This window comes from Crotalus tigris, unplaced genomic scaffold (genome assembly GCF_016545835.1).
Source record: "Crotalus tigris isolate CLP2741 ecotype Arizona unplaced genomic scaffold, ASM1654583v1 scf7180000018371.15429387391:27106975, whole genome shotgun sequence".
NCBI classification, from domain to species: domain Eukaryota; kingdom Metazoa; phylum Chordata; class Lepidosauria; order Squamata; family Viperidae; genus Crotalus; species Crotalus tigris.
The window spans coordinates 13,760,726-13,901,428 of NW_024096970.1; the positions used below are offsets into that span (position 1 = coordinate 13,760,726).

The window sequence follows — 140,703 nt, forward strand, 5'->3', positions numbered from 1 at the left end:
AACTTATACAATAAAAATTGCATATGCAACTGATCTGTAATCACAAAATTGCAGCTACTATCTTGATTTTTTTGACCACTCTCTGTGGAAGCTATTCCTGCATTACTGAATCATCTTTTTCAACACTAAGCAGGTCTGACTCCTTCAAATGTATCTTCATGAAACTTAATTTCTTTTCCTTTAATCATATATTATGCATCCTGTAAACCTATTACTCGATCTGTTTCAGTTTCTCTGAATTTTTCTTAAAGTATTTAGCCAAAGAATTGGACAGACTATTTAAATCAATCTGATCAAATGATATGAAACAATTACTTTTCATGATTTGGAAATAAAACTCCTGATTTTTGGCTACATTATTTACTGGCTCATCTTCCATCTGCAATTATTCTGAGTTCTATTTTGCCAAGCCAGGTATTGCCCATCTTTCGTTGGGCGTTAAGATGTTTGCTTTTTAAGTAAAGATTTGAAGTCTATAAACAAACCTTGAGTTAGAGTAGATTTAAACAACATTAAGGTAATATGCAATTGACTAGTTTTTCTCAATCTGTTGTATGGACTCAGCAAGTGTGGTTAATTTATAATTCACTATGTAGGTTAATCCAGCCAAGTACCTTAATTCATTAAGGAAACTTATGAGTTATTAATATACTGCATAAATCCCGTGGAGGAATTAGCACAATGAACAATATACAGTTTATAGAAAATGGAAGGTAATAGATTCACTGCTTCGTCACTGCTATTCTGCACCTGCCTCTAATTAGTGGCTCAAGCAAATGATAAATTAGGACTCACGAGCTGGATATCTGTCTTTTGTGAAAACAAAAGACACCTTTTTTTACACAGCCATGTTAAATTAATCTTATTTTCTACATTTGCAGCAAATGAATCCATCATGCTAGAGGATTTTGCATAACACCAGAAGTTAAACTATGGTAAGTGGGCTTGTGATTGGTAAGTTATATGAACATAGACACAATATCATAGTTAAATTTCAGTATCATAGTTAAATTTGGAACATTGTTACAATTTTACTGAATAATAATTATTTAAAACTACTTTTTTCCCTCAGGGAATTGTACCTAGCTTTGGCATAGTTTTTAGTAGTGAAAAAATAGAAACAAAAACTTCAAAAATATTTAACTAAATGAGCATTAAATGACATATTTAAGTCCTACTGATTTAAATATAAATAGATAATTCAATACATCCAGCATAATTTGCATTATATACTGCTACCAAAAAAGCACTATTTCCATTTTTTAAAAATTAAAAAGCAAACATTTTCTTTATTGACTTATTGGTGCTCATACAACTAAGCAAGGATTTAGATGTTTGTAAAGACCTACCGAAAATCAGATTTTTTAACTCAAAACAACCTTTCAGGTAAAATACATACCACTTTTGAGCAATATTACCCTAAATTCAGCTTCCATTCACCCTGGGGTCAATAGGCAATTCAGTGCTCGCTTTCTACCATTAAAAAAAGAAGAAAGAAAATTCTTTCTAAATTATTAACGACAAAGATTATTCAGCAGCTTCTGGCATAAAGAGCAAGATGTATAATGGGAATAAGACACATGGACTTCAATTCACAAAATTCCAGCATTCTGGCTAGGGAATTCTGGGAGTTGAAATCCACACGTTTTAAAGTCACCAAGTTTGAGAAACTCAATGGTACACTTTGTTTAATTGTTACAATGCTCTAATACAGCTTTACCCAATGTGGCCTTTTAATTCTTGAAGACGGACTTTGCAAATACATAGTTTTCTTATGCTGTCTATGCTGTTTTATGCATTTATATCTTTCTATTACGGTAAATCTCACTTTTTACTGACCACCGTAAAGCTTTACGTAAGACACACTGTAGTAGTTAATAAATTAGTATTTTATTTTCAAACTAGTTTTATAATTTAGGCATTATGTATTCTACCATTGCAAGGTTTTGTAGTTTGAACTATGTTATTTATTTATATTAATCATTCAAAAATGCCTATGTATTTGAGCCTTGGAAACTTTTTGCCCAGAATTTACAACATGTTAGTCAATGGCTATATGTAATATAGATACTAATCCTAATATTCAACTTTAAATATGAAGACCATTAATAGGCTTGTTTGTATGGCACCTTAAAGCACAGTAACATGCTATCTAAATTTTAGTTTAATATGTTGTTTGAACCCCTTCCATACAGCTCATTTTCTGGTTCAATTGTTATGAAAACCCATATGGTTGGGATTAACTGATTAAATCATAGTTAAAATGGGAAGCATTCATGTTTGTCTTAATTTCTTCTCTGCAAAACTAAGGGCTTCTGAATTCTACACCCAAAAGAAGGCAAATGTTTTTTTTTTCTGGTATGGAAGTCAATCATAGTTTCCTTGTCTCAATATCCTCAATCAGGCCAACCTGATACCTTTAGAATGTACCAGTCACTGATTCACTTAATTCCTTTGGATCAGCAACAGTTTTAAGAAGGAGGGATATTCTATAAGTGATTTTTTCTTAATGTAAATGTTCAAACCATATAGGTATGTCCTTCACTTTGTGTTGGAGAAGGAGCCTTGCTTCTTCTTAGGTTGGCAAAATATAAATAAGCACAGGGTCTTGCAATGTCAACAAGTTTTGTCATAATTCCCTCCTTTTTACAGCTGACCAGCAAAAATAAGCCTGGTTTTTGTGATGAGGATTGTAAGGTATCTTGAATCTCATTTTATAATAATGTCAGAATCCAATTATACTTCATCTCTAGTTATCAATTATAGAAAACCCCATTTCTGCCTCTCTGGATTCTGTCATACAAGGAAGGGAGGGGGGTGAACAAAGGGGCTTTTTGGCCCTTACTTCCTTCAGTACAACTTCAAAGGGATTGAATGTGGATAGCACCAAAAGGCCTTATCATAACAAAGGAGGCTATTACCTTTTATGTAGTTTTCTCTGAAGTCTCCATCCACCCAGCACAAAGGAAAAGGGGTGGGAAATGTAATGCCTGAGACCGTTGCTGGAAGTAGGGGGGGACTGGGTGGGGCTACTGGGAAACCCCTTAAAACCTTGAATGGGAGAGCTTGGACCCCAAGTCCTGTCTAGAACGCCTGCAACCATTTTCTCTTAATAAAGGATTCCTGTTGGAAGAATTATTCCAAGAGTTCTGTCTTCTTAAGATGCAAAGTGGGGTGGGTCCTTACAAATAATTATAACAAAATGGTTCATGAAATATACCTTATCATAATCATCACAGTAGCAATTTGGGTTTAACTGATAATTGTTATATTGAACCTTTTTTTTATAACCTTAGCAACTCTAAGATGGGTGGACTTCAACTTCCAGAAATCCCCAGCCAGCATGTAGGAGAATTCTGGCAGATGACATCCATCTATCTTAAAGTTGCCAAGGTTCAGAAAGATATATTAGAGGGATTCTGAAACCCATTTTATATTGATGTTCAAAACAAAACCTGAACCTAGGTAAAGGCTCCTCACATCAAATTTTAAATAGTTTAAATCAGTGGTTCTCAACCTGTGGTCGGGACCCCATTTGGGGTCAAACGACCATTTCATGGGGTTCGCCAAACAATGCAGTCCGCCATTTTTTCCCCTTTTCCTTAGCTGTGCTACTCCCTTTTATTCTATTGGCTTTTGAAAGCCAGTAGAATAGACTCTCTTGAATAGAGTCTAATTCTATTGGCTTTCAAAAGCCAATAGGAATTGTCCAGGCTGTCTCTGCCCTGCTGAGCCCACCAAAAGTCCCATTCTGCAAATGGTGCTGCACCAATTGAGTAGTCCTTGACTTACAACCGGTTGAGTAGTCCTCGACTTACGACCGGTTGGGGGTCGCGGCATTAAAAAGGTTGAGAACCACTGGTTTAAATAGTTCCCTCAAATCTAAGCTCTATTGTTAATGATTCTACAAAAAGATTTTAGAAGTACTGTTTTAATTGTTGTTTTACATCTCTATTCTTTTTAATCTTAGAGTGCTCTCTATTTTTGACAAGGAAAAATAATTAAGTACTTGCCAATCAGGGCTAGAAATACATTAGCAAGCGTCTAGGAAAGGAATTGCAATTCTACATACAGCTATCAGAAAATGACTTCATTAAAACTTGTAGATAGATACTGGAGGTTATTTTTCCCCCTAAAGTACAGGTTTTTCAATATTTTTAATTCTGTGGAAGGGATGTGGTCAGGTACAGATTACAATATTTAGCAGTTTAAAAAAGAATAACTTTATCACTATTTTTATGACATGCAACCATATTGGTGGAACAAAACCAAATATTGCCATAGAAATACTGAATATGCACTTGTATTTAAAATCAGTATGGAGCTATTTTTCCCAACAACAACAAACCAATGCGATAGGTTGGGCTGACAGAAAATTAATTTAATTAAAAAGTCACTCAGTGAGTTTCCAGAGCTGATGGTAAACTAGAGTTTGAGGTCCTGTTCCTAGTTCAACACCTTAATATAGGGGTATTCAAACTTGGCCCTTTTATGACCCCTGCTTTAATAGCTACATCATCTTGACTCTCATGGGTTTTTTTTTTTTTTTTGAACATCTGGTCATTTTAATATGCTTACATTTTAAAATTATGTAATCCCTATTTGAAAAATCACCTGGTGGGTATAAAACACTTGATAAGCAGCATAAATTTGGTCATCACAGTAGAAAACACTATGTATGTCCAAAAACATTGTGCAGAAGGTATTACATGGGTGTCACTTGGTTATCCTATTGTCTTTTTAGAGAATTACAAGTTCAGCATGAACTCTTTTTGATTTCAGAAAACTTATGGAAAAAAAATTAAGTTTCTTCCAAGTTGAAAGATAGGCTAAAATATACATAATAAGAATAATAGCAAGGAGTACAAAGGTATGCACAATCTGCCTGCTGTCACAGTACGAGAATGTTAACTTGAAAACTCAGCTAAAATTGCTTTAAATGAGATCTAATATTCCCTTAAATCAGCAGTGAGTTTGAATGCGAGAAAGATAAGACAAATAAGAATATAAACTTAACATTTCTGGCTCTACTTCTCTTTCTGGTCTCCCACGCAGCATTACAGATGTTTCCTATTCTTAAAAAAGCATTTTCTCTCTCCTCACATCACAAGTCTTGGGGAGCTTAAAAGATGCCCCTTATTTTCTGTAATTCTGCAGAATGCAGTATCACACTGCAAAACTAACAATCCAGCCAACAATCTTCATACAGCATCAACATCTTTATTTGTACTAATAGTGTGAATGTGGATTTTTTTTTAAAAAAAAAGATGACAACTTTAAACTGAAAGTACATTCTAATCAATAGTGTTGAAGTATTTCCATGAAAAATACCAGGAATGGCAGACTAAGTTTATTTTACATACTAACATATAAATTCTGATTTGTCATTGGTGAAAGGACCTTTATGACTTTATTTATTCAAATTTGTTATAATCACCCAAGTTTGACTGACTCATAATTACAATTTATTTAACCATGTTTTATTGAATAAACTATAACTGGATGGGTTTATCTGACTCACAAGCAAGAAACCATGACTTGCAAGCCACAATGGCTAGATTTGCACATCAAATTTTATCCAAACAAAATAAATTACATTATATGTAAATCTGGTCAATATATTTTTCCATTTTATTTGCTTTTGTGGCAACTTCTTTATTTTACCTTAAACACTCACTACACTTTGTTGAGATATATGATTTTAGGCGATTTATTTGAGAAATCTCAAAGCTGTAGGCTAGACAGGAATCATAATATACATACACACAGACAAGAGTCAGTTTGGTATTGTGGTTAAGGCATCAAGCAAGTAAGCAGGAAACTTTGAAGTTTTAGTCCTACCTTAGGTACAAAGCACATACAGATATCTCCCAGAAGAATCACAAACTTGCTACGCTTTGGTCTAGCATGTTGTATAAATCCTTCTAGTTCATGGTTCAATATGCTGCAAGAAACAATTTCATAAAGCAGTCAAGTCCAGGTGATTTCCATTACCATATAAAATAGTCAAGATGGAGGCTACAATGGTGTGATCAAATTTCAACTTTTTATCGGTATTGCAAAATGTGCAGAAATTCAATTTAATGTTGTGGGCATCATTTTGACTGTTTCGACCATATCCCGAGGACATCCCTCGATTCTAGCCTAATGCTTCCTAGCACCATCAAAGTAATATCTGTGGTCAATTCTCCACATTATATTAAGCCGTACGATAACGTGATTGGGTTTTAGCTTCTGGACATGGATCTAGCCATTTTTCCTCAGAGCTTTAATTCAAAATTAAAAGTAGCTGAGCTGTTCCTTCTTTTAAAGAAAATGGCTGAAGGAATGGTAAGAAAGTATGAGTTACAGTATATTTGTTCTTTGCATCTGTCATAAAATGCCAAACAGAGGAAGAGTAAAATTTCTAAAAGCTTTGCCTGAAAATACAACTCCAGACCTATTATTATAGGGTTGTATGGATGTGGCAAGGCATTCAATAAATGCTTTGCCTGGAAGCATCTTTTTTCTCTCCTGTCTTGAACTGGAGCAGATCTACGATTCAAAGCATATTGTATTTGTTTGGAGTAAGACCCAGTGACTCGAGTTAAACGGCCTTCTCGGGAAGCTGATAACAAGATCTGGCTTGTTCCTGGTTGCCTTCTCCACTTCAGTTTCACAATCAGGGTTGCCAACGTTTCAACGAACTTTTATCCTTGTGCCCTTAGCAATTTCAAGGAGTCTGACTAAATATTTTGACTGTTTTGATTGATTCCACGTGAAACACGATTGACGTTCCTTCTTAATCAATTCGATCTATGGTACAAGAATATATTAATTTAAAAAACGTGCCCGGTTAGGGGGCGGAGGAGGAAGGGATTATGGGAGAGCGGTTGTTTTAGTAATATTGAGATCAAATGATAAGAATAGTTTTTTAATTTGCAAAGGGCTTCGGTCGCAGTCCAGGAAGTCCAAATACTCGATAATCAAGGATAAAAATATAATAATATGAATATTAAAATAACATCCCCTCGTTTCCTCTGAAAAACAAAACTCAAACTGACGGCCGCGCCCACCCCCCCCCTCGGAATTCTGCAGTCTCGCTTGTGGGCGGGGCTAACGGTATGATTAAAATAAGAGGCGGGGCTACAAAGCAAGCCGGCTGGGCTAGAGTCCCCGCCGCAGGAGAAGGGGTGGGGCTTGTGCCTCGGCTTCCATTTCTGGGTGGAGCCTCGCCGCAAAACTTGGATAGTGTTGGCTTCGGGGTGGGCGGGGCCAGCCGTGCCGCTATCTGCCGCACTCGCTTTGCTTCTCGTTGCGCTGAATCCGCTCTTGCCGCTGGCCGTTTCTGTGGTGGCGGCGGCGGCAGCACTTTTTGCGCGCTTCTTGGTTGCGCTGCTGTCTTAATTTTCCATGCGAGCCGTCCGGAGAGGCTCCGGGAAGGGCTGCCGCCTTTTGCCCAAGATCGAGGACCAGCCTGGGATGACCTCAGGCTTGCTTTGGGCTGTTTGAGCAGCGCGGCGATCAAGGGGAATCTAATGGAAGCGATGTCCCCGCAACAGGATCACATCGGCCAGGGGCGCTCTTCCTCTGTGACAGGAGGGAATCGGCGTTCCGCCGCTTCGGAGGGCAAGAAGGTGAGAGCTCCGACGCCGCGTTCCCCAGTGCAGAATCGCCGACCGGGGGGAATGGAAAGCCGGCTCCCTCCTTAGGCAAATGGGGCGGGGGAGGCAGGCTTGCGCGGTTTCCTTCCCTCCCTCCCTGCCCGACCCTTGCAGGTGGATGACCCTCCGTTGCTCCTTTCCTCGGAAGTCAGGTCAGTTAATTGCAACCTTTTCCCACGCCTAGGCTGGTCGTCCTGCAGCCCAGAACCTGGAAGCTGTGGCGGATTTACTTGGGAGCAAGCCCCACCGAGACCAGCGGGATTCCCTTTGATAAAGGCTGGCGCTGCAATCTGTTAAAGAAAAAGATGGCTTTGGGGGGTTTCCCAGGTGTTGCTCGTGTCCCCCCTTCCTCTTCCCGTTCTGCCTTCCCTTTAGGTTTCTCTCCCCGCCGCTTATCCCCCTTTCCCTGAATGCAATCGGTTAGCTCCGTGTCTTGCAAGGGGGCGAAATAAAACGTGCGAACGCGACCCTATGAAGGTCGCCATCCCGGGTCTGCTCCAGAACCTTTCCCCTGCCTAGCCTGCTGTCGGCGTCGCCTCGGGGGAAGGCGGGCAGGTCCCGCGGGGGTGTTCGTTCTCCTCCGAGGACTTTCAGCCGTTGGGTCACTGTGAGTCGTGACTCGGAGGAGCTCGCCCGCCCGCCCACAGCTGAGCCCCGATCTCTGGCGCGGTTGTGGCCGCAATACGCCGCCTCCTTGGAAAGCATCCGAAGGGTTGGAAGGGGAGGTGCGTTATTCCCCCCCCCCCCGCCCTTCTTTCCCGCAGGGGAGTTTGACTTCCCCTGCTCGGGTTCGCTTGGCTCGTGGGTGGCTGCACTTGACTGGGGAAGGATGGAGGCCAGTGCACCGAGTGACGATCCGCTCTTGCAGTCGCGCGGGGAGCCCGCTCGTGACTTACAAATACCATATTTCTGAGTGGGGTTTGTGTATGTGTATGTAAAATCCGCGGCCCATTACCTTGAAGATGATTTCATCCTAGGGACCAGGTGCTCTGCTGGCATCGCCTTTGGAATAACAGCAGCCGTGTCATCTCATTTCGGTTTGAGTGGTTTTCTCCTCTAAAAGTGCTCCTGTGTATCTAATTCTGAGTTTTTTCTTCTAGGCTGCTGTCCTGGGTAGGAACTTGAACAATGAGACTTAACTGCTGAATTCACAGGCAGGGGGTGGTGGTAATGAGAGACTCTTGTGCTTTCTATATTTCCCTCCTACCTTTAAAATAACTTTACATAAGGGAGGCTGGTGTTGGTGTTCCCAAATTCGATTGGGGGGGGGGAGAAAGATACAGGGGTGAGACCTCAAGGCAACCAATAAGTATATCACTATGAGTTATTTGAACAATCTTTGTGTAGACTCTTTTGTACTAGATTCCAACAGCCAAGGAATTCTAGAGACGCACAAATGGGACAGCAAGATGTTATCTTCTCTTTCTATATTTGTTTTCCCCTGATAGCAGCTAGACTATGACACATGCTGGACCAGGAGCTGCTTTTCAATAATACTTTATTTAGGAATATATCAGGTTGCATTTCAAAACAGTTTACTAGCGTAGTGTGTAGAGAATTAACAAAATATTGTAATGTTGAAAAATCTGGTTCAGGACTGGCTTGCTGGCCAGCCTTGTGTTGTTCTAGATATTGCATTTTTTTCTTCTCTTTGCCAGCTTGGTCTAATGGTTAAAGCTCCAGGCTAGAAACTGGGAGACCTTGAGTTGTAATCCTGTCTTAGGCATGAAAACTGGCTGAGTAACTTTGGGCCAGTCACACTCTTTCAGCTCTATCCATCTCAAAGGGTTGTTGTTTGCTGGTAAACTAGTAGGATGAAGGAGTAATATATATGTTTGCTGCCATGAATTATTTATGAAATAATAAAAGTGGGATGTAAATAAATTCTATGGCCCCTTGTAATATTCAGTTCAGGCTGGATTGTTCCCAGCACTTATGCAATTCTTTTTCTTATGCTTCTATTTCTCTAAACCAGGGGTAGGCAACCTTGGCTCTTTTATGACTCGTGGACTTCAACTCCCAGAATTCATAAAAGAGCCAAGGTTGCCTACCCCTGCTCTAAACCTTCAGATTCTTCCAAGCCTTCCATAATCTTTTTTTTAAGCATGGAAGATGCTTGCCTTGATTTTTTAAGGATGCAGACTCAAAGAATGAGTTTTTTTCATAGTATATAGCTTAGTGTTTTATAGTGGCTAGTGATTCTTACATTTGTAGCTAATTATCCTTTTGATTCCCCCCCCCCACATTTTTGTACATGTTTTTACCTTGGCATCCAAGACAATGAATGTGTTTCCCTTAGAGACCTACTCTCTTCTACAGACCTGTGTCTGTAGATGGTGCCATCCATTTATGAAATTTGGATGACTTTTTCTCTTGAAAAGTAGAAATGGGTCTGAGACCCTACTTGATCTACAGTCTATTATGTGGGCTGCTATCAGATTTATTGATTACATTTTTTTTTACAATTGGAACACAAATAAATGAGTTCTTTTTTTAAAAAGTATTTTCAGATCACCAGTTTTCTGACTTCAAAGTCACTCACTCTAGGTCAGTGGTTCTCAACCTGTGGGTCGGGACCCCATTTGGGGTCGAACGACCATTTCATGGGGGTCGCCAAACAACGCAGTCCGCCATTTTTTTTCCCCTTTTCCTTAGCTGTGCTACTCCCTTTTATTCTATTGGCTTTTGAAAGCCAATAGAATAGACTCTCTTGAATAGAGTCTAATTCTATTGGCTTTCAAAAGCCAATAGGAATTGTCCAGGCTGTCTCTGCCCTGCTGAGCCCACCAAAAGTCCCATTCTGCAAACGCTGCTGCACCAGTTGAGTAGTCCTCGACTTATGACCGGTTGGGGGTCACGGCATTAAAAAGGTTGAGAACCACTGCTCTAGGTGATGTTGTCTTGAGTTTCTGAGACTTGAGTTTCTGAGATTACAGATGGAGTGTATAGACGGAGTGTATTGTGAACTCGATGTGTCTGATAAAAGTGGGACATAGATGGATAGAGGTTTGAGTGATTTACGGTAGATGGGTAAAATTTCAGTTGATTGCATTGCTCCTACAACAGTAATAGCTAATAAACTAATAGGTCTCCCTGCCACTGATCATGAATTTGGTTGCCATAACAATGCCTCAGGTAGAGTGATGATACCAGAGAATCAGGATTTTTTTTTTTTTTCCAAAAAAGAAGACTTGTGGACTTGCTTCTGGGACTGATCACAGAATTTTGGCTGAGCGTGTTCTTAATAATTTAGCTTGCACTTGGATTCAGAGCATGGATGTCTTGGTATTCTCTAAAAAAGGGGAAAAAAAGATTTTCCAAACCTGAAACCTGCCTGCCTCAGTTTAAGAACTAAAGCTTCAAGCTTCAGTGTCCACACTTAGAAAATTTGAATATAGGAAATTTCAGCAGGATTTGTAGGGAAGCAAAATAGTACAAACAAGGATGAGTGACCAGTTTCAGACAGCAATGTGAGAAAGGCTAGAATTGTTATCTGAATGGTTCAGCAAGATTTTGAAAATAAAGGATTGCAGAATCTAGTAGGAAAAGGAGCATTTGAATTCTGCTTCAGGCAAGGGAATTTTGTGTTAAGATGAGATAAGCAATAAGGTGATCATTGAGGTTGAAACCATTACTTTAGTAATTAGGATACTCCAAGTGTTAAGATGATGTTGTAATACGTGTGTACTGTTGTACAAAATTCCTCCCTTTCACTCTTATGTGTGTGGGCTTGCCACAGTATAAGAAATCTAGCAAAAAAAGAAGTGTGATTTATGAGTCAGTGATAACATTGGGATCCTGAATACTTCAGCATCTTCTTCTTTCTCCCAGTTTTTTAAACTCTGCTCCCGCTAGAGACCATTCCAGAATAAATAGAATGAAGAATAAAGGAGGAACCAAACTAAGAAGGAAATCTCCTATTTGCAGGGTTTGCATTAAAATGTCATTAAATCTCGGCCAGCACATTCTCCTTAGAGAATTAGTACAGCAGGCTGCCAAATGCTTATTGGGATTTTAAAGCCTGCCTGGGTTATTATAGAGCACATCATAAATATTTCCAGTCCTGATCACATTGGGAAGAGAAAAATGGGAATACCATATATGTAGTTTCTCTCTTGGATGTCAGCCCTCAAGCCCAATGTGAGATAGTGTACTAATAAACAGTTCACTGGAATCAAGGACATTGAGCATCTGAAATGTTCTTCAGTTTGGCATTCAATTGAATGTTTCATTTCAGCAAGAAATCATTTTGGTTTATCCTCACCAGAATAAAGGTTTGTTGTACTGGGAGATAAAAACGTTCAGGACATCCAAAAGGCTTAACAAATTTGCTGGAGCATAAGGTTTTCAGGACTAGAATCCTCTTCAACCACTGGAATGTCATGACTAGCGAGACCACTTTCTATTAGGGTGTGTAAGTCTCATTAAATTAGCTTCTGCAAGTGCGTAAGTAAGATTGCACAGTCAATACTCTGAGATGATTGTTCAGTTGCATATATATATTGTATACCAGAGGTCCCCAACCCCAAAATTGCAGCCCACTACCAGGCTATGGCCTGTTCAGAACTGGGCTGTGGAAGCATGCACAGTTCCAGTTGCACACACTGCAGGAGGGTAAGGCATCCATGCAACTCCATTTCTGCGAGTGGCAGGCATGCATGCCCACTGCTACTGCAAATGGAGCTGCATATGCGCTCTCGCCCGCCGCATGCGCAGAACCATCTCCTCTTTCTCACATACACACACATACACACACACACCATTTGTCCACAAAGCTGGAAAGGTTGGAGACTGTGGTTGTATACAGTTAGTCATCAACTTACAACCATTCATTTAGTGCAGCGGTTCTCAACCTGTGGGTCGGGACCCCATTTGGGGTCGAATGACCATTTCATGGGGGTCGCCAAACTGTCCTACTCCCTCTTATTGGTGGCCACACCCACTTGGGGGTCACCACAACATGGGGAACTGTATTATGGGGTCACGGCATTAGAAAGGTTGAGAACCACTGATTTAGTGGCCATTCAAAGTTACAACAGCACTGAGAAAAGGGACTTATTACCAGTTTTCACACTCATGATCATTGCAGCATTCCCACGGCCGCGTGATCAAAGTTGGAGTACTTGGAACTGGCATGTATTTATGACAGTTGCAATGTCTCATGATTCTATGTGATCATCATTTGTAACCTTCCCAGCCAGCTTCCAACAAGCAAAATCAGTGGGAAAAGCCAGATCGTTGACAACCACATGATTCATTTAACTGTAGTGATTCGCTTAACAACTGTGGCAAAAAAGGTTGTAAAATGGAACAAAACCCATTTAATTGCTTTAGCAATGGAAAGTTCGGGCTCATTTATGGTCATAAATCAAAGACTATCTATACAGCACTATAGTTTTTTTCTGTCTAAAACTCTACTTCCTGGAAAACCCTCCAAAATTCTTGAGAACATTTTATTCATTGCTTAAAGATGCAATGCTTGTCAAGTCTGCATAATATCCAGCAGAACTTAATATATAACTGATTTGGGTGATGGATATGAGAGCTGTGTAGTATTGATTAAAGTGTTGGAGTAGGAATAGACAGATCCAGGTTATAATCCAACTTCAGCCACAGAAGTTTATTAGGTGACTTTAGACCAGTCGCGCTCTCTCAGTCCATACTTTTAGTAGTTTAATTTTATTTTATCAAATTTCAAATTGATTTTCAGTGATAAAAGCAAATCACTAAAGAGAGAGAAGGGATATTTTGGAAAAATTATTATCAGGTATTGCCTAAAGTTACTTTTCCCATCCTGGTGTCCTCTGAAGGTTCTCTTCTCACACAGTAATCCACTGACTAGCATATTAGTTATATTACGTTAAATTAAGGGAAGAATTATTGTTTGTACCAGTTTTCTCCAACCTAGTGCTTTTCAAAGATAGCATACTGTACTTTTCAGAAATGTAGGAATGTTGGCTGCAAACTCCGTGATTCTTGTGCAAATCAGCCAATTGTGATATTTGAGTAGGATAAGTAATAAATCATAATTTATTTGCATTGAAAACCTACAGTAGCTACATTCACATACCAAGTCAAAGAAGAAACATGTGAAGTACAATGCAGTTGTATGAACAAGGTATGAACAGAACAAAGTCCTCTGGTAGCATTTCTGTGTGTGTGTTTTGTAGTTGCATAGCAGGCAGAAGTTCAAAAGGTGAATAAAAGTTTAATACAAACAACAGATTATTATCTTAAGAGCTGCATGAATTTCTGCTTGTCTTGTATCGGGAGACCTGCCAGAAAAGCTACTTGTGAACATTGCTCTTGGTATGACAAGCTGTTCCTGTTCATAAATCATTTTTTTACATGAAACTATTGAAATTAAGAACCCTTTGTTTTAAAATGCTGTGCCTTTGGGTGTCTGGCTCTTGCATTAGGTGACTACCTTGAACGCCTTTTAAGTCATATATTGAGCCACTGTATATTGAATTATTATATTAGAGAACTTCTTATGGAGCCTGGGATTTAAGCTGTTTTCACTTATTAATATAGTTTGTAAAGGAATATTATCCCAGCTTTCTACCCAGACTATGTAATGCTGGAGAAGGATTAAATGGGTATGATACCCTAACTTTAAAGCTGCAGAGTTTAAATGTAAGCTCTATTGAACTTAGAAGATCTTACATGAGTTTATTAGGAAGCTGAAAATGGTTCCTAGAGCTAGTCTGTGGAATCCCTTGAATTTGTTGATGTCCTGAACTATTTAAATCATTTTTATCACTGTTTCTGTTATTCTGATAGCATATGATCATATCTGTCAGAAATTATCAGGTAATATATTGTTGTTAAACATTGGTGTCCGATGATCTCCATCTGGGGATCGTAGGAGCTTTAGTCCAACATATCTAAAGGGCCTTGGGTTGGGAATGGAGAAAGCTGCTTCCAATAAATACTGTTTTTAAAATAATTGTTATGAATTTGCTTCTTCATTTCACCAATACTTCAACGACAACTTAAAAAGTAACATGAAATTATCACAGACCTTAGTACAGGGGTGTCAAACTGCCAGCCCGTGGGCCGGAAGCGTCATGGCGAAACCGTGCCCACTCCATTGCCGGCAACGGAAGAAAAGTCACGATACGTCGTGACATGTCACTTGACGTTGCGAGTTTGACACCCTTGCCTTAGCAGAACTAGATTTGAATGACTACAGATCTTCTCCATCAGACAATGTCTAAATATCAACTTTATAGCTTCAAAATTGTCACTTCTTCATTCTTCTTATTCAGACTCTGTATTTGCTTTGATAAAGAGTTTGAGAACATTTGGAAACCTGTATACTTTGTTACCATGTTTTTGTTGACCTAAGAATGCTAATATCGTGTATGGATTTTGGATGATGGTGATGTTGATAATGGTTTTGTGGCCCCATGTTCCATCTTGCTAACATCTTTTGGGGAAAGTGGCAATACAGGTAGCCCTCAACATACAATCACAATTCAGCCCCATTTTCTGTTGCTAAGTAAGACAGTTGTTAAGTGAATCACTGCAGTTCTTAAGTTAGTAACATGATTGTTAACTGAATTTCACATGACCCCAGGACACTGCAATCTATAAATACATGCCAGTTACCGAGCGCCTGAATTTTGATCATGTAACCACAGGGAAGCTGCAACGGTCATTTGAAAAACAGTCATAAGTCCCTTTTTTTCAGTGCTGTTGTAACTTCAAACAATCACTAAACAAATAGTTGTAAGTTGAGGAACACCTGTGTGCAGAGTATGGAAAGGGAGTGAAAAAAATAAATAAGCAGACAAAGCATGAATAAAGAAAAAAAAGACAGGAGATATATTTATAGCAACCACATCCCCAACTCTATTTACTACAAATATTTTTGCTATAATAAATAACTAAATAACTAAAGGGACATTACTCACCCTTATTTTATTCCCTGATGTATGCTGAACCATTTACTAAGCAGTCAGATTAGTCTCAGTTATTAAATAGAACATTCAGCATGCTTGGATGCTAATATTTGTATCATTTGTTTCGGTTCCCTTCTTCAACATATCACTATCATTTCCATATACTTCTCTGAAATAATTCTTGCATTCTCTCACTTGAATTTCATCCCAAGCTATTTCATTTCTTCAATTTAATGCCAGACAATCTGCAGGATGCTCCTTATTTAGCCCTCTTAACCTACTGTACTTCCACAAAGTATATATATATATTTATTTCAAAGCAAAATTGCTATGTATTTTCTCTGCTTCTTTTAATCCCAACTATTTCATGCTCACTTTTTGTACATTCGTTACAATTAACTTTTTGTCTCTGTACTGAATATACAATATTTTTAGCTCCTTATATTTTTACAGCAAATTTCCATTCATGGCATTTTTTTTCTTCAGCTGCTATTTCTCTACATCATTCCACTGGGCATCCTTTTTTCATTTTTTCTTTGGCATAATTTCACATTCTCAATATAGTAACTTAATTCTTTTAACTATTCCAGGTGGTTTCCTCAATCTCTTTCCTTATGTCCATTTTCCACTAACTCTGTTGGGAATAGAATATATTCTACAATGGGACACGGGCCTCAATCTGATGGATGCTCAACCCATTGATTTTATCGCAGCCATGGAACCCACAATACAAGGCGTAGTTATCAGCGATGCAGAAAAGAACTCCATAAGGCAGCGAGTCACAGGGCTACTCATGGGCCACAAACGACGCCACGTCTTACCAGTAGGGGAGAGAAAGGCCCTAAAGCAGTGGTTCTCAACCTGTGGGTCGGGACCCCATTTGGGGTCGAACGACCATTTCACGGGGGGCCGCCAAATAACGCAGTCCGCCATTTTTTCCCCCTTTTCCTTAGCTGTGCTACTCCCTTTTATTCTATTGGCTTTTGAAAGCCAATAGAATAGACTCTCTTGAATAGAGTCTAATTCTATTGGCTTTCAAAAGCCAATAGGAATTGTCCAGGCTGTCTCTGCCCTGCTGAGCCCGCCAAAAGTCCCATTCTGCAAACGTGCTGCAAGTTGTCTGCAGCGAAGGCGAGCTGTCTGGAAGCTTCCACCCTCCCTGCTGAGCAACTACTAAAAATGTAAGTAAAAGAGGGCCAGGGGTGGGAGGTGGCAGGCCGGCGGGCGCAGGGAAGGTTGCTGGCGCACGTGGGGCCCGGCGGGTGCCTTATCTCCCTTGGGCTGAGCCAGCTGTGCCGTCTCTGCCGCTTGCCAGCCACGCCTCGGCCGGCGCAGGGGGCAGCACCACGCATGCGTGGCACTCCTGGGCAGGGAAAGTCCTCGACTTACGACCGGTTGGGTAGTTCTTGACTTACGACCGGTTGGGTAGTCCTTGACTTACGATCGGTTGGGGGTCGCGGCATTAAAAAGGTTGAGAACTACTGTTTTAAACATACAAAACCAAAGTGGTTTAAAAAAACAAACAAAAAAACCCTAGTGTGATGGAATAACAAGTTATAGTTTCGAAGAACTCTAGGTGACCATGATAGACATTTTGGACATTGCAAACACTGGAAGTAATGGATTATATCTTAGTGGCTATGATTATTTTAAGCTGGATTTTGAAACCTAACAAACAATTTTTGCTTGTGAGTGTTGGTGCAGGGGAGAAACACACACAGATGCATGTACATATACACATACCTGTATGCCACTTCAAGTGTTTTCCAGTTCTTACGATTGTGAGGAAAAATGGAATGTGTTGGGCATTCTTTGTTAAGATATTAAAGACAAGAGGGAATGTAGATCCCATTTCTAGCATGTGTTCCTTTTTTTTATTTGCATGTCTTTCTAGATTTTAATGGAAATGGCAATAATTAAAACCGCCTTGTTAAACATGTGCACTATTTCATCAGATTTAATTTCTTCCAACTATTTTCTATTTCTATATCTTTCTATTAACTATTACACAAGTCCTATAGAGAATTATAATATAAATCTATTTTGGGGTAGGGATTAATCCTAATTCAAAAATTTCTTACATAGTTGCCTGGAATGTTGTCTGTCACGACGTTATGAAATTTTTCTTTTCCTTCAGGAAACAAGACACAAGACACGATTTTGTGAATACTGTAAATAGATCTCGACTAAGCCTGGAGAAATAATAATCCATTTGTTTAAAAATGAAACTTCTTGATTTCTTCTAATTTTTTTTCTTCCTTGGCAGAAATGCAAGTTGTCCACAAAAATAATGGCAGGGCTTTAGATTTATAGTACAGCTTTGTATTTCCACCCAGAAATGAGAGGCTGCAGTAAAATGAGTTCGTGCTATAGCCTGGAATTTGTGTGTATGTGTAAAAACATCAACTTATCTTTAAAATATCTTTTTCATATCAACATAGCCTATTGTTCTAACATTGCAGGTAGGACAGGAAGCTGTGTAGCGTCCATCAGCCTTGAGGCATATTTGAATATTGAAAACCAATAATGGGCTAAGTTGGATCGATTGATTGAAAAAAAGGAAGCATACAGATAACTCTCAACTTATGATCGGTTGTTTAGCTGTCATTTGAAATTATGATAAACCTTCCAAAAGGTACTTATGATTCCGTTTTAAAGTTTGGACAGCCCCTCTCCTACAGTCATGTGAACTCATTTTGAGCACTTGGCAGTCAGCTCTAGGTATAATTGTTTTCAGTGTCCGGTGTTCATGTGATCACAATTTACAGTGTTTTGCTAAAAAACAGTGTTTACTTCTGGTTTTAGGCAAAAATGATTAATGTATTTGCTTAATTACTGCCGGGTTTGCTTAATAACTGCAGATTCACTTGATGATGATGATGATGATTATTTGTGTAATGACTGCTGCAAAAACAGGGTTGTAAAATTGGACCAGTCATGTGATCGCCCACTTTACCACCCTCAAGACTTAGGACCATAGTGGGCAAACTCCATTAGAGTCATAAACCAAGGGCTACCTATACTTCTTATGTTTTATTTAGATGAAACATATATAAACCTAACTTATCCTTATTCTGCATCTAAAGGTGCTGCTTGCCATCTGTGTTATAAATATTTCTTCTAAAAATAGCTTATCAATGTTTTTAGTTCACTAGCCAATATGAGTGAAACCTATTGCATGAGAATCTCTTTGAGGATGTATTCTTTTGCATGCCTGTTTTATAGAAAGTGCCATCAATATTTAGTTAGTTTGTTTGATTATTTATTTATTCAGTTTCTACAGCCACTCATTTCAACCAAGTCACTTGGGGGGAGGGGGGGTTGCCATTCTAAAACTATAAAACAGTTAAAATAATTAAAAACAATAAAAACATCACAAAATAAATACGAGTTTATTACATTAACTTATATAGTGTCCTGAGGTAAAACCTTCAGAATAGCTACCAAATGTGCAGTGTCTGAATTGGAAAACTGGAAAATTTTAACCTGCATTTTATACTTCCCTTTTAATATTTGTCATTTGAGTTTAATTTTTTGAGAAGTTCTTCCAGCTAAAATCCATTTGCAGCTTTTGTAAGCAGTTATTAGGTGCATCCATTAGCTCTCTTGCCTATACTAAAAAACAAATCCGCAGAGGGACCTTGTTTCAACTGATGCAACTTGTGCTGATTCTGTTAATGGTTGAATTGGCCCAAGTATGAAATAGAACTGCCCTTAATTAAATTAAATTAAGAGCGAGCCAAGTTATAACAAGCATAATCTTCCTGAGGAAAACTAAAAAGAATGTGATATTGTTAATTAAAATAAGTTTAATTATAGTTTATTGCTTGTATATTAAGTACTGTGTCATCATTTATTTAGTATGTTACCTCCATCTAAGGCTGAAAGTGAAACAATAAAACTGTAAAATGGACAAATCCAAATTTCATAAAATCAACATATAGTAAAAAATGTTAGGTATTCTACTATAGACTATACATTGCAGTAGACTCTTATAACCAGCCACTTACTGGTCATCTATGCCCCATTCTTTAATACCTTACACAAAGTTGTCTTGCTAGCGCTTTTCACTGGCAATACTGTAGGGAAAAAACCTTCTTGTCTTAGTTTGGCAGGCTGTCCCAGAATGAATGGACCTTGATTGAGAAATCCTGCCTCTGCTGCCCCAGTCCTCCTGTCTTCCTGGGGAGTAGAATCCACAATAATATATTCATTTTTGGCCAGAGGGTAGAGTCTATATTATTCCTTTTGGGCCTGCTTGTATTGAATGACAGATTCTACTTGAGCAGGTTGTCTCAGATACAAGGACCATGACATACAGGTAGTTCTCATCTTACAACCATTTATTTAACGATGGTTCAGAGTTGCAGCGGCCTTGGAAAAAGTGACCTGTGCTCGCACTCATGACCATCATATCATCCTGCGGTTATGTAATTGTAATTCGGGCGCTTGGCAAGTGGCTTCCATTTACAACCAGTTGTAGCATCCTGTGGTAACCTGATAGCAATTTTTGACCTTTTTTCTGATTTCCAGGAAAAAAATGCCCATTGGGGATTCACTTACACATGTGATTTGCTTAATGACCATGTGATCTGCTTAATGGATGTGGTGTTATGCTTAATGACCGCTGTAAAATTGCCATAAAATAAGGTCTGACTTCACTTATAACTGCAATGACTTATAGAAATGGTGGTCATAAGTCGAGGATTGCCCATAAAGGGTTTTATAGGTGATAACCAGCACCTTAAATTCGGAATGAGGCAACTTGCTGCAGCCAACTTGCCATGGTCAACTCTTTGCTGTCGGCTTGCCATGGCCAACTTGCTGCGGGACAACTCATTGCAGCCAATTCGCTGTGGGACAACTCGTGACAGGACAATTCAACAATTCAGTTATTTAAAATAATTAAAAAATGATTTTAATTTTTGTCATTCACATTTCATTTTGTCCCTCCTTTCTTTAATGATTCTGTTCCACCATTTTTTCAATATTGATGTAACTCTTGTCCCACTGCGATATGTCTTACCGCAATGTTGACTGCAGTGAGCTGGCCGTAGTGAGTTGGCTGCAGTAAATTGGGTGTGGCAGTTTGTCCTAGACACACCTTAAACTGGATTCAGAAGCAGATTATGAAGACAGTGCTGTTCCTGCAGAAGCTGCAATTTTAAAATGGGTGGAGCAGAATTGAAATTTTGGGGGATAAAATATAAAGGCCACCCCAGTGGAAAAATAAGTTAATGAAGAAGACAGTGGGGGTACCATGGACTAACCTTTTTGCTCCTAATCTAGATAATTCGTAATATTCTAAAGAATTCTCCTTCTCTTTTCCTTGGACTGAGAAAAGTTTTCTACTTGTCTCTCCTAAATTCATCTTCAAATGAAACTGATTTTGTTTCTTTGTATTTTTAGATTTTTCCTTCCATATTATAAAAAAATGTCTCCTAGAGTTGCCTCCCTGAGATAGGCTGCATAGAAGTTTAATAATAAAATAAAATTTAAAAATGCTCATGTTTAATTTTGTTTTGATGTTTTAGCAGAAAATGAAGAGCTTGGCCCAAAGACGACAGTCAGCACCATCCCTAGTTCTCAGCAAAGCTCTGAATAAAGCCAGAACAAGTGCCAGGTAAGGTGGACTCTTCTTTTTTATTATTTTATTTTATTTTATTTATTTATTTATTTCTGGCTCCATTTTCATCATAGTGTGGTTTTGATGAGTAACTATATCATACATGGCTAAACTAGTACCTGGAGGATAAACTGTAAGCAGGTTGATGTTTAGAATGTTCTTGCCTTGGGCAACTTGGAGGTATGGTGAAGAAAGCAAAGTTTGTAGAAAAACAGACTGCCCCCCTCCCCAAATTCCATTTTTGTTGTAGCCTTAGATAAACTCTCCAGACCCAGAAAAAGGACTTTGTGTCCTGAAGTTCCCTGGTTTGTGAGCGTTGCAAAGAGTGTCTGTATTTTGCAAAGCAATAATGAAATTGTTTCTTTGTAGAGTTGGCATGATGTTCAATCCCCAAAAAGATATACAGTACTTTATTTCTTCCAGTAAAGCAGAGTTTTGAATCAAGACGGTTTCCTTACAAATCTTGGCTTGTTTTAACTATGGTTTTATATCTGAATTCTGGCTTTTTAGATTAGCTGTTTTCCAGCAATCACAAACTGGATGATGTGGATGGAAAACAAAGCCTTATTCTTTTTATTCTAAATCTGCTCCAATTTCCACAAATGCTTAGATATGCACATTACATGTTATGAAGATTTTAATAATGATACAATTTTAGTTAAGGAATCTGTAGTTGAGATGCTTCTGGTTTAAGCTAAAGGCACTGGATTTTATGCATTAATTTCATTCTTAATAATTGTTTTCACCAATGTTTCTAATTTAGGTTGCCTTCTCAGGTGACATTTCTTCTTACAGAAAAAAAGACTATTTTCTTAAAATTTTACAGACCAATAACAAATCACCATGATTTTGTGGGGAAATGATTTACAGCAAAATCTTTACTTGGACAACTATAGTAAAGTTATTAGTTTAGGAGTAATTTTTAGCCATCATAGCATTTCTTTGTTTCTTATATAGTCTATAGTTATAGGTTCAGTTAATTCTCCCAAAATGCAAATCAGGAGATTTTGACATTAATTTTCAACTGCATGAAATGAATGCACCATAGGTTCATCCAAAATAGTAAAAAATATGAATTAAAAAGCTGCTTTGTAATAAATCTTTGGTATGATAATCCCAGAATTCTTTGCAAGGAGAGTTTCATTGGACAGTTTGCAAGATGTAGTGCTTGGCAACAACTTCTGCAAAACTACATTTCACTGTAAAATGGTTAACAGATGATAAAATTACTGAGATGTTTGTACAGCATTTTCTACAATTTTTTTTCTCCAAGTGCTTTATGTTGGCCACCTAAAGATTAACTGATATTTCCCACCTCTTTGGGTTTAATTATTATCTAATAAATTTGTAAGGCTATATTTGTAACTAATCTCCCCTACTCTTATAATTTATTGGAATTGCAGCTATTCAAGTCATTGGCAAAGTTGCAAGCAAACACAACTCACTCATTTAAATCAACACGTGGGTCTCCATTCAGTTGCTTCTCTCTCCTTCTCAAAATTGCTTTTCTGTTAATAAGAATCATTCTTCTTCATTAATAATCAAACAAATGGTGTTTGGATTTTTCTATTCTGTATGTTCTGAAAATGCTTTACTCTTGTGGCTTGTTTTTTTTTTCTTCTGAAGGAACAATGAGTGGTATCTTTAACACCTTCAATGTTTTGCTGTAAAAGCTGTTTTAATACTTACTCACTATTTTTAAACAAAATACTGAGTTCAAGTTCAAATAGATTACAGTTTTCTTTTGGTACTAAATGCTGATGTTAATAGTCACTCCAATGTCTTATGAGTATTTGATTAATGACTACAAAACTCCTTCCCAGCTGCATCTTATATCTGCAGAGGTTTTATATGAATATCCTATTTTAGCAGCTGATTCATCTCTGTATTTATTGACCTTAATGAGAGAGTTTGGTTAAGAAATATTTGGAAAAGCTGGCATATTTATATTTTCCTGGCCTTTTATAGGCAATTCTGATGTAGTATTTTTGCTGCTGAATGAAAATTACATCAAAATGTAATGTTGGCCATAGGCTTCTGATTTAAAACAGTTAAACATAGTAACTATCTTAATAATATTTAAATGTTCAGGGAAATGAGACTGAAATTTTAATATAGCATTTTTGGTTTTATATATATATATATATATATATATATATATATATATATATATATATATATATATATATATATATATAACCATAAATATATTTATTTTATATATATATACATATAATAAAAACAAGCAAATGTGAACACCAGGAAAAATTTAAAACTAGAAAATCAGCCATATGCGCCTACACTTGTGAGTGCTGTTCACACCTTTTGATGGCCAACTTGTGTTCAAGAGATTGAAAACTCGAATACATGAACAACCAACAGAACTCCCTTCCCTGGGGGTATGCACACATTCCAAAAGAGCAAGAGAGCTGTTGAACGGGAGAATAAACTCCAACACTCCAAGATCCCTTAAGACATCCAAGATGAACAACAACACCTCCCAATGAAAGAACAAAGGCCAGAACACACCGGCAAAAAACCCTTACATCAGAGATTCCAGACTGCCCAACGAATGACATCGTAATGAGCATCAGAGATGAGAAAGAGGGGGTGGAAATCATAGGAGGTGATGTATGTATAGGACATGGCCATGAATACATGGGAAACATATCGGGGGTAAAGATGAGAGGGGAATACCCAGCGCACAGCCTAACAGAGGGAGTAAAAGTAACTGGGAAAACACGGAGGAAACGAACGGCCAAAAAGGAGGGGGAAGGAATGTACCAAACGTAGGAGCCTGTAGCGAGGAGATAGATAACAACATACGCACGAAGAAGGAGAGTGGAGGAAGCAGAGCAAGTAACGGAGCGGCAGCATCAGTTAACATCAAGAATATAACCAACATGCAGCCCAATCAAGTAGGACTGATGACGAGGTCCAGGAGCCGTGTGCATAGACTGACCAGGACTATAAAGGAGACTCCCATCGACCGGTTTTAAGCCCTGATGATGTCGGCAGTTGGCTGACAAAAGCTTGGCATTAGATTAAATGTTTCTAGTTTTAAATATTTCCTGGTGTTCGTGTTTGCTTGTTTTTATAATATGATTATACCCAGGATTCGTGTTTTTAATGAAATTAGTAATATATGTGTATGTATGTATGTATATGGAAAGGCTGTTGGAATTGGGTATGTCTAGTTTAATGAAGAGAAGGACGAGGGGGGACATGATAGCAGTATTCCAGTATCTTAGGGGTTGCCACAAAAAATAAGGAGCAAGCTATTTTCCAAGATGCCTGAAGGCAGGACAAGAAACAACGGATCGAAACTAACCAAGGAGAGAAGCAACCTAGAACTAAGGAGAAACTTCCTGACAGTTAGAACAATTAACCAGTGGAACAGCCTGCCTCCAGAAGCAGTGAATGCTCCAACACTGGAAGTTTTTAAGAAGAGACTGGACAGCCATTTGTCTGAAATGGTATAGGCTTTCCTGCCTGAGCAGGGGGTTGGACTAGATGACCTCCAAGTTCCCTTCCAACTTTAATATATATATATATATATATATATATATATATATATATATATATATATATATATATATATATATCTATCTATCTATCTATCTATCTATCTATCTATCTATCTATCTATCTTTGGTTATTTGGGTTTTCTCCCGCGTCAAATTGGAAATGTCTTGGCAACGTTTCGACGAAGTCTCATTCATCATCTTCAGGCTGGTGTTTCGGCTTCATGCTTCTAGGAGCAACGTGTGATCATAGCTGTTTCTTCCTTTTAACTGCCAGTGGGAGTATGAACTGATTGGATGAAAGTTAGAGGGGATCTTGGAGGTCATCTAGTCCAACCCCCTGCTCAGGCAGGAAACCCTATACCATTTCAGACAAATGGCTTTCCAGTCTCTTCTTAAAAACTTCCAGTGTTGGAGCATTCACAGCTTTTGAAGGCAGGTTCTTCCACTGATTAATTGTTCTGACTTATAAATAAAATGAAAACCTAGTTAAAATCAGATAAATCCTCTTAGCTGAGAACCATAAACCAAGTGATGATAGAAAGTGAAAGTATTAGTGATATACATTCTGTCTAAAATTGTGCAGGAGGAGAGCTATGTTAGTCTGTGGTAGGCAAACATCAGGAGTCTCGTAGCATTTTTCAGACTAACAAATTTTATTAAAAGGTATTTGAGCATCTGATGAAGTGAGCGTACAGTTCACAAAGTCTTATACCTTTTAATAACTCCTGATAGTTATCTGTTAATCATTCAGTCTAACTGGATTCATTAATGTTCTTATATCTAATATTAATTATCCTAGTCCAATCTGAATCACAAATTGAAGCAAAAATAGAACATTAATAATGGTGTCCGATCACTTCCTATCTCTGGCATTTACAAATCAGTTTGATCTCTAAAAAATCCTGTTCTATTTTCTGTTTGTTTATTGTCATGATTATATGAGTGCAAGTTATTTCTTCAATTCTCCTTTTTCTGTCATAATCTTACATATCCGATAATGGTGTTGGCATGGCTTTTTCTATAAATAATACTTACGCTGAAAATACTGCAACCAAGTTCACACTAGACATATGTTGAAAATGGTAGCATCAATCAGCATCTGCTCACTTATGGTCTGCCTTTTAAAAAACAGATCTTGCATTTAGCTCCACTAAAAATTTATTGAGGAAGATATTCATGAATATGGAAAATACAGCTATGATCTACTTGTTTAGCTCTGAAATTTTATTGTGTGGGAAGTGTCTCAGTGTGAGTTCATGCAGTGTTTTAGATTTGTCTGAAACAAAACATCTCTTTTTTGCTTTTCTATGGAGAGATATTAATTGAAATCGAGACTAGTGAACAATTATATGTATGAGCCCAAGAGACCCTTGTTTGCATAAAGCATGAAATCATATTATATTACTTTCCACTTCTGAGCAGAACAAAAATGTTAAAACTTTTTGACTTCAAATCCAAGGAGCTAAAGATAAGTATAGCTTTCTGTGGGTTCTCTGTTCATTCTAGCAGATATTGGCCACTGATGGAGAGAGCTGATTTGGTGAAGATGTGGCCGACCATCTGCAAATTATGACTTTATCCTCCATACTTATCTGGGAAAAGTTTGAACATGTGGGCATTATTAATTTGGACAGGATTCTTGGAACTGTGAGATTGGCCACTTGCGTTTTAGATCCATGTCCCTGCTACTTGATCAAAGTCTCCTGGGAGGTGACATGTGGTTGTGACCATTTACTGCTGAATGGCTCTCTGTGAAAGATAGTGGTTCCACCCAGCTTAAAAGAGGCAGTTGTCTGCCCCCCCCCTTCTGAGGAAGACATTGCTGGACTCACTGGAGCTGGACAATTTCCACCAAGAGTCCAGCCTGGCCATTTTAAGGAAGGTTGCTGAGGAAGTGATCAGTTTCCATCTCCAGAAAGCTTGAAGGAAGGAAGGAGATTATCTGTAGTTTATGGTTGCATTTCAAGAGAGAATATATTACCAAGATGGTATTTATTACATTTGTGGGTGACCTCTGGCAGGACTAGAATGAGAATGGTGTATCCATCCTTGACCTTCTTGGTTTCTCAGCAACTTTCAGAACCCTCATGCATGGCACCTTCTGGACCAGCTCAAGAAAGCCTGGTCCTTTCTCCAAGGGCAGTACCAGTTGGTATTGGCAGAAGGGAGGTTGGTACCTTTGATTTGTATGATGCTTCAGGGCTGTACTCTGCCTGCTCCTATCTAACATCTATATAAAGTTAGTGTTCCTTGAATTATAACCTATTTTTGAACGTTTATATAATTTGCAGATTTTAGGTACTTTTAAAAATGGAGATGGCCATCATAAAACTGATAGGTAATACATAGCAGCAGGATTTTGTGTTCTGTTAATGGAGGAAAAGGAATGGCAGAACCAGGTAATGGAGTTAAAAGAGGAATCAACTTAGAATCTCTACATAGCCACAAGCAGACTAAGTCCAATTCCCCTCCCCTTGAATTCCATTGATCCTTATCTAACACCTAGCAGGTGCTAATCCTTAGTTGAGAATATTCCTATGTATAGGCATAAGTAGCAATAAATCAGTTTTATTGGAATTTCACATGTGGACCTGATCTTTTGTGCCTGACAATTAGTTTTGCTTTAAAACTCTATTAGAATCCTATTCATAATTATAATTTTAGCTTTGCAGGCACATATGAAAAGATGTGGTTTTTAAGGTATTTCTTCCATCCATGATGAACAATACCAAAGCTACATGTTTCATGGAAATCCTCCTCTTGTCTAAATTACAGTAAGTGATTTTGACATGTTATTTCCCAGCTCTGCGCCAAATGCTAAATATTCCTAGATAACAGTGATCACATATGGTATCTGGTAATGCAATCAGTTTAGCTCTAATATGGAAATACAGTATGTACCTTAAAGAATTGTACTTTGTGTCCTCAAGGGTTTAATTTGGATCATCTGAGTTATGTGACTGAGATAATAGAAGATTTAGTAAATATAAATTATCAGAAGAACTTAACTGTCCAATTCTAGTACATAGTGTTTCATAAAAACATGCCCTATGGGCTATTTTCTAAAGAAAGAAGAGCTTTGGCTAATCCTCTGCATTCATTTGTATTTTTAATGTACATAAGTTTTTGTCTCCACGTGGGAGAACAAAAAAACATGACCCCACTTCCATTATCACCTTTAGGTTTCTAGAGATGTTGCCCATACACTTTACTGTTGTTCATCTTTTCTAGAAGACCTGGATGTGTTTCAACCTAAAAAACCTTTTCTAATCAATGCAACAGGTTTGTTGTTTTCAAGCCAGCAAACGTCTGATGAATTTTTCCTATTTTATATGTCCAATTAGTTCTCAGTCCTTCAAAATAATTATCAGAGAGAAGGTATGCCAAATTCAGACAACTAAACTGTTTCCTGGGATTAATTGCTACTTTGGGCTAAGGCAGTGGTTCTCAACCTTTTTAATGCCACGACCCCCAACCGGTCATAAGTCGAGGACTACTCAACCAGTCATAAGTCGAGGACTACTCAACTGGTGCAGCACCGTTTTCAGAATGGGACTTTTGGCGGGCTCAGCAGGGCAGAGACAGCCTGGACAATTCCTATTGGCTTTTGAAAGGCAATAGAATTAGACTCTGTTCAAGAGAGTCTATTCTATTGGCTTTCAAAAGCCAATAGAATACAAGGGAGTAGCACAGCTAAGGAAAAGGGGGAAAAATGGCAGACTGCGTTGTTTGGCGACCCCCGTGAAATGGTCGTTCGACCCCAAATGGGGTCCCGACCCACAGGTTGAGAACCACTGGGCTAAGGATATAGCAACAATTAGTGGCTTGTTGATGATTTGTTTTATAGTTTTTGACCAAAGTCTCCAGATTATATTATGTTTAAGGTTTTATTTGGGATGATGGAATTGAGAAGCAAAAAAACAAGATGAATCCCAAGATGAATTTGTTCATGGTGACATTTTCTTGACAGCAGTATAGATGTGATCAGCTTGCCACCTTCTAATATTTTATAAAGTTTCCTAATCTGCTTTAAAGTGCTGGGATTTTCCAGGAGGTTTCCCATTTAACTACTTATCAGATCTGGACCTGTTTAGCTTTTTTGGAATCAGTGGAGCATCTTTGTTCTCTGTGCAATGACCTAGAGAGTTGCACTGTCAAACTCTGCAACACCAAGCACAAAATCCAAGATTGAATTTGTCATCTGCAGTTGCCTATATTGGCCAATGAAAACACCTAGGACTAGAGATTGGAGCCTAGTAAGAGTCAGCACTGGACTGTTGCTAGGAGTCAAATCTTGCCCCTACCCTTCAAAAAAGTGAAACGTATATTGATGTTGGTTTAATGAAAGCATTTTTTTCTATGAAGCTTTTTTTTTTTAGGAATTTGACTAGGAAAACTCAGCATAATTTTTGAAGTGAGAAGCAATTGATAAAATAAGCCAATATTGTTTCAGCTTCTATAAAAATACTTTTCCCAAGGAGAAATGTATTTCTTTTTTTAGAGGGGAGAAGTGTTCATGTGGAAAACATGTAAAGTGGTCCACAGAGATGGGGGTGAGTGGTTTGTTTCTGCTCTTAATAGAAGGGGAATATGTGATTTTGGGGGGATTGAAATATGCCAAATTCAGGGAAAATGGTGTGTGGAATCTTCGTTACTCTGAGCTTGACTGTTTTTTTCTGAGCTTGTGCTACACTGAAGATGTTACCAAGTTGGGTAATGGAATGTCTGCAAGAAAACAACCAAGGTCAAAGAGCATCAAGGATTCCATAATTCAACCATGAGCTACATATATTTTCTTGTATTGGAATATAATCTGAAAGAGAAAAAAGTTGGCTTTAGTGATTGAACATTACTGTAGAGGAGGGGAATACTATGAAGCCTTTTAATTAAAGTGAGAGGTTTCCTTTTATTAGAATATTTAAAACAATTAAACTTAAAATATTTGGGTAAGCAGCACCAACAATATCACTATTGACAAGAATAGTGATACTGTTGGTGCTGCTTACCCAAATATGCTCATTTACCAGGTTGGGATCACACATCATGTTAAGTCATTGTGGTTTGCAAACTGGGTTCTTGTCAGGTGATGTGTGAACAAGGCTCCTGTGGCTTGTTCAGTGCACCACAAGTAAAACAAATTTGAATTAGCACAGTGTGAATTCACCAGTGAAATAAGGGCTGAAGCCAGATTTTAAAAAATCTCTAAAGGAAGATCATAATTGTTTTTCATCAATGATTAAAACAAGTATGAAAAGTGAAGTGATGTTCATAGTTGAATGTATGTGAATAGGAGATGTCCAGGAATCTGAAGGTTGTAGTTAGCCTGGGAAGTGGAGAAGCCATGCCAGAAGATGTCAGGGACTAAGCACTGCACTGTTACTGCCAAGAAGATAACTTGGTCATGCCATTGAGTCAAACTGGATTGAAGAGAAATGTTGCTCTTATCTATCCATAACAGATGGATACTTACAGTTACAGTAGTCCTCGACTTATGACCACAATTGGGACAAGAACTTCTGTCTCTGATGAAGTCATTAAGTGAGTCGTGCCCAATTTTATGAGCTTTTTGACACAATTGTTAAGCAAATCACCATGGTCGTTAAATGAATTGTGCTCATTAACCAACATTGACTTTAGTTGTTAAAAGCCTCCTGAGAAAATTGCAAATGGTTCTCCACATGACCCTGGGATGCTGCAACTGTTATAAATATATGCCAGTGGCCAATCACCCAAATTTTGATCATGTCACACGGGAACACTCCAATGGTTGTAAGTGTGAGGACTTCAGCGCCATCATGATTTCCAACAGTTGTTAAACAAATGGTCCTAAGTCAAGTATTTATTTTTGAAGATCGCTTACATATAATGATGAAAGTCATTCCCTTGGCTGTTTTCTATTTTACATCCCTAACTGAATGCTTGATTTAACAGCTCATATTTTCGCTTAATCTACCCTTCTCAAATAAAACTGAAAATGTAGAATATGGAGAAATTGATCTCCTTAATAACAACGGTACACAAAGAGACGAGTTTGAGAACTTCATTTCTAAAAATGTGCAAGACCAGCACAGCTATTGCCCTTCAGAATTTAAACCTTTGAAAATGTATCAGTGCCCTACAACTGTTTTGCAAGCAGTTGAATGTGTAACATTATCGCACTGAGTAATTGTGCTATTGTATCTTCAGCTGCAAGTCATAGATAGACCCTGCAGAGCGTTGTACCGAGGGAGAATTAAAACTATCTAACCTCATAGTTATGAGGGCAAACACTATTGCTATTATGGAGCAGTCCCAGAATAAACAAGGATACGACCTGCACACCTGAGAAAACACCTTATTTCAGCTCTTTATATGGAAAATGGAAAGCCCTTTTATCATTTAGTGATCAGGCAAAAGGACTGCTCTTCCGTGTTAGATGTTTGTCATTCAGCCCAAAGTGGAGAGAGATATTAACATTTTTCAGCCATGGGGAAGTGAAAAGGCTTTGAAGAAAAAGTGCATTCCTTTGTCATTCACATGACAAATAAGCAGTGTTTCCTTGTTTTAAGGTAGTGAACTGTGAGATCGAGGTAGACTTTGCTTTCCATTTTTCCTACTGTGTTTATCCACTCGTAGCCTCTCTCGTTCCATTTTTCTTCTGTTAATGTCACTTGGCACAAATTCTTAAAATTTCCTTTTTGGCTCTCTCAGCCAAAGCTTGGAATGTGTCACTAATCTAAGGAACCCAGCTATGTGCAATGTACATGTCCATGTTGCTTTTGATCCCAGTTGATCTAAGGGTCAGGACATGCAAGTATATTTGGTGCTGTCATCCTGTGTGGTTTGGATTTTGGATGTTTCTATCCCATTCCTCAGACTAACCTGCACATATAAATGCATTCAAGACAGAGAATGAAAACTGCTGGTTGAAATTCTGTAGTCCAGGAAGGATTGTGTCTTAAGATATTTCTCAGTAGATAGATTTTTCCTGTAACATTGCTATGAATTGAAATTGACCTCAAATGTTGTCTCAAAACTGTTGAGACTGAAAGTGGCTGCTATTTCAGAAGCCAGAATCAAAATACTGATTTTGAAACGATTAGTTTAAAAGCTCCAGGATAAAGCGATAGGGAATTATGCCTTTTCCTGGTTCTGCCCATTTACTCAAGCTGTCTTCAGAAGTCCTTTTCTACATATTACTTTGGAAGCTAACTGGATGGAGATTAGCAGTAGCACCATGCTACCTTTTCTGGAGGTCTTATCTGGCATGTAGTTCTCATGACTTTCCAGCCCTTGGAGAAGAAGAGATCTTCTTTGTCATGGCCTTTTACAATTTGATCTTGGACTTTATTCTGCTGTTGAATATTATTCTGGGTTTCCTCCACCCTCAAACTTCTTACTTGCTTTGGATACAGCAATCATTCAAGTTGCATATTTGTTCAATAAATAAATAGATCAGTTTTAAAGCAATAGTACTTATGAATGAAGATGGCCCTTGCTTTGCCTGTGACAGAAAGCACAAAATATAATGGGTAAAATTCCCTGCTTCATATGCATGAATTGTTTCAGGTATTTTGCAAGACAGCCTAAAAACACAATTCACAATCCGCCTAACAATCCAGAAAGACAATTGAGCCCAAAATTTATGTTGCTAAGCAAGACATTTGTTAAGTGAGTTTTGCTCCATTTTACAACCTTTCTTGGGCAGTTGTTAAGCGAATAACTGCAGTTGTTAAATTAGTAACATGGTTGTTAAGTGGATCTGGCTTCCCCATTGACTTTGCTTGCCACAAGGTCACAATTGGTGACCACATGATCCTGGGACACTGCAACCATCATAAATATGAGTCAGTTGCTAACTGTCTGAATTTTGATCAGGCGACCATGGAGACGTTGCAATGGTCATAAGTGTGAAAAATGTCATGTCACTTTTTTCAGTGATGCTGTAACTTTGAACCATCACTAAATGAACTGTTGTAAGTCGAGGACTATCTGTAATTGAATGGGAGAACTCTGAGAAATTTCAGGGCTGTAGGCTAGATAGGGAACTCTGAAAACATCCTAGAAGCAGCAGTTGCAAACTGCTTCTGCTTTGTTTTCACACAAACACTAAGAATATGATTATGAAGTCATCCTGACTCAAGTTCAATTCAAAGAAGACTTTCCCTCATGCCTTTTAATGATTTGGGTGCAATTATGTTTTTTCCTTTTTCAAAACCTTAAAGAGTTTTCTGTTTGTTTGTCTTTGTAATAAGATGATAATTAATCAAAAACCAACATGGATTTACTGAGGATTTTTCTCAAAAGCCAGGCATCAAATAACTTAAGAAGTGTTCAGAAGACAATGGCAACCATTTGGCAATTTAATGAATTTTATATAATAAACTCTGCATAAAGCTTGACTTTTGTTACACCCTATATATTAATAAACTGCAGTGCAGAATTGTATGTATTTTGAGCAAAAATAATTTTAATAACTACCGGTATTATACCTCTTAATAAAAATAGTGAAGAAAAAGTTCTACTTGCAAATTATCCTTTTTATGATAACAGCAAGCTAAAATATCTGAAAGGGGCAAAGTTAGACATTTAAAAATTTCCATGCATCAGAGGTAGGCAGTGTGATTCTAGAAGAGTCTTTTCAGATGTTTGCAGATTTTATAGAATAATTTGAAAGGAGAAATGAAAAATGAATCTCAAGAAACACAAATTACAGCTGGGATTTTGTATTATTTAAAAAAAATGTCCTAATATACATCTAATTAATAACTGACTTTAACATTATGTAAACAGGATGTGGTTTATATTTTATAGCTCTTAATTGAATTAATATGATTCATCATATTGTACCCTAATGCACTTCTTACACCAAATATTATCTTCCTTATTCATTACAATGAACTGGTGAATTTCTACATGGGTGATTCTAATTATATGAGACTTTTTTTTAATTTTTTATTTTTAAAACAACAAAACATAACATACATACACACACAGTGTATACACCTCCTTTTTTTAACAGCAATTTCGTAATAGTAATCTTCTATTATTTACATTTCCCCCCCTTATTCTTCTTTAGATATATTTGTCCTTGTTGTCCCATTGTTTCTTGTTTACATTTTTCTTCCTTCATACTATATCTCATACTAAAAATAATACATATTATTATTACTATACATTATTATACACACATTTTCCACTTTTGACCTTTCCACATTTATTCTCCTTTATTATTTCTAGTCTCCAACCAATCATGCCACTTATTCCATATTAGATAGTACTCTGTATCTTCCTTTTCTTTTATCTCTTTTGTTAATTTGTCCATCTCAACACAGTCCAGGATTTTTCTTATCACTTCTTCCTCTAATGGTATATTCTCATTTTTCCAGAACTGTGCGTATACTATTCTTGCTGCCGTTGTTATATGTAGAATTAAGAACCGTATTTCTTTACTATATTTTCTGTTTAAAATATCCAGCAGAAAGATCTCTGGTTTCCAGTCTACAGGTTGGTCTATTATTTCTTCCATCCATCTTCTTATTTTAGTCCAGTATTTTTTCGCAACTGGGCATGTCCACCATAAATGATAATATGTTCCATGTACTTTTTTACATTTCCAACATGGGCAAATTGTTCTGGAACATCTTGGCAAGGCTTTGCTAGTGGAAGATGCCATCTGTAAAACATCTTCAACTGATTTTCCTTGAATGCCGTTGACATAGTTAATTTTATGTTTATTTCTCTATATGAGACTTATTTTTCAGTAAAAAAATAATTCCAAAGCCCAAAATTCCCATAATAATTTTTATTGTGAGAAGAACAGAATTTCTGCCTGCCTTTCTATTTTCTCAGCAGTTGAAATTAGTTAGCAAACTGTGCTCATCATATGATAAGAAACTGCTGTAAAATATTGTAGCTGTTTTTTGTCTTCCAATCTACAAAAGATTATTCTGGAAGATCTGAAAAATTAATTGAAATAATTTGTATACCTCAAAAATATACACATACTAAGAAACTAAACATACTTTGGGGAGCAAAAATTGAATGTACGTGATTAAAATCTCTTGTGAGATTTTACTCTTGGCTACAACAAAGCAGTGATGCATAAAATTTGACGTGACTAACGTTGATAAAGCGAGATATTGCTTTTCATTAGCTGTGCAAACTACTCAACAAAGACTTGAGATAAATGAGATAAATAAATGTGCTTATCTCTGGTAGCTTTTGTAGGTCACAATAAAGTATTGTGAAGAGATTACCCCAAGTCTTGATTGGTTGTTTGTTTGTTTGTTTGTTTGGATAAACGAACCATCTTACAAAGATCCATACTGTAAAACTGATCAAATGTCTTATTTAACTTTTACCATATTCACTATAACAGTTTGGTGGTAGTTTCAAATCATTTCCAAAGTATGAATAATGTCATCTTAGTATCTAGTGTATTCTAGGATATACAATTTCCTCTTAATGCCTTGAGAGTGGTTCATCTATAACAACAACAACAATAAAGTTGAAAGGGACCTTCGAGGGCATCTAGTCCAAACCCCTGCTCAGGCAGGAAACCCTATATCATTTCAGATAAATGGCTGTCCAGTCTCTTCTTAAAAACTTCATGTGTTGGAGCATTCACAACTTCTGGAGGCAGGTTGTTCCACTGATTAACTGTTCTGTCAGGAAAATTCTCCTTAGTTCTAGGTTGCTTCTTTCTTTGGTTACTAGTAATCTAGTAATTTAGTATCTAGAGATACTAAAGGTGAGCAATGTGCTTCTTTCGGTCTCATGGCATTCATGAGTTGGGTTTGCTATAAATAGTTTTTCCTCAGGTGAGTGTGAAACAAAGCTTCCCTGATGCAGGGAAGCAGATCCTACGGGATTCCAGATTTTGGTGAATCATATATAATTCTCAGTATTACTTACCATTGGCTATGTTGCTTGAAAGCTTTTGAAATTGTTCTTTTGGGACATTTGGAAGGCCATAAATGTTCCCCACTTCTAGCGGAAATGAATTATATAAATAATCTGCATTGAATGAAAGGTGACAGAAGTAAATGAGTCTGTACTGATTTATCCATTTTTTAAATAAAATATCTATCAGATCAAAAGTCGATATAGTCTAGCTTTCTGTTTTACAATGGTCTGTCATGTGCCCAAGGGAAGGACAGTTTAATAATACCAATCAAGTCCAAACTTGTTTTCAGAAGCATATTGCCTACCATGCTAACTATTGTACAGTTAGTAGCATGAATAGCCATATACTTTCTGTTGAAAGCCTGGCTTTCATTCTCAGGCTTTTAACGGATGAATAGGAAGACATTAATGGATTTAGAGCAGTAGAGAAATACAGCTGTGGCTACCCCTTAGTCTCCAATCAAAATAGATTTTGACCATGAGGCTTAGCAAAGTGGAAGAATTGCCCTTTGAGTGAACAATATGATGCTTATAGAAGATAATGCCAACTATATTTATCTATCTACTGTGCTTGGTTTTGGTGGAATTTAGGTCATTGTCCATGTACAGCAATCAAATTCAAAAGAGTAAACAAAAAGAGATTAATCTGTGGAGGTTAATTTCTGTACAGTGGAACAATCAAAATATAATTTAAAGTGCTAAACACAAATCAAGATCATGCTTTTAAATGCACTCTGGTTTTTTGATTTAATCGTTTGGTAGCTATCGGGTGTTTTAGCATTTCAATTTGAGGTTTTGTTTGACCTCCAAAGACTAGGCCACAGCTTTATCTTATTGATACCCAGGAAATTTATATTTCATTTGTGGAACATGGAACTTAGTTTGGCATGTGGAATCTATTAGCTTGAAAGTTCAGGCAGTTGCATAATTACTTGGAGGTGCTTAAGTTTGTACAGTGTTGAAAATAGTACTTTTAAACACCAAACTGGCAAAGAAGGGCATAATCTGGGCTACTCCTGCCTGTCTGATATCCAATCTCATTGAACCAGTGAAACTTGCCAGATCCCCAAAAGGCCCTCCAAGCCACTGTAAACAGCTCAGTCCTTTAACACGGTCTCCCAACGTATAGAATGTATTTGATTAAGCTGCTGTTGAAGTGGGGTTATGGATATGCTGATTTTGGTGGAAGTGTTCAAGTTATGTGTAGCTCCGGTTAACTGCACTCTCAAAATGTAAACATCATTTTAGACATATGCTTTAAGTTGTAAAACTGGTTCTGCCATTTAAGATTCAAGATGGTGATTCTTATATTAATGTATAGGTGAGCAATCTTTTTTTTTTTTTTTTTGCCTGAAGCTGCATTTTTCTGTTTGAAATTCACAGGTGGGTAGAGCTGTTGATGTAAAAAAATACAAACAAGTTCACAGTTTTTGGACTTTTTCTGTACCCTAATATCCCTATCAGGGCAAATAAGCCCAACTTGGGGAAGGGAAAATTAACAGGTGCTGAGGATATTTTTCAACTTCTGTAAAATAGTCCAAAAAAAAATGTTTGAAAGTTTTGGCCCACCTTGTTGGAGCTGTGGGAAGAATCCTACCAATCAGCCATAGATTATCTCCCCATTTTATTGGAACAAGAAAGCATTCGGAATTTGCAAACTATTGAAAACTTTTATTGTGTTTTCCTCCTTTCTGAATTTAGAATGTAAACTTTTGGCAAGATTTAGTTACCAGGGATTTTTTAATAACCTGTGGCATTTTTGTTTGCTTTGCCCTCCGCATCTAAGCTGGTTGCAAGTTGCCAAATAATCTCTAGTCTTCTTGATTGTGAAGATGAGGACATGAATTGCTATGAAAGTTGCTTGGACATCCCACCAGTTTTTGTCCGTTTCACAGCCTTTCTACTTTCTTTGTCTTGTTGAAGACTGGTTCCCATTTGGCATTTCTATACAACAGAAACATCTGTGTGCTGGTTTTGCACTATGTACATTTTTATAACTGATTTTCTGACCAGTTGAAGTAATTAATTTTGTATTAAGGAAGAATATTATTGTAAAGAGGTATCGGAGAAAATCTTTCTCACAAAAATGAGATTGTACTGTATTTGTTGACAAGATTTATATTCCACCTTTCATTTAGGAGTCAATGGCAGTGTACACACTTCTTGCTTGTCCTATTTTTCCATATAACAAGAAGCCTGGGAGGTGCATTAGGCTGAGAAACAGTGGCTGCCCTCAAATCATTCAAAAATTTCCATGGCTGAGGGCCATCGTCCTGTTGGATGATGTCCCTGCTTGATGTTTCCATCAACTTATCTGTCTCTGCTCCTAATCTAACATCTTAACCATTACATTTCTTCATATGTTGTATATGATGATTACCTTTACTGATGAAATGGTATATACTCATTGGCAACATAGTAATTGATATGTGTCCTTCAACTGATTGATATCTTTCTCTTCAACTGATTTAAGAGAACGTGTGTGGGATGCAAACTGTTACCTATTTTATATCTTGGTAGCAATTGAATCCCATTGCCTATTGCATAGAATGCATATTATTGAAGTTTCTGTGGAGTTGGATTATGCATGTGTGTGTTTGTTTATGGGTATATGTATTTATTTTAGACCATGTTATTATCAAGACAAAAAAAAATCCCACCTTGTTACAAAATAGTATTTAATTTATGAAATAAAAGGAATATGGCTCATTTTGGTTTCTGCTACGAATGAAAGTTGTGGTTGAAAGCCAGGGTCATTCATTTTGCAGTTTGAAGTGTGCATAATTCCTATTTTACAGGATATGGTGTATTACTTTAGACATATAATCTCTTGGCACCAATTTTTCTCCAGCTTATTCTCCAGCTGTTGGCATATTTATTTCCCAAGTACTGGATGATTCTCCTTTCCCATCACATCACAAGTTAGAAACTGATGGCAATTTTTAGGATGATTCCAGAGGAAATCAAAGGTGGTCTTGTGACCCAAACTCTTCATTTTTTTTTAACCCAAACCCATTTGTGAATTAGAAGAAATAAGGCAAGTGTTAATTGACTTTAGGCAAACTATAGTTAGTTTTGCCTTTTTTACTGATTAATTACAGTTTGTGCCATGAAGTTGGGTGTTGAACTGTAGTGACCACATAGATTTTTTCCAGGATAGTCTCTCACCAATCTAGTCCTTGAGGTCTTTCAACAGTGCACTAGTTGCTGCTTTAAATGAGTCCATCCACCTGGCTAGCCTTCTTCTCTTTCTTTCCACCACCTATATGTTCCCCTTGTTTATTCAACCTATTTGTGAAATATATATTGAGGGAAGCTGTATTGGAAGAAGGCGATTGTGACTTTAAGGTTGGAGAAAGAAACATCAATACCCTGCAGTTTGCTGATAACACTACTCTGATAGTTGAAAATGCCAAAGGATCTGAAGTTCTAGTACATATTGAAAATGAAGGGGCAAAGTGAAAAAAAAATGGAACTATAAAGAAGACCAAACTAATGACAATAGAAATAGCAACCAGCCTTAGAATTGACAATGAACATATTGATCTAGTGGTAGTTTCTGTCTTTTAGGATCATCTGTTCACACTGAGGGAAACAACAATCAAGAAATATGCCACAGACTAGTACTTGGTAGAGTAGCTATAAAAGCTTAAACTCTGCGAAGTATCTCTTCTTACAATGTTCAGAATCATGCAAGCAGTGGTATTTCCTGTGATGCTCTATGAAAACAAAAGATAGACTTTGAAGAAGCAAGATAGAATATTAACATTTTTGAATTTTGATTTGGGAAAAGACTCAGAAATCTTCTCAGGAGACCCAGGAGTATACCACAGACAGCCAAAACCAAATTAACGGATCATTGAACAAAGTAACCCAAAGTTCTCACTAAAGCACAAGCAACCAGGCTCCATTGATCATATTTTGGACACGTTATTTGAAGTTCTAACTCTCTGGAGAAATCTGTAATGCTGGGAAAGATGGAAGGGAAGGGAAGAGAAGAGAAGAGGAAGAGGAAGAGGAAGAGAAGAGAAGAGGGTGACCAGTAGCAAGGTAGATGGATTCGATTACAAGGGTGATGTTACAAACTTTGTAGTACCTGAAGAGCCATATTGGGGATATACAGCCTCAGAAAAAATCTATCTTTGTGGTTGCTAAGAGTCAATAAGATACTAGAATGACAAGAATCAGAATCTTCAGCCAGTGGGAATTTGGGAGTTATGACATATTGGAGGTAGGTTGAGGAAGGTGGTTCTGTTGCAACTAAACTAACCAGCAAACTAATGATGTCAAAATCTTAGCTTTTGTCTCATTACTGCAGACAGGTGTTATAGAAATCATATTTTTTGTAACATTTGAGGGATGATTAAGTTGCCTCTTTTATTTAAAAAGCAGCTGAGAATCTGATCAAGATCTGCAGAGGAAATAGCTAATTCTTTAAGGGAACTTAAACTTCTCCCTTTGTGTGTTTGTTTGTGTAGATGTATAAGAGAGGGATTTATTATGCAGGGAATATGGTGGGGAATGCCTTGATTACTTCCCTTTTGGATTATTGCCACATGGAAGCTACAGCTGGTCCAGAATGTGTTGGCATGCACAATAATAGGGAACCCATGTTTTATCCATGTTATGCTTCTGTTGTGTGAGCTTCCAATTTCCTTCCAGGTGCAATTCAAGGTGATTGTTAGTACCTTTAAAAGCCTACATGGCACAGAGCCGGGTTATCTACGAGACCATCTTTCCCTAAAGGCATTAGCTTTCCTACCATGTAAGATAAGATAAGGATGCTCTAGTCAGGAGCCCTGGTGGCACATTGGTTAAGTATAGTATTGCAGGCAAACTCTGCTCACAGCCTGAAGTTCAATCCTGATGGGGCTCAAGGTTGACTCAGCCTTCCATCTTTCCAGGGTTGGTAAAATGAGGATCCCAGATTGTTGAGGGCAATATGCAAATAATGCTTCAACATTGAAAACCGCCCAGAGAGTGGTATAAAGTGCTATGGGGTGGTATATAAACCTAAATGCAATACTATTGCTATGCTCCTAGTGCCCTGTATGGGAGCTAGGAAGTGTGCCTTTTTTGTGACAGACCCTGTACCGTGAAACATCCTTCCCGCAAGGTTTGGCAAGTCCCATCCTCCTAGTCTTCTGAAAAGGACTTAAGATCCAGTCCCTCCCCCCAAGCACTGGGATAGGTGAGACCAATGAGAGGTGTTTATCATTTGTGCTTTTAATACCTGTATATATTAATTATGAAATTGTATAATTGTATAGTGATGTTTTTTATAACTGTTGGGAGCCAGCCAGAGTTCAGTATAAGATGGGCAGTTATGTAAATATTTTAAATAAATAAATAAAACAAAAAAAGAGTGATTTGAATTAGAAATATGTTCTGGATAATGGCCCTATGGCTGTTCTTCCCCCTAAAGTAAATAAATTAAAAATAACTTGAAACTCATTAATAAAGTAACATGAAGTTTGATACGTTCACAAAACATCTGCTTTTTTCTCTTCAACTTCAGAAAACGCTTGGACTAGTAAAAGATTTTCCATTGTTAACAGAATGTTTTCATTCTTGGAATCCGGCTGTCATAGCACTTGAAGAGATCCTGCTGATGATAAAATTTCAAAAGAGGATTGGCTGTCCTTAAAAGAAAGAAGCTTCAGTTACTTTTTCTCTATCTGTACATTTTCTATTGGCTGTTACATGAGTATAATATATGAATATAATTTTTCACCTTCACTGAAAACTTTATTTTGCAACTTTTCAAAGAAACATATCCAACAACAACCAGGATGTATTTATTGATCTGGAAATGTCATAGGTACAATGTGATTATTATTATTTTTAGCTCCTCATGCATCATTGAATTCAATTGACATTTTTGAATAGATGTGTTAGAAATTGCCAGATATGCTGCCTCTCTTGTATATGTTGCTTTATTTTTCATAATCTTTGCCGCAACATTTTAGTTTAAAATTCCCACTGTATCTGGGAAAATCTTGTGGTAGAAAAGGCTATTAATTGTTACTGTAAATATATACTGTTATATCTATTATGTGAAGGGAGTTTTCTGGAAAAAAAAAAAATCCAGACTGTGACAAATCTCTGTTTGATTGCAATACTCTAAACTCAAGGAAACGCTTGCAGAATTCCTAACATTGTCACTTTCTTAATAGGTTAACCACTTAGAGGCAATTGTTACATCTTGTTTTTAAGAGTTTATTTACCTAAATAAACTAAATCAAGCTGTTGAGATTTCATTGCTGTGGATAACCATTTGTTTAGCAATGTTCGAAGTTAGAATAATTCTGAAAAAAAAGTAACTTATAATCGGTCCTCACATTTACATCTGTTGCAGCATCCCTCTCATTTGCAACCTTTCCAGCTGACTTCTCATAAACAAGGTCAGTGAGGGAAGCCGAATTTGTTTAAAGATCATAGTAAAGAAGGTCATAAAATCAGGTGCGATTTAACAACTGCCTTGCTTAGCAATGGAAATTCTGATCCTAATTGTGGTCATAAGTTGAGGATTACCTGTAGTTGCTTTTGCTCTGATTCCATAGGAGAACAGAACTTACTTTATAAACTTTGCCTGAAAGCCTGTAATTGTTCTTGAATCCAAGCATCAGTTGTCCTCTCTTGTCTTCTCTATCTCAAGTCCCTTTGTGCCATCCTCTTCCAATTTCACACCCCTGACCATATTGTGTGATTCTTCTCTAACATTATTCCATTCAGTATAATGCCCAATACCAATTTTTAGACCCCCAATCCTCAGTTTATTTACTTGATTAATTGTGTGTCTGTCTCAGAGGTAATAATCCACTGAGTCTAAGCCTTGGCTCCATATCTATCATTTTTTTAAATCATTCATATATTTAATTATTGCCTGGGGGGAGATAACAGCATATATTTATTGGTTATCAATCACTGTACAATAAAAAGTATGGTGTAATCATTAGGAGGTGGACTGAGCATGTGATATGAAAGCAAGTAAGACTTGGCAAAGGAAGCCAACTCAACAATTGTATGATTCTTGAACTGGAGATATCTAGAATCAGTGCTTAAAAAAAAAAAAGGTACCAGAACTCACACATGTCATACAACCTGCCTTGCCTACCCTACTAGGTTCCATCCAAAAAAGGTGCCGGAACTCCGTTCTGGCCATTCTATGAGAAAAAAAGCCCTGTCTAGAATTAAGTTCAACTCCTTTCCTCAGCATAAAAGCTCCACTGATGTTGGGTTAATCGTGTTCTCCCAGTCCAAGCTATTTCACAGAGTGGCTGTTGTGGGAGAAATGGGAGGAAGGATGACTCTATACACTGTCTTGAGCTCCTGAATAAAAGGCATTTGATAATAAATCTGATAAATTACTTCCTCACTTTTACTGCTTCAGACTTCCTTTGTTCTTTCTTGTACTTTGAAGTATTTCAGCCTTTCTCATATATTTCTCTCTCCAAATCTGTATACTTCTCCTTTCTTTTTAAATCTCATTTCAAGGACGGCTTCTTCTGATCTGATCTATCAAAGCTAGTTACTCTTCCTTTCTGATTCCCACCTGCTTTTGATTCAGAACTAGAGTCCGGTGAGACCATCTATTTCCTCATTCAAACTGTATCAGCTGATGGGATCCAGGAAGTGGCCCTTGTCCATAATAGTGCCTGCCCAGCTTCTCCCCAGAGATCCGTAGAGTTTCTGCTTTGACCTTTTTCAAAGGACCTCTTAAAATTGGTCTTCTCTCCAAATGGCCGGGTGGGTGGACCCTTTGGGAAGTGTATTGTGTAAGATAGTATATGGCTTTACTCAATTTGAATGCTCACCATTTTGTTTTTTGTTTTCCTTATTCTAATTTGTATTTTAATACAAATATGCTGCCCAGAGTCACACAAAGAAAACTTTACAACATTGATAACTATTCCATACAGAAAGAGAAGAAACAGTAGGTCAAAACAGTTGGCCAAAAAAGCCAACACAGTGCTGTGTTGCATTAACAGAGGGATAGAATCAAGATCACGTGAAGTATTAATACCACTTTATAATGCCTTGGTAAGGCCACACTTGGAATACTGCATCCAGTTTTGGTCACCATGATGTAAAAAAGATGCTGAGACTCTAGAAAGAGTAGCGAGAAGAGCAACAAAGATGATTAGGGGACTGCAGGCTAAAACATACAAGGATCAGTTGCTGGAATTGGGTATGTCTAGTTTAACGAAGAGAAGGATGAGGGGGGACATGATAGCAGCTTTCCAATATCTCAGGGGCTGCCACAAAGAAGAGGGAGTCAAGCTGTTCTCCAAAGCGCCAGAAGGCAGGACAAGAAGCAATGGATGGAAACTAATCAAGGAGAGAAACAACCTAGAACTAAGGAGAAACTTCCTGATAGTTAGAACAATTAACCAGTGGAATAACCTGCCTCCAGAAATGGTGAATGTTCCAACACTGGAAGTTTTTAAGAAACTGGACAGCCATTTGTCTGAAATGGTATAGGGTTTCCTGCCTGAGCAGGGGGTTGGATTAGATGACCTCTAAGGTCCTATTATTATTATTATTATTAACCAAAATTTCAACAGAAATACACTTTCTACAATTCAAGCAAGCTATACATGGCAAACAAAGAAGAAAAGGTGGCCTTTTAAAGTGTAGGCACCCAGAGAGATGGTACAAGTTGGTTCTATGATGCCACTTTTTGGTCATTCCCTCTTTGTGCAAAAAAGTATCCTTAGCCAGAAATTTGTGTTGTTAAAATACATTTTAAAATTCATGTTATAATTGCACAGATGCAAATTGTAATGCCCAAGCATTGCTCCAGTGATGAACATATGGTCCAGCATGTGTACAATATTAGGTGAAGTATATGATATCTCTGGTGAAATTTGATCATATATTCTTGCAGCCTCAAGTGCTGTACAACTAAAACTAGTAAATACTTTTGATACATTCTGTTCTCCTTATGGAGGGTGGACAAGCCTCTTTGAATTATTCAGAACCATGTAAGGATTCTGAGTGCAAATTAAGTAGACAGATGGCATTGACTAATCAGCACTTTGAAGTTTACTAATAATGAGAATTCAGTTTGGTTGCTAAGATCCAGTTAGTTACATGTATAAGTCACATTTCATCAAACAAATCTTGAATTAATCATGTTCAGAAGATTTCTTTTTAGATAAATTGTTCTGTGAATCTGAAAATTAGGGAATGAAATAAAAAAGTGAAGGCAGCCATCTGCTTGATAGAATGATATCTTTTTTCAAAGTGAACTTGACTTTGTCATCTTGGTGTAAGGACTACTGAAAGAAAATCACATAGCACAATATACAGGATAAAATCAGTGGTGGGATTCAGCCAGTTCTCACCACTTTGGCAGAACCGGTAGCTAATTTTTTGTGGCCCAGGCCCAGAATGGACTTCCGGAAGCTGCATCCACACAGAGAACCAGTTGTTTACATATTTGAATCCCACCACTGGATAAAATGTTTAATACAGATGGCTTAATAAGAGAACTGAAGCAATACTAATACTAATAAATGGGTTGTTCATCCAGCCCTTGAATTCAGACTTAGCTTCTGTGATAAGATTAGGGTCTTTAGATTGCCTTGTTATGAATTCCCCCCTGTTTTTAATTCAAAGAGAAAGATCAAATTGAGAAAACAAAAAAGTAAATAATTATGATGTAACAAAATTTGGTTATTCGTGGAACAGTACTGTATGGAAATGTTAGCTTTTAATGATTTCAGTTGAAGTCTTCCTCTAACACAGTGTTTCCCAAACTTGACAATTTTAAGGCATGTGGACTTCAACTCCCAGAATTCCACAGCCAGCGTTGCTGGCTGTGGAATTCTGGGAGTTGAAGTCCTCATGCCTTAAAATTGTCAAGTTTGGGAAACACTGCTAACATACTGTGTTTCCCTGAAAGTAAGCCCTACCCCAAAATAAGCCCTAGCTTTGGGGTGAGGCACACATCTAAAAATCAAACTGGGGGGGAATCTGCCCCACGTGCCCCGCATCCACTTATCTTTCTGCCAGGCCTCTCCTTGCTGGCAACATCTTCAGCAGCCAGGCCTGCATTTCTCAATCACAGGCCTTTCTGGAAGGCCACTATAGCCAGACTATGAATTGAATCTTGGTTCTTGGCTGCAGAGGTCTTGCAGAAAAGCCTGACTGCGAAATGCAGGCCAGAATGAAGCTGCTCCTTCGGCCGCAGAAGAAGTGGACTAGCTAGGCAGGGCTGTCGGTGCCGGAGGTGAGTATAAAAGACACCTCCCCCAAAATAAGACCTGGTGCCTCTTTTGGAGGCAAAAAAAAAAAGATCTGATCTTATTTTCAGGGAAACACGGTAATATTTTCATGGTTGGACTATGAGAAAAAGTAGATGGATTTTTTGGTTAAAGCATCTCCCCCCTCTGCCCTGTAACATATGTGCCATAATTTGCACAGCTCACAGCTGTTAAGGTTCCGATTAATACATCTGGGGGAAAAGAACACATTAACTAAGTTCAGTTATAAGTGGGTTGCAACCATCCAGTTCATGGATTTGCAAATGTGCATGACATGTAGAGATTCTGTCCTTGATATCTGATGGGTAATTTAACAGGTTCAGTTTAAGCAGAATCAGTTGCGGATGACTAAGATCTAGATAGGACCAGAAATAATGTGGTGCCAAGCCAAGGAGAAACAGTCTTAGTATAGAATGTGTATAGACGATGCAAGCACTTTTTAAAAATATTTTTCCTGTGACGTAAAGCTGGGAATTAGATGTTGTTCTGAATTTAGAAGGCCATGGTGACAGTGCTGAGAAAGCAGAAATCTTTTCTTTCTGTATCTCCTAGGATTTTTCTAGTTCCTGGTTCTTGTCTCTGATTCCTTAAGTGAAAGCCAAGACAAAGGATGTGATTGTCATCTACCACTTGGTCTCCTGTTGTTGGTTAATTGCCTGAATTGATAAGAGGATGATCTGTGATGATTCACCACTGATTATATTAACTGCACACATTTAAACAATGGACTGAAGCTTTCGAAGAGAACTGATCAACTTACCTCTTTGCTGACATTGTTTCTCCAAATATTAAAATAGAGTAGCAATTCAGGGCAATATAGAAATATTAAAATAAAGCAGGGTCCTTTTCTCCAATTCATTGTACACCTTTTGACATTTTTTCCAGATAAATGTAGGTATAATTATTGCATTAATCATTTATTTCCTCTTTTGCTTATCTTCATCTTTTTTCTTCTCATCACAGTTTCTCCATTGTCAAAAAGAAAATGTGTTCCGTTTTCTTAAAAACAGAAAGTTCAGCTGGTAACTTTTCTTTCTCAAAAGCTTCTGGAAATGTTTTGATTCCTTTTGAGACTCCTCAAGTTTCTAGCAGTATAATACACCTGCTGTTTCCTCATAGGGATGCCAAAAATACAAATAAGTTCACTAAGTAAGCTGTCTGAAATGTATTCAGTTAGAAAAGGTGTAAGTGTTATAAATAAATAAATTCATATCTTCTCTTTCAGAGTTTAGTTAAGTTGTTTGCATGGAACTGTTAGAAAGTAGAATTTGCATTTGGGGTGAGGTTGTGCTCCAAAAAGGCATCAGATTTCCGTGGGCCTTTAAAATAATGATTTCTTTGGCATGTGTTTGGTTAATGAGATACTCTAAATACAAGTAGGACATAGAGGTAGTTCTAGACTAGCCAAACCCAATTCCTACAGCCGTTCTTCATATGTTTTAGTCTCCAGGCCTTTGATCATCTTAGTTGCTCTTCTCTAAATGTAGGATTGCATTGGCTTTTTTGGCTGCCGCCACAGACTGTTAACTCATATTTAAGACTCGAAGATCCCTTTCATAGTTACTGTTATTAAGCTTGGTTTCTCCCAATCTATATATATATACTTTTGGTTTTTTTTGCCTAAGTGTAAGACTTTACACTTATCTTGAGCCTATCATCTAGGGCAGGGATAGGCAACCTTGGCTCTTTTATGACTCATGGACTTCAACTCCCAGAATTCCACGAGTCATAAAAGAGCCAAGGTTGCCTACCCCTGATCTAGGATGTTGGCTATTCTGCCAGCTTAGTTGATAAGGTCTCCTTCTATTCCCTCACCTGCTGCCACCACTCCAGCCTGGGCACCCTCTCACCTGCATGGTCCAGTTCCTATACAGTACTTTGCAACCTAAACAACTGTTGCAGTATTAACAACTGTTGCAATGAAGAACATATTAACTGCCATGAAGGCGAGGAAGCCCTTCTGGGGCCGGAGCTGCCATTATGGGGCGGCGAAAAGGGACCAGAATGCGACCGTCTAGCAGCCGTTGGAAGATTACAGCCCAGATCTGCTGGCTTTTTGCAGCGTTGGTCGCTTGAAGATGTTGCGGACTTACTTCTGCAGGCAACGCTGGCTGGGGATTCTGGGAGTTGAAGTCCCCACATCTGCAAGCGGCCAAAGGAGAAATTCTGACTTCTACATATTGCAGCCTGTTGCAGGCAACACTCCTGCTTCTTCCCCTGGAGCATGCAAACCTGGGGAAGAGGAGATGCTCCCCCCTTCTTCAAATGCAGCCCCTACCTGTAAGGCAAATGACCCAGGCATGGTTGCTGGAGGTGAAATCTATTAGTTCTATTTTAGTAGTCATAAGCCATGGAGTGGACTTATTTCTTATAAGAGAGGCCCCTGAATAATATCCTGGATTTTGACAAAATGATGTGGCTAGCGGAATGATTTCACTAGCCAGATGAAGGTGTTGGGCAAACACCTTCAGAGCCAGTCATGAAATCCTCTTTTGTGTACTGACTTGTGCTGGACAAAACCTGGCTATTCATTAACTGGGGCCTAAATCTGTACATTAGGATACTATCTTGTAGCTTGTATTGTATTGATACTGTAAGCAAATGTAGTTCTTGGGATTGTTGGCAGAGTATGTCTTGTCTAAGAATAAAATAACATTTTGTTTTATTGTACATCAAGGGCTTATGAATCTATGTTTCCTCAGGAGCACACATTTCTTTCCTGATTTAAAATGATCATGCACTAACACTTAGATAAATATGGCCCATTCATGCTCATTCCATATTTTTATTGCTAGTTTAGGCTCTCCTTGACCTTCCTACAGTATACAGTATCTGATGCTTGATATACTTGTGCTCTGATTGAATCCATTGTAACAGCTGGTGTACAATGACCCTTATCTGTTTGCTTGTTTGCTGGGCTTTGTTATTGATCATCTGTGTGGGTGAGGTGTCTGCCTGGATGAAGCTATCAGCAAATAAATCAGCTTTATATTTGATTGACCAAACTGCACTTCTTTTTAGAGAAGGTTTCTGATAACGCCCAGACTTGGCAAACACTGAGCTTTTTGTGTGTTCACTGATGTTACTCGCTTCCTTATTTCTGAAAGTTTATATAGAAAATGAAAATCTTCCCAAAGGACACTTTCAAAGACTGCATGGGAGTCAGCACTTTTTTTTAAAAAAGAGCTTCTTCAAACAGGATCAATGTGTTATGGAATTCTAGTGTTCCTAAAACTTTCCTTAGTTTACTCTAATGTTCTTTACGAGGATCCTCTTTTTTCAACATAAAAAGGTTGGTGGCAAGCAAGAACTTCCATTGTGCCTATGCCGACATTTTGTAACAAGAAAAGGCTTTAGGATAAACATGCCTGGAAGTTCTTTGAAGTGTTTCATTAGTCGGAACCATAACAGCTGGTAGTGATAGCAATATTACAGTCATTATATTGAGGGAGGAGAAATAATGACTTCCTTAAAATTATTTAGCTATATTTTTATTTACTATATGGAAATAATAAGCATGTTTTTAGCTGCTATACCAGTGGTTCTCAACCTTTCTAATGCTGCGACCCCATAATACAGTTCCCCATGTTGTGGTGACCCCCCAACCACTTATATATCACCGGGTGCCAGGGCCGTGGCCAAAGAAAAGGGGAAAAAATGGTGGACAGCCTTGTTTGGCGACCCCCGTGAAATGGTCGTTCAACCCCAAATGGGGGTCCCGACCCACAGGTTGAGAACCACTGTGCTATACAGTACTCCTTGACTTACAACTACGATTGGGATTGAAATTTGTATCACTAAGTGATGTATTTAAGTGAGTTGTACCCAATTTTGCGACCTTATTTTCTGGACTCATTAAGCAACTCACTGGAGTCATTAAGCGAATCATGTAGATGTTAAGCAAATCTGGCCTCTCTCACTAACTGCTTGTCGGAAGGCCCTCTGCAAAAGTTGTAAATGGCAATCACTAACCTTGGGATGCTACAACCATTGTAAATATATACCAATTGCCGAGTGCCCAAATTTTGATCATGTGGCCACAGGGATGCTGTAATGGTTGTAAATACAAAGATGCTATAACATTATATTCACTTTTTTCAGCACTATTGTAACTTTGAACAGTCATTAAATAAATGATTGTAAGTTGAGAACTACTTGTAAAAAATATTACTGCCAAACAGTTCAGGTTAGTCATTAATAATGTTTCCTTCTTTTAAAAATGCACTAGTGAACTAGTTAGTCTTGTCCTGTTTTTGTTCCTCTTTTTAGCAGTCTCTTTGTCCCATTTCATTGCATTATTCTCCATTCTTTGTGGATTATAAATCCAATTTCCAAGAGACCTGTAGTTTTACAAAGGTGGGTGTAGAACTACCACTGATGTTTTGGTTTGGCAATATGTCATTAGATTAATAATGTGTTCATTTTTCTTCATATTGGTCCATCTGGCGATAGATATTAAAATTCCAGGATGAAAATAAACACATTAGAGCACATAATACGAACATGATATTTATTTGTCTTCACTCCTGACAGTGAGGACAATCAACCAGTGGAACAGCTTACCCCCAGAAATCGTGGGCACTCCATCACTGGAGATTTTTAAGAAGAGACTAGACCAGTGATTGCGAACCTTTTAGAGACCGAGTGCCCAAACAGCAACCCCAAACCCACTTATTTATTGCAAAGTGCCAGGGCTGCATCAGCATTGTGCCCTCGGGGATGGGCGTGGGCATGGCCAACTGGGTGGGCATGGCTGCAGTGGTCACGGCAGACTGAGTAGGCATGGCCAGGGTGGGCATGGCCACCTTGATGTTGTGCTGTGGGGGCTGGGCAGAATTGGGGGAGATCCAGGGGCTCTCTGGTGGGTGGGATGGTGGGCAGGAGGCTCGTCCTGCGGGGTGAGGCAGTTGGTAGGGTGGGGTGCCATTGCTGAGGGGCAAGGCAAGGCAGGGGCGGCGGCTCCCTGATACCATCAGCCCCCGCAGAGACCAGTGAGTGCATGGTTTACCACCTTTACTCAAGCTTGCTAGCCAGCTGCTTCACCTCCTTTGTGCTGGGGGGGCTGCCGCTCCGGGCACCAGCGGTGGCCTAATGGACCTATGCGAGCTGGCAGCAGTGGTGGGAGGTGTGGCCACAGAGAGGGCTCTGAGTGCCGCCTCTGGTACATGTGCCATAGAGTTCGCCATCACTGGACTAGACATTCACCTGTCTGAGATGGTGTAGATTCTCCTGCTTGAGCTGGACTAGAAGACCTCCAAGGCCCCCTCCAGCTCTATTCTATTCTATTTAGAAATATGGAGGGGCTCTATTGCGCAATTGGCTTCTATTTTAATATCCTTGCTCACAGTGTTTATTCTCACTCCATACATAGCATGGACATTTTCTTTGCTATTTAATGCTTTCATTATGATCACTTCTAAGACAACATCTTTTTGAAATTTTGTTTTCAGTATTTCATTTTAGATTTTTTTTATACTGACCATTAAGCAACTAATTCTTGGATAGCATGGCAGCTGAGAAAATGCTTTCAGAGTAACTTAAATAAGCAGGTAGTCAAGTCAAAGGTCAGGATATTAGATGACAACAAGACTGCAAAGGAATGAATTTAATAAGAATGGCTGCTTTACCATGAAGATTTATTGTGTGGAAATCCTTGTTCTGTGAACACATAATGGGAAATGTATACATACATCGACAATTTCTTGATCCATTCATTTTTTAAAATATCTTTTAAATAATTGCTTATTTAGGAAACAGAGCTATCATGTTGTAAAGCACTATTGATGTCATCTTTATTTCTAAGAAAGGTCTTGGAACATAAGCTTCCTTGGAAAAATAAAAATGGATGGCAATTGCTTTTCTTTGTAAATGTGCTCAAAGGGTCATTTTTCTGGGTGAGAAGATGGGAAGGAACATTTTGATATATTGGTGCTTTATGACTGTTTCTTGTAAAAGGCCACCTCATGCTGTCTAACTTCTAAATGGTCCCACCAGATTGATTTAATCCCAGAAATAAGGACAAAGTCATACATAAGACCAACGTTATCAGTAGAAACAATGACATCATACAATCTGGTTTCTCTGAGTGATTTTTTTTTTATTGGCTGAAAGCCACATTGCCATGGAATCAAATCGTGTGCCTGGATTCTGGGTTATTTCCAGGTGCTGTGGTAAACTTTCCAGTGCTAAGAAATCCTTGGTTCAGTTTCAAGCCGCAGCTGCTGTTGAAAAGTATAACGTAGCAGTTGCATACTTATTAAATTGTAGGAGTGGTTCATTAACAGGCGATTTAGTTAATAATTTATTAATTCATACTCCTTGTTTACGACCAGCGTACTTCATTTTTCTACAGTTAATTCCTTTCATGATGTCTTTTGTTTATGAATCACTGATATTTGTGATTTTGGAGAGGCTAAAAGGGTTTGCATCCAGTTTTGCTCCCTACCCGGATCTGTTTAATATTTTGCAGAAGAAGGCTGCATATTTCTGCTGCTTCTCAATATTTCCTATGGACTAGATAAAGCTGAATAATGTTGAAATAATAAATAATCTTTTTCTACTTGAGATTCCTTTACTTCTCTTGAGTTTATGATATTCAAGTTTCTTCCAGACAATTAGACTCTCAACCCTTCTGAATCCAGTGTAAGAAAAAATACCCAAGATTTAGAGGACTATTTTGACTACTTTCAGGTCCATCAACACAGCCATGTTTATTGTGTGTAGAACTCCCAGAGAGCCACCAGTCAGTCATTACTTGTCTATTCTGGCCTATGGCTGAGAGCCTCATCCTGCCTTCTCCAAACTGGGCCTAAACATGTATTCCCTTTCCACCTTCACAAAAATAAAAAGGAATAATTAATGCGTTTATTGGCAAGAGCTCGACTGCTTTCCAAGCTTTTAATGCAATTCAGCATTTGGACTGCTTTGTCTAATCATGCAGGCACACTGCCATAAATGGATCCCGGGATTCTTTCATTAAAAGCATTCAAGCCGGAAACTTTGCAGCATTCACGACCTTGAAATGGCAGCTCCCCACTCATCAATACAGAGTTATTATTGAAAGTGTTCAGAATTGCAATGTCGCATGATCCTTTGGATGGTCATTTTGCTCCACTACCAAGAGTGCATTTTCTATCAAGACCTAAGCTTTTCTTCTCTTGAAGAGAGTATGTAAGAGCAGAAGATACAATGTGTTTTAAAAAAATAATAATTGCATGCTTTATTTCCTATGCTTGTTCTTCATTTTCCTTCTCTCCCTGTGACCAGATTATAGTAAAACAATCTTTAACACATGGGTTTAGGCTTAATATTGGAATCTGGCAGTTTTGCTTTCTGTATTCTTACAAAAAAAATAGTTTACTTGGCAGAATGGTCTGGGTAGGAACAACAGGAGTAGATTACATCAAAAGCTGCAGCATATTTATTTATTTATTTATTTATTTATTTATTTATTCATTCATTCATTCATTCATTTATGAGACTTATATACCGCTTTAAGTGTAAGCACTCTCTAAGCGGTATATACCAGTAAGCAATGTATATATATATTTACATTGCCCCCAACAATCTGGGTCCTCATTTTACCTACCTCGGAAGGATGGAAGGCTGAGTCAACCTTGAGCCGGTGAGATTTGAACCGCTGACCTGCTGAACACAGTCAGCTAAAGTGGCCTGCAGTACTGCACTCTAACTGCTGCGCCACCTCGGCTCATATGTCTTATCTTTAATTTTGGGATTCAGATACTAATTATTACAATAGCATGAAAACTACCACTTATGCAAATAATAAATGAGAGAGCAAGGTTGAATGAAACAGTAAGAAAGAAAGGTTTTGGTTGTTTAAGACCATTAATACTACTGACTTAATTTGGGTGAGCTGATAGGTGAAACTTGTACTGATTTTAGGGCTTTTTTAAAAAAAAGCATGCAGATTCTTGACTAGTAAACATATTCTCTGTACATGTTAAATTGTTTAGCTTTAAGAAAATATGTTTTCTTATGAGTCCATCTCAATCCTTTTCCATTATTTATTTGGAAAATATTTTTAGAAATTGTTTTATTTTACACACACTTTCAGTAACATTGGCAACATAAAACTGTAGAACATCTGAGCATAAACCATAATCCTATACAATATAAACTTTCATTTAAAGCCTTAAAGGTCTAGGAGTTTGATGTAGTTTGCTTTCTTTACAAGGCAATAATAACAGGACACTATAACATTTTTTTTCAGCTTACTCTGGCTGTTTCTAAAAGTTCCTGGGCAATGTCCTAAGTCTAGGACTTTTAACTTATTCCTTTGCATTACGATATAGTTAGGTTTTTCAGGCCTTTTTAGGTTTTCACACCAAACTTCCTTAATGATGTCTAGAATCTGCAAAGCTGTCTCCCAAATAAATCCCATGGATGCCTGGGGAATTTCCTTATTTGCAAACAACAGAAAAGGCAGCCACATATCCTAATATTTTGGGTCTTGGCCTGCATATTTCTTGAGCATGCTGCTTCTCTAATTACTACTTCTTATGAGTCTTACTTCTGTAGAACAGCATCTCCTTTCCTGTTTCCCACAGAAAACCACCACCCACCTGCTTCTCTGCTCACCTTTACAGCCAACAATTGTGTCTCTGGCCTCAGTTGCTTTTTTCTCAAGCTGTCTTACCTTCTTCTGACATGGTGTGACGTTTCAGTGGTTATGTATTGACATATTACAAATTGGAAGAGGGGATAATTTAAAAATCTGTCTAGCAGAACCCTTTTTCCAGTAGTACCCCTACAATAGATAATTACAATAAGCTGCTATCAGTCTGGAATTTCTGACACTCTGTAGTCTGTTCAGCTGGGGTGTTCTTAGTCTTTCTGTTTAGGACGGCTGGTGGGTGGGGTGGGAAAAGAAAAAAGAAGATTCTTTGATTCTTAAAGCCCAGAAATACAGAACTTTAGTAATCTTCTGCCAATCCTGAAAAGGGTAGTTACATCTTGCTCGTGGCAAATGTTTTGTTTTAAAAAATCCCTTCTAAAACATGTGTTCTAAGACAAATGTTTGGGTGTAATAAAGGGGATTATTGTTAAAAGAGTAATATAGGGCAAATGAGGAAGGGAATAATCACGCCCACAGAATTTCAGGTAAAATTCATGTATTCAGCCTAGCTAAACTTTTGGGGACAAATTTGGGAAAAAATATTCAGATACTATGATGTGTCTATACCTACAAGATCATACCTATGCAAGCCATGGAATTCTCTGTAATACTCTATGGAAGAGAACTTTTGGACTTTCTGAGAAGCGGGCTAGGAAGAATATTGATATTTTTGAATTTGGTATTGGAGAAGATTCCTGAGAATGTCATGGATAGCTAAGAAACTAAAGAAGAGAATCACTGAACAAATCATCCCAGACTTTTCCATCAAGGCACAAATGACCAGGCTCAAACTATACTACTTCAGACACCTTATGCAAAGACCTCTGGGAAAGACTCAGATGCTGAGAAAGGCAGAAAAAAAGAGTAGACAAGGATGACCAACAGCAAGATGAATGGACTCATTGCAGTGGCAATGTATACATTCTTGGAGGTCCAGAAAGACAGGTTAGGGACAAATCATCATGGAGAAAATCTATGTTTGTGGTCATTAAGAATCAGCTGCGACTTGATGGCATGTAATCAATTAATAAAAGTAGTTACTCATCTCCTTGGTTATGTTCTTGGGTTTTGACATGTATTAATTGTTATAAAAAAAAGTTAGAAGGAGGTATTTTTAGTCAATGTGGTTGGACATTCATATTGCCTTTCATATTTGTTCATATTGTTCATTTTTTTTGAATGTTTAATTTTGATTTTATTGAAAGCCTTGGAAGGAATGATTGTTGCTTTGCCCAGTCAAGGACAGGACTTCATATATGATGTCCTAGATCAATGGTTCTCAACCTTTCTAATGCCGTGACCCCATAATACAGTTCCCCATGTTGTGGTGACCCCCAACCACTTAAACATCACCGGGTGCCAGGGGAGTGGCCAAAGAAAAGGGGGAAAAATGGCGGCAGCCTTGTTTGGCGACCCCCATGAAATGGTCATTCGACCCCAAATGGGATCCCGACCCACAGGTTGAGAACCACTGTCCTAGATCCAGCCAACAAATCAGGAATTATCTAGACTGAGTCCACCTCTCTATTGTTCCATGAGGAATTATAAAGGTGCAATCTGATTTTCTCTGGTACCTCCTTTGTATATTATATGAGAGAGGCTGCTTGGAGGCAGAAGGGAAGGGCCTTATTTCCACCTTTTTGAGCCTTTTCAGCATGGAGTCAATTTATCTCATATCCAGTGCTGTGCTGTACCAGAGGAAAGGGCTGGTCATAACGTATAACTTCTGCTTAATACTGGAAGGAAGAATTTGTCAAGCCAAATCTAAAAATACTTAAATATATTGAACAACTAAGAAGTGTGTAGTAAAAAGAATCGTGAATGCTTTTTCATAAATTTTGGTTTTAATAATCTGAACTGAATGGCCCTGACACAACACAAATGAAGCAGCAGAATATTTGTGTGTGTGTGCTTTAAAGAAATAGAAGCCATAATAAGGGTTATTTAAGGATACTTCCTGTTTCTGAAATAAGAGGCTGCTCGTTCTCAAAATTGGTGTTTTCTGAACAACATGACCTGAGGATGGTGATGGCCACACCCTTTTTCTGAGTCATGAATACGATTTTGATTCTAGCAGGAAGGCATCAATTCAAAGCACTGGAATTAGGTTTAAGTCTAAAATGTCTTTAGTTGTCACACAGAATAAGGTTCTAATTCTAAACGGGATAGATGGATGGATGCATGGATGGATGGGATGGGATGGGATGGGATGGGATGGGATGGACGGACAGGATGGATGGACAGACAGATGGACAACCAAGGGCAGAAATGTAAGATTGACTTAAGGACCCCCCCCAATGCAGAATAAACAAACTTAAATTGTATTTACGAGAATAAAATTATCTAAGAAGTAGTTTATATGGGGGCTGGGGGTAAGGGTATTTTTACATTGATTTTAGCTGTAGTGGAGGATAGTGTTTCCACCTCTTTCAGTTTTCTACTGCAGATTTTGAACTGCAGAATTCCAGCAAGTCTGCAGTTTTTGTTAAACCCTGCCTTCAGGCTGGTTGGAAAAAAAAATGACATTTTCAGCTTCAATTGGCATGTAACGGGATATGCCCATTAGTGTGGTCCTTAGCCACCCAGAATCATTGAGAGTGGAAAGGCATACAAGTTTAATATGTTAAATTAAATACAAGTTCAGTAAATCAAATTACTGCCATCATTGTAAGTAGAACAGATGTCTAGGTCAGGGAATGCTTTCAAATCATAATCCAGGAAGATTTTGCACTTTGAACAGCAGAGGGCAGGACTAACTGGAAAAGCCACACTAATATATGCTGATTCAAAATGTGAACTTTACTTCTGAATAGAGCCTTGTTCTGCCAAGGAATCTTTAAACATCTGTGATGAAACTATAGATTCTGTGATACGATATAAGGCGGCACATTTAGCATATGCAGGATACTGTCCAAGCTTGCTGGCCTACTTATTGACATATGTAAACTATAACCGTCCTAAAGCAAACTTTACATACCTTTATAGCTGCATACAGCAGGGGAGTGTCATACATAATGAGAAACATGGTTTTCAAGAAAAGAGATCATTATTAGCGTAAACATGGTACAGTGGATAAGGTTTTGAGCTGGGATTTCAAATCCCCATCAGACCAGCAGCTTACTGATTCTCTGGTCTAGATATTTCTTTAGTTCAGTTGAAGTGAGGGAAGTCCTCCACCTATGTATACTATCTTAAGCTCCCAGAAGAAAGTCTGGATATGAAAGTATCAATATTAATAATTAAATACATCTATTTATTAAGTATCCAAGGAACATGAGTGTTCCTCAGACTGTGTCTCCATAGATCTTTGCAGTGCTTTAGTGATTGAATTTCAAGGCATAAGAAGCATACAATGATGATGATGATGATGCAGCATACAAAGTCAAAATTGAGAAGACAGCAACAGACAGTAAATGCTGCCTATGCAAAGAAGCTGAAGAAACAGTGGGCCACCTGGTAAGCTGCTGCAAGAAGATTGCACAGACTGACTACAAGCAGCAGCATGACAAAATAGCAACAATGGTGCATTGGAAGATCTGCAAGAAATATCATTTGCCTGTAAGCAAGAACTAGTGGGATCATAAAATAGAGAAAGTCATAGAAAATGATAAAATTAAACTGCTCTGGGACTTCAGAATTCAAACAGACAAGCACCTGTAACATAACACTCCGGACTTAATAATTGTCGATAAGAAAGACAAAAAAGTCTGGATAGTGGATGTGGCAGTGCCTGGAGACAGCAGAATAGACAAGAAAGAACTGGAGAAGATAACAAAATACAAAGACCTATAAATAGAAATAGAAAGACTGTGGCAAAGGCAAGCAAGGGTAGTACCAATAGTAATAGGCGCCTTGGGTGCAATCCCAAAATAACTGGAGCACCACTTGAACACCATTGGCATTGACAAATTCGCTATTAGTCAATTGCACTCGGTCTCTAAAAGGTTTGCCATCACTGGACTAGACATACCCAGTTCCAGCAACCATTTCTTATAAATGTTGCAACTTGTCCCATGACATGAACCAGATGCAGAATTTGTAAAGTTTTTAATACAGGTTGTTTTAGCCATACTTTCTTATAGAAATATATGGGCCACTTAAAAGCTTTCTTGTTTTGCCTAAGCAAATCCTGATCATCTATTATAATTGTCTTTGCTCTTAATTCATATTATGATTTTGAGAAGAGAGTAAAATCAAGTGGCAGTATTTGTTGATTCCCAAGATCCTTATTCTCTACTTGGAGGAGACTAGAGAGGGTTTCTGGCATGTAGGTGGCAGGATCACATCCACTCTTAGCAATTCTTAGAAATTGGATCCAAAGCAAAGTTTAATAACTTCATTTTCCATACAAATCTGATTATTTTACTTAATTTCAGTACTGTATCTAGTGTGGAAAGAAGATACTGATCTACAGTAGTATCTCACAGTCATTTATTTCCACTTGTTTATTAGTGGAAACAACCAATAGATATTCAAACATTTGTAAGAATTATGGAATAATAAAGTACTGTGTTCTTTACAAAGCAGAGACAAGATGATAAGTCTGGATTATTGCTGACTTGCAAGGCGGCTGCAGATAGTTGCTTTTCTGCCAATGGATGTGAGTCATACTCATGCTGAATGAAGTTCATGTCCTTCCAGCACCAGCTGTCAGGATTTCCCAAGTCAGCAATATCATTAGACCCCCTGAATATTCCAGCTGCACTCAGCAAGGGTTATAACAAACACTGAAATGGTGAAGCTAGGAAGCAGCCAAACACAGCATGAGCCTCTCTTAGCCAGATCCTGAAAGGTTCTTTGGGTGGCCAGCTGTTCCCATTGCTGTCATTCCAACAAGCAGGAGCAAGCAAGGGAGGTTTAAGGGGTCTGGAAGCAATGCAGAGTAGTCAGATGCAAAGCAAGAAAAGGAAAGTTATATATAAAACTGGCTTGTTCTGATGATAACGCTTGATTTTGTATGTCTCATATGGGAGCAATAGCCAAATCAAAGTTAGATTAGAATCTGGCTTGCTTTGAGGAAGTTTTCTGTATAACTTTGGGGAAGAAGAATACTGGAAGAAATTAGTGGAATCCAGCTAATCCTAACCCTCCAGCAGCTAATATAGAGAGTGTAAAACCTTTGCTTAGATTTCAAGTTCTATTTGTGCTTCCATAATTCGTAACAGCATACATGGACCGCTTGGAATTGGGCTTACAGTTAACTCTCAGTTTTATTGGCCCCAGCTTAGCAGACATGAAACCTCTGCACTTGCCATTTTATGTATACATAAAAAATCCATTTGTCTTATCACACACCGATGTCAAATATCCATGTATTCATATTTAATACACATTTGGTTTAATGGAGCTCCTCCCCCATTAGGTTGCAAAATTAAGGACTGACTATAATAAACTTTCTCCCCAGATGTTATAAATGCCAATAATAAATGCATGTGAATTAATGAAGTTCTGTAGAAGACCAACAATGGATAAGAGCATTATATTCTTAAAAAATCAGACTTCAGTTTGACTCATAGATTGTTCCTTTTGATTTTATAACAGGGAAGGCTGCTTCTCCCCAATCAGTCCGGAGACATGTCCACTGGTACAGTCCTTCCTTTCTCCAACTCGAGCATTCCTTTTGGAAGGACATGTACAACTGAAGACAGGTCTGCAGACTCAGGAGAGACACCTGTTCCTCTTTACTGATATTCTTGTGGTTGCTAAATCCAAGTAAGTTTCCTTGCAGAATATGTCCTCTTGATAACAGTCAGCATCTCTTACTATATTTTATATTATGGAGTTGGTGAGAGGTTCAAAATTCCTTTGCTTTGCTTACTGACATTTAGATTTCTTTTAATTATACAAAAGGAGATTAGATGCAAGCAGAATGTTGGCAAAAGTTAATAGCCTTTGTAATTCTGTGTGGGTTTTCATTATTAACCAATGTGCTCATCTGAAAAAGAGAGGAGTCCCATTTGTTTTGTGATGAGGGCAGAAAGACTGAATGCTGTGACATGTGTTTGCTTCTTCACAAGATAATAATCAAGCAGGGTGAAATTCACTTGCAGGGGATTGGGAACTCAGAGGATTCCAGCGCCTGTTACCATTCTGTTTCCTTCTACTTTGCTTGTGGCTTTAAAACCTCAATGATGCTAGTAGCTGTTAAGTAGTTGAATGTGAAGCTTCAGAAAGCCCCTTCATTTACCTGTGTCTAACGTGATGTTTGAGAATGCTTCTTCAAACTAGTAACTACTGTAAATTGAAGCTAAATGAAAAAAGAAATCAATTCTTCTCTTGCTGTTGTATGGCCTTATACAGTCCTAAGTTACTGGAAATGGAAATATCCTTTTATGGTTTGCACAGAGAGTCAGTCTAGCTATGTTCTGCTAAGAACTTAGATTTAGCATTTATCTGTACAATTACAAATATTTTTCAGGGCTTCAGAAGAGATGTCTCATCAGTGACATCAGGTTACATGTTTAACTGTGTTTAAGGGGGTCACATGTCATTTGGAGCATTGTTTGCTCAAACTTCCTCTCCATCTTTTCAGAGAAGGTCCCCTCCCCACACTTTTATAAAGGTAACTAGGTATTCGCTAAACAGAGATATTAGATTAAGCCAAGAAGCTTTAACATCTAGGTTGACTATCTACCATTAAAACCAAAGGGGAAGATGTTGAGAGATTGTTATTGACTTTTTTTTGTCAACTGAGATTATCACTGGGAAAATACACAACATTCAAATATTCTTACATATAATTCAATATGCGGGAGGGTTGCATGCATGGTTCATTCCCATGTACTTTCCTTCAGCTGACTGAAGAAAATAAAAATTGCATTGTTGGATTGGTACTGTCTAGTCCTGTATTTTTTTAACAGTGGCCCTCCAGATGTTTTTATGAAGCTTACTAGTAGATTAATTACTAGCTATCCCCCAAATAATAATGGAAAGATTCTATTCTGACTGTCCTCAACTGTTTACATAATTGCTTTTTCATAGAGAATAGAATAGAGCTGGAAGGGATCTTGGGGGTCTTCTAGTCCAGCCCCCTGCTCAAGCAGGAGAACCATACCATCTCAGACAAGTGATTGTCTAGCCTCTTCTTAAAAATCTCCAGTGATGGAACACCCACGACTTCTGGAGGCAAGCTGTTCCACTGGTTAATTGTCCTCACTGTCAGGAAGTTTCTCCTTAATTCTAGATTGCTTCTCTCTTTGATCAGTTTCCAACCATTGTTTCTTGCCCTGCCCTCTGGTGCTTTGGTGAATAACGTGACCCCTTCTTCTTTGTGGCAGCCCCTCAAATACTGGAATACTGCTATCATGTCTTCCCTATTTCTTCTTTTCTTTAGACTAGCCAAACCCAAGTCCTGCAACCGTTCTTCGTATGTTTTAGTCTCCAGGCCTTTGATCATCTTAGTTGATCTTCTCTGAATTTTTTCCAAACTCTCAACATCTTTTTTGTGATATGGTGCTGGCTGCAGTATTCCAGGTGTGGTCTTAGTAGGGTTTTATAAAGTGGTACTATTACATCGCATGATCTTGATTCTATGTCTCTGTATTGTATTGGCTTTTTTGGCTGCTGCTGCACATTGCTGGCTCGTGGTTAAGTGATCGTCCACTTAACAGGTCCACTTAACAGGTCCATCTCACTGTTTTTAATGCAGGTCTTGCCCAATCTGTACTTGTACCTTTGGTTTTTCCTGCCTAAATGTAAAACTTTGCTTTTCTCCACATTGAAACTCATTTTGTTGGATAGGGCCCATTGTTCAAGTTTGCCAAGATCTTTTTGGATCCTGAGTTTGTCTTCTGGGGTGTTGGCTCCTCCTGCCAGTTTGGTGTCATCTGCAAATTTGATGAGTTCCCCTTCAATTCCCTCATCTAAGTCATTTATGAAGATATTGAGGAGTACTGGGCCTTAGATGGATCTTTGTGGTAATCCACTGCTTCTTTCCTTGTGGATGTAGTGACATTGAGGACTACTCATTTGCCAGCCAGCTACAGATCCATCTGGCGGTGATGTTAATAATAATAATAATAATAATAATAATAATAATAATAATAATAATAATAGTAAAGTTGGAAGGGTTTCTAGCTTATCAAGGAGTAGATTGTGGTCCACTTTATCAAATGCCTTACTGAAGTCTAAGTATACTATGTCCACAGCATTTCACTGGTCTATTAGGTAGTTTAGTCACTTTGTCGAAGAATGAAATAAGATTGGTTTGGCATGATCTGTTTTTAATAAACCCATGCTGGCTACTAGTTATAACTTTGCCTCTAGTTGTTCGCAGTTCTGTTTTTTTATTATCTTTTCTAGGATCTTCCTAGGTATTGATGTTAAACTGATTAGGTCTGTAGTTTTCTCGGTCCGTTTTTTTTTCCTTTCTTGAAAATGGGGACCACATCAGCCCTTTTCCAATCCTCAGGTACTTCCCCGGTGCTCCAGGATTTTTGAAAGATGTGGTGCAATGGTTCTAAGATAACATCTGCCAGCTCCTTCAGAACTCTGGGATATAATCTGTCAGGCCACAAGCATGGCCACAAGTTCAAGATACTCATTCAGCCTACCACTCCTGATTCTTTGGCAAAGAAAGATTTTCAATTATGGCTTTTCCTTCATAGTTTTTATGCATAACTGCACATGAATTGTCACTCAGTTTTGTCTATAGCTATAAATACTGCAGTACAACAAGGCTGATATGTCAGTTCTAGTTCGTAACTTTGATTTAATAGTGAATGGTCAGATGAATAATCTAAGATCAGTGTCAAGCTTGATTGCACACAAACAGCTTATTGAGGCTCTGTTGTGTTTAGGAACATCTTCCAAACACTTTCTGTTAATTCAGAAACACAAGGAAGACAAAACATTATGTACATGCTTATAAAACACCACACTTCCAGGAAACCTGTTCCAGAGATAGAATCAGTGTAAGGGTCAGGGTTTTGTTTTTTTTTCAAACTAAATAAGAACTGATTTATGTATCTGCTTATTTTTCCTGTTCCAGTTTTACTTTCTATAGGTGAACTCCAATCTCATTTGAGCAGAGGGGTTTTTTTTTGTTTTGTTTTGTTCCAGTGCTACTCCTAAAACTGCTTTTCCCTGGGTGAAAAAAAAAATCAGCCACTGATGTCTAATGACATGTAATTATGTCCTAAAGCAATAATTGGTTATACACAACAAAGCACTGAGCATAACAGCCCTGTCCTTCACATGCTTTGCTAACAAAGTATTAATAAATTACTTCGTGAAAAAAAAGTTATGTTAATAGGACTGGATGATCTTTCCAGGCAGACATTTTTGTTCTTCACAGTTGTTATTTTAAGAACTGGTATTTTCTCTGATTTGCATGCTAATAAACATCATTATATTGCCTTCTTTCTCCCTTGGAACATTTTATGTGAGTATTAAAGTTCATTTTTTTTAGGTGAATCTACTTTCACATCAGATCTTCCAATTCTGAGAGGTACAGGTAGTCCTCAAGGACCAGAATTTCTGTTGTTAAGCAAGGCCGTGGTTAAGTGAGTCGCACCTGACTTTACAACCTTTTTTGCCACAGTTGTTGAGTGAATCGCTGCAGTTGTTAAGTGAATCTGCCTTTCCCCATTAACTTTGCTTGTCAAAAGCTGGCTGGGAGGGCCACAGATGGTGATCACATGACCCTGGAAAGCTGCATTTGTCATGCCAGTTGTCATTTGCATATAAATTTTGATCATGTGTGAGGAACGATGGCATAGCCCTTTTTTATTGCAGTTATAAATTTGAATGGTCATTAAATGAATGATTGTAAGTGGAGGACCACCTATCGTCAATTTACTAGGTAAGACATTGTGCAGCCCTGTCCAGAAGACAAAGTTTTGTTGAAAACCAAATTAGTTAAAATGCCAGAAAAGGAAACAGACTCATTCCATTATCACCAGTTTGGAAGAAATGAAGGCCGTATCTTTGTACTGAGGCTTTCCTGTGCTCTTCAACACAGAAATCTTCCATGCAGCCTCCAAGAGGGGAGAGACAATCCGTTGTTCTACTTTTTCTCCCTTATTATCCTTAAAGGCAAATGAGCCTCCCTTGGCTTTGTGAAAGTGGAAGGATACACAATGACACCAAATTTTTAATTCATAGGTATCAGACTTCATGGAAGCATGGAGCTTTGTTCATAATTCTCAAGCTATTTTGACCCTGTGCTCAGTGACTGGTTAATTGTTATTGCAGTAGTCATATCTATGCAGGAGAACAATATCTGTAGAATACAGAAATACATGGATATATGAATGTGTCATGCTCATTAAATCCTAAGTCTTTATCTTTGGTGAAAATGGACTTTTGGCTGCTAATTTTCCAGGATGGAATGCAGAAGACATGCTTACGTGCTGGTCTTTTCTCGTCTTGACTCCAACCTTGCTAACCTCAGCCCTCACAATAAGCCAGTGTGAAGTCTTAAATGGTGTATTTTAATCAAGGTTTCAACAAAGCTCCCTTTTAGTACAACTTCATGAAGTGAGAAGCCGCTTCTGGGTTCTGCATTAGAGCTGCCATGTTATATGAATTGATCACTGTGGGAACCTTAGAAGGAGGAAAATAGTCTGTTTCCACATTTTATATTGTAGTCAATGGAAGGGGAGGGGCTTTCCCACCCTCTCAAAGATAGGCATGCCAATAATTGGAGTCAAGACAGCTCTATGAGGCAAAATGGGCCGGTTCGCATATATTTTCTATCTATCTCATAGAACCCCTGCTTTTAATCCCTATTTATTTGAGTGCATGCACTTTGTTTGAATCTTCACCCTTTATTTTTCTAAAAAAGGATTAAATCCTTGAGAGATTGCAAGAAAATTATATTTCTCTTATCCCATAATTGTAGAAGGTGTTTCATCAGTGCTTACTTGGACTTGAAAATCACTTATTGTCCTAACACAGTGGTGGTGAACCTATGGCACAGGTGCCAGAGGCGGCACTCGTAGTCCTCTCTGTGGACACACGTGCCGTTGCCCCAGCCTTGCCTCCCACTGTGACATCCTCCTGGAGAAGGGTTGCCCCGAGTGTGGCCCACGCGGAGCAGTGCAGTCAAAGACATGGCAGCCAGGCAGCGTAGACAAGACTCTGTCCTCACGCTCCATCGCGCATAGATGATGCTGTGGGGCATGGGCAGAGGGTGTGGCTACCATGGTGCTGCTAGGCGATCTGCAGCGGGCCCTGCAGGCGGTGAGTGGCCCTGCAGGCAGGCGGGATGAATGCGGAGCAGGGGGTGGAGCAGGGGCAGAGCCAATTTTTGGGCACTCGGTCTCTAAAAGGTTCACCATCATTGTCCTGGCAGAATGTGTACAGGTAGTCTTCGGCTTACAGCAGTTTGTTTAGCGATCATTCAAAGTTACCATGGCACTAAAAAATGTGATTATGACCGTGTTTCATATGACTTTTACAGCATCCTCATGATCATGTGATCAAAATTCAGATTCTTGGCAACCGGTTCATATTTATGACCGTCGCTGTGTCCCAAGGCCCCGTGATCACCTTTTGAGACCTTCTGACTAGCAAAATCAATGGGGTAGCCAGATTCACTTAACAACTGGGTTATGGCACCAGAGATAAATTCCATATGTGTCCAATCACACTTGGCCAATAAAGAATTCTATTTCTATTCTATTTCTATTGACGTTATCAACTGCAGGGATTGGCTGAACAACTATGGCAAGAAAGATCGTAAAATGGGGCAAAATTCATTTAACAAATGTCTCACTTAGCAACAGAAATGTTGGGCTCAATTGTGGTTGTAAGTCGAGGATTACCTGTAATGTGCTGATTCATGGAACTGTATAAAAAGGACGTTTATTCATTGGTTTGTTTATTTGTCACATATCTACACTGCCCATCTCACCTAAGTTTCTACACAAATCAGTGAGGTACAGAGTTAAAGATCTGTAAAGCCATATTGAGGTATTGGCACAGGATTCTGCATCAGTTCACCCGCCCCCCTCCTCCCCGGAGAATTTCTAATCCAAAAACAATTGATTTGGAATTGTCAGAATGGAACTTAGGGGAATTGTGTAATGGAAGAAAAGTATTTGAGTCTTCCTTTATTTCTGTGGACATCATGCAGACAGCAGCTGCCAGTGAATTTTGTGCAGAACCGTGTTTGCATCTGTGGATATTTGGGCTGCTGCCAATTTCTCCAGGCCAAAAAAAAAAAGCTACTTAAAAGTAAATGTTTTTAGAAAAATAGAGCATTATCAATATAAGCCAGTCCTCTGCAATCCTTAAAGTTTAAAGGCATCCATATTTGAGACCTAAAGAGCTGCATGTGATCGATGGGAGGTCTATGCTATAGCTTAAACAAATTTGGAAAATGCCCATACCTCTAAGGATAAATAATTTGATTTTCTTTCCTTGTCTCTTTATGGTCTGCTAATATTAGTAAAAAAAACTCTAAAATAAGAAAGGTTTAACTGGAATGTAAAGAAGGAAGCTACAGTAAACATAATGAAACATGCTTTGGTAAAAAGAATTTCAGTCTTTCCCAAAAGACCAGTGGCCAGTTTAGGGCAGGGCAGTTCTAGAAATTTTAGAAGCATTCCTGCCACCATTTGTCATTTGTTCAATAGCCAACATCTAAAGCATGGCCTCCAACTGTAATCTAGGCAAATGGGACATTTCATTTTATGTATAATGGCTCTCCATCAGAGTCGGAAGTATGTCCGATTTGTGTATTTTCAGAATGGTTTGAGATCCCATATATGGATTCCTGGGCATATTGTTTAGCGCTGAAAAGATAAAATGAATGGGCCCTAATTTCCTGCTCTATTGGTAGTGTTACCAACTTAACAGATGAATTACTTATCAGTATAGACTAGTTGTGGATGATATTGAAATATAACAACTGAAATGCTTTGTAGCACTCTGTGTGTGTGAGAGAGAGAGGGAGAGAGAGAGAGAACATGTATGCCCCTTATATTTTTGTTTCTTTCTTTATACTTTTCTAGATAAAAATATATCTTTTTTTAATTGCAGGTCCCAGTTGCATTTCAAACTGAAGAGCCAGGCACGTCTCTCTGAAATGTGGACTGCATCTTGCTTGGAAGAGGTCTGTGAGAGCAGCACTAATGCGGATCGATCTTTTGTTTTGGGATGGCCCACAACCAACTGTGTCGCTAGTTTCAGGTACAAGAGATTCTTTTTATTGATTTCTCTATCGTTGCATATATCCAGGGGTGCGATGGCTCAGCAGTTAAGGATGCTGAGCTTGTCAGCTGGAGAGCTGACAGCCCCGGTTCAAGACCAAAGCTCCATGCAATGGGGCGAGCTCCCATTTCTTGCCTCAGCTCCTGCCCACCTAGCAGTTTGAAAGCATGCAAATGTGAGTAGATAATTATGTACCACTTTGGTGGGAGGGTAACAGCATTCTGTGTGTCTCGGCATATAGCCATGCTGGCCACATGACTACAGAAATTGTCTTTGTACAATGCTGGCTCCCTCGGCCAAGAAACAGAGATGGGCATTGTGCCCTAGAATCGGACGTGACTGGCAGGGAAAACTTTCCCTTTACCTTTTTGCATATATCCAACTGAGTCACTGCTTAGAGCAGTGGTTCTCAACCTTTTTAATGCCGCGACCCCCAACCGGTCGTAAGTCAAGGACTACTCAACCGGTCGTAAGTCGAGGACTACTCAACTGGTGCAGCACCGTTTGCAGAATGGGACTTTTGGCGGGCTCAGCAGGGCAGAGACAGCCTGGACAATTCCTATTGGCTTTTGAAAGCCAATAGAATTAGACTCTATTCAAGAGAGTCTATTCTATTGGCTTTCAAAAGCCAATAGAATAAAAGGGAGTAGCACAGCTAAGGAAAAGGGGGAAAAAATGGCGGACTGCGTTGTTTGGCGACCCCCGTGAAATGGTCGTTCGGCCCCAAATGGGGTCCCGACCCACAGGTTGAGAACCACTGGCTTAGAGTTACCTTGGGTGTCAAAGCTATATTCTGAAACCATTAATATTCAGTTATTGAGTTTAAAGAAAAGTGGATCCGTACTCATCTTATGAATGAAACTTTAGAATGAGGATCAGGGTTTGCATCAAATTGTAGCTTAACTTTTAGCAGAATGCAGTTATGCTGATTCGAATCAAGGTATCTCATTTTGCCATATTCCCAGAATTTTAAAAGTTTATTTATCCTCCCAGACTATTTGTGATAGATGGATGGGAGGAGATAATTAAAGACACAACATCTGCAGCAGAAGAGACCCATGAAAATTGGATGTACCTATTTATAAACAATTAGAACTTGTCATAGAAGCTTTTTAAAGGGCAATTTATGGATTAGAACAGGGGTGTCAAACTCAATTTCATTGAGGGCCACATCAGCATAGCAGTTGCCCTCAGGGGGCTGGGTGGGTGTGGCCAGGGTGGGTACGGCCTTTTGGGTGGGTGTGGATGTAGTGGATGTGGCCTACTGGGTGGGTGTGGCCAGCTCTACATCGTTCGCATCAAGGGTGCCTGTGGGGGCCTGGGCAGAAGTGGGATAGATCTGAGGGTCTCTGGCAGAAGGGGGTGGGACTAGGGCAAGTGCTGAGGCATGGTCCACTGGAGGAGCTTCACTGTTCCTCTCAGGCCATGTGGGGGGGGGGAGCTTATGGAGCTAAGACTGAATGCGTTTCAGCATAGATGGCCACCACAAAATTGTACATTGGCTCCTGGACAGCCTGGGCCAGGGCCAAGGCAGTGGGGGCCGTTCCCTCACTGTTTCCAGAATGGCTTCGCGGGCCACATGAAACCACTTTGCAGGGTGCATCCGGCCCCCGGGCCTTGTGTTTAACATGTCTGGATTAGAAGGAGGTGCTTTTTGGAGGTATTCTGGTTTAATAATGTTTAGGACAGGGGTCTTCAAACCTGGCCCTTTTATGACTTGTGGACTTCAACTCCCAGAATTCCTCCATCAAGCACGCTGGCTGAAGAATTCTGGGAGTTGAAGTCCACAAGTCATAAAAGGGTCAAGTCTGAAGACCCCTGGTTTAGGATTTTAACAACCAAGACATTGAAATAAATTGGTAGTCAGGCAAACAGCTTTATGTGTGATTATATCAGTACCTGGTGACCTTGGGTCAGTCAATCTCTTTCAGCCCTAGGAATGAGACAAGGGCAAATTACTTCTGCAAAACCTTGCCAAAAAAACCTCAGGGACTTGTCAGTTTCCAAGACCTGGATATGATTGAATGTAAGGGGGGAAAAAGTCAATCCCTACAGAAACATTCTATATGACATACTGTACTATATCTACAGTATTCCTTTCCCCTCAGAATCTACAATCCATTTACACTAAGAGATTTCACAGTTTGATTTACTTCAGTTTATTTCACAGTTTGAGAAAATAGATACTGATTTACAGTGATAATGTGATTGTTATTTGATCCCTTGTATCAATGAAGAAATACGTTTTAATGGATATTCTTCCCTGACTCTCATGTTGACTTTGAAATAGTCCAACTTTAAATGTTGGCATCTCTGTGAAAGAGGAAATTCTAAATGTGGCATAACCAATGCAGAAAATAGTAATTAACTATAAAAGTTAATTACATTCTCCAAAATATCTACTCTATATATTTTGATCCTTTGTAGTTTTCAGCTTGTTGGGTCTAGGGATCAATTACAAAGGAATACAAATTTTAAAATTAAACTAGGCAATATGATTAAAGTTCTTCAACAATGTATGTTCCACTCACAAAGCAGTTTGTGTGAGCCTTAGTGACATCTCAGTAGCAGAATAAGTTTCTGTTCTGGATGGAAACCTGAAGGACTTTTTATAGAAATAACATTGCAGTCTGGGTTTACTGTTATTTTTTTTCTTTTCATTTTCATTTTCAAAGAGTCTTTGCCTGTTGACTCCTTGCTTAGCAGATTTGCATATTTTACTCTGGTAGTTTATTTGCTACTCTATTCACCTATTCTGAACTGTTATCTAAGTTGGTTTATACAGTAAAGAGATTCCATTTGGAACTGATTTGCTAAAGTTTAAAAACATGTTCTTAATTATTTCAGTTCCGTGGAGCAAAAAGAGAAGTGGTTCATTTCCCTTCAAAGGTACTTTTCTTTTTCTGTATTCATATTAGGAAGTCATTGCTAAGTTAGCCAGGTGCAAAATTTGTATTTGAAAAGGTTCAAGCACAAAGCATCCTGATTTAAATTTGAAACAGCTGCCTTTAATTTACTGGAAATATTCTGACACTGCCTAACATTCTAGTATGGAACACTTCCAGCAAGGTCAGAGCTAACCTGTTTGAATTCAAAACAGTTGCTGCAAACTCTTGTCTATCTAATTTAGATCAAACTTTAGATAGTTTCTCATTTTAGTGAGTGTAGTTCAGAGATATCCAGCTTATTTTTGAGCTAGTGGACACATTTGAAATTTTGAGAATATGTGAACTTACTGAACAGTTTCCAAAATCTGGGCAGAGTACAGTTATGTAGAACTGAATTAACATAATGCTTCTGGTCACCAACGCTACTCTGTTCTACCATAGCTTACTTTCTTTTTTCAGGCAGGTAAGCATATTTCTTTTTAAAAATAAAACAAAAAGAGCTTAGACCAGGGGTCCTCAACCTTGGCAACTTTAAGACTTGTGGATTTCAACTCAGCAAAGCTGGCTGAGGACTTCTGGGAGTTGAAGTCCACAAGTCTTAAAGTTGCCAAGATCAAGGACCCCCTGGCTTAGACGTTCTTTCCATTATTCTTATGTTGGAAGAAAATTTATGGAGTTTTTGCTTAGAAATTCTTGTTCTTAGATATGAAGTTGATGCTTGAGGATAGTGGTTCCTTTGTACTATGTCAGCTTCTATATTTTTAAAAAAATATAAGAATCAGTTGGGGAAAAATGTCTGAGAAATGCTGAGAAATGTGTCTGTGGATACATTGTGGTCCCTAAGTGTAGTCTAAATGAGGTTATTTTATGGTCTTTAGAAATGCAGCCATAAATGAGAAAGACTGAGAGATGAATAAGGTGACTAAATTTGATTGAATACAGTTTTGTTACATAACATGAAAAAAATGATCTATTTAAAGGAAATAATCTTGTTTAAGGAAATATCCTACAGGCTTCTTAGCTAGCTTTGCTAAAGAATCTTTCCTTAATGTTTACAGCATTGTCACTTCTGTTTTGTGAATTTACTTACAAAGTTTAATTCGATTTTTGCTTGCTTCGACAGTCGAATCAAAGAAGAGAAAGCAAAAGACTATCCCAAGAGTATTCCGTTGAAGATTCTTGCAAAGGATATTGGAAATTGCGTATATGTAAGTGTTTCTAACTCCCAGTTTGAATGAGGAGTGTGTCCAACGCAAATGTTTTATCTGCTTCTTCAGAAGCAGCTGTGAAGAAACAGATGATGCCTTTTTGAATTGTACACAGAATTCACAATCTTTTCTGTTTGTTTGACCATTCTGTCTGATTCCTCAGATTTTTGATTTACTACTGTGGCTAGTAGTGCTAGCACTCTTTCCTAAACAAGGGATATGCTTTGGGACCCACAGAACTAAGGTTAAAGACAACAATGCAGAACAGATGCGTATTTCTCTGCAGGACCAGTCATTCTTAAAAATACAATATAATAGTATTGGAACTACTAGTGAGGAGGCAATAGAGTGGCTTTTAAAAATATGTATGATTTGTGGATTGCTTTTCCCCCCAGCTAGAACAGCTGGACATCTCAGGGGATCAGCTTCATTTTATCTGCAAATTGGGTTAAGTGGAGGGAGAGATGACATAAGCAACCCAAATTACTTTATCACATTCTCACCAAAGGCAGGCTGTATGCAAATTTGCTGACCTACTGCTGGGTGCCAGATATCACTACTTTGCAGAAATGTTAGCTTTGTTTTGTTCATGTCATAATTATTCAGGTGCATCCTGGAGCAAAAATAGACTTTGAGTTCATACTGCTTCAGTTTACCTTCTGTGGCACCGTACTGTATAATTTTCTGCATCTCTGTGGCAGAAGGCTATTTTGAACAGTTGGCGAAAAGGAAACTCTCAGAGACTTTTGAAATTGGAAGTTTTGTGGCTGGTTTTGAACTTAATCGTGAAATGTTTAATATATACTTTGATTTAAAAGAGGATGATCTTTCTCCCAGAAAGAATGTTTCTGACTTAAATAACTCTCTTAAGAGCTCCTGGTTAAGATTTTGCACTTGTTAGAAATTCTTTCTGAGAGGGATTGAAATTATGGATCATAGTATTTGAAAGACTTATCGGCTGTGTTTACAAGATACACTGAATGAATCTAGAAAGAAGTCACCCCCACCAACTTAGAGGAGTTCAGAATCAAGTTTTAATTAACTAGAGCTTCTTGTGTCACACAAACTAGGAACGAAGGTTAATATTGTGGCTTAAGTCCTGGAATAATATTAATTTTTTAAAAGTAAAACATTGGTGCTTACCACATTTTGTCATAGTAGACCGTACAAAAACATTTACTTAAGGGAAGGTAAAAGGAAAAACTTTCATGTTCCTTATTTTTTTCTGTAAAGAGAGTAGAAAATGTCTACCAGCTCTAAACCCGCTGTTGCTTATGTACTTTGGGCTGAAATGCAATATGGCATGAGGTGTAACTACAGGCAATGTGTAAATAAATCCCTTATTATTTAAAATGTCAAAATAAGACAATATTTAAAAAACCCTTTGCCAAGATCTTTTATGCAGGTCTAGTTTACATTCAGTTAGAGCATCTATCTTTGGTTTTTGTTTTTCATCCTTTGAGCTTACATATAAGTTAGTTGTCATGCCCAAATTATGGCTGACATTTTCAGCTGTTTTTCTTTTGAGCAATAATGCAGGTTTGGATGTTTCTCTTTCTTCTTCACAGTCAAAAACCTTAACCATTACTAACCTGAACACAGCAAATGATGTGATCCTCTTGGCCCTGCAGCAGCTTGGAATTAATGTGAGATTGATTGTTTATTTTTATTTGTTTATTTATGTTGGCAAATAATGTTCGCAGTATGATAAAGTAATCCTGATGCCTGAAAAACATCATTTTGCATTATACAAGTTGGGCCATCTTGAAAAATAATTACTGGGAAAAAGAAAGTACTTAATTCAGAGGAGGAAATATATTGCTTGGATTCAATTTTTTCCCTCCTCTGTTAAGTAGAGAATATGAACTGTCTTTGCTTAAAAGCATCCTTGAATAGTACACTATAGTAGAAGATCAATTCCTTCATTAGCGTTTCTGTATTTTGCTTCATTTGATCCAAAGCTATTTCTTGTCTATTGCACTTTGGTAACTATTTGACTGGCTGTCAGCTATCCTATTAACATCTGTCAAATTTCCTTAAGTCAGGAAGTTCTCATAACCACAGACAAATTTGAAAGTATAGCTCAGATTCCTAGACACCTAATCAGTATTTCTGAAGTCTTGAAAAAGTGGATTGATCAGCAAGCATCAGTCAGTCCAGCCTGCACTTTCAAAATAGTCCTCTGACCCCGAGGGACGGTCGGGAGGCGGCAGGCTGCCTCCCAGCTGCCGGTGCCTCTCCGCGTCCCAGCTGAGCAGCGGAGCGTCTCGTAGCCGCGGTATTGGGGATCGGCCGGGAGGCAGCAGGTTGTTCCCCTCCTCCTGGCGAGCGGTTGTGGCGGTGCGGGCTGGTGCCGGTTCGGCGTGTAGGTGGGGGTGGGGTTGTTCGCTCCTTTCCCCCCCCACCGAATGGCAAGCCCCTTGGGGCTTGACAGTTCCTCCTTCCATTTCAAAATAGCCCCCCACCCAAAAAATAATGGAAAGTTAAGCAGAATGGGGCTGTCTCCTACCTGTTGAAGATATCCCCAACTGATTGGGGATCCCCAACTGATTGCTGCCTTCTAGCCACTAGCATAAATGAGGAGGCTAAAAGAGACATATGAGATTGCAGCATTGCAATTGGAGGGTTTGATTGCAGTACCAATTACTATTGTCTCTCCTCTTTTGATGCTTTCTCCCCCCTCCCCCATTTTCAACAGTATACAACACAATACTTTCAGCTGCATGAAGTTCCAATAATGCTTCTATTTTAGGAACACCCACGCAAAAATTACTAGGAATTCCCCATTCCAAACAAGTAAGCAATTTGTTAAAGGACATTTTCATCCAGTGCCAAAAAATGCCTAAACAGTGTAGCTAATATCACCTAAGATCCTGGAATGCTCTGGTATGCTAAGAAACAGTGGATTTTTTTCTTGTATGGAAAAAAAGACTCTGAATCACTCTGAATGGATAGTAATAGTAGTAAAGTTGGAAGGGACCTTGGAGGTCATCTAATCCAACCCCCTGCTCAGGCAGGAAACCCAACACCATTTCAGACAAATGGCTGTCCAGTCTCTTTTTAAAAACTTCCAGTGTTGGAGCATTTACTGCTTCTGGAGGCAGGCTGTTCCACTGATTAATTGTTCTCACTGTCAGGAAGTTTCTCCTTAGTTCTAGGTTGCTTCTCTCCTTGATTAGTTTCCACCCGTTGCTTCTTGTCCTGCCTTCAGGTGCTTTGGAAAATAGCTTAATTCCCTCTTCTTTATGGCAGCCCCTGAGATATTGGAATACTGCTATCATGTCCCCCCTTGTCCTTCTCTTCGTTAAACTAGACATACCCAATTCTAGCAATTGAATGGTTAGATGTCTATGGAGATTCTTAATCGTCCTGATCACGGTTCTCCCAAAGGTGCTTTTTCTAAAAGGCAACTGGATTTTCTTGTTTCTTTTTTTTTTTATTTGAAAATGTTTCACTCCTCATCCAAAAAGATGAAGAACTGAACGGAAGAAGCTTCTTGGAAGAGAAGCTAACATTTTTTAAAAAAGAAAAATCACCAAAAAAAGTCCATTTGCCTTTTGGAAAAAGCACCTTTGGGACAATGAGTAGTTACCAATAAAGAAGAATATTTGTAGCTCAGGGTTAAAATTAGGGATGCTTGGTTGTTTTTTTGCAGATGTATCATTATTGGTACTGAAAGGTCTGCAAAAAAACAACCAAGGGCAGAGAGCATAAAAGATCCTTCAATGGTTAGTTAGCCATCCCAAGGGTGTGTGTGTGTGTGTGTGTGTGTGTGTGTGTGAGTGAGAGAGAGAGAGAGAGAGAGAGAGAGAGAGAGAGAGAGAGAGAGAGAGAGAGAGAAACAGAGTTTTTGATCCAAACAGGCCAAGCCCCCCATTGATAGCTAGTCTGTTGGTGCATTGCTTCAAATGTGAGACTGGCTGAAAGCTTTCCCATTGTGAGCACCAAACATTCCAATCCGTATTTTCATCAGCTGTTTCCTGGAAAGGTGAACCAGAAGTGTTCCCTCTTTATCTTCTACTTCCTTTCTGTTTTGCCCAGGGGGGAAATGGGACACATTTAAAGGGAGATTGTTTAATTTTCTGTCTGCAATCTCTCATATTCTGATCTAAAAACTAGAAGGGTAACTCAGTAGAATGATACAGATCAGGAGTTTAACTTGGGATCATTTTGTAGTAGAATAGTATAGAAATACCAGTAATGAAAATAATTTAAGCCTCACTGGTTATTGGCACAGGGTATATTCTAGAAATTTGTTTGTTTGGTTTTTAGTGTAGCTCTGTATTCTTTTATAGTTCCTGCTGTCTGGTGGCTTAGTGAATCCACAAGGCACCCCATATTCACTCTCTTTTGTGTTGTTCAATTTTGGCTTTGTGAACATACTGTTTTTAGAAAAGAGTGTTCTGACGTGTTCCAGCTTATTAGAAATCTTTGCAAAGGAGAGCTGGAAGCATGAAATCAATTGGAATGGAAACAAATTTCAAGATGGAAGAAATACTATGTTTTTTACTCTTTTCCCCTTTCATTTCCTTCCTTTTCAGTTCGCAGTCATGCCATGTCACCACAGTCTGTAGAGTTCCATATGTGGAAACAGCAGCTGCAGTCAAACCCTCTCCATAGCACTTAGATTGCATACAATTGTCACGCCTGGTCAAAATACAGCCTTTAGTGTTTTTACCCAAATGTGTAGGGAGCCTGTCAAAAGCTCTGTTGGGGCACATATTACAACAGATGTGCCAATAGTGTAAATATTTAACTGTTCTGCTATTTGATTTCTGTTAAATGTCAGTGACCTCTGCTGTAGTCTAGAACAGTTGTGTTAAGGACACATGTTTTAATTTATAATTTTAAATAAATCAGCTTTCTGTTCATTCTAACAGATGTAGGGTTGTATTTTTAAAGGGTTCTGAAAAGGATTATCAGCTGTGGGTTAATTCTGGGAAAGAAGACGCCCCTTACCCTCTTATTGGTAAGTACATGGAAAGGGTATACTTAATGATGTAGAATTTGCTTTGTATTATGTTCCTTCAAGGGTTTCAGAGTCAATAACAGCTACAAAATAACAACCTATAACCATAATTCCAACTGGACTTTCCATTGCTAACCAAGCCAATCATTAAGTGAGTCATGCCGACTTAACAACCTTTTTTGCCACAGTTGTTAAATGAATCATACAGTCATTTAGCGAATTCGGCTTCCCCCAATGACCTTGGTTATTAGAAGCTGGTTGGGAAGGTTGCAAATGATGACCTCAGAACACTGCAACCCTCGTAAACACCAGCTGGTTGCCAAGTGCCCAAATTTTGATCACATGATCATATGGATACTGCAACAGTCATAAATATAAGGACTGGTCATAAATCACTTTTTTCAGAACTGTTATAATTTCAAACTGTAATGAAATGGATGGATATAAGTTGAGAACTTATAACAAAATAGATTAAACTAAAAAAATAGTATTAAACATTACTCATGATTTTGTTATTCAAAGACAGCCTAAGGATATTTTTCAAGTCATCTAGAAACTCTTTACTGCGGACATTGAATAAGTAGACAATCAGAATAAATACATTTTAAACTAATTAATAAACTGCAACAAGAATGGGAATTTCCTTCTGTTTGGGGGGGGACAATTTCTGTAACCTCTGACTTTCTGCTGGATTGATGGGAATTGGAGCCTATTAATATCAGGAAGGCTCATCAGGAATTTAATTTCATATTTGAAAAATTGAGACTGGTTTCACTTATTGGATGAAGCCATTAAATGGTTAGGGTTTGACTGTTGTATGTATATCCAGCCACTGTGACTTGTAAAATGTGATAAATGGCTTCAGATGTTGTGCAAATCAGCAACAACACCTGTGGAGAAATCATGGTTTATCATACTACATTAAAAGAAAAGCAACACACAGTTGTTCCAAGTGCGATTCTTATCTGCAGTTGTTCTTGGCACACTTACCGAAGATAAGATGACATGTTCTTGGCTGATTTTGTCCAATACAGTATGTTTTTTCTTTAAAAGAGTGCTGCGAGTTCAGAAAACTTACTGTAGCGTCCCACTTTTACTTCTTTTTTTTTAAAAAAAAAAGTGTTGTGGTTTTGGCATATTGAGCTAGTTAAGTTAGGGTAAAAGAAAAGGGACCGTTGTGGAGTGTGGAATTTTTAATGAGGTTTGGAGTTTTTTTTTAAACCAGAAGCAATACAGATAACGATTGAGGTTATATCATTCTCTCAGAAAAATGTATCAACTTCCTTTGATATTTTCTTGAGAGCGTGTGTGACTATGGCGAGTTGTAATTGTAGATTTAGATGTGACCTCAGACAATTGAGAACTGTATTTCTAATTCTGATCTGCAGAACGCATTATTTTGTTAGGCTCAAAAAGATGGGCCTGGCTTTCATAAACCACCTATTGAAAATATCCATTAACATCCATTTTACCTCCTCATTACAAACTACAGATTACTAGTAATCTGGCTATTTTTATAAGAAAAGGCCAGACCCCTCCTTCCATTTAGTTTTTTCCTTTTCCTCTGTTTTCTTTTGTCTTTTTTGCATACTTGTTCATAAGATTTTGACAGCCTTATAAGAAGATGAATTTAAAAAAATATCTTCCCTCTTAAGTGTGTGGAACATAGTTTTCTCTTACTGAAACCCACATTAAGTGTTAAAGCACGATGCAGTATCTTCTGATATGATCCCATGAACTTAAGGAAGCTAAGGGTACTCGTCTCAACTCTTTTCTGATCAGCAGTGGGTGTTGCTCAGATGCAGATTGAAAGGCAAATTGTTGCTTTTTGGCTTTCGTTCCTTCTCTGCCATTACTCCCATGGACAGACTTCAATACATTTTTTAATGTTTTAGCCTTTGCAGTCTTCACTGAAGCACATTCGCATACAACAGGTTATTCTAAAACAAGACAAATATGGATTTGAATTTAATGTTGAAATACCTCCTTTTTCTTCAACATCATAAAGTTCCTTAATGCTGGCCATATTTGTTCTGATCTAAAAAAATAATTGTAATTGGGATGTTGCAGTACTTCTGAAAAGTCAGGCCAACTGTCCCTGTGCTTTTAGAACACCAACAATGGCCAAGTATTGGAACAGTCAAACCAAATCACAACCATCCCTTCTTGTTAGCATGGCCATTCCATTGGATCTGTTGCAACTTGGCAGTGGGCAACATATTCAATGTGGCTATTTAAAAAAAACACAGAATCAATCCCAATTTATTAAAAAAGTAAGAAATCCCTGTGGATTTTGCTCTGCTAGTCGTTGCCAACTAGATGGGATGGTGCTCATCTCCATTTCAAAGCTATTGAGCCAGGGCTGTCTGAAGACATCTCTGTGGTCATATGGCCAGCATGGAGCGCTGTGACTTTCCTATTTATCTACTTGCATTTTCATTGTTTCGAACTGGTAGGTTGACAGGAGCTGGGGCGAGGATGGGAGCTCACCCTGTCGTGTGGCACTTGAGTCTCAAACTTGGGTTGTCGACTTTCCAACCCAAAATCCCAATGTCTTAGCCACTGAGCTACCACACTGCCCCAATTTATTAAACCATCTAAGATAATGACAATCTCTATTTTCATATCTATGATTTTTCATATGGCAACTCTATTTGACATGTGCTATGAACAGATGGCAGAACTTTTTCAACCATATCTGACTTGAGAAGATATACAGGTCAAGCCTGATTAATATTTGAATGGGAGAATTCCAAGGAGTTTTGGACTGAAAGCTCAGCTGGGAAGTCGCAACACACCCTAAAAGAAATCAGTGATCTTTCTATATAATTCCATAAACTGTATTTGTGTAGCCCCCCCCCGGGAGTCAATTAGAACTTGAAGGGACCCTCTGATCATTGAGATACATTTGAAACGATTCAAGTGGGATAAATAAAGCTGGAATTTTGGATGGTTTTATACATATATATATATATATATATATATATATATATATATTTTCTGAGATTTTCGCGGGTATTTGTATGTAGGTCTTTGGTTGTTCGGGTTTTCTCCCACGTAAAATTGGAAGTGTCTTGGCGACGTTTCGACGAAGTCCCATTCGTCATCAAAACACCAGCCTGAAGATGACGAATGGGACTTCGTCGAAACGTCGCCAAGACACTTCCAATTTTACGTGGGAGAAAACCCGAACAACCAAAGACCTACATATATTATATTATATATATTATATATATATATATATATATATATACACACACACACACACACACACACACACACACACATTTATTTATTTATTTCTAAAATTTGTATTGCTAGCAAAGAATTAAGGGAGAACTAGAATAGCTATTTCGAACTTTTTAGTTCTTTTCAACCAGACAAATCCTTCTGAGATTCGAACCTGAGCTGTCTGCATGTTAGGCAGCTGTATTAACCTCTAGGCCACAGGCTCTTTCTCCCTTTGTCAGCTGTATCAGGGAAGGAAGAGACGGGGAGGAGATTTACCTTTTGTGTTTCTTGATGCACCCTGTCATATATATATATATATATATATATATATATATATATATATATATATATTTCTGCCAGAAAAAAAAACCCTGAAAATTTGACGGCTGGGAACTACAAAAATGCTATATTTTTTTCAGTAAATAAGATGCAAAATAAATGAGTTAAGCTTCTACATGACTTAACAAATCTGTTTTATTACTTTAAAATAAAGCCTAATGCTCATTGCAAGGGACAGAATCTCATTTAGTGATATTTTTCATGTTATCTGCAATTTGTACTCACAGATTTTAATTTTGTTTTGAAGTATGGCCTCTGGCTATGAAATGTTGTTGGGACTTAGAGGTGTAGATCATGATATGTCATTTGATATTTTGAAGATTTGCAAAAGTTTAGCACGAATTTTTAAATCACACTTATGTTCAACTTCACCAGGAAAGTGTTGCATGGGAAGACTGTGGACCGAGTTCAGTTCTGCTACTGAATACAGATTCTGTTTTCTGAATTGGAGTATACTGTTGCTCAGTATTTTAATTCTAAATACTTGTCCTGGGTAGCTGACTCAAGTTGATGGTTCTTGGAAGTTCTGTTAAAAGACCAATACAGGGCCAACTAATCTGAACTTACTGCTGGCTGTATGTGAGAAAAGTTTCAAATAACATGTGCATGTTTTCCTTCAAGAGAGAAAGATAATATAAATATTTCAATATTTCAACTGTTTTTCTTCTTAACTTGTTAAAAGGCTAATAATTTGAATACAGAGATAGAGTTCCCCATGCTGAGGTTTGACCCTGAAGTGATTTGATCTGCCTCCCTTTCCTAATACTTCTTCCAATTGCCTGGTTCACCATAAGGACTTCTCTATCTTATATTGAAAACAAGGAGACTTGCTATGAATGCCAGAGTAGCAAAAGTTGGCTTCCTTAAGCAGTTTAAATCCTTCCATTGTAAGGATACACACTAACCTATCCTACGCTGTGGGATATACTGCTTATCAAGGAAAATGAAGGAGAGGAAAAGAATAACATGTTTTCATATGGTATCCAGATGTCGTTTTGCAAGCCTCGGGCTACAAACTCAGAAATCTCTGTTATTTCTGTTCATTTGAGATATACAAAAGCCTAGGCTTTCAATGCCCAGTGGTGACTTGACTGACACATAATGCTGTGCATTTGCCCTGTGTAGGAGAAATAATAATGGCTGTTCTAAGAAATAATAGTGGATATACTTTAAAGTCACTGGATATGTCAGTCCTTCACTTTGGCTGACCTGTGCCCACATATCTGGCACTGTCAGTAAGTAAACCACACCATAAATTTCCCATTTTTAGCAGACAGAATCTGAAATTGGGCTAGAAAGTAGGGGAAGACAGGATTTTGAAAATCCTGAGTACCAGATAATTGAGCATAAAGATAACATAGTGTAAATGTCTATGGAGATTTTCAGCCCCTCCAGGTCCTGGTTGTCCCAAAGCAACTGGACTTTCTTGGTTTTGCTTAAAGACATTTCGCTTCTCATCCAAGAAGCTGAACTGAAGAACTGAACTCCAGAACTGAAGAAGCTTCTTGGATGAAAAGCAAAATGTCTTCAAGCAAAACCAAGACAGTCCAGTTGCCTTTTGAAAAAGTATCTTTGGGATAACGTAGTGTAAAATCAAGTGAGTATGATACATTTATTCTAGGGATTACAGTCCACTTTTAAAGAATAAATATTATTGTGACATTCCGTTAGATCTTGTTTTTTGGAATATTACTTGTTTTACACATATGCAAATTAAAATCTCTTCTTTTATGAGCAGGGCATGAATATCCTTTTGGAATTAAAATGAGCCACATTCGTGACACTTTGCCCCAGACGCAGGGGTCAAAGGATGGGGATTGCCCTCTGGATCTTCAGGGAGCCTTCCTAATAGAACAGTTGCCCCGTGAGCTTCAGTGCCAGTTCATTCTCAAGCCACGTCGCCTGGCCACTGGGCATCAGTTAAATGGTGAGTCTTCCCATTTACAAAAGGCTTCATTCAGCAAGTGTCCCCCAGCTCAACCAGTAATGTTGTAGGTGTAGCCCACCAGGTCATGTAGAATGCCTATTGAGTTTATTATCAATTCTTCCTATGATAAGTGAATCCCAGTTGTTCTCTTATAGTTGTATATTGCAGAGGAACATAGGATGTCATATTATAAAATGGCAGAGTATTGGAGAATCCAAAACATGCTAAAACAGTGCTGATCAATGGTTTCTTCTCAGATTAAAGGAGGTGTTGAGTGGGGCACCACAAGGCCACAAGAATGGGTCTTCTAATATTTTCATTAACAGTTTGGGACCATAGCTAGAAGAAATGCTTGTCAGATTTGCAGACATCATAAAGACAAAGTTCAGAACAATCTGAATAGAGAAATGGGCTTCATGTTAATACAATTAAATTCAACAGAGTAGAACATTATTTAGAAAACAAAAATCAAATGCACAAGTATAGAGTTTGTTCATAGTATACAGTACCCTCATCTAACACCTTAACCACAAATAGTGTTCACTTTCCACAAGAATAGTCTCTTCTAAAATAAACAAATAGCAAAACTTACTTTCTTCCTTCCTACCTTTATTTAGAGTTAAGCCAAAAGCCATTTAAAAGGAGAAGATCAATTATAAACTGGGCCTTCTGGCGAGAAACAGGTGTTCCAGTGGACCATTTAGTGCCATCTCCAACATCTTCCAAATCGGGGAAGCTGTTTGGCCTTTCCCTCTCATCCCTCTGTGAGAATGATAACCTGCCCAAACCTATCTTGGTAAGTCTCTTTTACATCCCAAGCAGATGGTGGCAACTGTCTAGCCAAAAGTGTGCACAAATAGTCATGGAACACATTTGGGTTATTGAGAATATATAACAATGAATCTCTTCATTGAGAAAATACAAGTAGTCTTCGACTTACGACCACAATTGAACTCAAAACTTCTGTTGCTAAACAAGGCAGTTAAGTGAATTTTGCGATTAAGTTAGCAACATGGTTGTTAAGTGAATCTTGTTTCCCCATTGACTTTGCTTGTCAGAAGGTTGCAAAAGGTAATCACAGGACCCCGGGACACTGCAACTGCCATAAACACAAGTCAGTTGCCAAGTGTCTGAATTTTGATCACATGATCATGGGGATGCTACAGTGGTCATAAGTGTGAAAAAGGGTCATAAGTCACTTTTTTCAGTGCCATTGTAACTTGAATGGTTAAAAGTCGAGAACTATCCGTATTTGCCATTATGAGCTTGACCAGTCATGAAACGAGATTTGGGAAATCTAGTTGATAGATGGCAAATTAGATCCTTCAAATGCTCTGCCATCTCTTGTGGGACCTAGTAAATATGTGACATGCCAATCTTTTTTTAAAAAAATATATATAGGTGGGACAGAGAGTATGGTAAACATCAAGGAAAGTCCCTATAAACACATTGACACCCACAGGCAATAGATTGCTACTCCTGTTCTTTGCTTCTCTTGCATTATGGCAAGAGGAGCAAAGGAACAATCAATGGGGATTTGGAGCTTTGCTTACTCCCTTCCAATGAAACCAATTAAATTGCAACTCAAATTGTAAATAGCAATAGCACTTAGAATTATATACTGCTTCACAGTGCTTTACAGCTTTTCTAAGCAGTTTACAGAGTCAGCATACTGCCCCCCAACAATCTGGGTCTTCAGAAGGGTGGAAGGCTGAGTCAACCTTGAGCCAGTCAAGATCGAACTGCTGGCAGTTGGCAGAATTAGCCTGCAATACTGCATTCTAACCACTGCGCCATCACGGTTCTTAATGGGCAGTTTTGCATAATCATTTTTTGCATAATCATCATGATTTTGCATAATCATCTCCTATCTTAAGATTATAATGGAATAAATATTTTCCTATTCCACACTCCATATTTGTATCAAATAACAAACATCTGATTTCCAGGATGTTAGAGCAAAATTTGGCATCCAAAATAGAAGGAACAAATTTATTTCCACATTAAGCTTTGTGGATTACTGTTCATTTCATTAAAATATAAAGTCATTGTTAGCTAATCGATAAACACATAGACATTGCTGTGATAGTGGAGCATGTATGGTACTTGGTACCTGTGCATAATATTTTAGACCATAATAAGAGAATATATACTGTTAATTATGAGGAGTACTATAATAAGATGAGTATACAGCATCTAATACTTTAATAAGCATCCAATATTACAACTTGTTCTTCTGTTATATTTAGGCTTTTTGATTGAGATAATGAAGGCTAAAGAATAAGTTGGCATGTATCTGCCAAGGATAATTTACACATCAGCAGCCTTTTCCAAGATTTCCCTTCCCTGACTTTATTTATGACTTTATTCATTTTCTTCTTCATGTTATAAATACAGTTTCTGCATTATTAGAGTTAATACAGCTTTTCTTGAAACCATGGTTTGTAAATGTTCAACTGTTGCTTCAAACCATGGTTGTAGAAGAAACATTTGCCATTTACCTTACAGCAGACATGTCAAACTCGCAATGTCATGTGACGTCGCACAACGTATCGGGAATGTTTTGCCATTGCTAGCAATGGGGTGGGCGTGGTTTCCGTGTGATGCATCCGGCCCGTGGGCCAGCAGTTTGACACCCCTGCCTTACAGCTTTTGATGTATGCATAGATATCTCAAAGATTTACCATTTGGTATTGCTTCATACAAATTAGATATATATGCATTGTGCTTATCTTCCCCTTAAGGGTACAGGAATTTGTGCATAAACCACAACTCCCACAGTTACTATATTTGAAAATGAAACATGCCTAAACATATGGTTCCTTCCAAAATACCACATTTAAAGTTTTTTTAAAGAACCTTGTAATTTATAAATCTGATAAGTCAAGTGTAATTAAAAATATGATAATAAACTCTACTTTGGTTGTTGCCTTGAAAAATTTGATCAGTATAAGGATTGATTTCAGAATAGCATAGCATAGCATAGCATAGAGTACAATACAGTACAGTACAGTACAGTACAATACAATACAATACAATAGAGTAGAATAATTGGAAGGGACCTTGGAGGTCTTCTAGTTCAACCCTCTGCTCAGGCAGGAAACCCTATATCATTAGCAAAGTTCCAAATATTTAAAAAAGAAAAGAATGGACACCTCAACACCAATAGCTAAAAATGAAGGATAAAGAGATGAAGGAACAAAGAGGCAAGCTGAACATTTCATAAATCTCTTAAACATCCACCTAAGGCAGCATTCTCAACTTCATCAACTTTTAAGTTGGATGGACTTCAACTCCCAGAATTCCCCCAGCCAGTGTGCCCTAGCGTGTTTGATATATTTGCATATCTGAGCTTCAAGAAAGTTTATTGAGAAGTCTAAAAGATACTGCATCCTAACTTCATTGATAGTAATTCAATATGTAAAAAAAAATAGAGCTTTGGAGATGGGGAAAGAATGAGCAAATTATTAAGGGGAGGGTTTCAGAAAACATTACAAAGTTATAAGAAAAGAGGAAGTGTGAGAAATAAACTGAATATAACCCTGCCTTGATTCTATTTAACATAAAATGGGACCGAGAAGAACTTGGACAGGTGAAATAGTCAGAGAAAAACCTAATTGCCCACTCCATTCCATCTATCTAATCAGAGAAGATAGGAATTCTTGAATCCTATGGAAATCTCTTGACTCGGACAGGATGTGGACAAACCTCCCAGAAGATTGAAGAAAGCTGAGTGAATGATATGGAGAGATTGAAAGATATTGCAGAGTTCAGAGCTGTTAAAGAAGTGTCCTTATATTCTGATGCTTCCTTTTGTCCTGAAGTGGAAGAACAAATGGGTGAAGGCAGTGATGGGATTCAAATATGTGAACAACCGGTTCTCTGTGTGAATGCCACTTCCAGAAGTCCATTCTCGGCCTGGGCAACAAAAAATTAGGTACCAGTTCTACAGAAGTGGTGCAAACTGGCTGAATCCCACCACTGGGTGAAGGTGATTCTCCACTAAGGAACTGAAGCAGCTGTTAGAAGTGGTGTTATACATTAAGGAATGCAATGCATATATAGAGATCCAGAAATCTGAGCATGAGGGTCCAATTAAGAGCATTCGGGTAAGAATAAAAGAATGGGTAACAATAAAAAAATTGGGGAACTTATTTTGGAGATATATTGTATACTACCAAACTAAATAGAAGACCTAGATAATACAATTCTGGACCAGATTACAAAACTTTCAAGGAGAAATACTATACAGGGTAGTAATGAGAGACTATCAAGACATCTGCTGGAAAACCAGCTTGACCAAGAATGTAAGGTCTCCAAAATTCCTCAGTGGTCTTGCTGAGAAAAGTTGAAGAAGAAATAAGGAGATTGGTTTTTATCAATCTGATGCTATTACTAAGGAAGAATTGGTCAAAGAAGTAAAAGTAGTGAGAACTTTAGGAGTTCATGTCACGTTGAGATTCAAACTATCACAAAAAAGAGAAGCTGGAGAATGGAGTAGAATGTATACTAGAATTAGAAAAGTCAATTTTAACAAGCTTATAAAAAAACTGCACAGGATATCATGGAGAGAAACCTCAGGTCAAAGAAAGCATAAGGAGGTTAGGTTAGAGATTTCTGAAAAATAAGATACAGGAAGTGCATATGATTGCACTTCATATGCCGTTCCAATGGAAAAAAATGGGACTTTGAAAATTGTGGGTGCCTAGGGAATATTTGACTGAGCTAAGAGTTGAAAGGGAAATGGAAAATTGGTGTATGAGCAGATAGCCAATATTCGCAAATAGAAAGGTTGAAATGCAAAAGGAAATTAGGGTTGCAAGGGAAACTGAAGACTAACAAAAGAATGTATTTTGGCTTTGTCAATAGTAATAAGAAAAAAATGGAAGGAGAAGACACATTGCTAAAAGACAGTAACAGGTGACAATGAAAAAGCAGAGCTTCTTAACTCCTACTTTGCTTTGATATTGTCCTGAAAGAGGAAATTTTCTTAAATGAATTTAAACAGGATTGATGCTTGGAAGGAGTGAGAACCTAAAAGAGGCTTGAGGAACATCTGGTTACCATGAATCAGTTTAGTGTTCAAGACCAGACTGAATAGAAATAGAAATTACAACTGAGAATCATTTTCTGTGATCTTTGAGAAGTCCTGGAAGAATGGTGTAATACCAAAGGATTAGAGAAGGATAAATATTCCTATCATCAAAAGGGGGTGGGGAGAGAGAACTCCTCTCAGATCAATTGATGTTGATACGGGGCAAATTTTTCAAACAAATTATAAAACAGTTTGGATAGGAAGACTTAAAAGAATGAAATGGCTCGCAGTTCATTTGAAAAGGACCTGGATATGTTGGTGAATCACAAGCTGAACATGAGCCATCAATGCAACGTGGGTACCAAAAAACCCTAATAATGGCAAATGCAATCCTAGGCTTCATGAACAGAAATGTAGGGTCAAGATCAAGAGAAATCATATTTCCTTATCTGTGAAGGCCCAGGTAGTGGGTACCTGGACTAAGCTGGGAGGATAAAAATATGTGGGATGAGAATGCAGAAGGAGACAATACCAATTGGTTTGGAGATGACTAAGGTGACTAACCCTTTCATAAGTGCTGCCAAATTTCTACTAATTGTTCAATAAATGTGGAATTGTGAGAGTGTTGCAGTGTTGCAAGATCTTACTGTCAGCCTCATGCTAGTATTTTTATGGGGTTTATAAAGGATTGATGAACCTGCTTGTGTAAAAAGGAAAATCTGTTATGTAAGCTATAGTGCAATTTTCAACCTTTTTGCCATTTCTCTGATAAATAACATAATTTCAGAACTTTTTTCTTAAGAAGTCTGGGTTTTTTTATTAGTATTCAGCCAGATTCAGCACTGAAAAGCTCTAATGTGAAATCTATTACTCCTGACTGATCCATATTCCTCCATACTGGGGCATAGGCAAAACTACAGGTGTGTTCTCACTGCAAACATAACAGAGATCTTGAATGTTTTCCCCCAAAGTACCTCAATTGTTGAGTCTTCTGTTGAAGTCAAAACATAGGCCAACTTGAGAGAGGCAGCTTGGGGAAAGGCCACTGCTGAAACCTTCTGTGTGTGAGTAGGCAAGTGAAGAGAAAACTGTTGTTGTTGTTGTTGCTAGATGCTTTTTCAGAATATGGCATCTGCTAAAATCACTTGCCAATTTATGTTTCATATACTGATTATATATTTCTTTTATAGGATATGCTTTGCTTTCTCTATCAAGAGGGACCTTTTACTCGGGGTATTTTCAGACGCTCAGCAAATGCAAAATCCTGCAGAGAGCTGAAAGAGAAACTTGACTCGGGTGAAGATGTACACCTTCTTTGCGAGTCCGTGTTTGTGATAGCCTCTGTGTTTAAGGTAGATGGGGAAACTATTTCACTCTGTAACAATTGAAATTGCCTGTCTCTGGATATGAAGATTATCGTGTTCCTTTTTTAAAAAAATAATCCAGAACTCTGAAGATTAATTCAAGGAACTTGTAGACAACTCCGTACGGAGGTCTTTCCCAACCCTGCTACCTGAAATTGAGATTTAAAATAACATTAACAAACAATTCAGACACCTGTAGCACATGCAACATGTGTATTAGTCTATTGCTGAGATATTTCTATAGCACATTGATATTCCCAAGCATAGAATCCTCTGAATATTTGATTTGAAACTTCTCTTTGGAATTCAGTGAAAAACTGGGGCTCCATTCTGCATATAATTGATTGAACAGGTAGACTCTCAAATTTTAAGTATATTATTTAAGTCCTTAGAAACCGGGACTTAAAAACCATTTGTTCGTGACAAGGGAAAGTGGTGAAGTGGGAGAAGCCAGATTCAATGGACATTCTAAAGGCTTTCTTTCAGATATATTTAAAATTAAACTGGAGAGGAATAATTGTTTTGCACTTGTTTTTATCAAAGCGATTTTTGTTCTTTCATTTCTGCAATAACCAAAGAGAATGAGGAGTCCAAGAAAAAATCATGTGTGCCTAAAACCCAGCAAGAGAGAGAGAGAGAGAGAGAGGGAAAAGCATGTTTCCCTGTCCCTCATGTGGCAACTCGTATTTTCAGGATGGTCTCTAGGGTGTCACATTGGGTTGCTCTGCTCTTTGTATGCTGAAGAGCAAAGTTTTCCTCAGGCAACCCTTTTTCTTGGCACATCTGCTCTGCAAGTTTCCCCCTCTTCTTTTATTATCTGGCTTACAACTGGAGCTATGGCAGAGAGCTTCCTTCTTCTAAGTAGATGGGCCTTTTCACAGCAGAAAGAGAAGGTGAGAATGATAAAAGTGGTGTCCCTGAGGCGCCTGTCCAGTAAAGAGCTTAGTAAAGACAAAAACGTTAGTCTACATTCTGAGAAATAGCAATAGCACTTAGAGTTATATACCGCTTCACAGTGCTATACAGCCCTCTCTAAGCAGTTTACAGAGTCAGCAGATTGCCCTCAACAATCTGGGTCCTCATTTTACCGACCTCAGAAGGCTTGAGGTGGTGGGAATCGAACTGCCAACCTACTGGCAGCCGGCAGTCAGCAGAAATAGCCTGCAGTACTGCATTCTAACCCTTGTGCCACCATGGCTCAATTTTGAGAAAGTTGAATAATACATGGCATATTCTAAAGCAGCGGTTCTCAACCTATGGGTCGCGACCCCATTTGGGGTCGATTGACCATTTTACGGGGGTCACCAAACAATGCGATCCACCATTTCCCCCCCTCAGGAGATGCCGCTGCGCATGTGCGCCGCGCATGGGGGTGCTGCCGCGCATGTGTGCCGCACATGGGGGTGCTGCCGCGCATGTGTGCCGCGCATGGGGTGCCGCCGCGCATGTGTGCCGCGCATGGGGCGCCACCGCACATGTGCACCGCGCCGCACATGCGTGGCACGTTCGTGTGACGGGAGTCGCCGTCACACGAACGTTGAGAAACGCTGTTCCAAAGAAAGGGTTCCCCAGATTTTTGGAGGGGTGTCTAGTGGGCATGGTTAGAATTTGAGAATATGTCACAGATATTGATATAAAAAGACTGCATTTACCAAAATGAGATCTGGCCATATTTTTTTCCCTGAGATACACTTTAGGCTTTCAGAATGCAGCCATTGGTTTTATTTTTTAAGAATGCTTCTATAGTCTTTGTAGGATCCAGAACCTTTCTTAGAAATAAGTAAGCAGCCTGAAGCTTTGCTGTTGTTGGTTATTGCTTTGCTTATTGTGTGCTTGCTTCCCATTTAAAAGAGGAGAGCTATGGGAACCATGTTGGAAACTGAGGTTATTGTGTCTAGAAGAGTTCCCAACTCACCACTGCATTGTAATTTTTAAGGCAACTAAAAAAGGGAAACTACATGGGGAATTATATTAATTTAGCTAATTTTTAATTTAACTAATCTAAATTTAATTTTTACCAGTCCTGCTTCTTCTTTGAGTTGTCTCCAGTCACTTTTATGAGTCTGACCCCCCCGCCCCACTTTCTGTTTTATCTACCAATAGTTGATCATCCTTATGTAGAAGCTATTCTAAAATAGATTATATAGTACTATGTGGATGATTAATAAATAAATAGTTTTAAATAGTGTAAGCCAGTGGTCCTCAACCTGTGGGTCGGGACCCCATTTGGGGTCGAACGACCATTTCACAGGGGTCGCCAAACAAGGCTGTCCGCCATTTTTCCCCCTTTTCTTTGGCCACGCCCCTGGTACCCGGTGATGTATAAGTGGTTGGGGGTCACCACAACATGGGGAACTGTATTATGGGGTCGCAGCATTAGAAAGGTTGAGAACCACTGGTGTAAGCTATTGTAGAGTAATAACTGAGAAGTGGAATAGCAAAGCTTCCAAATCAAAAGTTTCACTACCAACTGGTATTTTGCAGAGAATTAAATACTCTATTGATTATTTCTCATATGGAAACCAATCTTTTTTCCAATGAGGTCAAGAGTGCTTGTGCAAGTGTATTTGAATCTTGTTCAGAAGGCTGAGCACAGAGATGACAACTTGAACAAGGTTTGTTGGTGACATTGTGGAATATGAATCAAACTCTTTCCATGTATCATATTGGTTGATGACAATATAATAGCAGACTTCTTGTTTATCATAAAAGTAATTATTTGGTTAGTGGAAAATTCTTAAGATCCATACAGAGGTAGAAATGACTCAGAGGGAACACAAAATTGGGCTAAAATACTTTAAAATGCAGGTTAAAGGTATATTTTGAAATGATTGCTCATATATGTGCTTTTCTTCTCTTTTCTTTCAATAAGGATTTCCTTCGTAACATCCCAGGAAGCATCTTCTCATCTGAGCTTTGTGATCAGTGGGTTTCCTTAATGGATGAAGGGAACCATGAAGAGAAAATGAAAACCATCTACAGGTAACATTGCTTGTGTAATTTCCTGTTTCAGTTTTTCAGAAAATATCAAGGGGCAGTAATCTTCTACTTAGCGGGAAATATGTTTCAGAACTGAGAAGACTGATTAAGAAAAAGGAGAATTTTGAGAATCAGTTGTGAAACCCTTTCTGTTGATTTTATGTTTCTAGACTAATGGAACAGCTTCCAAGTGCCAATGTTGTGCTGTTGCGTTATCTCTTCGGAGTATTACACAGCATACAAAAGCAATCTGAAGGCAACCAGATGACTGCATTCAATTTAGCAGTGTGCATTGCACCCAGCTTGCTCTGGCCTCCGGCTCCTGCAGATCCTGGCACTGAAGGAGAATTCACCAAGAAGGTGAGCAATAATTCTTCAGGTTCTTTTCTTGGGGCCACTTCAGATTTTTCAAGGATCAGTAGAAGAGGAAGTACAGCACCTTCTCAATTCTTCTCAATTCATGTCTAAAGAGGGGAAATAGGATAGATATATTGTCCATTTTGAAAAAAGAGTTGGGAGTACGCAGATTTATTCACACTTCTCTACTTTCTTGGGAAATAGGCCCATAGATCTCAATTTCTGAGTGAACCTAGATCCCTTCCTTGACACTCGTACAGAAAGCCCTGTACATAGTTAAAGGTAACATGGGATTTGGCTCCAAAATGACTCAAGCTATAAAGGTCTTATTTTTGTCTGCCATCCAACATCACACTGTTCTGTCTTCCTGGCAAGCATTGGTGCATATTAAGACATAGATCAGAGGTCCCCAACCTTTTGAGCACCAAGGACGGGTTCTGTGGAGAGAAGTTGTTCTGCAGACCAGAGGGGGCGTGGTTTCATGTACTGCTTGAATCCTACAGAGGGGGCTTTGCTTGTTTGTGCGGCCCGGTTTCTGGCATGCCGCGGCCTGGTACCGATCCACGGACCAGGGTTTGGGGACCCCTGACATAGATGCTTTCTTGTATTAAGCATCCAAACTGAATTGGTTTAAAGTCGTAGCCTTTCCATATTCATCTGCTTGAATATTTAAGCTTGCCTCAAGTGGGCGATACTCTGTTTTCCCACAGAAATTATTATATAGTTGCTAATGTGGAGGCATTCATGGACAAGAATTTGCACTCAGATGAAGAGCAGCCATCTTCCTACATTTCTCCTTTTTTACCAATGTGATCATTTATCATTGTAGAACATTTTCTGATTCCAACCCTGTATTGGGAGGCAGCCTAGAACAAACAGATTGCAATAGGAGGATTTGTGTGGGAGGGAAAAGAACTGGCATAGACATAAGAGAGCACATAATTGACAAGAGATAATAAGGAAAATGTTCTAATACTGAGCTGAAGAAGGATCTTTGGGAAAAGCCTGCTTGGTGCCAAGAGAACAGCAGGACTAGAAGGAAATCTCACTTGGTTTTATTTATTTTTTTCTTTGAAAGAACATGCTTTATATATATAGGATGAGGTTTGTCATTGAAGGGCATTTGGAAGGTTTACATAACTGCACATTTCTTCCTAACACATAATGCTATTACTGAAGATGCTGTGACATTAATTGAAAGAAGTAAAAGTAAAAACAAGTTAAAAATGAACCTTCCACCTGGTGGGCCAACAGAGGCAAGCTGGAGTCCTGTAATGAACTATTTGACTTACCTTGAATTCCATGGTGACCTTCATGCCTTAATCTCAATATCCTTTTTTTGTTCACAGGTTTCTGTCCTTGTACAGTTTCTCATTGAAAATTGCTGCAGGATCTTTGGGGAAGAACTTACTTCTGTCTTTGCAGATATTTTGCCCAAAAATGATAACCGGGAAGATGGTTCAGGTAACATAAACTAAAGAAAAAAAGCAAAAAACGTATAGTGGGAGTGGAGTGTAATATTCTAGTTTTTTAATCTAGTTTTCACAAGTTATTGAATGGCATTTTTATGAGGATTGCAATATATATTTCAGATCACATTATGGACCTAGTCAGTGTGTGGTCAAAAATGCAAGAGAGTCGTAGGAACAAGTTGCATGAAGGTGAATGAATAGCCTTCCTCATAGCCATCACTCTGCTGGATCATATCTCAGGAAGTCTCTAATAGATAAAATTAGTTTAACAACTGAAAAGCATGCATATTTGTTTGTTTGTTTGTTTACACACACACACATTATCTGTCCAACTTGCCACATGGTAATTCTGGGCAGCTTACAATATTAAGAGATAACACTGTATAATTTATAATAATAGAAAGACAATACTATAAAATCAACCTAGCTAAAAAGATGGGGGGAGGGAATAAGATGAGAGGGGAAGAGAGTGGGATCTTTGTTAATCAATCAGCCGCCCCCAATGTGAAGCTCCTCCGTTGAAGCCCCAAACCAGCTGGCAGAGCCAGGTCTTTAAGCTCTTATGGAAGGTCAGGAGGGCTGGAGCTGACCTCTCTTTGGGTTGTGTGTGGGGGAGGTTAAGAGGGCAGGTGCAAGGGCAGAGAAGGTCTTTTCCTGGACGCCACTAGCCGGAATGCTTGGGCTGATGGGGCCCGCAGCATGCTTCCTATGCTGGCATGGATAGGGCAGGCCAATCCTAGTGGGATGCGACAGTCATCCAGGTAGCCTGGACTCATCCCATGAAGGGCTTTAAAGATAATTACCGACACCTTGAATTGCACTCAGGAGCAAACCAGCAGCCAGTGCAGTTCGCAGAGCAATGCAATTATATGGGCCATTCTTGGGGTTCCAAAAACTGCCTGCGCTGCTGCGCTCTGCACCAGCTGCAATTTCTAAATCCTCCAGTATTGACCTCTGAAAAATAGTAAATAAACCTACTGTTGCTTTATTCAGTATTTTGGCTCTAGATTGGGCTGAGGAAACCTCAAAATTTGGTAACACCTGTTTTCATATTTTTGCAGATCTCTCTTCTTTTCATCTGAATGACTCCTCCTATGATAGTTTGGAAAATGAATTAAATGACTGCACAGACCCCACATTTAACAACCTTTTTAAAAAGCGAGGGAAAGAGAACAGGAGTAGAGACTCTGTTTTGACTTTGAGCGACTGTGATTTGGACTCACCAGAAGCTGGAGATGCTCAGATTAAATTACCACTCAAGTCTCAGCCAGTATCCATTTCTGTGGGCTTCCATCAGAAGTCTTCATCACGAGAGCACTCTGAGAATGAGTCTCTGTGTTCCATCACATCAGGTTATTCGTCAACGGCCATCTCGGATGTTCTGAAAAGCTCAAGGAGGCATAGGCGCTGTTCAGAGCCCACAATTGGTCTTCTTGACTCCAAGTTTACACCACTCAGTGGGTTTCATGAAAGTGCTGTGCGCAAAGCCAGCTGTGATGCTGTTCTGTCCCACACAAATGAAGACTATGTCGAGCAGTTTCGTTCTCTCCAAGTAGAAGGGCAGAAACTTATAAATCAGAATTTGGTTATGGGGATAGAAGTAAGCAATAAGGATGGTCCTGAAAGTCATATCAGTGAAAAGAAAGATGTTTCTAACCGTCTTCTCCTGCCGCCACCACTTAGATTAAATATTTGCTCAAGGACTAGCTGTTCTAGCCTCTCATCACCAGGGACTTCCCCATCAGGGTCTTCAATGAGCTCTCTTGATAGTGCTTTTTCCCAGTTTTCGGACTATTCGGTGTTTACCCCAACCGAGGCTTCCTCTCCTCTAGACTGTGCCTCTCAGCCACAAAGGAAATTTGGAGAAGTTTCTCCTGATTTTAATCCTTTTTCAGGAGTCCACCTTGGATCCGGAATTAGCACTTTTTCTAACCAAGCCAACAATAATCAAACCAGTAGCTTGATACCTATTAAGAAAGAGAACCTGGAATGGCTTTCTCATAAAAACCCGGTCACTCTGCATCCCAGCACGTGGTTGAAAAATGGTGCTTCCACCATGAAAAACTGGACTCTACGGAAAAGGGACAGAGCCTCCAAGCAGGATGAGAAAAAGAACACTTCTGTGAAAATAACTTTGGAGTCAGCAGCATTTTCTTCCGAGAATAATTTAGCTCAGGGGCAACAAGCAATGGGCAACATTTGTGCAACAGATGTCAATTCTGTAGCGGGGTACTTGGAGAGAGGATCTTTTCAGGAAGTTGGGCAGCTCACAAACCTTCCTTCCTGCCCCGTGGAAGCCCAGGAGAAGCGGCTAAAGGCCTTAGAGCTTTTAGCAGAGCAAAGCAAGGAAGAGGAAGAAGAGGAAAATTCTACATTGTTTCTTCCTTATAAACAACAACCACCCAGTCTTAAGCCACAGTCTCAAAATAAACCCAAGCTAGATGTTGATTTGGGGGCTGATCATCAGTGGGTCATTGATAGAAAGTTAAATGAAACTGCACGTTTCACAGGAGTTGCAGTCCAGCAAGCAGCAAATTCCAAAACTGATAAATCTTCATTGAGCAGAGAGCCCAAAGATGCTGACATCAACTTGGAAAATGAATATTGTGCCTCTGCACACTTAGTTAGGGCTGAGGATGAATGTTCATTTCAAATGGCTCCAAATAATAGCTTTTCCAAATCACCGGAAGGAACCGATGCTAATAAAATGGAATGGCTGAAAAAGTTGTGCAATGATCCCAAATTCAAGAATACAGACCAGACATTTTTCACAGAGGAATCCTATGTTTGAGCAACTGATATAAAAGAATGTTATTTCAATTTAACTTGGTGTTGCTTTAATATCCCAGGGGATGTAGTCTCATCAGGGAACTGAGGGAACTTGTGCTATTTGAGGGATGAGTGGAATGATTTTCTTAGCTATATTCTTGCAATTTTTAAAGACATTTCCTGGTATCTGGGAAGGTCATGTGAAATGTTTTAAGAGAAATACTTGATTGTATAACACTAGCAAACACTTGTATATGTGCTTGCTATGTAACTTTTTAATAATAACTTGTGTATATTCTGGACATTGTAAATTTATGTTTAGTGTCTGTGGTGATTTGGCTGTAATGTGTAAGATTGGCTTGGCCTTTATAACTTTGGTATTGTACTCTTATTTTGAAGCCAATGGTCCATTTCATTGTTCTCCAAGAAAGGATGGCTTAAAGTTTATGAAGTGTCTGTTCAGTAGTTGCAGTCACTTTCTTCCCTTACCAAGAGAAAAAAAAAATAAAGGATGACTTTTGACCTTTTTTGTAACTTAAAAGTCCAAGTTATATGTATATCACCATGCTGTGTTCCATTTGGCTATTAATTTTTATTTGTTTCCTTTTTTGTTTTATAATGATGCTCTCCAATGGCATTACATTTTGCTGATGGTGATGATGATGGCATTGCAGGTAGAGCTTACATAATTATTCTACGTGTCTTTATTATAATATATTGAAAGTAATGCATTTATCTTCAAAAAGCTTCAAGACTGTATAATATATCTTGGTAATTTTTTTTGCTATTGTATATGTTCTGAAATAAATGTGTATTTTTGTACATGTGGAAAATACTCAACTTTTGAGTGGGTGGGCTCTGGCAGGGATGTGTAACCATTCACTGAATTCTGAAATACAGAAGTACAGGTAGTCCTTGCTTAATGACCAAAATTGGGACCAGCAATTCTTATGCCAAGTGTTGCAGATATTAAATGAGACATCACAGGGCTGCAACAGACTTAGGACATTACTTCTGCCATGGGTGGTAAGTGAAATATTATGTGAACGCACCTTGCAATTATAGTGCCAGTTTCTCCACTGACTCTGCTTGGGGAAGCGAGCTGTGAAGTGCACAAAAGATTATCATGTGACCCAGGGATGCTGCGACAGTCATAAATACAGTGGTACCTTGGTACTCATTGTTAATTGGTTCTGAGAAACACTGAGTAATAAAAAGGGGATACCAAACCATGTGACTTACCACATCACCCTTTGTTTTTGCCAGGAAGGACTTTCTGTCTGTCCCTTTTCCTATGTCAGAGACCTTCCCAGTATGGCCGACTCCCTGTCCATCCCCGCGCTTCCTTTTCTAGTGACATTTGTAGCACAGCTGACTTATACCAAATCAAGATCAAATAAAATGAGGAAATAAAATTGAATTAAAGCTAACTCATTTAAAAATTCTCCATTTTTGGTCACATTAAAGCTGCAAGTTGGCAGCATTTGGAATAATTATTGAATAAGGAGTGTTTGCTTGTTGTACATTTACATAGATCATCCGTCTTAATTATTGCAACACTGATTTCTTCTTTCACATTCCCAGTTCCCTTCAGTACAGCTCTTCTACTGTGAACTCTTGCCTTGAACTGCTTGAATGGATTATTCAGTTGATGAGGCAGGAAATCTGCCAGTAAAATAACATCCTCTCTGCTTGTTTTCTTTTTTAAAGTTGTGCTAAAGAAGACAAAAGCTCTGAGATTGACATTGGGAAGCTGTAATTCTGGCTTCTATTGCTTTGGTGTTTTGTTGTGAGGGAAAAAAACTCATAAGTCTTCAGACCATTGAGAACTTTAGAATAATTATGATTTCTTACTCAAGAAGTGCTGCTGCTTTGTGGGCTCAGGGCTGCCCACATACCATGTGTTTGCTCAACCAACAGTTACTTAAGCATATGGAAGGAACTTCTATTGATCTGTTCATAATGGAACATGCTGGATAATTTTAAAATTTGAGCGACTGAAAAGTAATCACGCCTCTTCAGAGGATAGTCCCCACAATCTGGGATTTTAAATTATTTTGCTTTTAAATTCATTTTAAATCATTGTTTGTTTCCTTTAAACCAGATGGATAAATTTCAGGAAGTTGGTATCTATCTTCTTTTCTTTTAAAAGCCCATGATTCACTAACAAGCATCCATTGCAAAACTGGGACAAGGGCCATTAGGCTATTTAGCCATTGTATCTGAGATGGTCAGAAGATCTGTATGTGGCAGGAATAAAACTGCACATCTTAACAGTGTGGAGATGGCATTATCTTTGTTGTCTTGTAAGTACTATAAAAATAGCACCTATCAGTAAATCTCAAGCTTATTTATTTAAAAAAATGATATGGTCATCCATCTTACCTACAAACTCTGGGCAGCTAACATCAACAAAAAGTAATACAGATAGTCCTCAACTTACAACCACAATTGAGCCCAACATTTATGTTGCTAAGTGAGAAATTTGTTAAGTGAATCACTGCAGTTCTTAAATTAGTAACACGGTTGTTAATGAACCTGGTTTTCCCATTGACTTTGCTTGGCAGAATGTCGCAAAAGGAGGGATCACGGGGATGCTGCAACAGTCCTAAGTGTGAAAAATGGTCATAAGTCACTTTTTTCCAGTGCCATTGTAACTTCAAACGGTGACTAAATGAACTGTTGTAAGTCAAGGACGAACTGTATAATAAAATTTTCACATGTCACAAGCTCCTTTCATTTCAGGAGGGAATTCAACAAAGTTACACTGGATCTTTGTGAATTTCTACTCTCCCAAAAATAATTCAAACCCAAAGAGCATTGAATGTTACAAAATGCTTCGCAGAATGGAAATCCAAAAATAATAATCTTTACTCTTCCATTTTTTTTGATGAGTTAAAGCAAAATACTTCAATCAGAAAGCAGACTATTTGCAGTGTTGTTCAAGAACTTCATATTATGCTACCAGAGATTAATTGCTTCATCATTCCTGAAAATGATGCTGAAAAACAGAAAAAAATGACCGAATTCAGCAGACACTACAGCTACTTATCTTTATGTTAATGCACCAATGCTAGCATCGCCCCTAAGGGATTCAGGAAGCCTGTGAGAGACTTCCAAATATACGGGTTCTGTTACGTCGCAAAAGCGCACACACATCTTTGCTAATTTGCTTGTTCCAGAAACTCAGCGATATGTCAGAATGTCAGAGTTCTTAAGTTACATTTTTATTTTTAAACTGAGTACTTCCAGAGAGAAGGCTTAGTTCCAGCAATCAAAAGATGCCATACAACTGTTTCATCTCTTCCACTTTAATATATTTTTCTAGATTGAAAAATGGAAGGAAATGTCAGGAAGGTTACAAATAAGACACGATTATCTCTGTACCAGAAAACAAATTAGGGATGAAAGGATGACACAATAAAAGCCTCCTTTGGAATTAATTAACAGGACATTTTTTACAGTTACAAGAACCCCCAATCTATCCTGAATCTCTAGAGAATTTATGACATTTAGATGATGCCAATTGAGAATAAATGCATTCACACATTGTGCTAAGACAGTGATGGTGAACCTTTTAGAGACCGAGTGCCCAAACTGCAACCCAAAACCCACTTATGCATCGTTGGGTGCCGGGTGGGTGTGGCCAATTGGGTAGATGTGGCCTATTGGGTGGGCATGGCTCTGGTGGTAACGCCAGATTGGGTGGGACTAAAAAGTTCAATCAATTCCAACTTTGCAAGATCTTTTTTTTCCCGCGAGAAGTTGAAATTGACTGATTGATTGAACCTTTTTTTTTTGCACACGGCGGCGGAGGCGTAAAGCGAAAAGGTTTTATAAAACCCAGCTGAAGGCCTAGGACTGGGGCGACGGTGCGCATGCCTACAGAGAGGGCTCTGAGTGCCGCCTCTGGCACCCGTGCCATAGGTTCACCACCACTGTGCTAAGACATGATTTAACTACAGTTTTGTAAATAAATCATAAGTGTGGTAGTGCAACACGTTATCTCAATTGCTACAGCTTATAATATATGGACCATATACATAAGTAGGAAGGTAGCTGAGTCATCATTTCTCAGATATCTGAAAGGTTTTCTTCCACCCAGAGAATACCTATGGGCAGTGAATTCTATAACCTCATGAGCTGTAATTGGCAGATGTTTTGAATAAACAAAAATCACTGAAACTTGCCAAGAGGAATTTTATAACATCACATGTCATGAAACAAACCTCAATCCTAAGATATCCAAAAGGAGATAAGTGATCAAATGCTTGTAATGATATTGCAATGCAACTCTGACCCTTCTCAGGTGATGTCACAATACAGATATGAAAGGGCAAAGTATATGTAATGACATCACAACACTGTTTGTCATTCTGCCACCATTATGATTAGGAACAGATGGCTATATTGCTGCCCAAAAGGGGTTGCTGACCCTCTGAGTTGGTAGCTTTTTAAGGGCATCTTTCTTAATCTGAAATCCATTATAGCAGTTGGATTAGTATTCTTGTGATCTCAAGCTCTAATTTATAGAACATTAATGCAAACCTACTGACAGAGATGCTAGCCGTTGTACACCAACAACTTTTGGAGCATCAGTTTCTCAAGAATTATCAGCTAGAATACTATTGAATTCCAATCACTTGATGACTACAAAGAGAAAGGAAGAACTGTTGCCTTTCCACTTTGGCCTCAGACATTTCTGATTTCTCTTTGCGGGCCAGAGTTATCTGCCAGGACTTAAAAATACATATACTTCTTTACGACTTTTAATCACAATTTCATTCATTTTCTTGCATTCAGGAATTGCCTGGTGCCATTATTACAAATGGATTCAGTTGGTTTCCATGATTTGCCATAATAAATGTCATTCCAATAAAATGCAATATTTCTTTAAAAAATTGTATAGTAAATCATATCTCAGTCATAAACCAACAGAGATATAACCCTAGATGGCCTATGGCCTACTACCTTTAAATAGTATCCTCAGATATTTAACATCTTCTGCTTTGAAGTCTCTAAAATTAGTAGGTGGGGACTGACCAAATGGCCGGCAATTGGACCACAACTGGAAAAAAGTTTTCACCCTCCATCCTTCATAACCATATCCACAGCATCTTTTCTCACAACGCTCATATTGGACATGCAAATTCTATCTATAGCCTTCACAAATACAACCAAAACCCAACCCATAAAGCACAATATTGGTACTGTAATAAACAACATCATGAATTGGACATAGACGCCAATGGGCAGCAAATGCAGCTCCTATTATCCTGCTATAATAGCTATCATCTATCAGAAGCAGCCTGTTGTGTTTTGCCCAGCTGTAACTTTCAAGTCATCTTTAAGGGCAACCCCATGTACAGCAAATTGCAGTGGTCTAAAAGTGACGTGATAATGGCAGGGGTCATTGTTGCTACAATCTCCCATCCCATGCCATCTTCTTTAAGAATGATGAATGACATCAACCCTTCTCACATTACTTCGAAAACTCCCTTCCCTAGGAGCTCCAATAAGCTAGGACAACCTCCTATAAGAATTCTCAGAGATAAGAGATTCACATGCCGGAAAATGTTTTTTTCTGGGAGCCTTGAAATACAAATCAGGAGACCATTTGCCTTGCAAAAAACAACATTTCGTTTCTATCTCTAAGCAGTCTTGTTATTTTTATTTTCTGTATATGAATCTCTACCCTATCCTTCAAGAGAAGACCATTTCCCTTGTCAGTTTATAAAAAGCAGAATCCTTATAAAACAGAGAATGGATGTCATCACTGAAAATGTATCCTCAGTTTGAAAGAGGTGTAACAGTTCATCAAGATTATAGTCCTGAACTTGCAGTTTCTGTGCTTGTTTGCTTTTGATTTATAGGCTGTGTAAATCAATAAGTCTTCCACCAATTTATGGTATAAAAGCTGAGAAAATGAACTGAATGTTTTGGATTCAAAATCCAATTCAGGGACAGTTCATTCTAGAAAAGATTAGGAAACAAAATAAAGTTTTTAAAAATACTTTTTAAGCAATTGCTTGATGTACTAAGACCCATCAAACACTGCTAGATTATGCAATAGTACTTTATCCATCCTTGCTTCAGTCACTTCATCTTCCTTGCTAACCTCAGGCTAATATTGAACCTATAAGATGACATGTTAGCAAATAAACTTAACATGTATTATTTCTAAAGTAATACACATTCTTTTTAGATACTCTTTGTCTACATCTATCAGCATTAGTTTTAGCAACATGTAATTTAACATATAGTTCTAATTTCAGGTTTAAATTCTAGAGCTGTACAGCACTCTAGGTTAGACAGAAAAAGGTGTTTTGGACATTGTGTGAACTCCAAGTCAACTCCCTAAAGAGATTGTCTTTTCTTGAGATGACAAACACAATGCAATCATGGGAAAAATTGTATTTGATTAAAAAGGTTGTCAACAGGTGAATTTAACCATATATGCTTTGAATTTAATTCAGGATTATGAATTTAGATTCAGCACATGCACCTTCAAGTACATTTTTCTTGGACAAGTTTCTGCAATTATGTTTGGCAAATATTTTCCAAAGTGATTTCCCATTGTCTCCTTCCTAGGGCTGGGGGACTGTCCCAAGAACACCTAGCTGGCTTCATGCCGAAAGATGGGACTAGAATTCACAATCTCCCATTTTCTAGCCTTAAACCTTTAACTACTACACCTAACTAGCTCTTAAATAGAAAATAGAATTTAGCTATACTACACTTTGATTGGAACAATGTAAAATATACTCTGGGTCCTGTGAAAATGCTAAACTAACAGATGAGACCTGATATCCATCTTCCCAAAATTCTGATGAAATAGATACAGCTGAGCCTAGTGTTTTGAAAAGCAATACTAACATATTTCAGGATTCTTTTGGGTTACTGTTTTTTTTCCCTTTAACCCTTGATGCTTGTTTAGTTAAATGGTTCAGTAATCTAGATTCTGAGAATTAGAAGAAGTTTGCATGACTAATCACAAGTGAATAGTATTCTCTGGGTAAGGCCAAGTATTTATTTATTTTACTGTGTGTAGTCTAGTCACAAATGGTACGTCCCTTTAAGACGTCAAGGCACATAACATGATTATTTTTTTTTAACCAGTAAGACAGAGCATAAGCATAACTCACCCTTTCAGATGATACAGTGATAATAAATTACAATTTGCTACTCCTCACTGACTGCCTAAGGGAAGGGAGCATCCTTGTGCCAATCACATGTCAGGACATAGAAACCAATAGCCTGGAAAACAGAAGCAAAAAGACTCTCAAGAGCCGAGATTTCACAGTGAAGAAAAATCCTGCTTCTAGGAGAAAAGCTTTTGTAGTTCTTTCTGTCGAAACAAAGCTTGAGTGTTTTGGGCAGCTCAGTATATGGAAATGCCAAAATTATGTTTATTGTGGGCAGCACACCACAGGGTTACCACATAGAATGATTACCTGTGCCCTTATTAACCAAGGAAAGTCTTCAATTTCCCTCACTCTTCTTTATTGTCTAACTTAATGCATTTGGGGTGTGGCACGCTATAGTGTTTCTAATTTTCTCCTGTTCTTGACTTATTATCCAAAGCATTGGAGGGCAGGACGGAAGTAAAGAGGGGTAGATCATTAAACAGAGATCCAACCTATAACTAAGAAGTTTCCTGGGAGTGAGAAAAATTAATCAGTGGGATAGCTTGCCTTCAGAAATTATGGGTGCTCCATCAGTGGAGGTTTTCAAGAAGAGATTGGATAACCATTTGTTCAGAATGGTATAAGATCTCCTGCTTGAGTAGGGAGTTGGACTAGAAGATCTTCAAGATCCCTCCCAACCTTGTTATTCTATGTTCTATGTTCTAATTTATAATGGGCTATGCTGGCTAGAAATTAAGGGAATTATGATCTAATGGATGTGGGAAGCTCCAAATGGGGAAGACCATTCCTTTCAAAGGACTTTCCTATTCATATTTCTAGCCTAGACAGCACCTGTTGAACCCCAACCAATAAGAAAACGGGTTACTCAAGTTCAGTCCATAAGAAAACAATCAGATTGAAAAAGAAGATTTAGAGGAGTTAAGGACATCTTTCTTTACTTAATTTCCTCACCTTGTTTGCAATTAGGTTTTTGTTTCCTAATCAGCAATGTTTTCCTCTTGCAGCAGCACTAGTCAGGGAGTTAATTCTGGCAATTCCTTAAAAAGTTCATTGAATACATTCTATTGTTATTGTAGTTCACACAATGTATTCACCCATAGAACAGTTAATGCCATTTTTCTTTTTTTCATAATAATGCATTTGAGTTAGAAATCCGGTAGGATTTCCTCTGGATGTCTTGGGAACCATGCAAATTGTGAATGTTAGCCAATATATCTGCAATTATAGATATCACATGTTTGCCATAGTGGCAGAACAATAGGTTTCTGTCAAGCTGAGATATGACCTTTTTCTGTGTGTGGAGATTTTCATTCATTAATTGACGCCACTTTTCACCTATCTATACATGATCAGCAATAGTCATTAGGCAGAGTGAGAGATGCTGCTTATCTCTCCCATCGCACCTAAAAGATTATCGGCATTGTTAGTGTTGATCATATCACCAAAGCCAAACTAGTTATGCTTCCTCTATTCAAGCTATACAGACAGTCCTTGACTTACAATCATTTGTTTAGTAACTATTGGAAGTTATAACAGCACTAAAGAAAGTGACTTATGACAATTTTCCAACTTATAACCATTGTAGCATCCCCAAGGTCACATGATCAAAATTCAGGCTCTTGGCAACTGGCATGCATTTATGATAAATTTATGATACATGCGGACATGTAATCACCTTTTGTGAACTTCCCAGTCAGCTTCTTTTTTTTAAATACACATTTTATTTTATTTTTTTAATTTTAACATCAAAATGCTCAGGAAAACACCGTGGTGAAAGGGTAATCAATCATAGCAGAACAATTAATTATATATATATAATTAAAATTAATACCTTAAAAAAATTCCCCCCTCTATTTCCTCACATGATATAACAAATTTAGTTTAATCTATTTCTTCTTAAAATTCAATCAATCCACAAAATCATCCCTACTATTACATCTACATAAATCACTCCTGCTTTTAAGCTCCACTAATTTCAAATAAAATATTCCAATTGATCTTAAACAAACATATTAATAAAATACAACACACATAATATTCCAAGAATAACATTCTAATATTTTCACATATATTCCATCTCTTAATTTAATACATCATTAATTATTACCCTTTCTTCTCTTATCATAGATCTCTCTAATTCTTCTGCTATTACAAAATAGTTTTCTATATAAACAGAATAAAAAAAACAAAAAAAGAATCATTTCGACCTGTTAAGTAAAATTTAACTCTCAACCAAATTAACTATCGTATCTAAGACAAACATATTATTACACCACTTATTATCTTACTGCTTTCATTTACTCAATTAGATTGTCAAATCAGTCCAAATCTCTAAAGCCTTTTTGACCCAATAATTAAAATTTTAAATCACATTTTTAAATCTAACTCTGGCTTTTTTTTTCTATACCAAGCTGGTTTCCATAATGTTGCATCTATGTCATCAAATCTCAGTATTTGAGTACTAATGTTTATCAACAAATCGATCTGATCAAAATTCTCTTCCCCTTCTTCCAGTATCATTTTATTCCATATTATAATTTCAGCTTGATTATCCAGGTTGTCATAACTTTTAATCGATCACGTCTGGCTGTCAATTCCTGTTAATTTTGGCAATGGGAGAACTTCACTTATAGTCATTTTTTGATCTTCAAAGTTCTCCATTTGTACATAGACTTGTGAAATATCCTCCTCTGTAGTAGTTAGTTGATTTATAGAGTAGTTATTTAAGGTCTCAATCTGGGATTTTGGGTCCAGAATTTTTCTAAAGTTCAATTGATCAGTGAGTTCTTCCATCTCAAATTGTGTACACTGTTGCATATAAGCTTCTTCTTGGCCTGTAGATTGGTCTTTTAAAATTTGGGGCTCAGCTTGTGATTCTAGAAGATGGTCTTTAGTTTTTCTCCATAACTTCATCTCCTCTGTCATTTCCAATATTTTTTCCAATATCAGCTCATAGTCAAGCTGTGGGTAAAAGTCTTCTATTTCCATAGTAAAAGAGTCTTTAAATCTTTTTGTGGAAACTATATTTATTAAGAGTCCATATACATCCGCCTCTACAATTTTTAAATCACAAACACAACCCACAGCTGTTTCCAAGCCTTTATCTTTTCTTCTTGTTAATTCCTAAAGTAGTGTTCTCCAAACACCAAAAACAAAGTCATTAGAATTGCAGTAAATATTTTCACCACAAGATGTCCTCAATAAGCTATAGAAAGCTTTTTCTTTGCACGTTAAAAGCCTTTATCTCAGTAAGAATGACAACGAAAAAGACCGAAAAAAGCAAATATCTTCAGTATAGTAAGTAAAATAATGCTTTAAATTAGGAATCTTTCCAGGGATGCCCAAATCCAAAAGGTTCAAAATATAATAAGTGCTATTCTGTAGTTTTGTTTAAAATATTTTTTTTCCCAGACAGAAGCTGCTTTCTTAGAACAGGGAAGTCATCCAAAAAGCAAGCTCTTTGCAGGAAAAATAGTTCAGAATGGAGAGAGGGAGGAAAGGTCTCACCCGGATTCACCACGGTGGTACTTTATGCTTAGATGATTTTCTGACTTCAGCTGGCACAGCGAAGTGATTGGCCATTTTACTGACCAATCTTCTTCTCCATCGGCCCTACGGAGTTAGCTCGGACTGTAGGGAGAGCCGCCGCTCTACCGTAGCCGAGCAAAAGCCTCCTTGATGATGGTCGCCCCTCCAGGGCAATTAAGACCCAAATAAGGGTCTACAGGTAGAGAGAAAACAGCCAACGAAGAGCGACAGCTCTTCGTATGGCTGAGGGTGCCGTGATCTGGAAGCGGAAATCCCCAGTCAGCTTCTAACAAGCAACGTCAATGGGGGAAAGCCAGATTCTCTTAACAACCACACGATCCACTTTAACAAATGCAGTGATTCACTTAGCAACTGTGGCAAAAAAAGTGTAAAATGGGACACAACTCTAATAATAACAACAACAACAACAACAATGACAATAACAATAATAATAAAGTTGGAAGGGACCATTGGAGGTCATCTAATCCAACCCCCTACTTAGGCAGGAAACCATACAATTTCAAAAAAATGGCTGTCCAATTTCTTCTTAAAGACTTTCAGTGTTGGAGCATTCACAGCTTCTGGAGGCAGGTTGTTCCACTGATTAATTGTTCTGACTGTCAGGAAATTTCTCCTTAGTTCTAGGTTGCTTCTCTCTTTGTTTAGTTTCCATCCATTGCTTCTTGTCCTGCCTTCGGGTGCTTTGGAGAATAGCTTGACTCCCTCTTCTTTGTGGCAACCCCTGAGATATTGGAACACTGCTATCATGCCCCCCCTCGTCCTTCTCTTCATTAAACTAGACATACCCAATTCCAGCAACTGTTCCTTATATGTTTTACCCTCCGGTCCCCTAATCATCTTTGTTGCTCTTCTCTGCACTCTTTCTAGAGTCTCAACATCTTTTTTACATTGTGGTGACCAAAACTGGATGCAGTATTAACAATTGCCTTGCTTCACAACAGAAATTTTGAATTCAATTGTGGCCGCAAATCAAACTACCTGTAGTTTGGTACAAGTGTGGTACAAATATCCATGTTTAGTGCTTCAGAAACCTATATACTGGTATGAATTACATCTTAACTAGCAAATCTGAAGGGCATGTACAAGTGAGTCAAAAAAGATGTCAAGATGGTGTCCAGAACACAACTGAAGCTGCTATCTTGACTTTTTTTTTTTTTGAGTTATCTTGCAGATGACCCTACAACTCTATCTTTTAATTACTATGGTAATAATAGCAATACTGAATTAAATTTCACAATTTTACTAGATTGTTTTATGTGCCTTTTTAAAAGAATTGTACAAAATTAATGTTTAATATTGAATTTCCGTATGAAACATAGGGCTTCTTTGGGAAAGGAAAAATATAAATTTAAAAAAGGCATGGCAACCGTCAAATTATCCTAAAATTATTTACAACCAGAAAAGACATATTATAGGATATAACCTCATTTACATGCACACATACACACATACACACACAGAGTGTAAGCATATACACTTTTTTGCCAAATATTTTTATAACCATCACTTTTTTTTTCCAATTGTGTAGACCACACATATGTCTTCTACTGGAAATTAGGTCCATATGTGCAGATTTTTCAATTTAGCAAATTAAAACATTTAAAGACAAGAAGGCTGCATTTCACAGAGGAATTAGGATACAGTATTAAAATAAAAGGCAAACTTACTTCATTTAGATGTGATTAATCCATTTTATCCAGATAAAACTTTTTCCCTTTATCCCATTTGCCTTATGAAGAATTATTAATACCATGTGGCATTCCAGAGATGCAAGTTTTGCTCCATTTAATGACCTTTCTTGCCACAGTTGTTAAGTAAATCACTGCAGTTATTAAGTTAGTAACACAGTTGTTAAGTGAATCTGACTTCCCTATTGACTTAGCTTGTCAGAAGGTTGCAAAAGGTGATCACATGACTCTAGGACACTGCAACCATCATAAACCTAAGTCAGTTGCCAAGTGTCAGAATTTTGATCACATGGCCATGGAGATCCTGCAAAAGTCATATGTGTGAAAAACGGTCATAAATCACTTTTTTCAGTGCCATTGTAACTTCAAAAACATTCACTAAACAAATCATGGACTACCTGTACTGAGCCTACAATCTTTCGGCCATGTTCTCATAACATAACTGATTGCATCATCCATGACTTGCTTTAAAGAATAGAAAAAGAGAAGGCATTTTACCTCATCACTTCTTCTGTTTTCCCCAGAGCAAAAAAATAGTTGTGGTGACCCGACTGCTATCAACATAACCCCAATTGTACTTAGGATGTCACTTCCACACCTCAGGTGCCCAAAGGTAGAGGACATAAAAAGAACATAAGAGTTGGAGTGACTCCATACAATTTCATCTATGTTTCTGCAGCTGGGTAAGAGAATTAATCCCCATCAATCTACTTTTGTCTGTTTGCATACTGTGTTTCCCTGAAAATAAGACCTGATCACTTTTTCCCCTCCAAAAGAGGCACCAGGTCTTATTTTTGGGAGATATCTTTTTCACTTACCATGTGGCGGTGGCACCGAGAGCCCCACCCAGCTGGCCCACTTCTTCTGCGGCCGAAGGAACAGCTTCATTCTGCAGCTGAGAATGGAGCTCTGGCCTGCATTTCACAGTCAGAAGCCTTTCTGGAAAGCCTATGCAGCCAAGAACCAAACTTGTCCTAGCTTGATTTTTAGGCATGTGCTTTGTCCCAAAACTACTTTTGATGTAGGGCTTATATTAGGCCAACCCCCCCAAAAAATCAAGCTAGAGCAGGGGTGTAAAACTCAATTTCATTGAGGGCCGCATCAGCATTGCGGTTGCCCTCAGGGGGCCGGGTGAGTGTGGCCAGGGTGAGTGTGGCCTACTGGGTGGGCATGGCCAGCTCTACACTGTTCGCGTCAAGGGTGCCTGTGGGGGCCTGGGCAGGAGTGGGACAGATCTGAGGGTCTCTGGCAGAAGGGGGTGGGACCAGGCAAGTGCCAAGGCATGGTCCACTGGAGGAGCCTCACTGTTCCTCTCAGGCCATGCGGGGGGGGGGGGCTTATGGAGCTAAGACAGAATGCGTTTCAACATAGATGACCACCACAAAATTGTACATTGGCTCCCGGCTGGCCTGGGGCAGAGCCAAGGCAGAGGAGGCCGTTCCCTCACTGTTTCCAGAATGGCTTCACAGGCCACATGAAACCACTTTGCGGGCCACATCCGGCCCCCGGGCCTTGTGTTTGACATGTCTGAGCTAGAGCTTATTTTCGGGGCAGGTCTTACTTTTGGGGAAACATGGTAGCTCTTTGTTTCTGATCAGGACACAATGAGTAATCAGCTCCTCTTAAACCCCACTCCTACCCCATTAATTATACTTGTTTATATGCTGACTCCCCATACCACTAATTAAATAAATGCTATGTGAACAGGGCTAATATACAGAACATATACTTTGCCTCTGGCATAAGGCAAATCCTGAATGTTGTGTTACGTTACGTTACGTTACGTTGTGTTGTATTGTTATGTTAATGGCAAAAGTGCAGTGAGTGAGTCTTAACATGCTGTCACAATGCTTTGGAATATACTTGTATGACACAGGAATCAAGTATGTTATGCAAACACAGCCAATGTAATTATTTATAGTTTAGTGAGCTGTGTGAACATAAAAAAAATGGATTAATTGAATAAAACATGGTAAGTAACGAACTATAGGAAAGCAACGAGAAGACATGCCACGCAAACAGCCTTCTGAAATGTCATTCAAATTTCCTACAGTATTTCAGTGTTTCAATGGTTCTACTCCAGCTGCTTATCCCTGGTCCACTTTCTTTTTCCTTTTTTCACTTTCTTCTTGCAATGTCACTACATTGTCAATGTTAATTTACAGTTATTAATCTTTGGATAATTAAATACATATATTATCTTAGCATAGATTCAGTAAGTCATGATATTGAGTTTTTAGGAGTTAACCATATATCATAACTTGTCAGCCTTCTGATTTTATGCATGGTTTCCATACATAGTGATTGCATAGCGGGAGAACAGAAATTCTAGCTGAAAGAGAAAAATTTATCTCCTAAGCATTAGAAAGCCCTACTTAGAGTGCAATTATTCCAACCCAGCTGGAGTTGAAACGAGGCAGAAGAGTATGCATTTCCATAACTGCTTGTAGATCTTGCCTTGTGTTGTACTGTCACAAAGTTCTATTGTTCCACACTGCTGGTTGCCAAGCATGTCAGATGAAGGAATATAAAAGAGTATGAAATTGTGTTACGTTATAAAATAAAGAGGGGGGGCGCTAAATAAACTGGTAGATGTTTTTGGTCATAGCAGATGTTTACAGCTGCATATAGCATGACTCTTTTTTAAAGCTTAATTTTGGTTGCAAATGCAATTCTTTTTCTGTTTAATAGATAGAGGAGGGAAATCGCAAACCAAAATGAACATTTTGTATGTGGACAAAATCTTTGAAAATAGCTCAGCTATTAATTACATATTTTAAAATATAGATTTAAAATAACATTCTAATATGGAAATATTTCCTTCATTAGGACATGGCAGCAGGGGGTCAAAACATTTGAGGAGGAAAGCGATTTGAAACTCAGCAGTAATTTCTCAATAGCACATGTGACTTCAGCTCATCCTTGCCATTTTAATTTAACCTCTAAATCAAGCAACCTGCTAGTCTTCAGAAGTGCTGGGCTACAATCTGATTATGACCGTCCAGCATAGCCAGGAGATTAAGAAAGCATGTGTTAAATCTAATCTATATGGTAAATTTATGATAGCTCCTGACTTTTATTTCTCCAAGAATAATGAAATCTGATATGTGCATCTCTTACAAACCACCATGGTGCCATAACCTTTATGAGATCATTTGTATCCCGTTGCTGTCTCCTATGGACCTCCAAGATAATAGACAAGTTTACCAAATGTATTTTCCAACCAGATGTTTGAATCAGACATGTGACAAAATGGAAGTTATTATTTGCTGACAATAGATCTTTTAGGACTTATCTACTGGCATTATCACTAAGAATAGGCAGGCAACTCTTTCTGGAGATCAGAAATTGATACTTTCACCCACTATTAATTAATTAATCACATTCAAAACAGTCTTGGAATGTTTTTTTCTGTATGTTCCCCTGAAGTGTAGGAAGATGATGATGATGATGATGATGATGATGGTCATCATTATCATCCAATTCACTTGCGATGGGATGCCATCTAGCTTTGTGGGAGGCTTTGGTGTCCCATTGATGTTGAGAGCTATTCTGGAATCAGTCACACTATGTAGACCAAACCAAGAAGGCTCAAACTTATTAATACTGGCTATAGTAACAGAATCTTGCAAATGTGATTGTTTTTTACTGGACAACCAGGACTGCATGTGATACAGTGGCTGTCGGACATCAGGTCATAAATGGGCTACAGAACATGATTTCCTCTGCTAATCAATTAGGGCAAGGATCTGCAAAGCATCTGGAAGACAAACAAAAATGGAAATCTTAGTCTATTGTTCAAAACAGGATGAAACAATCCTGTTTTGAATAATCCTTCTTTGAATCCAACCTCTCAGCAAGGGGATTTAAAAAATGGATGTACTAAATTTGGAATGGGAAAAAAAAAATATTCAGCCAGAAGACTGGGTGATAAACTATGAGTTCAACAACTCTTAGCAGAAGCTAAATTAGAAGCATTGGAATGTGAATCAAATGGGCAACTGGAAAAATACTTTGGAAGTGGAACAGGAAAAAAAAAAAACCACGCCAAGACTGTAGTCAGGATTCCCAGGAGGAAAGGAGTGCATTCCAGAACGGCAAGAGATAATTCAGTTCAGAGAGTTTGTGTGAGAGAAAAAGGCTGAAGACGGCTCCTTCCTAATAGTTCCCAGAATATACAATACGCTTTATTGGGGGTGATAGTTTGCTTTAGTTTGACAAGATTCTGTCTATGGCTGAGGAGCAAAACTTTGGAAGTACTATTAGAAGAGAATATATTGTAGTTCAGGGTTGAATTGTGGAGTTCTTGGTGCTCTCTGAGCTTGGTTGTTTGCTTGCAGACATTTTGTTACCAGAGTGATTAACATCTTCAGTGCACCTTCAGTATCCTTAGTGAAGGCTTTACCTGGCCTGGTAATGAAATGACTGTAAGCAGACAACCAAGCTCAGAGAGCAGCAAGGATTTCAGTTGGGAAATAGTTGACAGTATCATTACAGGTGGGACATTAGATACAATACTGCAAGGATTTAGAGAGAAATTGGATTGTTTAAATTTGGCACAACTCATGATTGCCCAGCTATAAACAGCAGCACAGTTGGGCACCTCATATATAATTAGACCTTAACTTCTCAAGCCCTTGGGCAGAGTTTGAATCATGAAGAAGAGGTCATCAGCTGTGATGCATGATTAGTGGAACTGGAATTAAATACATCCTTGAGATGTCAACTTTTTGTCAGCCTGATGATAAAAAAGAATATGAATTATGTTATATTATATATTTAGCTATTGTCTATTGATGGATAAGAGATTGCATTTCTATAAAATGTGCCAAACAATTGTGTTTCTATTCTCTGCTTTGCTGAGAAATTGAAAATAGATTATTTTCCACTTCCAGCTCGTTCTCTTAAATCAAATTTGGCAACTGTTCCAAGCAAGTCTAGTCCCCATCCTATCAATCTTTTGTCAATCATCCACAAAGAGCCATAATGAACAAGAGATAGTGAATAAGCAGGAACACCACAGAAAATGACAACAGCGTTTTGAATATTAACTAGATATGCAAATGAGCCAGGCCATATGCTGCAAGAAAAAAAGAGATGCCCCTAGGGTCACACAGCAGTTGTTCTTCCATTGTACCTATTTTCAGATTCTTTGTAATAAAACATGAGCTGAATTTTTAAGTCAGTATTAATAAAAATTGATTCATGACATTTTTTTTGCTTAGATGGAAGGTTTTGCAAAGCATAGGAGCCCTGCATGTCCCATAAGTCCAGAAAATCTTTAGGCTGGAATCCTAATTGTACCTATGAATGAAGTTATGTAGGATCTTCGTAAAGCAGGATTGCACCCTCACGAAGTTGATAGCCTCTGGATCTATTGATCTGTGACTTACCTTATTCTCTTGCCATTTGCCATTATAGAAGCAACTGGTCCCCAGTGAGGATTTCTATGCTTTTTTTTTTTTTCTTACCTGGGAGAGCCTGAGAGTGGTTGATTCCTTGGAGTTATGTGGGGATGAAGATAATAGCTATCTAGTTGGTTGGTAGTAAGGAAAGAGGCAAAGAAGTAGAAACCCCTCTGCTCTAGAGGAAAACGTTTGCTTGAAAACCTCAGTGTGGGGATTCCTTGTGCCAAGGTAAAAATTCCATTATTTTAGAGGCAGTATTTACAGATAGGACTGCCATCTGAAGCTCACCAACGTTTAACAATGTCTTTTCTGAGGTATTTGTTTTAAACATTATTTTTCCAGATAGGCTCTGAAACTAAGCTCCCTAGTTGGGAAATCTGATTCAATCTCAGTATATTTTGTTGTGACTTCAATTGATCTGCAGTTCCCTAATGTATAGTCCATCACACTTCCTAAATGTTATACTGTTGACAGTTTTCCACGTAGAGGTCTATATCTAATTTGTTTAAACCTCCTCGCTTTTATTTATAATTTTTTGAATAAATGTTACATGGATGAAGATCCTAGAGTCTAGATCAGTGGTTCTCAACCTATGGGTCGGGACCCCATTTGGGGTCGAACGACCATTTCACGGGGGTCGCCAAACAACGCAGTCCGCCATTTTTCCCCCTTTTCCTTAGCTGTGCTACTCCCTTTTATTCTATTGGCTTTTGAAAGCCAATAGAATAGACTCTCTGAATAGAGTCTAATTCTATTGGCTTTCAAAAGCCAATAGGAATTGTCCAGGCTGTCTCTGCCCTGCTGAGCCCGCCAAAAGTCCCATTCTGCAAATGGTGCTGCACCAGTTGAGTAGTCCTCGACTTACGACCGGCTGAGTAGTCCTCAACTTACGACCGGTTTGGGGGGTCGTGGCATTAAAAAGGTTGAGAACCACTGGTCTAGATGAAACAGACGATTAACTATATAAATATTTTCCTGATTTTCACTGTTATAAATGAAAACAAGTTGCAAGCTGCCTGGAGTTGTTTGAGTAGTGGCATACAAATAATTGTAATAAATAAATAACGAATTGCTCCCTGTTCAGGTGAGAAAAGAGAGTACTGTAGAGACACTGCAGTAAGGATGACAAGGTGGAAATGACCACCCTCAGTCTCAAACTTAAGCTTTGAACTTCAAAACCAAAAAGCAAGTGCCCGTAAAACTGAATCAGGAAGGAATTTCAGATTCAAAAGAACTGTTGCTTGGGTAGAGAGTTGTAAATGTCTACACAAGATTATACCATGGTTGTTCTTTATTTCTTGTGCTGCTTATACAGTAAACTTCTATTTCTCTTTGTAACAATTGTGATCAAAGTTCATTGTATTTGCACATTTGAATTGAATTTGTTATACTTTGGGCTCTTTATACAGTGGATTCCTTAGCACTACCTTAGATATGCTCCAAGTATATATTTCTATCCAGCAGATTTGTATGGAAGATTCCTTTAGGATGCTGGCTGCAATTTATCAGCATTGTGTTCCTTAAAATTAGTCCTTGACTTACAACCAGTGCTTTTTTTGAAAAAAAAAAAGGTGCCAGAATTCACACGTCATACAACCTGCCTTGCCTACCCTACAAGGTTCCATCCAAAAAAGGTGCCGGAATTCCGTTTTGGGCGTTCTATGACAAAAAAAGCCCTGCTTACAACAGTTCATTTAGTGACCGTTCAACATTTCAATGGCACTGAAAAAAGTGACCATGACCATTTTTCACACAACCGTTGCAGCATTCCCACTGTCCTGTGATCGAAACTCAAGACGCTTGGCAACTGACTCAGTTATGATGGTTGCAGCGTCCCAAGGTCATGTGATCACCTTTTGCAACTTTCTGACAAGCAAAGTCAATGAGGAAAACAGATGCACTTAACAACCATGACACTAACCTAACTGTAATGATTCACTTAACAACTGGGCAAGAAAGGTCGTAAAATGGGGCAAATTCACGAAACAAATGTTTCACTTAGCAACAAAAATGTTGGGCTCAGTTGTGGTCATAAGTTGAGGGACGGGGAAGCTAATTTCCCTAGCTGTATGCCTTAAAGCTACAAACGTTAAGAAACACTTTAACATTTCTGTTTTAGCATTTTGTTTTCATTTTTTGATTACAAAAGTCAGGTCTTAGGCTGCGGAGATTTCTTGCAACAGGTTTAGGGGGGGGGGGAAGACATGTCAGATAAAGGTACCCCCAAAACAGGTAAGTGGTGGCAATAAAAACTATCAAGCAGTGTTTTTCAAACTTGGAAACCCAAGATTTGCGGACTTCAACTCTCAGAATTTTGGCTTCACATCTTAAAAGTTGCTGAGGCTGAGAAACACCAAACTACACTGAGGGCAGAAGATGGTGTTAAGGTGTGAAAAAAGAATCAAAAGAAATTTAAGAATGAAAGATTAAAATATCTCACTTTTTATTCATCTCATCTTCACAACTGGCACCAGAAATCTGGGTCAACTAATGGGCTATCTTTAGATATATTTATCTCATGAGGTACAGTAGTTTACTCTTCCATAAGGATTAGTAGCATATTCTGACTCTAACTTGATTTTGTCTCTCTGGGAGAACTTTTCCAGGAGTAGTTCACTTATTTAGAAAAAAAAAGACTTCAAAGCAGGGGTTCTTACCTTTTGGGGAGACTGGTCCCCTTTCACAATCTAAGGAAACCCACGGACATCTTCTCAGAAAAAATATTTAAATGCATAAATTGTGTAATAAAAGAAACTGATTATGCTCAAATAAAATTATCAAAGTATTACTGGCATGTATGGACATTTGGACATACAAGTATTGACCATTATCACTTACATGGTTTTGGAGAAAAGGGTACTGCAAACAATAAAATGTTCTCACTTTTTAAGGATATAATATTTTTTACATAGTGAGATTTATTGAAATTAAATCCTATTTTTGCAGGCTGGAGGCCATAAATTACTTTGCTGCCTACATTATTATTGAGTAAAAATATAAATTAAAGCTAAATTTCAGTTAAAGGTTAGTGAAAATAAAGTTGTAATTTTATATACTATCCAAGTTCATGGACACCCTGAAAATTATCCACAAACCCTCAGGTTAAACACCCCTGCACTACTGGAAGTATAAAAAGCTGCAGAAGTCATTTCCATGACCCAGTGCAGGAAATCTCCCAATAAACCCTTTGTTTTTATCTAGAAAACTGACTTTATTAGTTTTAGAAGGGAATTTTTCATTAAAACTTCCTCAAGACTGCAGAGTTCTATAATTTTGAGTTTGAGGACAGGCCCAATAGTTTCTGTGCTTGGGATTTTAGGCAGAAAGATTCAAAGTATCTCCCTTTTTGTTTTCCTAGAGTTGGGTTGAAGGGATATGTTCTGGGTAAGAGGATTAAGACCTTTTCAACTAGACAGACCGGGATGTCAGGAATCATAGCTACTATTTCCTGGGGAACTCTTGCAAAAAGAAATAGGCCAGAAGGGATTTATATTGTCACCTTTTCTATTTTACAGTACTGTACATATAAAAAGAAATATTATTAGTGATACGGGTTAATGTATCTTTATCTTGCAAGAACAGACCGGGATTTTGGAGAAATTTTTCAACACCAGAGAATGATACTCACCTGGAACTGAAGGCAGCTGGAAAGAAAAAATCTACTCCCTTTTGGAGGATTTATGCCCAGTTTACCAAGAAAAAAAAGGCAGAAGAAAGGAAAATTGACAGAGTATCTCAGTACTAACAATTTTCCCCAGTCTAATATGCTGTAGATATTTTAGCTGTTATTCATTCCCTGCAGGATAATAAGAATTGTAGTTAAAAGCATTTTTAAATGAAAGTTTAGATTTCTGTGTTTTGGCAGACTGTGGTAAAAGTTTCTTCTGATTATTTGAACAGTATTTCTCCAAAGGACAGCCTATCCAGATATGGTTTCCCACTGTTCCCAGAATAGGATGCAACAGCCAGAATCTAAAAAAATTGATAGAGTAACTCTTCAGGTTCTAAACTATTGTCAGAATACAAAGAAGAAGCAGGCATTAGAAATGAAATGTTAATCATTTCTATCTCCCATCTCATGCAGGTAAAGTTATCAGTAATGGAAAACATTCTAAGCTGTCCTATGGACTCTTGAATCTATTATTGAATTTTACTTCCAGTTTAAACCTAAAGTTGATAAAAGAAACATAAAGCATGGCCAAAAGTCCAGGAATGCAGCTTTGGCTTTTTTATTAAAGCCAGATGTACTAAGCTGTGGTAGAAGACACAATAGTGTTCTCAAATCTATTTTGCAAAAACTTCACAATTGAAAAAAAAACAAAGCACATTCACAAAAAAAGTTAATGTGTGATGGTCCTCCTCTGCCAGTTACACTCAGTACAGAAACATTTTTGCCACACCAGCGTAACAAGGATGAACATAATATAACTTTATTGTGTGGGAAAGAATTATTATAAAAGTGTTTATTTTTATTATTCAAATGTTATGCACCAAAATATATTTATTTCAAATGTAGGAGACTAAGCCTACTGGAGTAGCTGTTAGCCATGAAAGCTCTCCAAGTGATTCTGGATCCACCAGAATCTTTTGCAACCCAACCTATCTCTCGTAAGTATTATCATGGGGGGAAATAAAAGCCTGAAGGCTAGGGAGATATCCATTGCTTTAACCATTTATATTTGTTTCAAGAAAACTCTTTCTTCCAGTGAAAGAAAATTTCCTGACAGTTGTTAATATTCCGAAAATGAAAGACGTCTGCTCACGATGAAGGAGCTTAGAAAACTAGATACAAGGTTTATTTTCAGATTCTGAAAAATGCTAAGTACCGCATCAGCAGTTTAAATAATCAATATTTATAAGATAGGTACAAAAGTTATACTAAGTGTTGACTCTACCTAGTTTTTCATAGCAGTTATTTCAAGAAACATTTTTTTTAAAGAAAGCACAGATTACCTTGACAGTGCAGTTTGTTTGCGCTTGTCATTTCATAGTCAGTTGTTTTCAATGGTCAATGAAGATTCAACAAAATCTAAGTCATTTACATAATATTAATTTCTTCCCTACTTTCAAAATGCAGATAAAGAATCAGAGGACTGAAAACATGCCTTCTTTCCTCCCTCCCTCCCCTTTTTCTATGCCAATGGACTCATTGTAATCCATATAACTATTTAGCTCTTATGGACTGACACAGGAAGATGACAGTGTTTGTTTTTTCCTTAGCTCATTTAATTTTCAATGGCTTGGTACATACTGGAAATAATCATATTCTTTTATATAACATGCCATACACTACAAATTAATATTCTACGTAGTCTGACATATGGGCGTCAAGCTATTTTCCAAGCGCCTGAAGGCAGGACAAGAAGCAACGAGTGGAAACTAAGCAAGGAGAGAAGCAACCTAGAACTAAGGAGCAACTTCCTGACAGTTAGAACAATTAGCCAGTGGAACAACCTGCCTCCAGAAGTGGTGAATGTTCCAACACTGGAGGTTTTTAAGAAGAGACTGGACAGCCATTTGTCCGAAATGGTATAGGGTTTCCTGCCTGAGCAGGGGGTTGGACTAGATGACCTCCAAGGTCCCTTCCAACTTTACTATTATTATTATTATTATTTTTATTATAGCATATATGAAAAACTTCAAAAGATGGAAGAGACTCAAAAGATCTATATAAGAAATACCATGGCTTTGGTATTTCTATGTAAGAAATTTCCTACATGGCTTTGGACCAGGATATCCAAAGGAATGCCTGTTGCATCTCCCACTTGTCTACATTCTGAGATAATCTGAGCCCCCTCATTCGGGTCTCTGCGCTGATATGAGATGGGCAGTAACTGAAAAAAGCCCCTTCTCAATTTATGATGTTCTCTCACCAGAGCTCACTTGAATGTTGCTATTTGTACCAGAAGAAGACAATTTTATTTAAACATTTAATTCTGCTGTCTACTTTGCTGCCAGTTTTAATCTGTAGATAGAAGAGGAAGTGGGTTAGAAGTTGGACATTTGATTTAAAGCCCCATCACAATGCAATATAAGGCTCCCTCTTTTCTATCTTCTATTAGGGAGAATATTTCTGTCATTTTGTGAATAAGACATCTGTTCATGAAATGAAACATACCATACCAAATGCATATTTGCCCGTGCAACTTCCTTAAAATAACATGGTATTTATGCAGTATTTCTGATAAAAAAATATTTGCAAATGCTCCGACGTGTTTGCCACAACATGGCATACAACTATGAATATGCAACTCCTACAAGGTTCAATAGGATTTTGTACAATTTTGTACAATTACACAATCTTACAATTAGTTTGTGGCAAAATTTATCAGCTAATAGTGACTAATATCACTCTCTGGTAAATGTATTTTCAGTGCTTCAGTGTGAAAAATATAATTTAAAAGATGACTTTTATTCTCAGCTACTGCAAACCCGGCATGTAATTATTACCTTGGGAAAACATGAATGCAGCAGCAGTAATGATGCATTATTAAATGAAAATAAAAGGAGTGATTTCCTTAAAAGGAAACCGCCTGCTCTTTAACTGTATTTTATCATGTTTCTATCACTCCACAGGTCCCTTCTAAATATCTTTTTGTTTTATTCTCTCAAAATAAGGCTGTAATTTTTTAAAAAACCATACCTTAACACAGATAATCAAAGAATGACTATTTCAATTTCTGAAAAAATTAAAAATAACTAGTGAAATATTTTTAATATCAATGAACACATCCTTAAGCATTATTTTATGGATTCTTGCTCATATCTACACACTGCCGGGCATCAGCAACGGCTTCAGGCACTCGGACAATCATATTGTTCATATATTTCTTCAAGCAAATTTGACAGCCCAAACGTGACCTAGAGAAGGGAAAAAGCATATTGTATGAATGACAATATTATAACATTCCACTACTGTAATATTACAATTATAGGTAATCCTCAACTTCAAATCATTCTTTTTGTTTGAAGCTGCAATGGCACTGAAAAATGTGACTTACGATTGTTTTTCACACTTACGTTGCAGCATCCCATGGTCATGTGATCAAAATTCAGATGCCTGACAACTGGCTCATATTTATGACAGTTGCAGTATCCCGTGAATATGTGATCATCTTTGTGATCTTCAATGCGGAAGCCAGATTTACCTGACAAATGTGTCACTAATTTAACAAGTGCAGTGATTCATTTAACAACTATGGCAAGAAAGGCCATAAAATGGGGCAAAACTCACTTAATAACTATCTCGCTTAGCAGCAGAAATTTTGGGCTCAGTTACAAGCACAAAATATATTAGAAAAATATATTGATGAAGGATAAGAAGCTAAAGTCTACTCAGTATGATATGCAAGGACAGAAAACTGAAAAGTCTCTATATATTTAGCCTTAAGCCAGCCTTTCCCAACTTGGGACCCTCCAGTTGTACAGACTTCAAAACCCATAATTCTCAACAGTGATCATTTTGTCTGGCAGCTGTAGCTTCTACATCTGGAAAGGGGCTTGAACGGGGAAGACTAATTGGACAGTTCAATTTGCTTTGTATATTCACTTCTGTGCATATTTTCTAGCTAAAGGAGAAAAGATAAACATCAAATTTTCTATATCCAATCTGTATAGCATATATTGTAATTAACTTTATACAACTTTATAAAATAACTTTGATGTAAAATCCAAGAATTCATAATAGAGAAATATTTCCTTTTGGTTTATACAAGAATATGGAAAAAAAAGTTTACAAAGCTTATGGAAGTTTCATGGAAGACTAACTTAAATAAATGAATTTCTTGTTGTGAAAATCTAACATTGTTTTAGATATTAATTCTGAGAAGACACTAAGCAAATCTTGGAAAGGTAAAGAAAATAGACATATACCAACATTGGACAAGAAACATTCCTGCTCTTTAAAGGCCAAAGTCAAGAGCCTAAGTATGGACAACAAAAGTCAACTTTGCAAATAGGTTTGGATTAAACTCGTAAACAACCATTAACTAAATGCTGAAACAAAAATGTTCAATCCTCTCCTGACTTGATAACTGATAATACTTTGCACATAAAAAAGTAGATAATAAAATCAGCAAGGATAATAAACACACTAGCTACTGGGACATTTGAAATTTTGAATTTTGAAAGTAGTAGTAAATTTTCTACCAAAATGTCCATTAATGACAGGCACAATGAGTATGTTCCATCAAAAAATGTTAATGAAGTCAATTCATACCACATCCTACAGCACTGCCACCTCCGCTCCCTATTATCCCAGGGCATCTTAGTTTTCTAAGCAAGGAGCACATTTAAACAGAACTCTGGACAGCTGTACACCATTCTCTAAGAATGCTTATAAGCCTATATGCAATGCAGGAATATTTTAATAAATAAAATGATACCATATTTATGGTTTTTATATTTGAACTGTATACCACCCAGAATTACTGTGTGACTGAGATGGGTGGTCTCTAAATCTGAAGTATAAATAAATAAATCTCTCCTTTTAAAATTAAAAAAATAAAATAAAGAAAAGGAGCATGATGTCTGTCAAAAGTAATTTCCATGGGCAGATAGGCACTGCTTGTCCTTCACTTAAGCAGCACGTGGTCAATTGAATAAAAACAGTGAAGATATTTTCAACGATTTTATGTTGATTCCACCTTACCTTTCTGTCAAGCCGTAGGCAAGGTCCAGCATATCCATTTCTTCATCTGTAATTACATCTAATTTTTCAAATATGTGGTCTTCAAAGATTAAGTGACATGTAGAACAGGCAAGTGTTCCTTCACATGCTCCTAAAGATAAATTAGGTACATGTTTAATTCATTACCTTTCAACATCATTTTGTGTTCATCATTCAACATCAACAACATAATCCCATTCATTAATGTGAGACAGTCACCTTCATACAGAAACCTGGCAGTATATAAAGTGCATGATTTTTGAGGGGAGAGATAATGGAAGGATTAATGTTATCTCTTCCTGAGAATTAACATTTCACAGGCATTATGGCAAACAATGTATTAAATAAGCTTAAGGTGCTATGAGAGTTGCAACACAAATTATTTTATTAACAGAAAGCAACAGTCTTGTCTGCAATTTCAGCAAAGTTATTCACACTAGAGGTACTATATTCGAATAAATCTTTCACAAATCAGACCACTTTCAGAACTATTTTAATTGAACACATCTGAGGACATAAGGTTGAAGAAGGCAGTTACAATATTTGTACAATATAGTTTAAAGAGATTGTATGAAGCATCATAGGCATCATCAATTAATAATCACAGATCAGGATAACATAGGCAGAAGATATATCTATGCTTATAATACAGATAAACTACAACTGTAAAGCCAAAATAAAAAAAAAGATAAAACATGAAAATAGTGTTGTAATAGCAATAGCATCTTTAATTGAACAAGAATTATGCTAAGCAAGAGAAGGATTTCATCAAACAGGCAAATATTTAAAGCGTTAAATGTCAACATATTATCTGTATGCCTGCTATGCCCCCTACTGACAAAAAAGCTGGAACAGATATTTTCTTTTTTAGGCATTATCAATGAATGTAATTGATCATTTTTTAGAGGACTGAATGTGGACAATTAAACTTTTCAATTTTACTTTCTGTATCTGGAATATTAAAAAGTATGAAGTCAGTTTTAAGATACCATATCAATCCACTGTGCTAACACGTGCAAATTAGTCTTTAAGACTAATTTTTTGTTTTCTGGGAAATGTTACCCTTAAATCTTTTCTGACATTTCTAGCCCTGTTAATCACAATGTAACTACCATTTAAAATGTTTGCTGTTGTACTGCCTATATGTTGTAAACTTTCATAACTCACTGAAAAAGACTGTATTAAAATATTTGTGAATAAACACATTTCATAAAGTGATACTAGACTAATGCAATGCATTAGAGAACTTTGATGAGATAAAGCTTCAAATAACCAAAACCAGAAGGATCACATGTCTGAGGCCAAAGAAGAAGGCAGGTTAAATGGTATAGCAAAGATAGCAATATAAACAGAAAAAAAATCACTAATTATATGAGATTCAGAAGAATTCACATATTTTATTTAAGCCATAATGCAGTTTATTTGCTTTTGGCTTAGGATTACCTGTGGATCCCTATGATTGCATTTGTAAATGTTCGTTGATATGTTACAATTATTTTAAAATTTGCTCCTATAGCCTGTCCAAAAATTATGGTAAGAATATGGTTTAACACAATGTACAAATCCAGCTTTGGGTGTCCAAATTCAGCTATATAACCAAGATTCCTCCATTATACATAGAGGATGCTTTCAAACTGAGGAATAGAGTTGACTACAACTAAAGAAGTTATATACAGGTAGTCTTCTCAATGATCATTCATTCATCAACCGTTCAAAATTATGACAATGCTGAACAATGAGACTAAGAACCAATGCCTGAAGTTATTGCTGTTGCAATACCCCTGCAGTCATGTGACTTGCGATGTGACCTTTTTGGCAGTCCATTTGCAATTATGCAGGTTGCCAAGCACCCATGATCATCATTTGAAATCTTTCCTGTTGGTTTTCCCAGAAAGTCAATGGAAAAATGTCATTTTGGGGGATGGAACTTTTTCAACCATCTATTTGGGAGCCAAATGGGATTTTGGCACATGGCGCTTACAGTCTGGGTATTTGAAGCCAGCCTGCCAGACTGATTTTGCCTCACATGGGCCAAATCCATCTGGCCATATGCAGCAGTTCTGTGCACAGAGGGGAGCTACCTGCCCCCCTTTGGCAGGGAGCTCTTTCATTCCATTCACTTAACCACCACAAAGGGGAGAGCTGGTATTGTGGCTGTTGAGCAAGGTGGTCATGTGGGCATCTTGCTTAAAGACTGCAATGTCTTAAAACCAATATTCCAGGCTCAGTTGTGGTTGTAAATTGAGGAGTACTTGTAGAAGAATAAATTACAATTCACTAATAGTGACTGATGTCAGAACACATTACTGTTGAAGAGTTACACAAACCAACAATATTCTTTTTCCTAATTTTAGCAAAAAAAAAAAAAAATACTTATAGCAGTGCTGCTGCTTAGAAATGGTTAATTCTGAATCAAGTCAGTTTCAATTCTTTTTTTATATATATATAAAAAAACCCAACTTAAATTTCTTAGGAAAGGAAACACATTTACTTACCAAATCCATCTATGTCTAGATTGTTATCTATCACAACATCTAGAAGAGAATCTCCAACCTTTCCTTTGGCTGTTAATTTATCACCATCTCGATTTATAAAGTGCACTGTAACTTTTTCTTCCGAGCTGAAAAAAAATTCAGTACCTAATTGTTCTCTTTTAATCCAATTTTTTACAAAATTGTTTTTCAGTACAGTAAATATTAGTTTACGGAGATTAAATATATTTATTTAAAAAACTTATATGGTTCCTACCTTATACATGATAATCTTAGGTGACTCTCAATGACATTCAACAGAAACAAAATAAAATTTCTCAACAAATATTATAATGGAACTGTCTTCAGAATTAGATACCAATAATAAGCTAGAATAAGGCTGAAGAAAATTGGGGTTTTTATTTATTAGATAGGATTTTATATTACTAATTAAAATAGAATATACTCAAATAGACAAGATGTGTATTTTGAATACTAGATTTTGTTATGAATTGAGATAAAGAAAACTTTGGTCACTTAAAACTTGGAAGTATAAATATTAAAACTTAAATTTGAATAATGATGGGAAATTAAAAATTGGGAAAAACAAATAAATAGGATATTGTCTATAAAGATTAAATGTAAAAATAATTAAGATGTATAAGCTAAAAATTTATTGATAAATGTAATAAGCATGTTTTTACTTAGTTTTTACTTAGAACTGTATTAGCTTAAATATGAGACAGTAGATATTAAGGGGAAAAGAGAGGAAGTATTTGATGTTGAAATAAGGGAAATTTTGGTGATTAAATTTAAGACATTTGGAAATTAGTTGAAAATAAGGATGTTATATTGTATTATTAACTAGATGATGCAAGATGGTGGGAAATAGAATATACTTAAATAGATAAGATGTGTATCTTGAATATTAGACTTTGTTATGAATTGAGATAAAGGAAATTTTGGTTACCTAAAACTTGGAAATTATAAATATCAAATGTTAAATTTAAATACTGATGGGAAACTAAAAATTGGGAAAAACTAATAATAGGACATTGATTGTCTATAAAGATTGAATGTAAAAGCAACTAGGATATGTATAAGCTAAAAAATTATTGATAAATGTAATAATGCTATTTTTACTCAATTGATATAATAAGAACTATATTAGTTCAAATATGAGACAGTAGATATTAAGGGGAAAAGAGAGGAAATATTTGATGTGGTACCTTGAGATTTGTACTAAAGATTTTTGTATACTATTGAATTATCAATTAACCCAGCCACCACGTTGCTTTTTAAATACTTAAATGTAAAATTAAAAAATTAATAAAATACTACCCGCCCAAAAAAGGATTGAACTCCTGGCAGTGGGTAGAGTCAGCCTGCAATAATGCATCTAACCACTGCACACCACGGCTCCTACATAATCTATGTAGATTCCTTGCTTGTGTAACTAAGATGCAATTATAATAGCCAAGATATTACTTCATAATTCATCTCATCATAATAATAAATATAATTTATGTTAGGTACAGACTGGTACGCACTATGACCATTTAGAGTGGCACAGAAATCCCAAGATTAATAAATCTGCATTTATTAAGTTGAAGAAACAATAAGGCAAAATAATTAAAATGAAAGTATTACAACTGTGGACAATTAAAATGGCTGAATTATTTCAATTTTGCTACAACCTGCAACAGAAAAACTACTCACTCAGAGGTTAGAGACTGAGTATTTCCATAGCACCTATAAACATTTTTTATATTTATACCTCTAAGCAATCAAAGACTTTCAGCAGCCAGACATAATGCAAACAATACAAAACAGAAGTTAGAAATGGGGGGTGGCTTTGAAATTGTTAATTATTTCTAGAATATCCATAAGGTTATTTGTAATAATTTTAGGAACATCAATAAGTAGGGGCTACCATGATCAGTCCTGGGAGGTTGTTCCACAATATCTCTATTGCCACTGAGAAGCTGCATGTTCTTCCCTCAGCCCTTGAATCTCCTGAAAATGTGGGATCAGTTAAGAGTTTCTCCTTGTTTGATCTAACTGGTTTGGCCAGTACTAGTTGGACTTTCTTTCTGGATATACTGGATTCAGGCTATTGAATCTGTATAGGCAAGGGTTTTTTTTTTTTTTTTTTGTTCATAGAATGTAGAACCTAACTGACCACAATGAGTCATGTTAAAAAGAATAAGAGACCCTGAAACTGGATACTATTGGAATGAGATGAAGATTAAACCAGATTTTTTTAAAAAAAAAGTTTAGATGGCAATAGGAAACCATTTCCATGTTGTTCCCAAGAGCACAGAGATACACCTACACTGTTAACAAGATTCAAGTTTTACCTTGAAGGATACTTCATTATACTTAGCCTTTCTGATATCAAATATGATATTCAAGTGCACACAAATGCATATGATAGATATTTATTATTTCAATGTATATGGATGACTCTGGACAGATAATCACCATCAACTTTCCAGGTCATTATTAGTGGCAGAGGAGTAGCAGTTATTAGTTAATTGTCAAATTGTGAACAGTGTATCCCAGCATCGTGCCAACAGTTGATTAAATAGCTACTGAACTAGGGGGACTAAAGCCCTCTGGAGTGCCCGCCCTTATTCCTGATTTGGCGCTTTAAATAAACAACTGATGTTGATCCACTGTAAGTCCAACTAAGCTGAAAGAATCAGAAATCTTGCACAAATATAAAATAGGCGCTACTGTATCAACATGGATGGAATCCAATATGCAGAACTTATGTGAGTTATTCTTTCCATGTCCATAGGACTGAGGCATCCTCCAGACCAGATCTGGAATGCTTAGAAAATGTTTTTCTCTCCTTTGCAGAAAGAAAGTGCAACTACCAGAGAGTGGATTACACAAGTTTAGGAGTTATCTTGCAATAGTGGCAAGTTCTTACTTGATCTTTTCTTCCCCCATTTGAATTCACATTCTGGGCAGCCCAGTTTAAAAGAATAAGATGATCACTGTTGATTGAATTGTTTACATCAGACATGTCAAACACAAGGCCCGCGGGCTGGATCTGGCCCAGGAGGGCCCCAAATTTGGCTCCCAAAGCTGTTCCAGAAATGGCAAGGGACTGACCCCCATTGCCCCAGCTCTGGCCCACCCCAACCTGGCTGGCACCCTCCCGGCACATGCAAAGGAAATGGCGAGCACTTGGGGGCTGGTGGTGAGCAGCAGTAGCTGCAGCTTGTTTGCCTCACCCCGCACCGCCCGGCCTCACTCCGTCACGCCCGGCCACACCCTGCTTTGCCAGGTCTCTCCTTGTCTGGCTCTGCTTTGCCGGGCCATGCCTCACCACGCCCAGCCCCACTTGCAGGGCTTTGCCTCTCCTCACTGGGGCCAAGGAGTTCTATAAGCCTAGCACCCTGGGGCATGCTGGCCTGTGGGAAGAAAGGCGCGGAGATGAGAATATGCGGTGGCACAAACCAAGCATCGACGGCTTCCAGTAGCCATCTCCGTCATGTGGTGGGGCCGGATGCAGAGCTGCAGCCTGGAACTGCCGGCAGCCAGCAATGTGTGAGGCTCTGTGGCAGCTGGAAAGGCGAGGAGGAAGAGAAAGCAGGAAGGGTTTCTCTCTCTCTATATATGTGTGTGTTTGTGTGTGAGAGAGAGGGGGGGGGGGAGAGAGAGACTGAGCCAGCAGGGAAGCCAAAGTGTGGGGAACGGGAAGCGTTGCAGAGTAATCAAACTTACAAAAAGGGGCTCTCTCTCTCTCACACACACACACAGAGAGAGAGAGAGAGAGAGAGAGAGAGAGAGAGAGAGAGAGAGAGAGAGAAACCTTCCCTGCTTTCTCCTCCTTCTCGACCTTTCTCTCCAGCTGCCACAGAGCCTCACACATTGCCGGCCGCTGGCAGTTCCAGGCTATGGCTCTTTATCCGACGTGAATGCTGTGTTCCCCTCTCCAGCCCTACCACGTGACGGAGAGGGCAATGCTCGGCTTGAGCCTCCGTGCTCTCCCATCTCCCTGCCTTTCATCCCACAGGCCAGGGGCGGGTGGGCTGGGCCCCTTCTTTCGATCCCCCTCTAGGGTGGCCCTGAGGATCTAAAACTGACCACATTGTGGATGGCTGACATGAAGTCTAGATCAGCGCCATCCCCACCACCAGCACCTCCATGGCCAACTGCCTGGCATCACAGCCTTTGAGCGCTTCTCTTTCCCCACCCCTGCATGGGAAAGCCACGGCCACTGGCAGCAAAGAGAAGCAAGACGGCAAGACTGGATGCCAGGCAGTTTGCAGAAGGCCAGCGAAAAGGTGAGGCAATTTGGGAGGGTCGGGTTAGTCGCACTGTGATTCTCAGAAAAGTGAGAGGCCTGAAAGAAATATATGGAATTATCTTGAAAGGACTTCTGGGGAGATAGCTTGAAGCCATGTGTTGCATCGGGAAGGTGGTGTGCAGGCAGGCGAGAGAGTAAACTTGCAGATTGGCTTTGTGGTCTATTCTTGCAGCGTCCTCTCCCTAAAATCCAGCCAATAATAGAACTCTTTGGATTGAATGGGAAGTTAAGAGGTATTGGTGTGAATTGAAATTAAAAAGCGCTGCCAACCTCTCCCCCTTCCCTCGTCCCTTCCTAAGCACAGAAAGAGGGAGGGAGGGAAGGAAGGAGGGGAGGGAAACAGAAGAAAGAAAGGGAAGGAAAGAAGATGGGAATGAAAAGGAGGGAGGCAGGGAAGGAGGGGAGGGAGGAGGGAGGGAGGAAGGGAGATTGGAATGAGAGGAGGGAGGGTCTGAGGGAAGTCCTGCCTTAGCACTTGGCCATCAGCAGCCCTGTTGCCCTTTCACCATCACCTGGTGGTCTCCCATCCTATTGCTGAGGACGATTTGATTACAAAGCCAGGTCTCCTTGCATGGAGAGGGAGTGAGCCTCCCTCTGACCCACACACTTTGCCCTCCTGTACCCACCATGAGTAACCTGGCCAAGGAAAGCGAGCACAGCAGCAGCAGCCTCAAGGAGAAGGTAAGCGCAGTTGGGCTCCCCCTTGAGGAAGTGCAGCTGAGCTAGGCATGGCTGTGAGGTCCTGATGATGTGGGAGCTCAAGGGCTGGGCTGGGCACTTGACCTTCGCTGCCCAGAGCTCCAGGCAGTCCATGCCACAGTCCACGCCCCCCCGCATGGCCTGAAAGGGACAGTGAGGCTCCTCTAGTGAACCATGCCCTGGCGCTTGCCCCGGTCCCACTCCCTCTACCAGAGACCCTTGGATCTGCCCGTCCTGCCCAGGCCCACACAGGTGGCCCTGACGCAAGTGACTTGAGCTGGTCATGCCCACCCAGTAGGCCACACCTACCCCAGCCACACCCACTCGCCCCCCCACGGCAACCACAATGCTGATGCGGTCCTCAATGAAATTGAGTTTGACACCCCTGGTTTACAAGGAGAAACCATGGATTACTTCGCTTTCCCTTTAACTCTCAAAAAACAAAGGCTAACATATGTGTCTTATACAAGTAATTATTTTGTTTACACCATCCAACTTTCACATATGGAACAAGTAGCCACCTCATAAGATGAAACTCTAGTCTACACCTATGAAACTTTAGGCCATGGCATAGTTAATTGCAGCTTACTGAAAAGCATAGTTAGTAGGCTTCCATATTATATGCTTATGTAGTTCGCTAAGCCATAAACAAATGGTAAACAAATCTAAGTGAAAGTATTTTATGTAAAGTCAAAGTCACAAATTCTCTTCTGGATTAGATTGTTGTAGGAACACATTTGCCAATGATTAATAGAACTACGGTTTATCGGTTTTTCTGGGCTCCCACAATACACTTAGCTATAAATTGACCTCAGGGGCAACACCGGGGTCATATTACACAACCAGTTGTCGCAACCCAGGTACAAGACAATTGCGTGGATGACCGTGACCAAAGTCACGGTTGCCACTTTCTGTCACCTCCGAGCTGACGTAGCCCAAGTACTGCTCCGAGGCGAGCCCTACGCTTTTTTTCACCAGCCAATCCCGGGATTTTCCCTCACTTGGCGCTGTCAGTTCCCTGGGAACGAGAGAGAGAGGTGAGCGATCTGAGGTACCCGTCGCCCCACTTTCAACTGAGGCCGGGAAGGTTGACTTGGCGAAGACAGGACGGAGCTCCTACCTGAGCCCCCACGCCGCGTGGAAGGTCCGGCAAGACCCAAGGCGGGCGGCATTACTCCAGCTATTGCCAGTCCGGAAGGGAGCCGCCAGGACCCGCCAGCAAGAAGTCGGAGCGGCTCGAAAGAGACGACGAAAGCTGCTTAAAGTGGCCATGCTGTAACGGCGAATCCCCAAGCCAACGGAAAAGGGAGAGCGAGCGACTTCCGCTTATTACTTGCTGAAAGCCAAAGGTCGGTCCATTTAGCCAACCGGAATGCACGGCGACTATTCTCATAGGTTTTTACACTGCCGACGTCAGAGACGCCGCGAAATGCGCAAGAGTCCCTCGCATGTTAGACGGATTACGCGAATTACGGAAATGAAGCTTTCGGCGCATGCGTGCTAGGTGAGCGCTTGGGCTGGGAACCGCGCATGCTCGCCCTCGTTGATCTTCGGCTCCTTTTTAATTTAGGAATTTGGCGAACGTATAACAGCGCAATGGTGGTTTGTTTTATTAAGTATATTTAAACAAATGCCTAACCATGTCTTTAAGGTGTAACTTAGCTGTTTAATGGATTTTATATGTTTTCTAGAAGTGGTCAAAGTGTAATGATTAACAGATTTGGATTTCCGTTCGAGATCTATTGCTTTGTAGTTTTGGACATTTGGACAATTTATCTTAATGCAGGGATTTTTTTCATTTTGTAATCTCTATTAAATTAGCATATGTAATCTTTCACCAGTAGGGGGCAGAGCAAATCAAGGAAGGGAGCAACATTATGAGTTGTTAATGTGTAAATAATAATAATAATAATACATAATACTTAATGTAAAATGCTTCTCCTTCAGCGTTTGTTAGAAAGGCATATAAAAATATGCCTTTCTAACATATTGCCCTAACAGGCCCTTCTTCATTATCATATGCTACCATAAAATTATCATTACCTTAATTAATACCTTCATGTCTCCATAACATGAAAGAGAGGATAGCAAGTTTAATTCTAGAGATCACATGAGATTTGACAGAAAAGAAAAATCCTCATGCACAACCTGATATGTGTAAAAATCTAAATTACAGTTACTAAGCTTGGATAAAGAATATTAGACTTGCACTTAGCCAAAAAAACCTAACATAAGTTCCTGGCTCAGTATTTATTTATATCCTGCCTTTATTATTTTTACAAATAACTTAAAGCAGCGAACATATCTGATACACCTTTCTCCTCCTATTTTCCCCACAACCTTGTGACAGAAGTTGCACTAAGACAGAGTGACTGGCCCAAAATCACCCAGCTGGCTTTCATAGCTACGGCAGTATTAGAACTTGCAGTCTCTGGCTTTCTAAGCCTGGTGCCGGACCACTAGGTCAAGCTTGTCTTACCTATCTCTATAGAAATAGAGGATTCCTAAACAGATGCTCTCTCTGCTTTTTACTTTTTCACTTCCCCACAGAATTCTGAAGTTCCCGGCTATGCTTATTTTCCAGTTTCCTTCCAGCAATTTTTGCTTGGTTTTTAAAGTATTCTTAATTTCCCTGTTTTCAGTAAAGAGCCATGGGTATCTTTCTGCATCTACATGATATTTTTCTTATGTTTATTGAGGATGAGTGAGATGTATGAATGTCTATACCTGTCAACTTGTAAGAAGGATATGTTCAGATACCTGTCTTTGGAATCAATGTATCCTGGATCAGTGCCATTACTGATTGGGAAGAGGAAGCTTCTCAATTTGTAGTTCTCCACTATACAATGATAGAAGAATGCAATTATGACCTGTATTAAGGCCTCTAATGAAAAGGCACATCAGTCAGCCAACCCAGCAATCTCTGGATGTGGAGAACAGAATTTTAGAAATCCCAGCTTTTCCCTCTTTAGATCCATGCACAATTAGGTCAGAGGTCCCCAACCTTTACAAATAACTCAAAGCAGCGAACATATCTGATACACCTTCCTCCTCCTATTTTCCCCACAACCTTGTGACACAAGTTGCACTAAGAGTGACTGGCCCAAAGTCACCTAGCTGGTTTTCATAGCTAAGGCAGTATTCCGTGGTGAGAGGTTTTTCCATGGACTGGAAGGTATGTGGTTTTGTGTGCTGCCTGCATCTTACAGCTTGCTTGTTTATGCGGACCGGTTGCTGGCATGACGCGGCCCGGTACTGGTCCACGGACCGGGGATTGGGGACCCCTGAATTAGGTCATAGGCTTCCTTTCTGAATATAATAAATCATAGGTAAAATAATTACTGGAAATGGAATCATTGTCAACATTTCTGCTAATGCTCAAGGATGCCTACAAACTATTGACTTGACTAGTGCTCCTAATTCATGCTAAGCCAGCTAATGATTTATTGCAAAAATTGATAATAGACATTGTACAATATTCAACTGAAGTAAAATTTTAATAGCCTACCATGAATCCTATGGTAGGGGAATCAGCCAAAGAAAATCTAATGCATGACTTCATATAATCCAGTAGATTGACGATTGTAACCGTGATGTGATGGCCACTGTTCATATTCTATGGTGCTTCTTAGGACTATCACCCACCAAACTTGCTTGTTAGGCCATTCCAGGTGTTTCTGTGAGCTACCAGCTCAATTTCAATGAAAGGAATTTGGCTGTTTGCTTGGTAGACACAGACTGCCTCTCCAAGCAACAGAAAATATATCAGTATCAGTATGATTGCTCTATGTTGTTATGTTTGGCTTCAAAGTGCCAGTCTTTGGTAGGGGTTTGAATCTGGTCTGACTTACTATTGATGAAGAAAGCCTATTTAGCTAGTACATGATGGCACATGGGGATGAATCTTGGTAGTAGTACAGCAATAGCAGTTTTCTGAAACTGGTCCTTGATATCACAGTTCAGATTTTACCCAGACCATCCTAATTTGCAAAACAACCTACAAATTCTGCTAGAAATATCAGTACAACAGGAGATATGGGGATGAGTCAGAATATTGCCTTTTACTGATCCCCAAAAGTCATTCCTATGAACTAAAGTACCACTGTATTAAGTCTTCCATTCAAACTAGTGTTGTATTCCTTTCCTATTCCTTTGGTACTAATAAACTACAGTAACACTGTATTAACTCTTCAATCCAAAACAACTATTGTTGTATAAGATCTGTGTTTTCTAGGCAAATGTTGTCCAGCATTTTATATATTTTGGTACAAACCAAACAATAATTGGATGGAATATCCTATTTAGATCTCTATAAAGTCATCATGTACCATTGGGCATGACAATGTACAGCTCTATTAAAAGTCCCAAGTAAGAGACAGATGTGCTGGTGTGCATGGGTATGTGTGTTAGAAATGCTATCACTCCTGACAGCTTGGAACTGTTACAACTACATTGTCCTTCCTGGAATACGTTTTGATTGCCGATGTGTCTAGAGAGCACAGACTTTAAGAATATTTTTATTGCTGTGAAAGCTCAGCAAATGAAATGACCTAGAAAATGTTATCCTCCACAATACAGTGGGGCAAAAAAGTATTTAGTCAGTCACCAATTGTGCAAGTTCTCCCACTTAAAAAGATGAGAGAGGCCTGTAATTGTCATCATAGGTAGACTTCAACTATGAGAGACAAAATGAGAAAACAAATCCAGACAATCACATTGTCTGATTTGGAAAGAATTTATTTGCAAATTATGGTGGAAAATAAGTATTTGGTCACCTACAAACAAGCAAGATTTCTGGCTCTCACAGACCTGTAACTTCTTCTTTAAGAGGCTCCTCTGTCCTCCACTCATTACCTGTATTAATGGCACCTGTTTGAACTTGTTATCAGTATAAAAGACACCTGTCCACAACCTCAAACAGTCACACTCCAAACTCCACTATGGTGAAGACCAAAGAGCTGTCAAAGGACACCAGAAACAAAATTGTAGACCTGGACCCGGCTGGGAAGACTGAATCTGCAATAGGCAAGTAGCTTGGTGTGAAGAAATCATTAGAAAATGGAAGACATACAAGACCACTGATAATCTCCCTCGATCTGGAGCTCCACACAAGATCTCACCCCGTGGGGTCAACATGATCACAAGAATGGTGAGCAAGAATCCCAGAACCACACGGGGGGACCAACGTAACAAAGGCAACCATCAGTAACACACTATGCCGCCAGGGACTCAGATCCTACAGTGCCAGACGTGTCCCCCCTGCTTAAGCCAGTACATGTCCGGGCCTGTCTGAAGTTTGCTAGACAGCATTTGGATGATCCAGAAGAGGATTGAGAGAATGTCATATGGTCGTATGAAACCAAAGTAGAACTGTTTGGTAGAAACACAACTCGTCGTGTTTGGAGGAGAGAGAATGCTGAGTTGCATCCAAAGAACACCATACCTACTGTGAAACATGGGGGTGGAAACATCATGCTTTGGGGCTGTTTCTCTGCAAAGGGACCAGGACGACTGATCTGTGTACAGGAAAGAATGAATGGGGCCATGTATCGTGAGATTTTGAGTGCAAACCTCCTTCCATCAGCAAGGGCATCGAAGATGAAACGTGGTGGGTCTTTCAGCATGACAATGATCCCAAACACACCGCCCGGGCAACGAAGGAGTGGCTTCGTAAGAAGCATTTCAAGGTCCTGGAGTGGCCTAGCCAGTCTCCAGATCTCAACCCTATAGAAAACCTTTGGAGGGAGTTGAAAGTCCGTGTTGCCCAGCAACAGCCCCAAAACATCATTGCTCTAGAGGAGATCTGCATGGAGGAATGGGCCAACATACCAGCAACAGTGTGTGCCAACCTTGTGAAGGCTTACAGAAAACGTTTGACCTCTGTCATTGCCAACAAAGGATATATAACAAAGTATTGAGATGAACTTTTGATATTGACCAATACTTATTTTCCACCATAATTTGCAAATAAATTCTTTCCAAATCAGACAATGTGATTGTCTGGATTTGTTTTCTCATTTTGTCTCTCATAGTTGAAGTCTACCTATGATGACAATTACAGGCCTCTCTCATCTTTTTAAGTGGGAGAACTTGCACAATTGGTGGCTGACTAAATACTTTTTTGTATATGTTACTGAAAAGATTCTATTCCATGTCTTCTATAAATCATAACTTGCTGGACATGGGTTATATTTCTGTGAATTGACATTATTTCTACATATAAAGGGAAACAAATATAATTTAAAATCTTCTGAGGCAATACTAGATTAACAGAAGTTTGTAGTTTCAAGGTTTTGTTTCGAGTTTTTAGTTTTAATAACTCAGGTTTCTAAGAAATCTGACTAATATTTGAGTCGTGCTTGCACCAGACCACATGCTTAAATTTCATCTTCAAAGGGCATGAGGGAGACCTCCAGACATGTAAATAGAGTTTTATCAGTGCAGAGCAGCATTACGATACAGTATACTAATAAACTCTCCAATAGCTTCTTAAGAAAAAGAAACAAGCAAATGCTTAACATTTTTTGAAATACAATTTTCAAAAATTGTTAAGATGAATTGTGGGAAATATAGATATTGCAATCCTGATAAAGTCCTCTGCCCTGCACATCCTTACATTGTTGATGAATGATTGTTCTGCTTAATTGAGGACAGTTCTTAAAAAGCAATTCAGTCCAAGTCTGTTTCAAAGACAAAAAGTACTTGCTCATCCATATTTGGAAAACAAACTGAACAGGTTATCTGGAAACAATCTTTCCCATTCTGATGCAAGCAAGTATTGTATTTAATTTACATGAAGATTTAGCAACAACTCCAGATGCTATGCTGCAATTCCCATTATCCCTTATAATAAATCATGCTATCTGGGCTACTTAGAGGTGGAGTTCAGTAAAATTCATTACTGAATTATGGCAAGAATTTCCAATTTGTATCTGTGGGAAATCAGTCCCCCAGAGAAAGAAATATTTAAAGGGCAGGAAAATATATTTCCTCAAAGGATCTTAAAGAGGCAGAAAAGCATGCCCAGTTTTTCTTAATAGCCCAAGTCTCCCTTCCCTAAGCAGAAACCAGCTCTTTAGAAATTCAGATGTAAACCATCCAGGAAGGTTGGAGGCCCCTCAGCTAGAAGCTTAGAAAGACAAAGACTTCTAAAATCTACATATCCCACCCAAACTCTTACAGGATATAATAGGATTAACACTGAGATACCAAAGGGCACACTCAGACTCAGATCAAAGTTCATGCCACAGGAACAACTTCAAACAAAAGACTCCCAAGGGTATAAAAACCCACTCCCTACATGTGTTCTCTCTCTTTTCTGCCAGAGCCATCTTTCTGTCTAGCTCTCCTCTTCAATAAACTGCAACCTTCTTTCTAAAGCAGTCGCCATGTTGTTCATACCCGGGTTGGACTGAACCATGATGAAGATTTTTCTTCCAACACATCTATACACATAATTTATATGCAAGTTCTCTTTTACTTTGGAAGGAGCTATCTTTCTTCCCTCCATTCTTATCTAATTAATAGCTATTGTGACCAAATACCCCTACAACTATTATTATCAGACTGGAAGATCTCAGCCCAGAAGCAGTGGAAGGACTCTTCTTTTTGAATAGAGATATCTAGAGAGATTGCTTGGACATTCCAATGCATTTGTCATAGTCTTCTATGTAATTTAGGATGATCCTACAGACTAGACCGATTGTCTGTCCTTTGCTTCTATCTGCAGTTTTTCTATTGACTTGGTGTAATAAAATCCTTGATAAATATTCAAATAATAAAAGTCAAGAGCTAATCAGTAGTAGGCTGGTATGTTTATCTCACCATATCTTAACTTTATTTGTGCAAGGAAGGTCCATTCATCAGTTGGCTTCTTTTATCAGCTCATTCTTTTGCAACAATATTATGTATAGCATGATTACTTTTTTTCTGGATAGCTGGCATAACCATTGCACTCTACTATGCAGATTTGGAATCAAGTTATGGGCTTGGCTAAGTAAAGCTTTTAGTGCTACATTTTCATACAATTTTATTCAGCAACTGCATATGACACTTGTGGGGCATGCAAATCATGTTTAAGAATAGGATGCTTATGGACATCAATATGCCCAAGACACCTTCACGGGCAACTACTGAATTATAATTTATTTTTAGGTTCTTTTAGAAACAAATAAGTTGCATCTTGTTTACTCTTGTCTTCCACAGAGAAAGATACACTGGGGTGATAATGTCTTGGAAGGCTAATATGGAGATAGCTAGGAAAGAGCCAAAAACTCTGGTAAAATAGTTTGTGACTCACTAAAATCCAACTGGCATTTGCTTGGAAGCTGGACTTCAGGTAAAAGTTATTTTGTGGTAGCACTCAAATATTAAATATATCCCCCAGTTCAGGAAATTCACATTTAACTGAGAAATGTCGTTGAATCTGCCCAAAAGGTCATTTTAGAGAAATTTAGTTCACAATCAACTGCCAAAAGAAAACTCACAAACAAAAAACAAGGCCACCAATCTTCAACAACTTCTATTTGGAGCTACAGCTAGTGTTCTTTATGGTCTGCAAAGCACTTCTTGTTATTGTAAAAAAATGCTCCCCATTCACATAATCATGATCTGGATGCTTGGCAACCTGCTTACACTTATGACTAGTTGTCCAGCCATCAAGTGCCCACCATTTGCAATCTTCTCAGATTGCTAACAAACACCTCATTTTTTTTCCATCCCCTGCCACAAGGCAGTAAATACATTTTATTGAAGAACGCTTGATTCCAAACAAGTGGGCATCCTCAACCAAAATATTTAAGCAGGCAAGCAAATGAAGAAAGGTGAGGAAAACTGAAAATTCAAGCCCATATTGATGGAAGTGGAGCCCAAACTGGCCCTTAGTTATCCATTTCATAGAACAATACAAATAGAATGGAAACAGAAACAAATAATACAAAGTGACTTGTCTTAAAATTGACAGCTTTGTGTTCCTATATATTCATATATCGCATTGAGCCAACAACAGCAACAATAAAGTTACTATAAAAAACTTAGTATAACATTTGAACTTAACCAGAGTGACTTATAAATTACAGTTAATTCCATGACTGAGTCAAAAGCCAAGATACATAAAAAACTATAGGTTAGCACCCAAATTATTTCCTGACCTGCATTATGTTAATTTTTAGATTTTATTTGTTAGAAAAATTAACAGCAGTGCCTGTTGCTGAAATGGTTTGCATGTAAGCAACTGCATTTCAGATCTATATGTACAACAAAAAAAATCATACATTCCAATTGCAGTTCAAAGTCATAAATAGGCAACAAATGCCAAAGACCAACAAATAAGTAATGAAGACAGCATGCGAAAATTACTCCTAATCTTGGCTATCATTTCTCTTATAAACAAAGTCTAACTCTAAACTTCTCTAACTCATAAGAAACTAAGTCCAGAATCTATATTTGCTTCACTGGATGTTTTTAACACAATGAAAGGTGACAGAGTCCTTATTTTAGGTTTTTACCCAGCTTCTGACTCCGGCATCTTCAGCAACTGATAAGAATTAACTCTCAATCATATGACTATTATTAGCATTCAGTTTTGAAATACGGGATTACTCAATACAGGATTACATTTATAGGGTGAGGCTGCAAGCTTATATACTTTCTCAGGAGCTACGCCTACTAAACTCCTGAGGCTTACTATTAAACAGATATGTATTGAACTGCATTATAAATACACACACAAAATTTATTTTAATATGAAATTAATTTACTCATTTACTTAATAGAGGAGGTAATTGCTAAATCACTTTAGGTAAACTATATTCCACCACAGTGCTTTATTATATAAAGAATCATGGATTTATTTTATATGTGCTATGGGATTATTTTTCACCTATGGTTATTGAATCAACCACTACTGTCTGATTTTATAAGTACACAAAATCATGGTTTATAAACCAGAGTTGCTAAGGCAAAGAATATGTCATGCAAAAATCATTAAGGAAAAATCAGAAATCTTAACATATCTATAGCCCACCTTTACAGCTAAAAGGGTCATCTAGTCCAAGCCAGTATCGGTACAGAAAATCCATTACTAGAGTACCTGATAGATGAATACTTGCCTCTGCTAAAAGGCTTCCAGTAAGTATAAGCAATTCCTAAAACTTTTTTTCACAGGAGTTAGTGTCATAGGTCCTCGCTGTTTTGTATCAAGACCAGGATAGAAATAACTTAACTTTCTAGGTCTTACCACACTTGGGTCAATATATTCCTTAATAGTGGGTGACAAAATCAAAGCACAGAAATGAGGTATTCCATCAAAAACATTACAAAGAATATGAGCTGGATGAACTTGTTAAGGGTGCCTATGATGTTAAGACAATTTAAACCTGATTTATTAAACAAACCCTAACTGGGTTTGTACAGCACATTAAGTGGAAAGATACTAAATACATGAGTGTAATCATAAAATTATTTAATTACATATGTTAATGTTACAGGTAGTCCTCAACTTATGACTATTTGTTCAGCGGTTGTTCAAAATTACCATGGTAACTGAAATAAGA

At 38.3% G+C, this 140,703-nt stretch overlaps 2 protein-coding genes across 7 annotated transcripts; one reads left to right on the forward strand and one right to left on the reverse strand.

Moving 5' to 3' along the window:
* The first annotated feature begins 7,259 nt into the window (after nt 1-7,259).
* Nucleotides 7,260-97,626, forward strand: ARHGAP20 (Rho GTPase activating protein 20). 6 transcript variants are annotated; one of them, XM_039351510.1, is made up of 16 exons: nt 7,260-7,616; nt 21,085-21,173; nt 60,041-60,211; nt 67,487-67,636; nt 70,505-70,546; nt 71,669-71,753; nt 73,322-73,399; nt 76,656-76,722; nt 82,031-82,219; nt 82,837-83,015; nt 88,445-88,606; nt 91,491-91,600; nt 91,768-91,957; nt 93,304-93,418; nt 93,547-93,615; nt 94,488-97,626. In XM_039351510.1, exons 1-16 carry the CDS (start codon nt 7,518-7,520, stop codon nt 96,215-96,217), a joined length of 3,525 nt encoding a protein of 1,174 aa, XP_039207444.1. In that variant the 5' UTR covers nt 7,260-7,517; the 3' UTR covers nt 96,218-97,626. The 6 variants fall into 6 exon arrangements, with proteins under 6 accessions (XP_039207444.1, XP_039207445.1, XP_039207446.1 ...); XM_039351511.1 differs by having other exon boundaries at nt 21,088-21,173; XM_039351514.1 differs by lacking the exon at nt 7,260-7,616 and adding an exon at nt 7,908-7,970.
* A 22,943-nt stretch (nt 97,627-120,569) lies between these two features.
* Nucleotides 120,570-131,556, reverse strand: FDX1 (ferredoxin 1). Its single transcript, XM_039351517.1, has 4 exons — nt 131,271-131,556; nt 125,152-125,276; nt 122,639-122,768; nt 120,570-120,849 (listed from the first exon to the last, which is right to left on the reverse strand). The coding sequence occupies exons 1-4, from the start codon at nt 131,420-131,422 to the stop codon at nt 120,735-120,737; spliced, it is 522 nt and encodes a 173-aa protein (XP_039207451.1). The 5' UTR covers nt 131,423-131,556; the 3' UTR covers nt 120,570-120,734.
* Between the last annotated feature and the right edge of the window lie 9,147 nt (nt 131,557-140,703).

Bases quoted from the DNA above. Each gene is read 5' to 3' on its own strand.
- ARHGAP20 (XM_039351510.1), top strand. From the start codon at position 7,518: ATGGAAGCGATGTCCCCGCAACAGGATCACATCGGCCAGGGGCGCTCT. The intron at 73,400-76,655 runs GTGAGATTGATT...GTATTTTTAAAG, and splicing joins TGCAGCAGCTTGGAATTAAT to GGTTCTGAAAAGGATTATCA. The intron at 76,723-82,030 runs GTAAGTACATGG...TTTTATGAGCAG, and splicing joins CGCCCCTTACCCTCTTATTG to GGCATGAATATCCTTTTGGA.
- FDX1 (XM_039351517.1), bottom strand. From the start codon at position 131,422: ATGGCCACTTTAAGCAGCTTTCGTCGTCTCTTTCGAGCCGCTCCGACT. The intron at 122,769-125,151 runs GTAAGTAAATGT...ATTTATCTTTAG, and splicing joins TCTAGACATAGATGGATTTG to GAGCATGTGAAGGAACACTT. The intron at 120,850-122,638 runs GTAAGGTGGAAT...TCCCTTCTCTAG, and splicing joins GCCTACGGCTTGACAGAAAG to GTCACGTTTGGGCTGTCAAA.